This window comes from Delphinapterus leucas, chromosome 14 (genome assembly GCF_059928025.1).
Source record: "Delphinapterus leucas isolate spDelLeu-1000000601 "Yukka" chromosome 14, BTC_Dleu_Yukka2, whole genome shotgun sequence".
Lineage (NCBI taxonomy): Eukaryota > Metazoa > Chordata > Mammalia > Artiodactyla > Monodontidae > Delphinapterus > Delphinapterus leucas.
The window spans coordinates 46,712,328-46,842,667 of NC_143142.1; the positions used below are offsets into that span (position 1 = coordinate 46,712,328).

The 130,340-nt window shown below is 36.2% G+C and overlaps 1 protein-coding gene and 2 pseudogenes across 6 annotated transcripts; 2 read left to right on the top strand and 1 right to left on the bottom strand.

The window, feature by feature from the left end:
- Nucleotides 1-5,926: 5,926 nt before the first annotated feature.
- On the bottom strand, nucleotides 5,927-96,601 carry TRAPPC8 (trafficking protein particle complex subunit 8). Of its 6 annotated transcripts, XM_089895049.1 has the most exons (30): nucleotides 89,885-89,991; nucleotides 83,676-83,766; nucleotides 82,520-82,712; nucleotides 80,299-80,388; nucleotides 79,308-79,482; nucleotides 77,082-77,235; nucleotides 74,682-74,775; nucleotides 73,789-74,048; nucleotides 73,323-73,438; nucleotides 72,464-72,614; nucleotides 66,312-66,412; nucleotides 62,825-62,930; nucleotides 56,397-56,528; nucleotides 52,632-52,856; nucleotides 51,297-51,405; nucleotides 49,690-49,884; nucleotides 48,452-48,582; nucleotides 45,176-45,250; nucleotides 44,514-44,640; nucleotides 42,210-42,364; nucleotides 35,701-36,143; nucleotides 34,208-34,355; nucleotides 30,968-31,064; nucleotides 22,997-23,065; nucleotides 22,848-22,906; nucleotides 20,349-20,522; nucleotides 16,791-16,892; nucleotides 14,234-14,379; nucleotides 7,929-8,018; nucleotides 5,927-6,971 (listed from the first exon to the last, which is right to left on the bottom strand). In XM_089895049.1, exons 4-30 carry the CDS (start codon nucleotides 80,339-80,341, stop codon nucleotides 6,737-6,739), a joined length of 3,912 nt encoding a protein of 1,303 aa, XP_089751175.1. In that variant the 5' UTR covers nucleotides 80,342-80,388; nucleotides 82,520-82,712; nucleotides 83,676-83,766; nucleotides 89,885-89,991; the 3' UTR covers nucleotides 5,927-6,736. The 6 variants fall into 6 exon arrangements, with proteins under 6 accessions (XP_089751175.1, XP_022442612.1, XP_022442613.1 ...); XM_022586904.2 differs by lacking the exons at nucleotides 82,520-82,712; nucleotides 83,676-83,766 and adding an exon at nucleotides 96,117-96,601 and having other exon boundaries at nucleotides 89,885-90,079; XM_022586905.2 differs by lacking the exons at nucleotides 82,520-82,712; nucleotides 83,676-83,766 and adding an exon at nucleotides 96,117-96,599 and having other exon boundaries at nucleotides 73,789-74,045; nucleotides 89,885-90,079.
- On the top strand, nucleotides 31,991-33,027 carry LOC149747620 (homeobox protein NANOG pseudogene; annotated as a pseudogene).
- Nucleotides 67,321-70,816, top strand: LOC111181429 (small ubiquitin-related modifier 2 pseudogene; annotated as a pseudogene).
- Nucleotides 96,602-130,340: the final 33,739 nt, after the last annotated feature.

The following is a 130,340-nucleotide window of genomic DNA, read 5'->3' on the forward strand; positions in this document are numbered from 1 at the left end:
TGAACATTTCTGCCCAAAAAACAGGGAACTAGGGCTCCCCCAAACATCTAAGGATAAGCCATACGACTTTCGTGAATATGCAGTATTTGTAAGTGTAGCAGAATTCACTGTAACATACCAGCCAGCAGAGAGCCTAAGAGAGCTGAGGCCAGTATGAACTCACACTCCAGCGTGTCTGGAACACACCGTAATTGTTAAAGTGCCACCTTTCACTCTCAGAATGCCTCATTTTGGGTGAAAACTTCAGCAATTATCCTATCTACAGCTCTCATCTACCTGTACCTAGTAAAGACTACAAATATCTGTCCAAAAGAGCCTAACCATCGTGAATGGCAAAATGGACAATACCAAAAGCTAGTTAAGTGGTAGCAGTTATGATCAATGGCCAAGAAATAAAACTGACAGGCAAGCTGGGATTGAGTGTCAATCCCAGCCTTTAGTGTGTTTAACTAATTGAGCAAATGAGTTATTGTAAACCCAATTTTTATTTCAACTGTCCTTAAGCAGAAAATTAATCTTTGAGCAATTTGCCATGTCTTAGGGGCATATTCAAAACACTGGCCCAGCCACCCATAACTTTTAAAGACTAGTAACGTTTCCATGATGTGCCTGAAAACTTGATAGAAACAAACAAACTTTACAAAAGTCTGCTGCTAGACACAGTGCTTCTAAGGCTCCCCAGGGCAACGTTTCCCAAAGTGTGGTGTCCAGGTCTTCTCTTCAGAGTCAGGGCTTGTTAAAAACCCCACGATCTAAAAACAACAAACGAAACAAAACCCAACAACAAAAATAAGATTCCACACTCAAACCAGACCAACAAAAACTGGTCGAGGCAGGCAGACCAAATTGCTGGGGAGGTAGCCTCTGGAATTGCATTTCTGGTAGCTACCCCAATGATCATGCCCATACATTTCGAGAACCACTGCTTTATGGGGTCCTAATGGCTGGAAGATTCAGCAAGACACCTTACGTCTTGGCTAAGAGCAACGTGGATGTCAGGACACTAACTTTTTCATGGTCTATGCTCATACCCTGAGGTGTGCTGATAAATGTTTATCAAATCCTCTCCAGGAAAAAAACTTCTTTTTAACTGATATAGTCTTTGTAGCACATAATTTACAAACAAAAATAAAATATGCAATACTCAGGCTTCCCTGGTGGCGCAGTGGTTGAGAGTCTGCCTGCCGATGCAGGGGACACGAGTTCGTGCCCCGGTCCGGGAAGATCCCACATGCCGTGGAGCAGCTGGGCCCGTGAGCCATGGCCGCTGAGCCTGCACGTCCGGAGCCTGTGCTCCACAACAGGAGAGGCCACAACAGTGAGAGGCCCGCGTACCGCAAGAAAAAAGAAAAAAGAAAAAAAAAATATATATGCAATACTCTTTACTGCAAATTCCATACAGCCTATTGATTCTCACAAAGGACTTTTGTTGAGTTTTGCCGAGCTCTTGGATAACCAACCTGGGTTCCGATTCACAAATGAGAATAATTCCAGTATGATGCTGGCTGATATTTTTGTTTATGCTAAGGAGGAAGAGAGGAAAGTGAGACAGCACATCTGCTCCTGTTCACCAATGACATGAGCAACTTTGCTGACCTGGGTAACAGTTTTTGGACACCAGAGGAATATCTTCTCAATTATTTGTGCTATTTATAATGTGTTGCCTGCTACAGGCAGGCAACGCTTTAAAGTTTAACCTGCATTAACATTTTCTGCATGACTTTCTTAGTTTGAGAATAAACAGCAAAAAATCAATACAGCAAGCCCAGATGTTCAGCATTTGATTTTCCAGAGGCCAAAGTTCCCACTTTGGCCAATTTCAAGCTCCCAGAGCCAGATAACATGGAGTTGGGAAGAGATGGGATTGAATGCAGAGTTGGGAGGAGATGTGCAGGGGCTCCCCATTAGGTAGTATTACTTAACTTGATTTTTCAGTAGTGTCTAACAGTCGGTTCACAGAAGTCCTGAACATTAATAACTGGCCCTCCTGTGTGTTGTGAACATGTTTCTGAGGCAAGAGGGAAGGGGGCAGGGTACAATACACAGCCCTTGAGAAAAACTGGATAGACAAAAACCGGTTAGAACTGATTAGGCCCAAGATGGTGGAAGAGTCAACCTCCACTGGACCTTGAGCCTCATTATGCGCTCACTGTAATACATTAGCATATGCTAAATGACACACCCACAGGCGCCAGGGCAGTTCCCAGGCTGACCATAAAAGGCCAAAAAGTGCGCAGTGGCCCTATTCCTGGAAATCCCCTTCCCCTCCCTAAAATAGTTGGAATAATCCTCCCGCTTGTTAGCCTATGAAATTACCCAGCCCATAAAAACTATCCACCCCATATTCTGGGGTCGCTCTTGCCTTCTGAGAGGGGCCGCATTCTGCCTATGGAATGTGTATCTCTCAATAAGTTTACTTCTTACATATCACTCTGCTGCTTGCTGAATTCCTTCTGCACTGAGACATAAAGAACCTGAGCTTCATTAAGTCCTCAGACAAGTTGTGTGGATTCAGTTGGAAGATGGTGGGTTCCAGTCCCATCTGAGGTGTACGGTGTCACCTTAGCAGTGACTACACCTCCCTCTCACTCTCAAATTTGCTCTTTGCTGAACATTTTTTGCAAACCATGGCCCTAAACTTCCAGGAAAGAAATACGTGCCCCCAAACGTGACCTTCCTCTCCACCTTGCCCTACACGCAGGGCGGAAGGCGTGGAGCAGCAGAAGAGATGCCCACGTGAGACGTGGCAGGCGCAGACCAGCAACCCCTGCTCTCAACAAGAGTTGCTCTGCGCCCAGGCTTTGAATCATCAGTCTTTTTGAACCTGGAAAATGGGGTTTATTGATCTTGCCTCACTTTCGTGCAGTTCCCCTGGAGGGTTGATGGGATGCAGACTGGAACAGACCTTGGAGTGGCACAGGGCTCGGGCTCCCGCAGCTACCCCCTCGCCCACAGCCTTTCTCCTTCAAGGACAAGAGCCTCCCTTCCAAGCACTCTCCTCCCCTTCCTCTGCGCTTTGCATTAAAATTCCCTATTGTTCCCTCTTGCGGCCAAATGCCTCTTCTCTAGTGCAAAAAGTTATTTTTAGAGCAGACTTTCTAAGCAACAATTAATAGTCTTCAAAAGATTTCATGTTGTTTTATATACTACATCCTGGTGGAATGATAATTCAACTAAGACATACCATTCGTTCACATGTGAAAAAGAACACTCATTTTTGCCTTTTCACAAACATCCTGTTACCAGACACGTCCTTTCCTGCCACCAAGTACAGCATACTCAAGTAGGTGAGAAACTGAAAACTGTTCCAAGTTTTAGGAAAGCTGACATCTATCATAGCTTAAAAATCAAAACAAAAACACAGGGAGTGGGACTTCTCTGGTGGCGCAGCGGCTAAGAAGCTGCTGCCTATGCAGGGGACACGGGTTTGAGCCCTGGTCCGGGAAGATCCCACATGCCGCAGAGCAGCTAAGCCCGTGCGCCACAACTACTGAGCCTGCACTCTAGAGCCCGTGCTCCCCAACAAGAGAAGCCACCGCAATGAGAAGCCCGCGCACCGCAACGAAGAGTAGCCCCCGCTCGCTGCAACTAGAGAAAGCCCGCGCGCAGCAACGAAGACCCAACACGGCCAAAAATAAATTAGAAAAAAAAACAACACAGGGTGTAGGGACAGAAGACACATGACATGCAAACTTTTCTCCCGAGGTGAAAACCTACAGCCCGATAATCCTGAGGAACAATGGAATACTACCAAATAGGGTTGACCCTAAGCAAGATTATGAAACAGGCCAAGTTTTCCTTCAGCAACCTATCCCTTCCTCCTTCCCCTCTCCCCATTTCCTGCTCCTCCCACCAGCTCCCCTCACCTCCCTTCTAGACACTGTTGTGTGTCCCATTCCAAGTCTTGCCTCACTCTTATAGGCTGCCTGACAAATCTTAACATTTTAAAGAACAATGAGGGTGAGTTATTAGGGTACCTACAGGCAGTTGCATTTTAATGGAGTCTTCTGGAACTCAGGCCTAAGGGTATGAAGCTTTAATGGAACAATTTCACTTGATTCGGGGTGCACAAACCTCAAAATACTCAACACTCTAAGTAGCCGGCTTATAAGGTAATTCCTATTAGGATGTATTTCCTTAGCTGTGTGATAAATGGACCCCGTTCCTTTCTGCTCCTACAAGACCCCACTGCAAGGCCTCAAGTGCCTTGCCTGTCACCAGGGCTCTGATCTACCAGATGTCTTGTACTTTTACAGTCAGGATGACTTTCTTTGTTTAGAGTGATTTCAGCTCACCCTTAAGCCCTGTCCTCTTATTTCCTTTCCATAGGGTCTTTCCGGGTTCCGGTCTTCCCCACCTGCATCCACTCTGTACAAAGGCTTGACATAGATGCTTGACATAGCCAGCTGGAATTTAAGGCTAAATTTTCCATGTGCAGATAATTTGAAGTTAATATCGTCTAGTTACGCTAAACACACGAGCTAGGTGTGGTTTCACTTGCTCTTGTTGATTTGTATACTTATTTGGAGAATGAGTGGAAAGATTTAGATTTAGGCAGATTATCCTACAGTCACCTGAAGTAAACTCTCTGGTTTTATTTGTCTGAAAATGTCTTTGTTTCACTTTCATTCTGAAAGGTATCCTTGCCATTTAGAATTTGGGCTTAGCAGTTAATAGGGTATCTTCAAAGGGTTGAAAGAAACTATCTTCTGGCTTCCATTATTTTTGTTGAGAAATCTGCCATCAGTTGAATTACTGCTACCACTCAAGTAAGTTTTGCCTTCTGTACTCAAGACTGTTTCTGCCTTTGTCTTTGATTTCTAGCAGTTCCACTATGATGCATCTGTATATAGGTTCCTTTACATTTATGTTGTTTGGAATTTACTGAACTACTTGAATCTGTAACTTGTTGTCCATCTTGGAAAATTCTCAGATTCTATACTGCTTCTGCCCTATCCTCTCCCCTTTCTAGGACTCCAAATAAATACGTACGACTTTCTTACTGAATCCAGGTTTCTTACCTTTTGTTGGCCTATTTTCCATCCTTTTCTTCTCTTTGCTTCAGTTTCAATTATTTCTCCTAACCTATACTTCTTGTCTCAAAATAAGTCAAACATACGCTCTGCCTCTCAGCTGCTTCTTCCTAAGTGGGCAAACCTCCCAAGGCAAAGTAGGCCCAAATATCATCTCTCTAGACTTTCTTCTACTGGATTTTGGTCCTCTAATAACAGACTATATTGATAACACTTTGTTTTTAGTAAAACATTTTCTTCTATTTTGTTCTGACTTTTTACTTTTCTCCAGCAGGAGGGCTAAATTACCTAGTCTGCCATAACCAGCATAAGAGTCTGCAATGTGGTTATTTACAGTAGGGTCAATAAGCATAGATCTTCCTTTCTCCCAGGATATAAAAAGGTTATCCAAAATTGTAACTGGGTATCAGACATGAAACATTTAAAGACAAAATTCATTTGTTCATGTATAACACGGCCACCAAGGACTATAGGAACAAAGATTGTCATTCACTTTTAGAAACAAAGATAACGCTTTCTCAGGAAATTGATCTGGCACCTGCTATAATAATATGGTTGGCATTCTTTTTTTTTTAAAATATCCACCTACCCATCTATTCATTCGACTGCACTGGGTCCTAGTTGTGACGTGCGGGATCCTTAGCTGCAGTGTGTGGGATCCCCAGCTGCGGCACGCAGGACCTTCTAGTTGCAGCATGCAGGAACTTTAGTTGTGGCAGGTGAACTCCTAGTTGTCGCACGTGAGATTCAGCTTCTGACCTGGGATCGAACCCAGGCCCCCTGTGCTGGGTGCACGGAGCCCCAGCCACTGGACCACCAGGGAAGTCTTGGCTGACATTCATTTTCAATAATATGTTCTCAGAATTTTTTTAAAAAGGCATCTAATAAATCTATACAGTGAATAGCATGTCTTTATTCTATTTACAGTACATTTGTTATAAATATAATACATTTTTGAAAAGCTTATTTTTAATTAACTTGAGTAGATTTATATTTTAAACAGATCATCTCAATTGTTAAAGTTACATAATAAAGAATATGATAATTTAAATGACAAAAATCTCATATTGTGAAATAGTGCACTGTATGCTGAGATGAATGGGGGGGGAGTCAAACTCTTTCCAAAACTATAATCAAAGCATCAGAAAAAAAAGTTCTTCTTTTTACAAAGTTATGTATAAGCCATAGGAACAACCAGATACTGAAGTATGAAGACCCTATAACCAACGTTCAAAACTGATTTTAGAGAACTGTGTGAAGCAAGACAGCAAAGTCTGTATTTAACACTCTATAGAACTTCACAGTAAAGCTGGAATTTATAGACTAATGGCTTAACAGGAATATTGCCAACAAGGCCTTTTCTTCCTCAAAATCATCTCCTAATGTTCATATACCATTGATAAGTTGTAACAGCAGACTTAGACACTGGTTTTAAGTGGGGCTTAATAAGGTGCATGGATATGCTGAAATTCTGTATTATGAGCATGTAAATTATTACCAGGGATTAAACAAATACAAAAAAAGAATTTAAGTACTCTCAGTCCAACGTGCTTTGCATCATCAACAAATTGACAAATCAGAAGTATTTTACAGTGATCTAACACCAACCTCCCAAACAAGTTAGGTATTTCAAATACTGCTGTAAAAACCATTCAGTAAAATAAAACTGATTCCTGTGAATTTCAGTACAAATTTGTAAGTTATCACACATTATTGATGATGATCAGGGCAGGCATGGAGCTCTGCTGACTTGTTTCAAACACTGTAACTTGGTCCGATAACTTGGCAAATACCCTAGGAGTTCCAAGGTTATAAACACCTGTATGGACAAAGCATGCTTTCAGCTGCAAACTGTGAAGCTCCTGGCTTTTAAGATGAAGTTTATATTGTGTTTGTCCAAGCCATGTAAATGATCCATGGATTTCCAATGCTTCTGGGCTAAGGGAGGAGGCAAGTAGTAAGTTGGAGAATTTTTTTCTTCATAAATTTTTTCCCAAAGTCCCAATAACACATCCCTTTCATCTAGCAATTCTATTTCTAGAAATTATTTTATGACACCAACTGTATTAATAACAATAATGGCAATAGCTAACATTACAATTTCTATAATAGCTAAAATTTATTAACACTTACTATGTTCCAGGCACAATGCTAAGAATGAATTATCTCACTTAACACTCGCAACAGCAGCTAGTAAATAATGGAACCTGATTTCAAACCTGAGCTTTTAACCACTTGGTTATCCATACACAAAAATAAATGTGCATATAAGAATGCTTATAATATTGAAATTGTTTCTGAAAAATGGAAAGCAACCAAGGGTCTACCAATAAGGCATTAGCAAATTAATTTATGATACACATAATCATACACAAAATGTTTGGATTTCACACAGCTAACCCAGATCCTGTTTGGAGTGTTATACAATAATAATCAGCATACGCTTCACACTGCTTTTCTAAAAACCCCAAAATTTCTGAATTCTGAAAAGCATCTAGATCTTGGAGTGCCAGTATGGACCAGCTTTTTTGTTGTTGTTGTTGTTAAGCATTATTTTATAAATCAGAAAACAAGACAAAAAAAAACTTCTATCCTGAACTTGCTGATTTTCAATTTTAGAGTTCTTTATCACCAACAAACTTTTATAAAAATTGTTGTCTCTGGTCAAAATAATTTGCTGCTTTTGGAAATTGCTTTCCATTTGCCACTATTGAAATTCTAAGACAATCTTCGTTAAGTCTTCTCTAACACTTCTTAATACCAAACAAAAAAATAAAGGCATGCCTGAGTAAACTTTCTCTATGTTAGGTAATTATTTGCATAATTTCAAAATATTAAATTGCTTTCAAATCAATCTTTAACTGCAAAATAAACTTGCCCTGAATAAATCTTTACCTTGTTGTTTTATGCCTAAGATCAACTATTACATCGACGTCGGCCTTTGAACAATTGGAAAGTAAAAGAGTCACTGGTACTAAACAAAGGCTGTGGAAAAAAAATAAATAAAAAAGGTTAGCGGGATATTAAAAAACAACAACCAAAAAAACCCACTTTCTTGAAAATAAAACTTAAGAGTACCTAATAGCATAAGCTCCTCAAAAACAATTAGATTCAAGTAAGGAAAAAAACTGAATTCTAAAATCACTCAAGCCATATTATTTGCATAAACAAGAAGTAAAACATATTAATACAATGCCTGAATACTAAATACCAGAATATATACATCTACAAAACCATTTTATTTATATTTATTGAAGCTAATCTTAAAAAATAACCAAAATGTTTCTAGGTGGTTATTTCCCAAAATGCAAAACAGAATAATCGCAACTAAGAAAGATCAATGGAGATAAAAAATCATGGAAATGCCAACAACTAATCCTGTTCTCTATGCTTCGTGAAAATTACTTAATTTTGAGAACTGACATTTGCTCTTCTATCAAATTTGCATAAAAGCCATCACGTTCGGGAGAATATGATAATTATTTCTGTACAGCAAGTTATGAGGAGAGCCCTTTCAAGTAGACACATTTGCTCAGTTAACCTAATTTCTGATCTCACTTTATAATTAGTAAATCACTAAAGCATAGGAGAAAGGACATGGAGTGATAGAAGAGGACCTAATGAACAGACTGGTGCAGATTTAAAATCAAGAACATAATAAATGAACATATCTATGCACAAATGGTTACATACTATTATTGAAAATAGTTTACTCTATTAACACAAAGAACAAAGGGATAGTAAAAAAGAAAAAAGTAATCCTATAAGCTCCCACAAAATTAACTTTAAAATTCTGCTCAGATAATATATTTTATGCTTTCAGAAATTTTATATCCTCTTACTAAGAAATACTTTCTGAACCATACTGCAAATAACAGATTTCCCTAAACAAAAACTAAGATAATTTCAAAGACTTATTCTTAGATTGTACCGGTGCTATGCCCTTACCTCCTCCACAAACTTCTAACAAGGAAAAGAGGACAGCAAAGACTACCGAATAGGTTTCCAGTCTAGAGCACCCCATTAAGTTAAATTCCAATCGCATAATTTGTAACCCAAAGCAAAACCTCAGAAACTTTGCTATTCTGTTACCATTTGGGCCTCAAATTCTCCATGCTTTATCTAAATGCTTCTAGTAAAAGAAGAAATCAGAACATCTGGATGTTTCTTAGCCCCAAAATCATTACCTTCATTCCTCTTCTTCCTCCATTCACTGCTTCAGTGAATAGCACCCCCATCTCCCCAGCAAACCTTAGGCATCATACTAAGTGTTAATAAGTGGGAATGGGGGCTACTGCCTCACTAGCCCCCATTCCCAATTTTCTACTATTCTTCACAAATTCCTGTCAATTTATTTGATTCATATCTTTGTTATCTCTGGTCACCTGCTGTTTCTCATATTCTCATTCCTCTGCTGCCCTGTGTTCCACTGCTATGACCAAACCTCTTCCCTGTCCCACCCCTCCCACATTTCTGTATCACATGAACAACACTCCTCTAGATCCTCAGTCTCCTCTCTTTATATGTCTACATCTTACTTTAACTGAAATTTGGCTGAGTACACAGCTTCCTCTGCAGTCCTCTCAATAACACATGCTGTTCTTCTTCCAACATCTTCCATATCTCTAGCCAGAATGTCTCATTAATATAGTTAATACCACTTCTTGAGTTCTTCCTCCTACCTCTCCTATAAAAACACCTCATTTTTTTGGTCATAAACTACTCCAAGGTTTTTATTCTTTTTTTCTGTCCCCATACTGACAAACTAATACCAGTGACAGTAACTCAGTATAGCAGAGATTCTTTGGGGGAGGGGGAGGGGATGAGTCTTTTGAAATATCTGCTTCACCCTCTTCCCCCCACCCCAAATTCATCTAGTATATCTGTCAAGCAGAGGCCTACCATCTAGAAAGGAAACATTGCTCAAGATTTTTCTTCCATATCATCTTATTGGCTTCATTTATTAAAAGCTTCTGGATGAGTTTGCTTTCTTCTTTTCAATCCTGAATTTTGTCATCTTTTTGGAGAACTTCACTGTCAAGGTAGACAACTCACTCAACTCCTTCTCAAACCCTTGATCTGTCACCTCCATGACCACCAATACTATTCAAAACTCAGCCATCTAACTTCCATGACCATACTGTGAATTTGTTTTAGTCACCTAAAATAACTGCCTCTGAAATACTACTGAGATTCTCCACTCTCTGACCACTATCTCCAGCTCTCACTCAATTACACTTCTGATCTTTAGTTTCACAAGGATGCCCAATCACTTGACCCTCTACTTCACTGATTCGCAATCCTGGTTACTGTGATAATGGTAATTATTGTTTAGCAGTTATTCATTCCCTTCACCTCCCACTGTGCAACGGTGGATCATCCTTGTTGATTGTGAAGGAAAGGCTATTTGGCAATGGAATATTAAGGACTCTGATGCAAACAGAAGGCTTAAACGTGCTACTGCAATGTGGCTCACTTTTTGTACTCCAGAGATACGCCATGAGAAGAACATAACCCAGCTAGCTGCTGCCCATTTGGACTGACCCCAAGTGTATATGGCACAAACATGAACCCAACCAACCCAGAGCCTGAAGCAGAGCTTCAGCCAAATTGTCATTGGCCTGCAGACCCATGAGCGTGGGAATAAATGCCTTGTAAACTACTGAATTCTGGAGTGGGTTCTTACGAAGCATTATTTAGCAATAGAAACTGATACAGATTCACTCTGGTATCATCTGAGGATTTATTTAAAATATATAGACACATAGGTCCTACTCCCAGAGATTGTGATTTAACTGGCCTAAGTATCAGGATTTTCAAAAATTCTTCAGGTGATTCTAATGTGGAGCCAAAGTTGGAAGAAACTGCCATATCTTGTCCTTCTCAAATCTGCCTTGTTCTCACATACTTCCATGCACAGTTTTAATTCTATGATGCTTTATTTTAGCCCACTGCTCTCCTTTTAGTTTGATCAAAATTGTCCTGTTTCACATACTTCCCTGAACTGCCTAGAGTCTATGATGCTTTTTACCATAATAGAAGCACATGGAGAAGTCCTACATATCCCAGCCTCTAAGGCATAGCCAGGGTTTCAACCACTAAGCAGCACCATGGCATCTAAGATATTCAGGAAGTACGTGAAGCAGGACAGGTTTGATAAACAGGGACAAAGTAGAATGGTGGGTTAAAATGAAACATTATGGAATCAAAACTGTCTATGGAAGAGTGGGAAGACAGGTTCACTAGGGATAAAACAAGAAATTTTTTCTCAGCTTTGGCTGTACATTAGAATCACCTGGAGAACTTTAGGTAATCTAGATGTCCAGCCCCCAACCTTCAGCCAATCAGAATCTCTGGGAGTAGGACCAAAGCATCTGTATTTCTTAAATCTCCCCAGGTGACCCCAGTGTGCCTCTGTCAGTCAAAGGCATACAGAATGACTACTGAGCAATTAAGACCTAGACAAAGATTTAAGACCAAAAGTATTTAAAAATAACTTAAATGGCTAAAATCTTTAAAAGTGTGACAACAGAAAGTGTTGCTGAAGGTTATGAGCAGAGGGAACTCCCAAACACTACTAGTGCGATATATGAATTAGTAAAACTACTTTGAAAAAATTCCTAGATAAATGTGGAAAAAAAAGAGGGGAGCAAACACACATGCACCAGGAGATATATACAAGAATATTCAAGAGCAGAAAGTTGAAATATGAAAATAATCGAAAAGTTCATCAACAACAGAGTAGATAAACTAATTCTAATATGTTCAAACATATTCATTTGGCAATGAAAATTCCACAGCTTCGTCAATGGCTGATGAATGACATAATATTAAGTGAAAGAAACTGGACGTAACAAGAATATACTCTGTATAATTCCATTCATAAATAAAGTTCAAAAAAACCCACAGGACTTCCCTGGTGGTGCAGTGGTTGAGAATCCACCTGCCAATGCGGGCGACACGGGTTCGAGCCCTGGTCCAGGAAGATCCCACATGCCACGGAGCAACTAAGCCCATGCGCCACAACTACCAAGCCTGCACTCCAGAGCCCACGACCCACAACTACTGAAGCCCACAGGCCTAGAGCCCGTGCTCCACAACAAGAGAAGCCACCACAATGAGAAGCCCGTGCACCACAATGGAGAGTAGCCCTTGCTCGCCGCAACTAGAGAAAGCCCACGCAGAGCAACGAAGACCCAACGCAGCCAATAAATAAATAAATTAATTATATATTTTTTAAAAAGCCATGACAATCAAAATACAGATATGTAACACTTGGTTGGAAAATTATAAAGAGGAGCAAAGAAATGACTGTTAATACTGGGGATGGACGGGGGAGTGACTGGAAGGGAGTACACAGGGGGCATGACTGGAAGGGAGTACACAGGGGGCTTCTGAGATTGCTAGCAATATTCTAATTTCTTCCCTAGATGTGATTATTTGGGTATCAGTTTTGTGAAAAATAATCACTATGGCCACAAGTTTTCATTTTTGAGCACTTTTCTGTGTGTTATATCTCACGATAAAAGGGTTTAAAAATGGTTAGCACCATTTAAGCTACTTTTTAAATATTTCCGATGCTAAGTCAACATCTTAATTTTGCCCAGCACTCCTTCTGTGTGTCCTTGGCCAGCTCCTCATTCCTCTCAGTAGCTGTTCTCAAATTTTACTTTTAAAAATTCTCTACCCTTTATTCTCTTATTTCCTAGATTACTTTGAGTACTTAACCGTGCTTCTATAAACTCCTGAAAAGTGGAGGCATTCCAATAATGTGTAACTTGTTAAAATTTCTCCCTACTTTCATCTTTCCCTGTTTCCATAGTAAGGAGGTCCGTTCTTCAGTCCAAAGCTAATCCTGCCACTCTTTGGTGTATCTTTCCATCTATTAAGGATTCTGTTGCCCTTCCTGTATCCCATCATTTCCTTCAAGACCATAAATACATCCATATCTTACCTAGTAAAACAATAATATTGCATGGCTATTCCCTGATCCCCGTTCATAGCCCAGCTTCTTGAAAGGGTGGTCTACGTGAGTATCTTTACTTACTTCCTCCCATTTCTCCTCAACCTACTATATCATGCTTCCACCCCCACTATATAATAACATTCTTCTCAAAAGCATGAGCAATTTCTTTACTGGCAGAGCCAATGAACAACTTGTCTGCAGCATTTAAAACTGTTAACCGCTGTCCCTCCTTGAACTGTGCTCACTCTGCCACTGTGATGCTACTTTCTCCTCATTGGTCTTTTCTTCCTAATTGTTTGATTGCTACTTCCCAATCAGTCTTCTTCGTGGACTTTTTCCTTAGCTCATCTCTCAAACACCACTGTTCTATAGGTCACCATTCTCTTTTGTTCTATCCCACCCCATCCCTACCTCTATCCAAGGTGACTTCACCAAAATTTATACTTTCAGTTATAATTCACAGACTGGCTCTAACAGACTTCTCTCCATCTTCTTTTGTATCTGTAAACCAGCCACTTTTTGAAGTGTCATCTGACTTAGGACTTTTTATTTTAGAACCTTAAGTTTATATAATCAGGCTATTTACCAAAGTTATAAATACATCAGTCCCCCAGAAGTTTAACACTTAATAAATCTTAAGTAAATGATGCTCTCTAAATTTAAACTGTTTGATGAGTCTATACTATAGTCATGTCTTAGATTTAATTTCTGTACTTAAAACAAAAACAAAATGACGGTATTTTTTCCTTCTTCTTGACTTAATGATAAACCTGCTCATCAAAAGAAAACTGTTTTTGGCGGTATGCAGGCCTCTCACTGTTGTGGCCTCTCCTGTTGCGGAGCACAGGCTCCAGAGGCGCAGGCTCAGCGGCCATGGCTCACGGGCCCAGCAGCTCCGTGGCATGTGGGATCTTCCCGGACCAGGGCACGAACCTGTGTCCCCTGTATCGGCAAGCGGACTCTCAACCACTGCGCCACCAGGGAAGCCCCAAAAGAAAACTTTTGACAACTAACTGGCTGAGGAAATACCCATCTTTTAATTACAGCAGCAACATATAGTAATCATAGTAAAGGGTAAATTACTTAAGGGCAATTTCTACAGACTCAATAGTATTCTAAATTGTTTCTTCAATATCTGGGTTAATGCTATTAATAAATGTGTGTATGTCTGTGTGTGCATGCACACACAGGTGTGTATATTGTAGAAAAATGTTAACAAAAATACATCTCAAACCTTTTTTGATGAAAAGGATGACTAAATGATTCTGGATAGTGAAGACTCGTTCTAATGAGATTAGAAAGCTGCTCTACTGATGGTCTTGAGGAAACTGTAGTGTTTTCTGGTCTGAAAAATTTTAATAGTTCCATTTCTGGTGGCTCCTGAGAAAAGAAAAAATATATGACAATAAAAACACTGCCTTGTTAAAGTATAGCACAAACTAAAGAAGTTAAAACCAGTAGAGATAAAGTAAAGCATGAACAATACTTTTTCTGCTGTAAAAACTAACAAACTAACAGTTGAAATCATATGCAATACATACAACCTAGGATAAAAAAACTAGGATCTGTAATCATTTATTCATTCTCTATTTATTATGTGCTGGGGTTAGACTCGAAATCCAGCAACCTCACATATTAGCTCTGTGATCCTGGATAAGTTATTTAATACTTTAAGACAATTTCCTCATATGTAAAAAAGGGGTTTACAATAATAATAATTTCAAAAGTTGCTGTGGTTCTCATCTAATAAAATTGCTTAGTACTTAGGCTATAGATATTCAATTGTATAGCATCTGTTTTAATAGTTGAAAAACTAAAATTGCCTTAAAGAGTCATTTTTGAAAATAGCTTCCTGAGTTTTTACAGATTATAGTGCCTCAACTATATTAACTGAAGGTTAACATACATGTAAAAGTCTCAATATAGCTAGTGTGAGGCACACTGTAAACATTTCAATAAATATTATTATCGTCTAAATGAAAATAGAGAATCATGTCCCACTTCTAGTATTATTATTTCTTTCTTGGTCATTTTTTTCTCCATTTTCCTTCACCGTCCAGAAAATTTTGATTTTTTAATTTCCTGCTAGCCTAGCTGGATTCTGATCTACACCAAGGACTGGCAAACTACAGCCCACGGGCCAAATTCAGCCTGCCTCCTCTTTATGTAAAGAAAGTTTTATGGAAACAGAGCCATATCTATTTGTTTACACACTGGCTATGGTTGCTTTTGGACTCCAAACAACACAGATGAGTAATTCTGACAAAGACTCTGAGCCAGCAAAGTCTAAAATATTTACCATCTGGCTTTTCTCAGAAAAAGTTTGCTGACCCTTGATTTATACAGCTGCAAAAGCAAGAATTAAAACTGCTTCTGACTTATGAGTGAGAGAAAAGTGACTAGAGGTTTACTCTGGAGGAGGGAAGACTTGTGCCTGGAAGCGAGCAGGAGCAAAACTTCTGGGTGCGGGTCATGTTCTCTTTCTTGATCTGGGTCCTCCTTATACTGAAGTGTTCTTCAATTTGTGAAGAGTCAATGACCTAGTCACTATTCTGCATTTACGTTACACTTTAATAAAAAGTCCAAAAAATGTACTATTATTATAATCTAATCATCTAAGAAAAATAAGCTGTTATTTGAGACTTCTAAATTATACTAAATGAATCTCTACATACTACTTACCAGGAGGAACACACACGAACAACGGCCAGAAAAGGATACCAAAAACCTGAAGCTAATCTACTGAGGGAATATTTAGAAGAGCTTCCCTCTCTTCTAGCTTAAAAGCAACAACAGGTATTTTTGCAATGAGTGCTGGACAATTTGTACAGTAGTTTTATAATAAGGGTTTGATTCAACCTTATGACAGACAGTCCCATCACAAGAGAGGCAAGGTATAAAGTACTATTACCCCTGTTTTATATGTAAGCTAAAAGTTTATCAAATTATGCGAGTAACTTGCACTAGGCCATCAATCTGAAAGTCTCTGGGCTCCAAATATATTATTCTTAGTATGATGAACATGCTGCATCTCCCAACTCAGTTAATCATATAAAGAGAATATAAAGTATTTCAAAGGTGAAATACAGAGGAAAAAAAGGATATGCCCTACACAGTATTTTAGTAAAATGGGACTATAACTTGAGTGAATTTTATAGAAATCACTTTGTTTCATTTTCTAAGTGAAAAATCTTGCCTTGAGATGTTCGAAATTATCAAAATATGACAATTTGCAATTAAAACTTGGGACTTTTTTAACTAATCAAATCAGTTTGAGAAAAACAATTTTCTTAAAGTAAGAAACAGATTTGGGTTTAAATATTTACACACACTATGAGAACTTTTGGTAAGATTAAACAGTATTTTAGGAAAAGTAAGAAAATAAACAGTATTACCAGCTTCTGCACAACTCCAGAGGCCATCCTTTACACTGTATGAGAGGCCCCATAGAGTTCTGCAATGGTATGGGCCTGTTAAACAACAAACAAGATAATATAGAGAATATGGTTCCCTTCCTCTCAAGCTAACTGTGAGTTCTAGATTCAATAAAGAATATATCTTAGGAAACCCCAAGATCACAAATGCATCTCAATACTCTTATGAAGTGCTAGTGAATTTTAAAATCAATTTATGTTCACTTCTAATTTTAATCAGCTTTCTGCCACCAAGCCCCAACTCAAATTCTAATATAAAAGCTTGCACAAACCAGATACCTTCAAAAACACAAAAAACAACCAAACAAAAAACCCCACAAGTTCACAGGAAGGCCCCAAAGCAAACTCTGTCATTACCTGTTTCTGAGGATATGAAAAAGCTTCTTTTCCTATAGTGCGAAGAACAACATGGTGCTGACCTTCCAAAATAAGCTGCTTACTGTCTTCCACTACGTATGCCTAAGAAGTACAAAGCACAAAAATGTTAGCCTGCTTGGCAGTAACCTCAAAAGTAACCAATGCAATATCTGATGGAAAGCAGAGGTATTATGGCTAATATCTATCAATTACCAACACTCATGGCTGTGTCAACATTTCTACTTTTGTTCATTCATTCAATCAATTAAGTATCTGTCAAAATCTGCTCTGCCTCAATATAAAACAGTTGGCCTGGATACGTGAGAGACACTTCTTGAAATCTTTTCCAATTTTCTCTAGAGCACTTAAGAAACTAGTCTAAAAGAACAGTGCCATACCATAACACAAGTTATTTTCTTTACTGGACTGCCAATATACAAGCAAAAGGCTTTTTCTTTTTTAAAAATATATTTATTTATTTTTGGCTGCGTTGGGTCTTCATTGCTATGTGCAGGCTTTCTCTAGTTGTGGCAAGTGGGGCCTACTCTTCGTTGCGGTGCATGGGCTTCTCGTTGCAGTGGCTTCTCTTGCTGCGGAGCACAGGCTCTAGGTGCACGGGCTTCAACAGTTGTGGCTCACAGGCTTCAGTAGTTGTGGTGTGTGGGCTCTAGAGCGCAGGCTCAGTAGTTGTGGCGCGTGGGCTTAGTTGCTCCACGGCATGTGGGATCTTCCCAGACCAGGGCTCAAACCCATGTCCCCTACATTGGCAGGCGGATTTTCAACCACTGAGCCGCCAGGGAATTCCCAAGGCTTTTTCTTATCATCTTGCTTCTGAAATGCACCAGGGTTTATCATATAATGCAGCAAAATCAGTGAGTACAATCATAAATCCTAGAAGTGGAAATGCCATGTCCTTGGAGATCTTAAATTTAAGTATTGATACATATGCTTAAAAGAGAAAAAAAAAAGTTTTTTTCTTCCTATACAATGAACTGATCTCATCTAAATTAAAACACTTACTCCAGCACGTAACTTTTCTTCTTGAACTTCTTCTGTGTTGGAGAAAATAAAATCTGTACATGGCTCTGATATACTGGTACTGTCACACTATGCAAATACAGATGCTTAATTTTTTTTTGATAAGCCCAATTTCTTTTACTATTAGATTCAAGAGATTCAAAATTACTCAGTCAGAACGCTATAAACATTCCTAAATGTTTATTTTCAATTTCTATACTTATCATGAGTGACAATTTGCCATCCATGGATCACACTTGGAGAACTGCTGCACTAAGGCAGAGGCAGGCCCAGGACCTGCTCAGCACCCATCCATGCACAACCCAGAAATGCAGGAGGAGTTAAATACTTGATGGGGTGACCTTTAATCAAGAGAGGATGACAACTGATAGATAACATCCTGAGACAGGTCGCACATCTTTTCCAATGGTCTCAGGGACCAAACAAAAATCACCCATAGCCATGCATAACCCTATAATGCATTCTCTTTCCTGCACAAAGTCTTAGTTTTTCAAAACAAACCTTTATTTTTGGTTAAGATTGGTTATAAGTTATACTATACCCCCTTACCAACTAAATTTTTTTACAAAAATGTTGTCCAAGGTCTTAGTTTTCTCCTGAATCATAATTTTTTAGAGTACTATGTTCCCTATGCATCAACTCCACAACTTAAATGACTTGTCAAGTTTTCTTCCGTTCAAGGTGGTCCTTTGTGCACTATCTAGAGTCTTCACTAAAGAAAATCTACTAGTCACTTCCTCAAATGAGTTGAATAATAAACTTATCATAGCTACTAGCCCCTACCAAATTTAATATCCCATACTGTAATCTATTCAAACTTCCATTTTCTAACTAAGGAGTATCATAATCTTGGGTAGTTTTCTTCTTCTTCAATGATAATCAGCAATACTAGTAATTGGCTTTTATTCAGGGTGATTTTTTGAAAGATAACCCCTGGCCACCCCGCCCCCACCAAGGTTACTGTGGGCTCAACGATGAGTACAGAATACAGCACACATAACTCAAAATCTTGTCTCACGAATATTACAAATTGTTACATGGCAGGAATCTGTGGAGTGACAGCTACAAATGCTAAAGGTCTACCATACATTTAATGGATGGGTGGTTTACATTAAGGGGCAATGCTACTGAGCCTGAAAACAGGATTCTCTTTTTTTTTTTTTTTTTTTTTGCGGTATGCGGGCCTCTCACTGTTGTGGCCTCTCCAGTTGCGGAGCACAGGCTCTGGACGTGCAGGCTCAGCGGCCATGGCTCACGGGCCCAGCTGCTCCACAGCATGTGGGATCCTCCTGGACCGGAGCACGAACCCGTGTCCCCTGCATCGGCAGGCGGACTCTCAACCACTGCACCACCAGGGAAGCCCAGGATTCTCTTGATTCTAAGCTCCAAGAACATTTGATTTCAAACTAATAACGTGTAACTTATCTTTTTAACATTAAACACCTTCACCTTCTATAGTCAACAAAAGTATCAATTTGCTTAAGCAGTTTTATTGGAATTCATGTAAAGCCAGCTTGGTTTCAAGAAAGTTTACTTAAAAGTGTGCAGTTTAGTAAAAAGAACACTTTAGAACATCTGAATCAACTTAAAATAACATGTTCTAATCATCTACTATGAGCATGTCTCCATGTTAGGCCTTATATCAGACAGTACAAAATCAAACCTCCTCACATAGTTCAGGTGAATATCCCTGGGCAAGATCCTAAATTTCACTGTAGAATCATTTCTACAGTGGAAAAAAAAAAAGATACATACTTAAGATACAAAAGGGTGTACTGTGAAAAATAAACCTCTTCTGCATTATAGTTAACTTTAGGGAAGACCAATGCCTAAACAACCTCATTCTGGTCTGCCATGTGTATGTGCAAATCTTAGTTGAATCTGATTTTTTTTAATTAAAATATTTTCAAGTAATCTGAAAAATTTCAACAGAGACCAACAATTAGATAATTGTAAAGAATTACTGTTAATTTGGGTGAGATAGTAATATGGTGGGGTTATATTAAACAAGAAAGTCCTCATCTGCTAGAAGTACACATAAAAGCAGATGAAATATGTCATTAAAAAATATATACTGCAGCTAAAAAATAAAGGAAGGTAAAAATAAAACAAAGGAATAGGTGAAAACGAACAGCAGCAAATTAGTGGCTGTTGGAGCCTAAGTAATGGGTACTTAGAGATTCATAGTGCTATTTTTCCTTTTTCAGAGTTTGAAAATGCTCACAATAAAGAGTTTAATAACAGCATTTTTGCTTTCATGGAGCTTATCATGTCTACAAAATTCTCAGTACCTCTTACAAGTAATAAGTAACACAGAATAAAGTCATCTAATTTGAATGAATTCTTCCCTTTAGGCAAAAAAAAGTTATTTTGGAACTGCTGAAAAACTTATAAAACTACTTCAATATTCAAATTGGAAAATTTAAGCAGAGAAAAAATATAAAGAGCAGCTTACATTTACTCTTCAGCTTAAGAATCAAGTATAAGTGAGGCTTGCTGAAATAATTTAACAACACATACCTTCCACAATACAACAATATTCAAATCCACCTCATTGCACTTCTGAATTAATCTCATAGTGTCCTCTATTGACTGTTTTTCTGTATGCAGAGAAGACTGGGCTTGTGGTTTCTTCAATTCAGAGGATAAACTTCGATAAAAGAAGTCTGCACATGGGCTTGCTGAACTTACTATCTGTTAAAAGAAAATCGTTTGTCTGTATGTGTTTTCAATTAGATATACCCTGCCAAAATTTAAATTTCTACAACTTACATATACCCAAAAGGCTTATTCAGTAATTTCTTATCAATTTGGTTGAATACAAGGAGGCCACCCTAAGACTTGAATACCTAAAATATTTGGCACAAATTACCCTGAATCTTAAAGTTTGAAGCTCAAATTCATAAATCTACGCTTCCATGGCACTGGCTTTAACCTTCTAAGTATCCAGGGAGGGTAAATGGGTATCTCTAAGAAAATGAATAAAAAGTGAATTGTTGGGAATCTGACAACATATATATGTATAACTGAATCATTTTACTGTACACTTGAAACCAATACAACATCGTAAAATAACTATACTTCAATTTTTAAAAAAGTGAATTGTTAAAAGGAAATTATGATCTTTTTAACTATTAAAAATAACAAATATTTCCCATTCAAATACTTGGAAGACTAAGTGATATCCAATGAAACAGAACGAATGAAGACACTGGCATTAACCTGGCTTTTATACTTAAAGGGAGAGAACAAGAGAAAAGATTTTTAAACAGACTCAGAACTACAGAATTTCCCTTAATTAATGACTACTGTGTTTCACAGTTAAATCTCTACACTTAACAATTTCCTGCATTATAAACTATATTATATAGCTGTTAAGCTTCAAGTTAATTATTAAATATTAATAAATACATATATTTTCCCCCTTAGACATGAACTTTTTCTGGTAAACCATTGTCCACATAGTTATCTCATCAACGTGTAGTGCCTGGTGAGTTCTATTTACTCAGATTCATCAAAAGGGAAAATGTCTTTGTTTATGCCATCTGCAGTGCTCCTACACAAAATTATTAACAATAAATATAATAAAAATTACAACCTTAATATAATTTAAGGGTCCTGATGATGTTTCTAGGGAATGTTTTTAAAAAGACACAAACAAAACAAACAACTTAAGTCCTAAAAGCTAAAATTCAACCATTCAGGAAGCAAGGAAGCACAGTGTCCAAAAGTCATACTCATTCTGGAATTATTGGACTTTTGGTGCTCTGGGATATTTCTAAATAGCTGCTTCCTCAAATGGCCAAAAGATAGTACAAAGAGTGGGTCAGATGAAGGCAAATGATAAGCACAATACAAAAGTCTAAGTATGTTTGGAATTATCAAGAAGAACACAAAGAAATAATACTAGTAACAGCACAAAACGACAGGGAATTTGGTCCGTATTTTTCAAAGCAGGTCCCCAAATCACCTCTTCAGATTATCTGCAGAGATGGATGAAAATGTGTATTCCCAAACTCTACCCAAAGTATGAGCCAGAGCTTTAGAGGTGGGACGGCAAAGCTTTCATTTTTATAAAAATTCTCTAGATAAAAAACTGTGTGCAGGCCCTCCCTGGTGGCGCAGTGGTTAAGAATCCACCTGCCAATGCAGGGGATATGGGTTGGAACCCTGGTCCAGGAAGATCCCACTTGCTGCGGAGCAACTAAGCCTACACGCCACAACTACTGAGCCTGCGCTCTAGAGCCCACGCACCTAGAGCCCGTTCCCCGCAACAAGAGAAGCCACTGCAATGAGAAGCCCCACGCACCACAACAAAGAGTAGCCCCCACTCGCCACAACTAGAGAAAGCCCGTGAGCAGCAACGAAGACCCAACACAGCCAAAAATAAAATAAATAAATTAAAAAAAAATAGAGGGTGCAGACTGATAACCTCAAGATCACCTCAAAGCTTTAGCAATTCAGAGCCCCAGGTCTCAACCAGTCCCACTGACTGAGAATTTGCATTTTAACAAGATCCCCAGGTGACTTACATGCACATTATTTCAAAGTTTGAAAACCACTCTCAAGGTGGTTGTAACATATAATTATTGGGAGTATCAGTGCCCTAGTCAATAATACATTTAAAATTACAAAACAGCTTATTATTTGGGTCACAGAACCATATGATATTCCCAAATCCAGAGGGTTATCATCTGTTTGTTCCACTGTGACCACGTTCCCAAATAAACAGGTTCCTTCATATAATCCTGTTTCTTTAATCCCAAGGACTAAACTTATTTCATGAGTATCTTACACTCTAAAAGAAAGTTAAATTTAAATAACTAATTAAAATGCTATATTCCATATAGCATTTTTGTTTGCTTTGGGGCATGAAGACAAGTTGCAAAACCCAACAAAGCTGACATGTTCATCCACCAAAGAATTTGGGGATTACTAAAGCAATAGTTTTACCAAAATAGTCAAGACACTCCAGACTGTGACTTTTAAAATCAAACGTTATTGTGCTTATTCGCATACCTGTTCATTTCCAAAGATGATATCTGCAAAGGTATATTTTTCTGAGGACTGTGTAGCAACTAAAAAACAGGAGAGAACAAACTAATCATATCATTGGCATGAAATATAAAATAACCATTTAAGAAAGTGTGACAGTAAAATGAATTTACCTTCTTCCTCCTTACATCGTATTGCCTTGAAGCAAAACTTTCCCTTCTCCCTATTCGCAAGTTTGGCATCTAGGAAGAGAAAAGAGAAAATTTCAAGTATCTTTCTCAGTTTATAACATGGTAAAACCTAATTCATTACTCAGACTTCTTCAGTCACACTGGAAAATATTTCATAATTATAAATCGTGTTTAATGAAAAGCATCTTTGCTTTCCTCTCAGTAAAGCAAATCTCATTCAGCTCCTTAAAAAGGTAAGATTAAATTTTCTTGAAATGCATGTTCATATGCAGATATATATTCAGATATGTATGACATTATAGATAAACAGAAAATTTGAAAAATTAGAACTTGGGAGCCAGGGAGTCCTCAATTCCACCACTCTATCATTTCTGCATTTCCTATCAATATTTTTTTCATATGGAGGATTTATACCAATATTACTATATGCACATATTTGCTATGATGCATTTCCCCAATATTGTGACATATTTTAAAAGCTTATATATTTTAATGACCACAAAATAATCTGAGTTGTAGCTTAATTCACATTAAAGCTCCATTTGATTTTTCTCTATTAAACATAATCTTACAATAAACTGCTCTGAATATATGGATCTTCTTATATTTTGAATTAATTCCTCTGTATAAATTCCAAAAATAAGAATTACTATGAGGCTAGATAAGGGTTTAAACATTTTTTTTTAATCTTTTAAAATACATTGTACAATTCCTTCCAGAAACAGTAAATATTTTGCCAGCTTCGATCTACTCTTACAAGCACTAAGCACTTTCATACTACTAGCAGGATGATAAAATGATGGAAATATTTTGGAAAACAATTTTACAGTATGTATCACAAGTGTGCATATTCTTTTGTTTAAAGTTATATGGGTACGCAAATACACAGAAAAGCCAGTCAACACACAAGTTTGATTACACACAGAAAAACCAGCTTTCCAATAGTAAAGGAAACAAAGAGAAACTTTCAATTCTAGTCTATATGTTTCTGTACTGTTCGAAATTTTGACAGTGACCATGTATTCAGGCACTGATTTTACAACTGAATTTTTTAAAAAAGAAAAAATATATACAAATAGAAAAGATGTGGAATAAAAAGATGGGAAAGAATCGATTAACACAGTAATTTCACTTACAGTCATGTAAAGTAATGAAAGCACAATTTAATGCTTACAAAAGTTAATTATAAGAAAGTCATCAACCACCTAAACGAGCTCCAAAGATGGGCACAAGCTGTGGCTATCAGCACAGACCCCTGAGAGGGGCATGAAACGCTAAGGCTGCTGCTGTAGCCACCAAGAAGCCTGTGTGCAAGCACAGGTCACTATCCATACCACCCCGGCTAGGAGCCTGTGCAGCTCGCCACTGCCAGGGTCCCAAGATCCAGGGACAACTTCCCCAGGAGAACATGGTGCGCCTCAGGCTGTTGCAACGTCACGCCCCACATTCCATACCCTTCCCGCCCCCCCACCCCGCCTGAGTGAGCCAGAGCCCCCTAATCAGCTGCTACTTTAACCCTGCCCTGTCTGGCAAACAGACGCCCTCAGGCGACGTACACACACAGGCGGAGCCAAATCCAAAGCTGAGCCCCAGGAGCTGTGCAAACAAAGAAGAAAAAGGGAAATCTCTCCCAGCAGCCTCAGGAGCAGAGGATTAAATCTCCACAGTCAACTTGATGTATCCTGCATCTGTGGAATACCTGAATAGACAACGAATCACCCGAAAATTGAGGCGATGGACTTTGGGAGCAACTGTGTTTGCTTTCTGTGTCTAATTTGTTTCTGGTTTTATGTTTATCGTAGTTTAGTTTTTAGAGCTTATTATCATTGGTAGATTTGTTTATTGATTTGGTTGCTCTCTTCCTTTTTTTATTTTACATATATATATATATATATGAGGTTTTTTTTTCCTTTTTCTCTTTCTGTGTGTGTATGTGTATGCTTCTTTGTGTGATTTTGTCTTTATAGCTTTGCTTTTGCCATTTGTCCAAGGGTTCTGATTGTCCTTTTTTTTTTTTGGTATACTTTTTAGCACTTCTTATCAATGGGGGATTTGCTTTTTCGTTTGGTTGCTCTCTTCTTTCTTCCTCTCTCTCTTTTTAAATTACTTTCTTGTTTTTTTATTTTTAATAATTTTTTTCTATTTTAATAACTATTTTATTTTATTTATTCATTTTTTTTCTTTCTTTCTTTCTTTTCTTTTCTTTCTCTCCCTTTTCCTCTGAGCCGTGCCGATGAAAGGCTCTTGGTGCTCCAGCCAGGCATCAGGGCTATGCCTCTGAGGAGGGAGAGCCAAGTTCAGGACACTGGTCTACCAGAGACCTCCCGGCTCCACGTAATATCAAACGGCAAAAGCTCTCACGGAGACCTCCATCTCAACGCTAAGACCCAGCTCCACTCAACGACCAGCAAGCTATAGTGCTAGACACTGTATGCCAAACAACTAGCAAGACAGGAACACAAATCCACCCATCAGCAGAGAGGCTGCCTAAAATCATAATAAGTTCACCGACACGCCAAAACACACCACCAGACATGATCCTGCCCACCAGAAAGACAACATCCAGCCTCATCCACAAGAACATAGGTACCAGTCCCCTCCACCAGGAAGCCTACACAGCCCACTGAACGAACCTTACCCACTGGGAGCAGACACCAAAAACAACAGGAACTACGAACCTGCAGCCTGCAAAATGTATACCCCAAACACAGTAAGTTAGGCAAAATGAGAAGACAGAGAAATACACAGCAAATGAAGAAACAAGGTAACAACCCACAGACCAAACAAATGAAGAGGAAATAGGCAGTCTACCTGAAAAAGAATTTAGAGTAATGAGAGTAAAGATGATCCAAAATCTTGGAAATAGAATGGGGAAAATACAAGAAACGTTTAACAAGGACCTAGAAGAACTAAAGAGCAAGCAAACCAGGAAGAACAACACAATAAATGAAATTAAAAATTCTCTAGAAAGAATCAACAGCAGAATAACTTAGGCAGAAGAACAGATAAGTGACCTAGAAAATAAAATAGTGGCAATAACTACCACAGACCAGACAGAAAAAAGAATGAAAAGAACTGAGGACAATCTCAGAGACCTCTGGGACAACATTAAATGCACCAACATTCAAATTATAGGGGTCCCAGAAGAAGAGAATAAAAAAGGGACTGAGAAAATATTTGATGAGATTACAGTTGAAAACTTCCCTAATATGGGGAAGAAAATAGTCAATCAAGTCCAGGAAGCACAGAGAGTCCCACACAGGATAAATCCAAGGAGAAACATGCCAAGACACACATTAATCAAACTATCAAAAATTAAATACAAAGAAAAAATATTCAAAGCAGCAAGGGAAAAGCAACAATTAACATACAAGGGAATCCCCATAAGATTAACAGCTGATCTTCCAGCAGAAACTCTGCAAGCCAGAAAGGAGTAGCAGGACATACTTAAAGTGATGAAAGGGAAAAACTTACAACCAAGATTACTCTACCCAGCAAGGATCTCATTCAGATTCGATGGAGAAATTAAAACCTTTACAGATAAGTGAAAGCTAAGAGAATTCAGCATCACCAAACCAGCTCTACAACAAATGCTAAAGGAACTTCTCTAGGCAGGAAACAGAGAAGGAAAAGACAAACAAACGCAAAACAATTAAGAAAATGGGAACAGGAACATACATATCGATAACTACCCTATATATAAATGGATTAAATGCTCCAACCAAAACACACAGGCTGGCTGAATGGATAAAAAACAAAACACATACATATAGTGTCTACAAGAGACCCACTACAGACCCAGTGACACATACAGACTCAAAGTGAGGGGATGGAAAAAGATGTTCCATGCAAATGGAAATCAAAAGAAAGCTGGAGTAGCAATTCTTGTATCAGACAAAACAGACTTTAAAATAAAGACTATTACAAGAGACAAATAAGGACACTACATAATGATCAAGGGATCAATCCAAGAAGAAGATATAACAATTGTAAATATTTATGCACCCAACATAGGAGCACCTCAATACATAAGACAAATGCTAACAGCCATAAAAGGGGAAATTGACAGTAAAAGAATCATAGTAGGGGACTTTAACACCCCACTTTCACCAATGGACAGATCATCCAAAATGAAAATAAATAAGGAGGCAGAAGCTTTAAATGATACATTAAACAAGATGGACTTAATTGACATTTATAGGACATTCCATCCAAAAACAGCAGATTACACATTCTTCTCAAGTGCTCATGGAACATTCTCCAGGATAGATTATATCTTGGGTCACAAATCAAGCCTTGGTAAACTTAAGAAAACTAAAATTGTATCGAGTATCTTTGCCAGCCACAACACTATAAGACCAGATATCAATTACAGGAAAAAAATCTGGAAAAAATACAAACACATAGAGGGTAAACAATACACTACTAAACAACCAAGAGAACACTGAAGAAATCAAAGAGGAAATCAGAAAATACCTAGAAACAAATGACAATGAAAACACAACGACCCAAAACCTATGGCATGCAGCAAAAGCAGTTCTAAGAGGAAAGTTTATAGCAATACAATCTACCTCAAGAAACACCTCAAATAAATAACTTAACCTTATACCTAAAGCAATTACAGAAAGAAGAACAAAAAAACCCCAAAGTTAGCAGAAGGAAAAATATCATTAAGATCAGATCAGAAATAAATGAAAAAGCAATGAAGGAAACAATAGCAAAGATCAATAAAACTAAAAGCTGGTTCTTTGAGAAGATAAACAAAATTGATAAACCACTAGCCAGACTCATCAAGAAAAACAGGAAGAAGAATTAGAAATGAAAAAGAAGTAACAACTGACACTGCAGAAATACAAAGGATATGGGAGATTACTACAAACAACTCTATGACAAAAATATGGACAACCTGGAAGAAATGGACAAATTCTTAGAAAAGCACAACCTTCTGAGACTGAACCAGGAAGAAATAAAAAATATAAACAGGCCAATCACAAGCACTGAAATTGAAACTGTGATTAAAAATCTTCCAACAAACAAAAGCCCAGGACCAGATGGCTTCACAGGCAAATTCTATCAAACATTTAGAGAAGAGCTAAAACCCATCCTTTTCAAACTCTTCCAAACTATAGCAGAGGCAGGAACACTCCCAAACTCATTCTACGAGTCCACAAAAAAAGAATACTACAGGTCAATATCACTGATGAATATAGATGCAAAAATCCTCAAGAAAATACTAGCAAACAGAACCCAACAGCACATTAAAAACATCATACACCATGATCAAGTGGGGTTTATCCCAGGAATGCAAGGATTCTTCAATATACACAAATCAATCAATGTGATAAACCATATTAACAAACTGAAGGAAGGAAAACATATGATCATTTCAATATATGCAGAAAAAGCTTCTGACAAAATTTAACATCCATTTATGATAAAAACCCTCCAGAAGTAGGCATAGAGGGAACTTACCTCAACATAATAAAGGCCATATATGACAAACTCACAGCCAACATTGTTCTCAATGGTGAAAAAGTGAAACTATTTCCACTAAGATCAGGAACAAGACAAGGTTGCCCACTCTCACCACTATTATTCAACATAGTTTTGGAAGTTTTAGCCATAGCAATCAGAGAAGAAAAAGAAATAAAAGGAATCTAAATTGGAAAAGAAGTAAAACTGTCACTGTTTGCAGATGACACGATACTATACATACAGGATCCCAAAGATACTACCAGAAAATACTTGAGCTAGTCAATGAACCTGGTAAAGTAGCAGGATACAAAATTAATGCACAGAAATCTCTTGTATTCCTATACACTAATGATGAAAAATCTGAAAGAGAAATTAAGAAACACTCCCATTTACCACTGCAACAAAAAGAATAAAATACGTTGGAATAAATCTACCTAAGGAGACAAAAGACCTGTATGCAGAAAACTGTAAGACACTGATGAAAGAAATTAAAGATGATACAAACAGATGGAGAGATATTCCATGTTTTTGGATTGGAAGAATCAACACTGTGAAAATGACTCTACTACCCAAAGCAATCTACAGATTCAATGCAATCCCTATCAAACTGTCAATGGCATTTTAACAAAACTAGAAAAATTTCACAATTTGTATGGAAACACAAAAGACCCCCAATAGTCAAAGCAATCTTGAGAAAGAAAAAGGGAGCAGGAGCAATCAGGCTCCTGGACTTCAGACTATACTACAAAGCTACAGTAATCAAGACAGTATGGTACTGGCACAAAAACAGAAATATAGATCAATGGAACAGGATAGAAAGCCCAGAGATAAACCCATGCACATATGGCCACGTTATCTTTGATAAAGGAGGCAAGAATATACAATGGAGAAAAGACAGCCTCTTCAATAAGTGGTGCTGGGAACACTGGACAGCTACATGTAAAAGAATGAAATTAGAACACTCCCTAACACCATACACAAAATAAACTCAAAATGGATTAAAGACCTATATGTAAAGCCAGACACTATAAAAGTCTTAGAGAAAAACATAGGCAGAACACTCCATGACATAAATCACAGCAAGATCCTTTTTGACCAACCTCATAGAGAAATGGAAATAAAAACAAAAATAAACAAATGTAACCTAATGAAACTTAAAAGCTTTTGCACAGCAAACAAAACCATAAACAAGACCAAAAGACAACCCTCAGAATGGGAGAAAATATTTGCAAATGAAGCCAACTGACAAAGGATTAATCTCCAAAATATACAAGCAGCTCATGCAGCTCAATATCAAAACAACAAACAACCCACCCAATCCAAAAATGGGCAGAAGACCTAAATAGACATTTCTCCAAAGAAGATATACAGATTGCCAACAAACACATGAAAGGATGCTCAACATCACTAATCATTAGAGAAATGCAAATCAAAACTACAATGAGATATCACCTCACATCAGTCAGCATGGCCATCATCAAAATATCTACAAACAATAAATGCTGGAGAGGGCGTGGAGAAAAGGGAACCCTCTTGCACTGTTGGTAGGAATGTAAATTGATACAGCCACTATGGAGAACAGTATGGAGGTTCCTTAAAAAACTAAAAATAGAACTACCATATGACCCAGCAATCCCACTACTGGGCATATACCCTGAGAAAACCATAAAAAGCCAGGTACCACAATGTTCATTGCAGCTCTATTTACAATAGCCAGGACATGGAAGCAACCTAAGTGTCCATCGACAGATGAATGGATAAGGAAGGTGTGGCAATATATACAATGGAATATTACTCAGCCATAAAAGGAAACGAAATTGAGTTATTTGTAGTGAGGTGGATGGACCTAGAGACTCTTATACAGAGTGAAGTAAATCAGAAAGAGAAAAACAAATAACATATGTTAATACATATATATGGAATCTTAAAAAAACCAAATAAATGGTTGTGAAGAACCTAGGGGCAGGACAGGATTAAAGATGCAGACATGGAGAATGGACTTGAGGACACAGGGATGGGGAAGGGTAAGCTGGGATGAAGTGAGAGAGTGGCATGGACATATATACACTACCAAATGTAAAACAGATAGCTAGTGGGAAGCAGCCGCATAGCACAGGGAGATCAGCTCGGTGCTTTGTGACCACCTAGAGGGGTGGGATAAGGAGGGTGGGAGGGAGACGCAAGAGGGAGGAGATATGGCGATATATGTATATGTATAGCAGATTCACTTTGTTATACAGCAGAAACTAACACACCGTTGTAAAGCAATTATACTTCAATAAAGATGTTAAAAAAAGGACTTTGATATAATGTAATATATGATATAATTATAGCAAAGTATATACAGATATTTAAATGAGTTAAAAAAAAAAAGAAAGGCACCAATAATCTTATGACATTCTGGTACTGTTCTGAAAAAAATAAAATCAACGAAGGAAGATATCAGAATTTATTATGAAGAGGGAAAAAGGCACAAACCTTTGTTTTCAGAGAGATTTACAGATTTCTGTAACTTCCAGTGTTTGCTACTACTTGATACTTGTACTATATGGAATTCCTTAACACCTGCTTCACTCTATCAAAAGGAAATAAAAGAGTCATTCAAGGTTTAGGAGCACTAACGTAGAATACTCTAATGAGAATGACACTGCTACCAAAGTCAGTATCAATTAACATAAGATGAAATTTTTATTTTGAAATAAATTAACAATACATTTCAGAAATGTAAATTATTTCAATCCCTCTATAAACATTCTTAAAACACATAAGTCATCACATCATCTTATTCACAAAATAGATTTAATTATAATATACTCCCAGTGGCAAATTTTTAAATATTGAAAGGCATTCAGTTATTAGAATCTATTATAATGAGTTATTTAATATATCAAAAATTATTTGCTGCCAATTTTTAATCAAAACCATAGCACTTTTATTTCTTCTGATCTTTCTCTCACATTCCTGTTAAGGCAAAAAGCAACAAAGAACAGAATCCCAATATACAGTCAATGTACATAAAATTATTTAAATTGCATATATTTTTTATTCTCCTGAATAGGAGCTAATTTGAAATTATTCAAATGTTCTTACTCTTACAAATATTGATTTTTTTGGGAAGATCACCGAAATATCAGCACATTGACCTTAAATGTCCTAAAATGACCATACAAATTTATGAAGCTAAAAGACATGACAGAAATAATAAGTAACATTTCAAACAGGTATCTAAACTGAATCAATATGAAGCTAAGATTCTCCTTTAATAAGATCACATTTCCTTCTTCAAGAATACTCATTTTGATATTTAGAGTACATAAACAGGAAATATAAAATGTTTAAAATGCTTTATATAAAGGAAATGGTACTGCTGGAAATGTATAAGTAAGGGGTTATCAAGTCAATACTGAATGTGAAATCCTAACAGAACTTTGTAAATTTAAGCACATCAAAACACATCCTCGTCATTTTCCTCACATCCTCGTCATTTTCCTCACATCCTCGTCATTTTCCTACATTGGGCTGGTAGGCTTCTGTTATCATACAGGTGACTTCCCTTCATCCCATGTTTTTAATACTTTTACACCTGGAGATCTTCACCTTTCTCTAAGCTCTTCTACCTAGATTCTTAAGCCTGGACTTTTCCTACCATCTATCTAGCTCTTTGGTTTTCTCCCTCTCCTTCGATTCAACAACATGAGTGTGGACCCAGCTTGTCCCCAAAGCCTGCGTGGCCCCAAAGCATCCAATTCTAGGGAATCTTCACCAATGCCTGAGATTTACGGGCCTGAAGAAAATTATGTGTCCTTGCAAATGTCATCTGCTGAGACCCACGACATGGAGACTGTCTCTCCTCTTCCTTCCTTCTCCATGGATCTGCTTATTCAGGACAGTCCTGATTCTCCCACAAGCCCCAGAGTAAAACTAATAGCCACGGCTGCAGACAAGAGCACAGAGAAGAAGGAAGAGAAGGTCCTGGTCAAGAAGCAGAAGACCAGAACCGTGTTCTCTCAGACGCAGCAGTGTGTGCTCAATGACAGATTTCACAGGCAGAAATACCTCAGCCTCCAGCAAATGCAAGAACTTTCCAACATCCTGAACCTTAGCTACAAACAAGTTAAGACCTGGTTCCAGAACCAGAGAATGAAATGTAAGAGGTGGCAGAAAAACAACTGGCTGAGGAATAGCAACATTGTGACTCAGGGCCCAGCAACTACAGAATACCCGGGCTTCTATTCCTACCACCAAGGATGCCTGGTGAACTCTTCCGGAAACCTGCCCACGTGGGGTAACCAGACCTGGGATAACCCAACTTGGAGCAACCAGAGCTGGAATAGTCAGTCCTGGAGCAACCAGAGCTGGAACAGTCAGATCTGGTGCCCCCAAGCTTGGAATAACCAGACTTGGAACAATCAATTCAACAACTATGTTGAGGAATTCCTGCAGCCCCAGATCCAGTTCTAGCAAAATTCTCCTGTCAGTGATTTGGAGGCCACCTTGGAAACTGCCGGGGAAAGCTATAACATAATACAGCAAACTGCTAAGTATTTCAATTCCCAACAGCAAATCGTGGATTTATTCCCAAATTACTCCCTGAACACACAGTCTGAAGATTTCTAACGATGGCTGTATTATTCAATCTCAATTTGAGCTGTGACTGTTATTACTTCCCTAGAATTTTTCTTTTACAATTACATATCTCTCTGCCTTGATAAGCTGCTTTTCATTGTGCCTTTTGTGTCAATTTGGGGGTGTATGATTGGTGTCTACTCAAAGAGGTTTCACAAGCATTGGCATCTATGGACATCATGATAAAAGATGACAGGCGGCTATAGATAACTAGGTTATAATACTATTTTTTTGGTATCTTTAGGATCTAGAACCTAACCTCAAGAATAGGGAGCAAAAGTACAAAGATGTGTAATGAAGGATTATTCATATTTTCTGGGATGGGGAGGCTTTACTTGTTAAGAACCTCAGTTGTTAAGGTGAAGGGTTAAGCTACAATGTGCTTCACTGATTTCCTCTACCCCTTTTTGCTATTTTACTACAACCCCTAATTTTTTCCACCAGTCTAGTATTTGTAGAAAGATGTTTTAATTTGTCCACATCATAATACTACCAGTTGGCTGGTTCGTTTATAAGTACCAATAAACAAAAAAATTACCCATTTAAAAAGAAAAAACAACACATCCTCAATGGTAAGACTAGAAAGCACTTTATGAGATCTTTTTTAGGTTGAATTACTGGTATATGGCCATATACCATATGCTTATGTATCATATTAATACCACTAGATCCTTTTTTTTTTTTTTTTTTTTGCGTTACACGGGCCTCTCACTGTTGTGGCCTCTTCCGTTGCGGAGCACAGGCTCCGGACGCGCAGGCTCAGTGGCCATGGCTCATGGGCCCAGCCGCTCCGCGGCATGTGGGATCCTCCCGGACCGGGGCACGAACCCATGTCCCCTGCATCAGCAGGGGGACTCTCAACCACTGCGCCACCAGGGAAGCCCAATACCACTAGATCCTTTTATTTGAAGTACTGAGGGATAAAATTACAAAGCAAATTGAGAATTAACATGTTTCTACATTCCATTCTATATGAACATCCCTAAATTCCTAGCTTATGCTGTCTTGTGAAGGAAAAAAAAATCATTATGAAAAACAAAGGATACACTTAAAATATAATTAAAGACAAAATTTAGTTTTAAACCAGCTTACGGTATTGGTATTTTCCACATCCACAAAGACTAGCATATTGCCTCCTCTGCCCTCCTCATCTTCAAGAGAATTACTTCTGCAGACAGTGGCTCGCACATTCAAAGATCGACTGGTACAAATGACTGCTGTGTGTCTTAATATTCTGTGACTAAAGAAGTAAAAATTACAAATTTAATCTAAGACTCTTTCCCAATGTTATGATTCTCTAATTCCAAATAAAGCTTTTTAAAATCTATTCACCCTCAGGACAATTTATACTCTAAAAAAACCAAGACAGATACAATAAGGTAAAATTATCTACTTAGCCTAACATTAGTTCAATTCTTTATTCTCAGTTTGGAAGAAAACTATTAGTCTCCTTTTTTCCCTGCTCATCAAACTCAGCCACAGTATAGTACATGAAAATAATCATCATATAGTCATGTCTTGATCATACCTCTTCTGATAGTAGTTCCAAAGTTAATGACTGAATGCCTACCAAGTAAATGCCAAACTTTCACCTGGCATTTAAGGCTCTCCACAATAGAGCTTTACAATTCCACCTTTATTCCCCCTTTATACATTTTATACTGTAGCCAAACTAACTACATGCAGTTCATATTTCCCAAGTTGGAAATTTTCATTCATATATACAGTTACTTCCGGGAATACCCACTACTCTCTTGCCTATCCCCTTTGATCCAAATTCTGAAATCTTTACCTTCTTTGGAAGCTCATTTTACCACTACTACATTCTACAAAGTCTTAATGGATTGCTTTGGCCAGAGAACTCTCTATCATATTCTTAAGGGGAATTAACATTTACCGAGGACCTAAAATGTACCTGTCCTTACAAATATTATATCTTTTGGTTCTCATAGTAAGCCTTACAAGATATTTTATTAAATTTTAAAATGTAGCACAATTATTCCCGGTTAATTTTGTAAAAATGACAATGGCATTATCATAAAATACTCTATTGCGCTACAGGCTACAGATCCTTGTATAAGCCAGCTAGGTTTGATTTCTTCAGTGATGCCCATAACACCACCTAAATCATGTGTTCTGCAAATACATACATTTTGGGAGGCAGGGGAGGGCACTAGGGAAAAGGAAAAGGAAAACAGTAATTTTCTTTAAAAAGGATGACTGTAGGCAAGTTGTCTTCATATACAAATGACACCCTGTTTTAATACATGATACCTGTGAATTTCATTATTATGTGATAACTTTGGCCATAGTACTTAGTTGTATCGAAGAATCATGAAGTTTATAGAAAGAAGCACGAAAAAGATTAATGTAGCTTAATTTTTTCCACTTTTGGCTGCTTAGAACTTACAACTAGATTACGGACAACCTCAGATATAAACTTCATGCATAATTTGGAAGGGAGTAATTTCTTAGTAAACTATGACATATGTTAACAAATATCAAAATGTTTATTTGAATGGGTGTATATATATCTATATATATTAGACGCAGAGGTTAAACCTAAAAAGTTTTATAATACTCACCGTATTTTAGGCTGCTTTTTAACACTTTCATAGTAAAACAAAAAGTTAATTTCATGGACACCTTCTTCATCTGGCCCACGTAACCACATTGGTAGCTGAACTGAAGCTCCAGGTAGAAGAACAGTGTCAGGAAGGGGAACAGGAATCACCTCTGGCTGACTTCCTATGCCAATGCCAAAGTCTACAGAAGAAGCTGATGATATGAGTGCTGTACACACAGAGGTAGAATCTGTCACAACAGTCTTGTAAGCACTACAGTTCTCAGAAGCTGAGGGACTTAGTGGTGTTAGAACAGCTGTGTTACCACCAAAAGTAAAGAACTCTGGACGTTTAGAAACAACCTTCAATCCAGTAAGAGGACATTTGCTGACATTGACAAATTCTACATATGCTTTTCGGATTTCTCCACAGAGAAGCCCTGTAGGAAAATGTATAAAGAACACCTGCATTGGAGGGAAAAAATATTATTATATTGTCTGTTAAAAATTCTGAACCTCTAATTAATAACACTTTAAGATGCTGTATTTCTTTACTATAGGTTTACAAGTATTTTATTAATTCTCTTTGATATCTCCCTGGGTATGTGGTATTAAGAACTCCATTTTAAAAAAGAGAATGAGACAGAGACTAGTGTTACTCAGTAGCAGATTTCAGAGTTATGAATTAAAGGTACAGTGTCAATAACTACAGGGTCACCGGCAAAACTTTCACAACTGTGTAGATTATGGACAAGAGAAGCTATAAGTAATTTAGCATGGTCACATGAACAATTATCAGCTGAAAAACCCTTAACATTGTCAACTTAAAAAGTAGCTCAACTATTTATACATCATTAAAATGAAAAGAGGCACAATAGGTCCTAAAAGGGAAAAGCATATAGATGCATGATTCCATATATATAATTTAAAAAGCCGGTATCTTCGAATATCCTCAGGCTTTCAGTAAGCTGTGTGGAAGCAAAACCTGATCTGACAAATGGAGGCTCTTTATAGCCTTTTCCATTTAGTGTCATATTCATATGGTTCACTCAAGCCACATTAATGTGCTTGATTACCAGGTGCTGCCACAAACCCAACAGGGGTCACATAACGCTTTAGATAAAAACACACATGTACATGCACAATTTCTAAAAATTAAAAAAAAAAAAATTGACTTCCAACACATGCCTGGCCTCAGGATTTCAGATAAGAGATGGAAATACGGGCTAACAAAATCATCCAGTAAGTCATCTGCATTTAAAAGATCCAGAAGAATAAATGTCAGAAGTACTCTGACAGCATCTAAGAAAGGAAGAATATAAAGGTAACAGTATGAGGAATAAAGTTACAGCTGGCTGTCCCAAAGGAGTTATGAAAGTCCGGTGGAGGCTTCCCTGGTGGTGCAGTGGTTGAGAGTCCGCCTGCCGATGTAGGGGACACGGGTTTGTGCCCCGGTCCGGGAAGATCCCACATGCCACGGAGTGGCTAGGCCCGTGAGCCATGGATGCTGAGCCTGCGCGTCCGGAGCCTGTGCTCCGCAACGGGAGAGGCCACAACAGTGAGAGGCCCGCGTACCGCAAAAAAAAAAAAAAACAACAAAAAAAAAACAAAGTCCAGTGGAAATATCTGTCTTTTAGTCTTAGTTTGAATAGGACTTCATTATGGCCATATTCTTAAGGAATCAGATAAAATTTGGGGAAATCAGGAGCTTTAAAAATGGACATGAGAAAATAAGGGATTAAGGCAGAAATCCAAAACACAGATTAAGAAGATGGGAAAAAATAAACCAAGTATAGCATTATACTGAAGACACTGATGATGTACTAATTAGCTAGTATCAAATAAGCTTAGTCAAATAAGCTAAAATTTGTTAGGGAATATCAATTTTGAGTTGTTATATCAAAAACAACTGCATGAGTAACAAGTGAAACAGAGTACTGTAAAGACACACTAAAACACACACCGATACCCAGATATCATCAATAAGGCTACAGCACTGGTAGAATGGGAAGGGTGATGGAATAAGACCAGTGATACACCACTTGTAGGATACTGTGTAATATACCTTCAGAATAAAGGTTTTACTAAATACGCTATGTTGACTCTAAGGAGAACCAGTGTATCTAGCCTTTACTTCAAATGCACTCTTGCTGAAAGTCCTTTATTTTATTTATTTTTTGGGCGGGGGCAGCTACATTGGGTCTTAATTGTGGCACGCAGGATCTTTTCATTGCAGCATGTGGACTCTTGGCTGCGGCGCGCAGGCTCAGTAGTTGGGGTGCGCGGGTTTAGCTGCCCCATGGCATGTGGGATCTTAGTTCCCCAAGCAGGGATTGAACCCACGTCCCCTGCACTGCAAGGCAGATTCTTAACCACTGGACCACCAGGGAAGTCCCTAAAAGTCCTTTTAAACAGGTGGTGTTTTGGACAGCTTCAAATTTTAATGGAAAATAAGACCAAGAACCAGGAGTGTGACTTCTACTAATTTATCCTAAAGATATATGTGTGATATGCACATACATAATGTATAAAACTGATATGCATAAGGTTATTTATTGTGGTTTTTTCTGTAACAGCAAGTGATTGGACACAAGTGACAGACAAGTCTGGTTGAATAAACTACATGTACACAACTTACTGCCTATGCAGTGAGAACCTGAAGGGGCCTGCTCTTCTTTCTGCTATTCTATGGTAAAATTTATCCTAACAAAATGTTAAAAATTAGTAAGTGAAGAAAAAGTTTTGGAATGATACCATTTTTTCTCCAACAGAACTTAAATATAAAATATTTCTAAGTAGATACAGCTCATAGTTCACTGTTTGCTTTCAGTATGCTATACACATTAGAGTTAACACATGACACTTTAATTATATTTTCTCAATGAGTTTCTCTAATTTTCATCCTCAATCTTGTTTTGATAAATATATGCTGTTAGAGACTATTTCATCAGATGCTGTAGATTGATTACTTCTTTCACTACTCCCTTAAACACTTCAAACTCTACAAAATATTTCTGACGTAAGATATTAGGAATGGGAATATTCTATGATTTTTACTAATATTAATGTATACTACTGTTCATCCAAGTATAATATAAGGTCTCTTAACTGACCTCCATCATACCATGTCTGTTTGATTAACCAAATTCTCTAGTATTTCAGTAGAAAATACTAAGTGATGTTTATGGAACTGAACATTAGTAGCTTTTGGTTTTCTACTAAACCCACCCTCTTTTATACCTTAAAGTACAACTTTTATCTGCAGATAAAATCTAGACATATACTGTACTTAGATTACTTGACAATTTCCTTTAGCTTCTCACTCTGAAGAAACCAAAACTGGACACTTAAAATGTCAACTTATGGATGTGGAAGAATGCATGAAAGATGAAATGAAACTCATATTAGGAAACCCATACCAACACAAAGAACTCATAGAAAAGGTCTCTAACCTAAACACACACCCCCAAAATAGTAAATAAATGGATATTCATATGTTTTCAATTAAGGTAAAATGTTTAGGGTATGGATTTATTATGGTTTTTTTGGTTATTCACTTTACAAGCTTTTTTGTTTAATCAACCAAACACCAGTTGCTGTATTATGTAGAACAAGAGGTCCTCTGCTCTAAAACACCCTCTTCAGGGAGAACTGCATCTATAACAATAAAATTTTAAAAACAAAACAAAAACACTATAGTATGCAAGAGGCAAAGTTAAGTACAGAACCAGCAATATCGAAAACAAGATGAATGTAAATTTAAAGACTGTTGAGTTAAACAGAACATAAAGTCAAACATCAACTGGTTCAACTTCCCTCATTTTATAAGTGAAGAAACTTTCCAAGATCATATAATTAGAGATGGGCTTAGACAGAAGCTGAAAAGCTAAGCTCTATCCTTAATGTGTGCCTGAGAAGCACTGCACTTAAAAACCATTGGCACATTTAACAGTCTTAATAATTGAAGAACATTTAACTAATATGGTATAATAAAAACCATAAGCTAGGAGAATCTATAAAAACTGAGTATTTTGGTATTCTCTATTGATTTATCTCAAACCTTAAACCAGAGAGGTCAGAATCTCCCCTTTTGCAAGTAAGCTGTAGCAAATTCTTACATATACAATCCTAAGCAAAATGTTTATTAGTAACTTCTAAACTACAATGGTATTGAATAACCCTAAAATAACATTTGGATCCCAACTCATTTCATCTTCAGTCTCAAAACTCCTAGCTATAGCAATGCAATTGTAATAAAAATGCCAATTTTCATTATTGTATTATTGTGGGAACTTGACAAAACTTGGACAAAAGTGGCACAAGTGTAAGAAAAAAATTATTATGAGCAGGCCTCGGCTTGCCAAATTAAAAAAAGATGATAAAGCAAGAGTATGGAAATGACACAAAAACAGAAGAAGAAATGTCAAGGAGAATAGGTATCATCTGCATAACATACTTTCAGGATATTAATATATTAGGAAGATGCCATAATAAGTTGCCAATATTCAATTAATGGTAATTGGGACTAGAAACAAAGTTTGATCTCTACCCCCTGACATTCAGAGAGTATATTCCCTTGGATTTCAAAGCAAAGACACTAAACAATAAAACTATAAAAGTTTTGATTAGGGAAGTCTCTGTAAGTAAATATAAAACTTAGAAGCAACCAAGTAAAGGACTATCAGTTAAGAATGATTTAATATAAGTTAAAAATCTTTAAGTGATGAAAGACACCAAATCAAAGTTAAAGTATGTGCAAATATTTATCAACCAGAAACTGGCACTGCCATCAGTCTTTAATGAGTCTTTTATTTGCCCTACACAACTCTTTAAATGCAACATAATTAAGCAAGTGTAAAATCTGGGCAGAATACATGCAGCTCAACAATACCTTTCCCTTAACACACACACATCACCGTTTCCATGAGCATGTTACCTACCCCACCACTATAGGATTAGTACCCATAAAATCATCCAATGAGAAAAAGGAAGTAACCCAATTAAAGGGTATCATATGGACTTACAGAAGAAAAAAATCATACGGACCAAAAAAATGAAGATTGACTAACCTATCAGTTATCAAAGAAATGCCATTTTGATTTGCAGAAGTTCAAAAAAAAAACAAAACCTGATAGTATCCATTACGGCACAGACATGAAGCAATGGGCACTCTCATTCTGAAGGAAAAGTGTCAATTCCTACAGCCTTGCTGAAGGTAATTTTATAGTATATTGCATGATTGACCCAACAATTCCATTTCTAAAAGCCTAGTCTAAACTAGAACATGAACAAAATATGTATATAATAATAATGTTTACTGCAGAACTGTCAGTAATGATGAAAAACTAGAACCACACCCATCAATACATAAATGATTAAAATACATTGTAATGTATCTGAATAAAGGAACACCTTATCTAGCTGTTAAAAAAGAATTTTACTGATTGTGAACAAAGACCAAGTTTTGTTGTTAAAGACAAAAAGCAAGTCACAGGATAAAATGTGCAGTATGATTATTAAAAATATATGTAAGTGTAAAACGAAAGGTCTGAAAAGAGAAATATCTGTTTGGAATCACTGGCGCTTTCTGAAGGAGAATGACTAAGCTTCTAACTCCCCTACTAGGGAAACATGAGGATGCAGGAGGAAGGCCCTCCTTCCAGTGTTCACACTTATACTTCATGGCTGTGCCACTGGCCTGCCTTTCAGGTAAACACCTGATTCAAGGTGGGCCATAGTTCTTTCCTAGATTTGTAATGAAGTGGCACAAAGACCAGAAGTTGCAAGACTGAAGTCATATCAAAAGCAATGCTTTCTAAAGGCTTTATGAATTCCCTGGAGCTGCTGAGTCCTTACTCTTCCTTGAGACCTACTGTTCTGTGATACTTTAGTTTCCATGAGATATTCCAAAATCCTTCAAACTAAATAATATTGGTGGGGGGAGGCGGGTTATGCTACCCAGCATCAGTTTCTATCTTTTGCAACTAAAAGATGGCATGAAAGTATGACAGGGTGGGATACAAAGAAAGTGAAGGGAATATTGGTTTTATTCATATAAAAATTATCTATATTGCTTAAATTTTTTACAAGAATTAACTCCTGTTATTTTTATATCCTACCCAGAAAGAGCCATTGATTTTAATAACAACCAAAGTGTTCTTTCAGAAGGTTTTTCTCAACTTCCATTAGTATTTTGAGGATTGTATCTTACAACCTGGCTGTGACTTAATGCTAATTTGCATGATTATCTTATCTTTGTAAATTACATCTGTTCAGCATCAGCTTTTTTTTGGCTGCACCACACAGCACACGGGATCCCAGCTCCCAGACCGGGACCGAACCCACACCCCCCACAACCCCACAGTGGAAGCGCACAGTCTCAACCACTGGACCGCCAGGGAAGTCCCCAAGAATTTAAAAGTGCATTTCAATCTATCAATAATACCAAAGTCTAAAATTAACCTACCCAAAATATCATCCTCACCTTACAGATAAATTATTAAGTGTATGAAATTTTAAAAAGTGAAATACCTCCAACAGTGGCATTTCTTCAGTGATTATGGGATCTAGACGTCGATCAGGACCATATTTAATAGATGTTTTCTCTTCTTTTGTGTTGTTAAGTCGAGGACCTTGAATTTCTAAATCCTGTCTCCCTCGGACTGACATACTCAAGGAATGCTTTCCTGAAATAAAAAACAATCAATGCCCTAAAATAATTTGGTACGTTAACTGACATCAATTTAGCTTGAATATATGAATACTGTATGTTTCAGATTATTTCTAGAAAAATTCTAGACAATTACTAATTAGCATGGTTAATCAAAGAATTAAGCATATTTTATTTCCATGCTTAACAACACCTATTGTATGCTGCTTAATTTCTCATTTTATTAGGATTTACTTACTTTACAGAAAGACTACTAAATAGGAAGTTTTTGAAACCTACATTTAACCATAATGGCTATTAACCAAAAAGATCTATCTGACAGAACAGCTACTCATATTCAGTATATATATACTAATTTGAATTATTTCGGGATTATAAATAACTACATCTTCTTAATAGAATGCACAAAGAAAATTAAAGATAGTATAGGTAGCTTTCTCAAAATTAAACTCACTTAATAATCATGTGAGATTTTCCTCAAAAGCTTCCACACATTGCATGTAGGTGTGAAAAAAGCCAGGGTGTACAACTTTATTTCCTGCAGGAATACTTAAGAGTCTTTAATGTGCTGAAGATCACTGTGATACTCCCAGACCAGACACACTGTAGCATTTCCCATACCTCATCTGACCCAGATCCCTATTAGCATTTTAAATAGTAAATAGAACTACACTAAAACTTCATAAAAATTCTGCTATAAGATGCAATTTAACAGTTAAATCAGGTTCTCCTCCCACTAATGTCATAAAATATTTATTAATGCATATATTCGGTACCTTAAATGAAGCAATTAGCTATAATTTATTGACAACCGTAACTTTGTGGTACTAGATTAAAATCCTAGGTAGGTACAGTGGGAAAGGAAAGAAGCTTCAAAAAGTTTTTAACACTCAGTTTACTTAAAATATTCAAAAATTAGCAAGATTATTTATAAAAGAATCTTGTCTGGTGCTTTTCAACCAAGAATTACACATATAGTACTAAAATGCATAAACGCCATACTCAACTTTAGTGTCAATTACACATATAGTACTAAAATGCATAAACACCATACTCAACTTTAGTATCAATTTTTTCCTTATAATTTTTGAATTCTTATGGATTCATTCCACTTCTGTATACTTTTTAAAAAAATGTTTTATTGAATTATCCTAGATATGCAGGCAAGTAGAAATATCCAACTGAAGGTTAAAAGGACCAACAAATTTTCCAAGTGTTCCCAAAAGATTTCCCAATATAATCAGCTTTTGTAAATGCTAAATTCAAGTCTGCCAATGACCATAATTTGTTAAAAAAAATAATAAGGGGCTTCCCTGGTGGCGCAGTGGTTGGGAGTCCGCCTGCCGATGCAGGGGACGCGGGTTCGTGCCCTGGTCCGGGAGGATCCGACGTGCCGCGGAGCGGCTGGGCCCATGGGCCATGGCCGCTGGGCCTGTGCGTCCGGAGCCTGTGCTCCACAGCGGGAGAGGCCACAGCAGTGAGAGGCCCATGTACCGCAAAAAAAAAAAAAAAGACTTAGCTACTAAAATTAAGAGATAGAAGTGATGGATTTTATAGTAAACTCTCTCTCTAGCATCTTGTCAACTTAAACGCAAATAACAATTACAAGGTAATATAAGAAGGGTTCCCTGAAAATTAAAGGGCAAAAAAAAGGCAAACCATGTTAAACATATATATCTAGTAGTTTTACTCTTCAAAACTTTGTAAAACTTATCATCTGGGACACCAAGAATATCAGCTTAACTCTAAATCCTACTCTTTTTACAAAACAGATGACAGAATTTAAGGTGTTTCACATCCAATGATATGAAAACACTGGTCTTTAGTTTTCATATTCAAAAAATAGAATATATTAAGACAATTTTTGTACTGGCAGCAGATATCTCAACCAATAGTTAGAATATATTTAGTTAGAATTTACTAAATTTGGATCAATAACAAAAAAGAAAAATACATAGGGTAGAACCAAAGAATTATCAAAAATACGTCAGAAGGGAATAAAGTTGTTTTATTTTTGAAGCAATGGCAGAGTTAAAAATAATCCAAATTATCCATTCTTTCATTTGATTAAATGCCTTATTAAATGTACATTAAACTTATTTTTAAAATACTTCATTTTTCATTTTATTCTATGGAGATTTAATTATTAGTTTCTATAGCTTTACCTGTGTGACATCCAGGAAGAGCACCAATGCCATCTACTGTCATGGAGCCCTGAATAGTGCCAAGATTATAAACAACTCCCAGAATATGCAGATCCCCTATGTGATGGGGAAAGAGCTTTAGCCTTGCCTGTGGAGATATATAAGTCACTCTTATTATCTGTTTTCATAGTCTCTTAAATAGTGCAATACCTAAATTCTGTAATGTTGCAGAATTTATATTTAATATCAATATAATATCAATAATTTAATATCAATATAAACTCATGACCTAAACTTAACTATCAATTGATTTCTCTTACTAGAACGCATTTTCTTCAAAAGAAATTTTCTAAATTCAAAAGTTATAGGCCTGGATCCTCATCAATACTTTTAATAAAAGCCAAAATATTCTGGTCAACCAAATATCATATGAAATTACAATACTCATCCCAAAAAGAAAGCAAAAACTTTTTCCACCAGGCTTCTTAGGAAATTAACAAACTAAAGACCACTGCAAACCTACTTTCCCAATCAATCTCCCCCCGTGCAATTCCACTTTCCTAATATTCCAAATTTTAGTTTTTAAGAAAACTGGAATATAAAACAAACTGAATAAATGGATTTTTAAAATTTGTTTTCATCTTACTTTTAAAGACTTGACAGAAAAATAATGAAACAATTACCACTTTAGATTCTTCACTATTAATTAAGAATTCTGAAACAACTTCAGTTCCAATCATTTCAGGTTCACCTTTTACCTGAAAAGTAAATTATGTAAAATATACATTCCAATGAATAAAGTATCAGATTATTAACATTTCTATGTATCAATATTTAAGAACAATAACAATAGTTATAGTTAGCATTTATTAGCTTTTCACCATGTGCTAAGCAATATGCAAAGTGCTTTGATTTCACACCAGCAGTAAAGTCATGCAGTAGTAGGCACTTGATTTACTTTATTTTCATTTCATTCAGTCCAATTCAACTGCAGAAGATAAGTGATCTACTCAAAGTCACAGCCACCAAGAAGATAAAACCTCAAGAGATACAAGAGTTCAGTTGCTCATCGTAAAAAAATGGCCAAAATGGCCATTTAATTTAATCTTGCAATAAGAGCAAATTTTTTCTTATTTTACTCCGACCAGCCTCTTTCCAAATTGGCCAATTACACATGGAAAAAGTAATAACAGCTTAAGTAGGATACATAAGATTTGTGGACAATAAGGGCAGTGCGGAAGAGCAAAAAAGTCCTGTCTCTTCCAAAAGCAGGGCTAAAGTTGGCTCACACTGGGGTAAACTTAATCCTCATAAACCCTGTTTAACTTTTACCATGAAATTAGTTAATTGACACAAGAAATAAAAATTTCATTTCCCTAAATTCCAGTTCAGCATCTTAGTCCATCACCAGTAGCAGCTCATGAAGAAACCCAAAGAGTTTGAAATTTACAGAAAAAAGTGCAACTTCATTTTACACAATGACAATTTTCACTTAACTTTAATAAACCTCCTTTAAAATCTAACATCTTGAACGGACTAACATACATCAAAAACTAACAGACCTTTTAAAAAAACTTTTCCAAGAGTGAACAATTTATACTCTTCTAATTTGTATTCCAGGCATCCAAAAAACATTAGAAAAATTACTGAGGTTGCTAAAATTCAAGTCAGAATAGAGCCTGGGAAACCTCAATCTTTCAAAACTATTCACAATAAGTGTAAATAATCACAAAATGTCTTCAATGAATTTAAGCAGCAAGACTTAAGACTTAATAAAGCAATCTTTAAAAAAATGAAAACACTTCAAGAGAAATAGTTTAAATAGTCTAAAGTTAGTATAACAGACATCTTCTTTAAGTTCTCCCTTCATAAATCAGCACCTAAATATTGGGATATTTCCCAATTTAAAAATAATTTTTACCATATTATCAAAGCATATAGCAAGGTAGTATAAAGAAGTATAAGTAACATAATAGATATTGGTGAATAAACAAATAAATAAGTAAAAAAATGTACTTGCCCAAGTTATTTCTGTTACAATCAGCTGGGTAACAAAATTTCCTGCCTCAAAAATAACTATCTTAAATATATAAAGAAATTATTACAGACATACATAAGAAAAAAGATAAATATAAATGAAAGTTATGACAATTCACAAGAGAAGAAATACAAAAACAAGAACTTCAACTTCACTAGAAATCAATGAAATGGAAAATAAAATAGTAAGACAGCATTTTTCTTAACCTATAAAATCGAGATTTTTTTTAAATAAATAAGAATACTTAATCTTGCAAAGATGAGATACCCAACCCCATATACTGCTGGTGCAAAGCTTGTTGGTATGACCTTTTGGGAAACCAAGAGTATTAAAATATTTATTCCCTAAAATATTCTAACTTCATGCCTAGAAATTTTTCCTACAGAAATAAGCAGGATAAGAAACTATGTACTCAAATTTTCACCAATGAATTATTATAATAGTAAACAAATGAAAACTTCCAAAACTACTACCAATGGAGAGAGTTGAATAGCTTACAGACCATTCGTGTTACGGAATATTATACAAAAATGTAATATTAATATATTTAATACCAAAATATGCATATAAATACAGAATGAAAAAAGCAACATACATAATGAGAATCCCACATATGAGGAAAAAACATACAAATGCAAATGATTAGAAAGGCATACAAAAGTGTTAAAGTAGTTATTTCTAAATACTGATGACAGTGCTATCTAAGAAGCAAAACAAATGAACAAACATAACAAAACAGAAAGTCATAGATACAGAGAACAAACAGGTAATTGCCAGGGGGTGGGGTGGGAGGAAATAGGTGAGGGAGATTAAGAGGTACAAACTTCCAGTTGCAAAGTAAATGAGTCACAAGAAATGTACAATGTGGGGAATACGGTCAATAACTCTGTAACATCTTTGTATGGTGACAGATGACAACTAGACTTATTATGGTGACCATTTTAAAATGTACGGAAATAGCAAATCACTATGTTGTGTATCAGGAACTAACATAGCATTGTAGATCAATTATACCTCAAAAACAAAAAAACAAATGAACAAACTCATAGAAAAAGAGATCTGATTTGTGGTTATCAGAGGCAGGGAGTGGGGAGAGGGGGAACTGGATGAAAGAAGTCAAAAGATACAAAATTCCAGTTGTAAGATAAGATACCAGAAACGTAATGTACAGCATAATAAATATAACTAACACTGTTGTATGTTATATAAGAAAGTTAAGAGAAAATCCTAAGCATTCTCATCACAAGGAAAAATATTTTTTTCTATTTCTTTAATTTTGTATCTATATAAGATGATGGATGCTAGTAAACTTACTATGATAACCATTTCTTGAGGTATGTTAAGTCAAATCATTATGCTGTACACCTTAACCATTTCTTGAGGTATGTTAAGTCAAATCATTATGCTGTACATCTTAAACTTACACAGTGCTGTATGTCAGTTATATCTCAATAAAACTGGAAGAAATAAATGCTGAGAAGACAAAACAGTTTTACTTCTATCCTTATCTTCTTCTGTACTCTCAATTTTCAATAAGCATATCTCATATTTTTTGTAACTAGAGAAAATAAGCATAAAAAAAGAGTAACTTCAGGGCTTCCCTGGTGGCGCGGTGGTTCAGAGTCCGCCTGCCGATGCAGGGGACACAGGTTCGTGCCCCGGTCTGGGAAGATCCCACATGCCGCGGAGCGGCTAGACCCACGAGCCATGGCCACTGAGCCTGCGCGTCCGGAGCCTGTGCTCCGCAACAGGAGAGGCCACGACAGTGAGAGGCCCGCGTACCGCAAAAACAAAAAACAAAACAAACAAACAAAAAAGAGTAACTTCAGCTCACTGAACAGAAGAAGTTGAAATGCTATTACAGCATCTGTTAAGACTGTTACTGAAACATGCTTATTACAAATACCTTTTAACAACTTACTAGTTCTTTAACTTCTTCATTTTCCTTTCCACTGACATCTTTAGGTTGAAACTTCCAGAGCAATGACAAATCAGTCAACAAAAGTGGAACTTTCAAAGGGTTTCTAAAAGCCACTTCCACTGTTATTGGCTCTATAAAAGAAAGGCCTAAATTAATAACTTGAATAAACCCCATACATCACCCTATGCTTCAATTCTCTGAACACACCTTGCTTTCACAGCCCTGCATTTCTGCCTATCACCTTGTAAATGTCCATTTATTCAGGATTCAGTTTAAATTACCTTCTCAAGAAGATTTCCCCAATTTCTCTGTACCAAAGAATGTCATTCTGTCTTCTATATTCCAAAAGCACATTGCATATTCCTGTATTAAAGCCCCCACTGCATGGTTTTATAAATGCAGCTCACTATATTATGAGTACTCAATTTACTTTTGCATCCCCAACTTCTAGTCATATTTGGCATGCAGAACATTATCTTGAGGGCTTCCCTGGTGGTGCAGTGGTTAAGAATCCACCTGCCAATGCAGGTGACACAGGTTCGAGCCCTGGTCCGGGAAGATCCTACATGCCATGGAGCAACTAAGCCCGTGCGCCACAACTACTAAGCCTGCACTCTAGAGCCCGCGACCCACAACTACTGAGCCCACGTACCACAGCTACTGAAGCCCGTGTGCCTAGAGCCCGTGCTCCGCAACAAGAGAAGCCACCACAATGAGAAGCTCACGCACGGCAATGAAGAGTAGCTCCTGCTCGCCACAATTAGAGAAAGCCCACGCGTGGCAACAAAGACCCAACGCAGCCCAAATAAATAAATTAGTTAAATTAAAAGAACAAAAAACCCCACATTATCCTGAATACACTGTAAACAAAATAAAAGCTGATTCACGTTGTTGTACAGCAGAAACTAACACAACATCGTAAAACATTTATACTCCAATAAAGATGTGGGGGGGGGGGAAAAACATGAATAGAAATTCAAGGGACTTCCCTGGTTGTCCAGTGGGTAAGACTCCACGCTCCCAATGCAGGGGGTCCAGGTTGGATCCCTGGTTGGGGAACTAGATCCCGCATGCATGCCACAACTAAGAAGTCCGCATGCTACAACTAAGAAGATCCCGCATGCTGCAACTAAAGATCCTGTGTGCCACAACTAAGACCCAGCACAGCCAAAATAAATAAATATAAATAAATAATTAAATAAATAAATATTTTTAAAAAAGAAATTCAAGTATATCACCTTCTACAACTGTGAGCGGAAATCTTGAGTTATCTGAGTAACTGTTCAAACAGTACTCTGTGGGGTGGAAGTTGGATGGAAGTACTCCTCTGTTGACCACAGCCACAACGTGTTCCTCAAGTTCTCGCCACTGCTGAGAGGATTCAGAGTCATATTCTTGATCAAGACTTACATGAGTAGCTGCTTGCTTTTCACCTTAAAAAAAAAGAAAAAAGAAAAGTGTCACTATTAAATATGCATATTTATTAACACCTGCCCTCAAATGAAATATATTTAAAATAAAGGTCTAAAGTATCCAAATAAACACATATACCATTCTTGCCTATTTCCAATTATGTGAGAGAAAAATAACCTCTTACTAATTCTAGCCTGACTGGAACTTAACTTATAATATTGATGCTTTTTTCCTTCTGACTCTGAAAGAATACACCTTCCTAGTTGTCTACAATTTTATATGAAATATTTCAAACATACGAACAAAGCATGGAGAATAATATAAATACTTGTATATCAAAATTTAACAAATGTTAACTTTGTTATATGATCCCAAATTTTATTTAAAAATAAAATAAATGTTACAGATAGAGTTGATGTCCTCTATGTCACCCTCCCCAATCCTGTCACTCTCCTTCATCTCCTCCACTGGTACCACTTCTTCCCAGAGCTACTCTGAAGCATAACATTCACACTCATATTTTTTATTTTTTTTACCTTACCAAATGAGTGTATACATAAACAATTCATAGAGTTGGTTTATATTTTTGAAATTTATATACATGGAATTACATTTCAGCCATCCTTCTGCAACTTTTTCCACTCAGCTTTATGCTGGGGGTATTATCCATGAAACCATTATATGAATGTACCAAAATTTATCAATTCATTCCCTGCTGTTTTACTTTTCTTGCTACTAAAAACAATGCTGCTATAAGCATCCTGATAAATATTTTTAAATAAATTACTAAATTAGCTCTTAAAAAGAAACATATTAAGCTCCAATTAAGAAGGCTTAAAATTACAAAATTTACTTTAACATGCATGATATATTTATACTTTTGGCCCAGGACTGCCATTCTATGGCTCAACGCTAAGGAAATAATCCTATGTTTTAAAAAAGTCTTACAATAAGAACAGCATAATATTGGCAACTGTTCACTGCATCTGTATACATTTGAAATTGTCCATAATAAAATGTTAAGACAAGTTTTATCCACAAAAATGTCTATTACAACTTAGATTTTATATAAGCAAAAAGATGGAAACTATAAAACAAGCAAATGTTACAATACTTTATATGCACTGAATGGAATATTTTACAGCCATTAAAAATGTTTATCAAGATTATGTAATAACATGAGAATTCTTTATATTATATAAGAAAAGTCATTATAAGTACGGCTATTTTGTTGTTATTGTTTTTAGTTTTTAAAGCTGGAAGGAAAACCCCAAAGTAGTAGCTCAGGTAGCAGGATAATAGATGATATGGTATTGCTGTTTATTTTCAAATATTCTTTAACAACTACACATTATTTTTTAAATGGAAAAAGATGAAAAAACTTTAAAAAAAAAAGTCAAGAGGTAACAAAGCCAAATTAAACTTTACTAACCATCTGCTGGTCGTCTGTCGTGGCCAAAGAAAACCCGTGTTGCTGAACTGTTAATATATGGTAAAGGAAGCTGCGGTAAAGGACCATCTGGTGATAGCTGACTTACATTCTAGGAAAAATACCAAAGAAAAGAACAATTTTTGAGAAAACTTCGTTATCTTCAAAATGTGCTTCCTCATTTTTTAATACACAAGATATTAAAAACATGTTAAACAAGAATATTAATTACTAGTTTTACTTAATATTTTAGAGTCATAAAATTTTATAACTGGGAAGAACTTTAGATATCATTGATTGTGGTCCAGGAGAATCTCCCTAAGGTTACTCCGCTAGTTAGTTCTCTCTGGATGTTATACCTCCAAATATTATTATTATTATTTTTATTTTTAATCACACCACCACCCCTCCCCCACTCCACCGCTTCCCCCCTTGGTGTCCATACATTTGTTCTCTACATCTGTGTCTCTATTTCTGCCCTGCAAACTGGTTCATCTGTACCATTTTTCTAGGTTCCACATATATGCATTAATATACAGTATTTGTTTTCCTCTTTGACTTAACTTCACTCTGTATGACACTCTCTAGATCCATCCACGTCTCTACAAATGACCCAGTTTCATTCCTTTTTATGGCTGAGTAATATTCCATTGTATATATGTAACACATCTTTATTTTTGTATGTTTTTTACCTGGACTCATTATAACATCCTCTCTGCCAAAATTCTTACCCATATTATTTCAAATTAATAAAGTATAAAAGGGTAATTATATTTTGCAGGACAGATAAAATATTTACTATTCATGGACCCTGAGGAAAAAATTACAACTTTCCATTTCTCCACAAAACAATGCTTTAAAGTTACTATCCTCCTGTCTCAGTGAAATATTTTTTCTTCCTAATTATTAATTCTACTGCATTACATCAAATTAATCTATCTACCTCCCACAGATCCGTATCTCCTTATCTTTCATAGGAAAAAGAGAGGAATGTACTTTCCAAATGGGGAGATAACCCAATATACTATAAAACCAGTTATAATTCAAAAATACGTACTGAAGAAACAGTCCAGAAAGCTCATGGCATCTTTTTTTTTAAGATTCCAAGTACAGATACAAATGTTTACTGGAATATTAAAATTCTCTTTTATGAGAACTGTGGAAAGGCAGCACAACTCAGATCTATGACCAAAAAGCCTAGCCTGCCATATTAAGACAGGTAATTGCATATATTCTAATAAACTTATAAGACTCCTACTAGCTAGTACTGAATGTGCTTTTTGCTGAAAATAATGACATATATAATTTTAATATACACTCTTGAAAATAAGTGTTCACCTTGTAAACATAAAGATATTCTCTGAGGAAGGCCCCTTGTTGAGCAGCAGATTGTTTACTTTCATTGATTAAAATATGCCTAAAAGCAGACACAGCATTGTCCAGTTGCCTAAGAGTATAGGACTGACGGCCAATGGTGAAGTTAATGTGATCCTCTGCAAGAGACCAGCCTTTTCCTTTGTAAACTTGCATGGCTTGACAATAGCAGCGTAAAGCATGTTTCTTCTGTAAGAAAATATACAAAACAAAGTATTACAATCCAAATTTCTCTTGGACTGGAAAAAATACACACACACACACACACACACACACACACACACACACACACACACGAAATCAAGTAACTGGTAATTAGTTCTTCCTCTAACAGACACTGGGATGATGAGGAAAATGAAACTAACATTTATGAAAACCCCTTTGTAATTACTGCTAAAAACCAAGTGGTCCTGAAGCAAACAAGTAACTGCTCTGTCCAAGGGCAAGAAGTCTAAGAAGTCAGGGCTAATAATGACTTCATGAAAAACCATCTGGGAGTTTCCAGAGCAGTAGCACATGGAGTCATGGATCAGTTAGAGACTTGCCGTTAGCTTGTAGCTGAGAGCTATCGTGTAAAGTCTAAATTTTGTTATGGTCAGCTCTCTATACCACCGCACTGGGCTGAACAGTAATGTGCATTCTAATACTGCATATATGAGTACATGGTATAAGTATGTACTTATATTTATTGGTCTTGTTTGTTTGGTAGTGATAGAGTTTGGCATCCTTTTCTTCTGCCCACCGCTGCATCCTGCCACACCCATGAGCAGATATTTGGCTTTAATTACATATCACTGCCACCCTCTGAACTCAGACAACCTCCATTCTAAAACTGGGATTTGGTACCAAGAAAAAGGCTTCTCTCCACCTAACCTTTTGCTTCAGACTAAATTCTTGTAACCACTCCCCTCTCCAGGGCAGATTTACAAATTCTGTACCACGTTTAACCAGAATTGTTCATTTTTTTAGGAAATGTTTTCTTGAAAAGAGATAAAGAAAGCAAATCAAAATCATCTGCCCCTTGATAGCATGCAATAAGAACAGTCTCTCTTTTGTGATAGTCTTACAAAGATACCCGATTTGAATCTCAGGATGAGGAAACATCAGATAAGCCTAAACTGAGGGACATTCTACAAAATAACTGGCCTATAATCGTTAAAAGTGTCAATATCATAAATGTCAAAGTATCCTTCTGAACAGGATCCTTCACTATAAAGGACATTTAGGGGGCAACTATCAAAACCTGAATGGCGTCTAATGATTAGATAGTAGTACTGTATTAGTACTAAGTTCATGATTTTCATTGTTGTTTTATGGTAATACAGTAGAAAAAATTTTGTTTCTAAGAAACAGGAAATATGTCCTAAAGTACTGGGGGGTACTGGGGCACCAGGTACACAACTCTCAAATGGCTCAAGTAAACAAAAGTTTCTGAACTGTGCTTGTAACTTTTTTATAAGTTTGAGATTATTTCAAAATAATTTTTAAGTGATGTTTCTTTAAAAAACAGAAAAACCAATCTCCGTACTGCATTTAGTAAAGGAACACAGTTACTGAATCTTACAAACTGAGAGATAAAGAGAAACAAAGGTGTCTAGAAGTATCACGTTCAAGTGCATTTTTTAGGATCTCTTGAAAAAGCATCTAAAGAGATTTAAGAGGTAACAAGGATTTAAAGTCTGCCTTTTGAAGTAAAAAACAGAAAGACTGTCCAGGGTATTCTGGGCACAAACACCTTCTCCAGCACTTTCTTAATTTTTTTTTTTAACTGTAAAAGTCTCTTATAATGTCAGTTCTCTAACTTTAAATACCTTATACGTGTTCATATTCTTAATGAAAAAATTGAATTATAAAAAATTTCTGGGGACAAGTAATTCAACATGAACTCACAGAGAGGACTGAGAAATGACATTACTATATATATATAATATCCTCTATGCTCCTCACTCATCCTTCCCAATACACACACCTGTTTTTAATGGAAATGTTATAAAAAGTTGGTGCTTCTCAGAAACAACCTGGCCTCAGTCAGAATTACGTGCCCTATGCGTGCCCTATCTTCCAAGGAAGATACTGTTCTTGACAAACTTCAAAGGGACATATATATTTGCTTTTCCAATAGGTCTTCATTACCAGTTATATTTTCAAGTTTCTACTACTTGAGAAAGCAATTCCCTGGGTTCAAGGTATACAGAGTGGTCACAAAACAGCAACCTACCTTGGAATCATTAACTCCATGAGATAACTACAGTTAAAGATGATTATTAGGCCAGATAGCAAATGTATGTCAACCTACCACAATGTAGCCATTTTTAACTTGCTATGCATTTCCTAGAAACAATATGCCCTGTACTTTTAGAAGGTAAATACAAGATCCAATGACATCATAACCATAAATGAAACCATTCACAAAAGTGGACAAAAATGTGGAAAAAGGATAACTTATTTTTAATAAGAGACACAATCATTCCTAATGGGGCATATAATTATTCTTCTAAGGAAAGGAAACCACATGCTTAACACATTTTGTAGATTTCTGAATAACACTTTTTAAGCAAAGATAAACAATGGAATAGCATGTTTCAGATGCATTTTATACTTACTATGGAAAAAAGCTGTGAAAAATCAGAGGTTTTTACCCCCACTTCAGAGGCTGAGAAATTCTAATACATGAAGTACATCAAATTATTATAAAAACTTTTAATTTTATAAATATTTTTACAGTTTTGTATTTAATATAAAGCAAGGTCACATCATATTTTCTAACTTGCCAGTTTCCAAAAATAGAGGGAGGAACCCAAATCTTGTAAAAGTTCATGGCATTCTTACATGAAATTGAGAATAATTTTAGAACATCTTTATTTCTTTGTATCTTTGAAATAACATATAATTTACAACACTGGCATGTTCTGGTTATCGCAGACTTTGAAAAATGTATGTTCATAAAAATTCTTATTAACTAAATTCGAAAAAATCCTCACACTCCCTGACTAGATTTAAAAATTCCTTAAGAGACAAGACATGTTAGTTTTACGGGTGTAAGCTCAGCTCCTAGCAAAGTCCCTGGAATACAGAGATGATTACTCAACCCACACTTCTATCTACATTTACAGTAAACCACCATATCTCAACTGCTGTTACCACTCTAGAAAGTGGTAACTGCCTCTAAAAAGGTCCCTCCAGCTAACGCTTAAAAGGACAACTGGGGCCAGAGAATCTCTCTAAATTAATAAAGATCTTTTCCAACCCAACTGCTCCCAGGGACAAGAGACAGAAGATTTCTACCCATTAAATATTTAGTAAATACCATTAAGAGACATTCTGAGAGAAAACAGAAGACCAGAGTTGAAATAGAGAGGGTTTAATCGCCTTTAAGAAGAATTAAAATTACTTAAGTGCAGTATATCTGGCCTTCACATATATGATTTAGTTTAACCTCACAAAAATTGGGGCAAAATTCCAAATTTTATAAATTAAAAAAAAAAACGGAGGCTCAAAGACATAACTTTAAAAAGTCAAGTTGTGAGTACATCAAGATTTAAACTCAGATTTGTCTAAATCCAAATCTCATGTCCTTATCAATATAACACATTACCTCAGAACAAAATTTAATTCCATCTTTAGAACTTTAAATCAAAAAACTGACAAATAACATACCTCTATAAACTAAACAAATTATAACAAGTTAAAATAAATAAATTATTTTCTTTTTAAAGCAAATGCACTCACCTGCCCTGCTTTACTAAACCGGTGACCTGCCAGTATCATATGAAACGCGTATTTTCTAACCATGGGACTCTTCATGTTTATAAAGCAATGTGCCGCCTGTTCCAAAAGGAGTGCACTTCGAAGATCAGAATCCTATTGAATGTTAAAGAAAAAGAAGGTTAACGTCACAAAATTAAAAGTAAAGAAGTAATTAGTGAAAAAACATTTACTTTCTTAAAATAATATATAGCATACGCAATATTTAACTTAGGAGCATCTGAGGGCAGAGATCAAGAGACAATCCAGTCTTGATGATTCTTTCTTCCAATAAGCCAAATTTTTAAAAAGTCCAAAAAAGTCTCTATCATGAAATATTTGCTTTTCATAGAGCCAAATGTCTGGTTATGATATGCCCCATGTAATAAATCTGTGAAGAAATGCAATCTCTTTTCAAATGGCAAAAAAGAATATAAACTGGGAATTTAATACAGGTATACTGATTTAAAGATAAACCAGAAAATGGAGTACAGAAAAAAATAGATTCACACTAATCTAATTTCTTCTGGAAACTGATCTGTGACATACAATAGCATACTTCCATCCATCCAAGAAAAAAGGAAAGATAGAATGTGTGTAGATCATGACATAATCTAATTTCCTACTCTGTCCTCTATCAGGTTTTACTGTACTTAAAAGGAATTCTCAGTTTTTGCTCTAGTTCAAGAGGCTCAAAATGACTGATTTGCATTAAAAAGTCCAGAAGGCTTCCCCTTCAAAGATTATCACCTACTGTTAGCATATTAGTAAATGGTATAACTCAAATTAGTTTCCACTTCAACTGACTTACAACAGAGTCTACAAAGACCACATACTACATTTATAGCTTCACCCGTAAGGACAACCTTTCAAATGACAGAGCCATCTTCACTTTACAAATAACTGAGAAAGTACTGAAGGTTGCTGATCAAGCATCAACAACATTTTCACCAAACTTTCTCTAGTTTTTCAGCTGTTCTCAAGCTGAACTTACCATGCCCTTCCATGTGTTCTGCTGCCATTATTTTCCCCAGGGAAAGTTGAAAACAGAAAACATTGACTTTAAATGCAATAATTTCAACAAATTATAGTTACATCAAAAAGTGTTCATAGACCATTGATTACTGTAACTATCTCTGTAGCAATCATAAAATTATATTAGAGTGGAAAAAGATCTGAGGAGACACTCCAGAAAGCATTCAGTAAATGGTAGATATTATTAATCTACTTCAACCCCCTCATAACAAAAACTAAATGATCAGATGATTTTCTTAGTTAACTAAATCCAAAAGCTAGTGAGTGGGAAAATTAGGAATATACAATTAACAAGCAGTTCTTAACCAAGGGTTTGCATTGGAATTACCTCGGGAAGCTAGGGAGCTTACTTCTTTATTTTTTTAGGAAAATGTTTTCTTCTTAAAAAATTATTAAATACAGCCTCTTTTTTTCCTTAAAGAATAAATGTTTGAAGAAAAAAAGTGAGTATCTTTCTTTCCCACCTCATTCCTCATCCAAAACTACTATTACCAACATGGTGCTGGTTTGTGTCGTTTCTCTCTCTCCCTCCCTGTACTTATATGTTAAATACAACAGTTTTTTTAATACTCATACTTCCTTATACATAAATGGTATTATACAGAGTATTATCTTGCGTTTTAACTTAATATCATGGACTTCTTTCCAAAACATCTACATCTCTCATTTCTTTTAAAGCCACATTGTATTCCATTATATAAATGTAGCATAATTTATTAATACAGTCTCCAACTGATTGATTTAATACTGCCACATACTTTAATTACTACAAAAAATGCTTCAATAAACATCTTTACAAAAAGATTTTTGGGTAACTATACAAATATTTTTATTAAACAAGTTTTTGGATGTAGAAGTGCTGAGTTAATGAAAGCTATGCATATACTTCAAATTCCAATTAATATAGCCAAACTGGTAAAAAAAAAAAAAAGCCATACCAGTAAAAATTCCCATAAGAGAATAAGAGTTCATTTTCCTCTCAGCCAAAAATCATTTTTTTAAATTTTATCACTTTCATAAACACTTTGTTTCTCAACATACATTTCTTTAATAGTAAGGCTGTTCATCTTCCATATGTTTATGCGTCTTTGTATTTTTTCTGTGAATTGCCTGTTTATGCCCATTTGTGAATGGGTTTTTGTGATTATCTGGTTCGTAAGAGCCCCTTGTACACTTAATTAATATTAGGCCTCTGTCATATATTTGCAAATAGTATTTCCCAGTTTTGACACGAAAGAGTCTATTCTTTAGTAGTCAAACATACTATATCTTTGCTTCTATGGCTTCAAAATACTGTATCAAACTAAGAAAGAATGTTATCATTCCTAGATTTTAAAAAATGTTCTCCCATATATTCTTCCAGGTTGTTCATTTTTTCATATTATAACTTAATCAAGCTATAATTATCATGTAATGAATAAGATAGGAATCAGCTAGTTTGATGTCACAATACCATTCAGTGAATAACCTAACATTTCCCACTAATATGACAAAATGACAGCTAATTATATGTAGTATTTAAATTCTCATTCTATTCCATTACTCTGTCTATTCTTATCATTGTAAACAGTTTTAACTTCTAAAGCCTTATAATACATTTTAATATCTAGAACAGGTAGATTCCCTCTAATTACTTCTTCTATTTTTGAATTTTATTTAGGTTTCTCAATAGAGTCAGTTTAAGTCCTATAAATTTCTTAAGTTTATTCTTAGCATGCACATGCACCCACACACACACACATACATGCACACACACACAGCATAAAAACATTTTTTTAATTGCCTACAAAGCTTCATTAACCTGCAAAACCCGGATGGGCTGCAGTCCTGGACATTCTGAATAAAGTAAGGAATATACCCTAGATATCTTTGATGGTGTGTAAATGATTCTAATGTACAATTCAATTGAGAACCAGCACAGTAAACCCTCAGCATTCTGAACTTCAATTTGACTGACCAATTCAAGAGAGACCCGGAAGTCCACAGCATATATTAATTTAACTGAAGCAAAATTTGCCTCCTGCATCCAGTGAAACTGTTTGCTGAGAAAGAACTGATTTGCAGAGCTAAACACCCTGCACTCATATCTCACTGCAGCCTTTGTTCTTCGTTTAGGTCCTGTCTTACAGTGACACCTAAAGTAGAAAAAAAACACTGCTTTGAAACCAAAAAATGGCCCTGAAAAGAATGGTAACTGCCATCTGTGTTGATGGAAGAAAAATGGAAGAATTTCACAAAGTGATAATTTTATCCAGAAAGCAGAGGCTTTCTTTGAATGAGCTGAAGAATAAAATTTTATTTTAGTGTTAGTTCACATCCACGCTATGACAAGTCTATCATATATGCTCTATAAGGAACTAAGGAAAAAACCCCATGATACCACTTCAACAGGAACTCCAGCCTGTGAACTTTGCCCACAGCCAAGATATAATTTTAACAAAAGCTGAAAAGGCAACACTAACTTAAAATATGAAGATAAATATAAGGGAAAAAATCATTTGAGGTAGAGGTTTCCATGAACACTTCCATTAAAAAAAGGCACCCGCTGCAAACTTAACTGAATCAAATCTCAAGGATGGCATGGCACTAAGATTTTTTTTCTTTGCATAATTGTGAAATTAACAGGAAAGGTGCTAGCAGCTGAACAACTTACCACAGGAACAGTTCCTCCCAAGCTGGAGAAACTTATAAAAAACTGGTGCTATTACTATATCCTTGATAAGGTGATTTATTGTATTTAAATGGAGTAACAGACAAAAAGGGTTATATGACCAGAATAAATGTTCAACACAGAAACACAGACACAAGGAAGGGGAAAGCACCATGTTTTAAGCACCAAATTTAAACACTACCTATGTGCTACTAAATGTGACATGTTTCATCATTAAACTGGGTTTGCTCTGCCATGCTGAAAATCCCAGGGCATAACACAACAATAAGACCCACTTGCCCATAAACTTACAGTGCAAAAAATAAAGTCAAAGCACAACTCTTTTCATCACAGCTATCTTTTGCTATAATGGGATTAACAAAAATCTAGGAAAAACAATTCATGAATGTCAAGACTATGTAACTCAGTTCCCTACCCTCAGGATGAGTACATTTTTCATTTTAAACAGCCTTTCTAGTTAAAAAAATTACAATAAATACACATTATTAGTTAAAATTTAATAACCTTAGACATATTATGCCTAACAGTCTTTACTTTCAAGTTATCTCAAAGAAATATCTGACAGGTATAGTAGAAAAGGCCAGTGAAAATCACAATTTCTGGGGAAATATATCACATTCACCCCCATCTGTCACCCCAAAGCAGTAAATGACAATGATAAATTTCCTAGAATTTCATGACAAAATAAATCATCCAGGTTTGAAAAAGAAAGGTAAAAACAAAGAGTTGGAAAGAAAAAGAATAATGAAAGAAAATAATAACGCTACAATGCAGATGGAAGAATTTGCTCTAAAGAAATTTTACTCCAAGCTCCTAAACATAAATTCCTTTTACATTCACTGATAACCCCTAGGTTGAAAAACTCAGCAACATATTCAAACCCAAGTTAAGATTATTTATTATAATACAGAATATCAACACACTCAAGAACCTATATTCAGCTCTAACAAATAGTTTCTGACAACTGTTCATACTGGTCGGTGTCCATGCAGTATCAATTATTAAATATTTTTAAAATCATCCCTTAGCCTACTTAGTTATAACTGACAGAAACCTTTTTAGAATAATTAATGGTTCAGTTCAAAAACATCTGTAAATCATATACCATGTGTCAAGCCCAGTGTTAGGCACTAGGGATAAAAATGTAGAAAGCAACCCAGTTCCCTATCCTCAAGAAGTTAACAGCTTAAATATAATTTCCAATATAATATGACAAGTCAGGTCTCACAGCATATATGAAAGGACAGGACAGAGACACTTAGAACAACCTGGGTACTACATACAAATATCTGAAGGATATGACTGATAATCAGGACTACTAAATTAAGGTGAAGAAAGAGGAAAAGGGCCAAAGTCCAAGAGAAGGACATTAAGGACATGAACCAGGACAGTAATAGGAGGGATTTTAAAAAGAGAAAGAGAGATAAGTAAAATATGTGAAGATATAAAAACATGTTTAAGAAGTTTAAAAACAAAAAATCCCCTGGGACTTCCCTGGTGGTCCAGTGGTTAAGAATCCGCCTTCCAATGCAGGGGACATGGGTTCGATCCCTGGTCAGGGAACTAAGATCTCACATGCCGTGGGGCAACTAAGCCCACGTGCCACAACTACTGAACCTGTGCACTCTAGAGCCCATACACCACAACTAGAGAGAAGCTTGCACACTGCAACAAAAGATCCACATGCCACAACGAAGATCCTGCATGCCACAACTAAGACCCGATGCAGCCTAATTAATTAATTGATTGACTAAAAATCCCCTAATTGTGTCACTGACAGTATAGAAGAATATAGGTACATCTCAAGTAGTTTTTGCCTTGAGCAAATAAGGAGCTGGCTGGTTACAATTTAAGATCAAGATCTATAAGGTAAGAAAGTAGAAGTTTAGTTATTGCTATGTTGACTCAAAGGTGCACTGGGAACACTCAAGTAGGTTAAGTCTAAAAGGCAGTTGGCCATTCAAATCTAAAGCTCAAGGAGACATCAGGGCTGGAGACAGATTTGAGAGTGAAAATCATAACTGTAAATAGATTACCTAAAACATGTATGAAGTAAAAAAGTACAACGGTCCAAGGATTAAAACCCTAGGGAACATTAATATAAACACAAAGGTGTTTGATTTTGTTTTTTCTGTTCTTCAGCATTCATCTAAAAAACATGTCTTTAACCATACTTACAAAGAATTACTGCCATTCTTTACAAGCCTATAGTCAATACAACTTAATGTCTGTTGGAAACCTTCAACAGCAACTATTTACGTGAATTTCTTTTTCTCCCTTTTGAAATATTCATAATATAGATTTTAAAAATGCGTAAGATGATTTTTTAACAAGTTCATAGGAATGAAAACAAAATTAAAAATTCCTGAGTAATTACCTTTTAAAGTTATCAATTTTATATTAGGAAAGATGTATATTGCCTTAAATATTGTTATCCATAAGTCAAAACTTAATTCATAGAAAACATACAGTGCATGTTTGTGGTTAATAATCATGCAGGCTTAAAATGTGTAAATAAAATAAATTCAGTTTACAAAATACTGCATTTAAAATTAATTCAACAAATTACTAAAGTAGCCAGGTTATAAATTCCCAAAGAGAGATAACCCTCTAATTTTGTTTTGCATACCCTCTCAAGAAAAAAGAAACACTTAAAAAAATATATGAAACAATACTAATTAGAACAAATACTACACAGTTTTAGTACCTCACTGGTCAGCCGTATTAGGAGAGCTGCAGCCTCTGAATATTTGCTTTGGCTTTTTAAGATTTCAGCACTAAGCAATACACATCTTTCAGCCAATACCATATTCCTAGAGAAAAAAAGGCAAGAAAAATATAATTAGCACTACAATAATATTTTAGTATATCATAGTAACCATGTGTTCAACAAAAGTTTCCAATTCTAGTTTTTAAGTAAAAAGAAATCCATGTCTTTGTTCTCTACTTACCAAAAAAGGTTAAAAAAAAAACTTCAAAGAATTCTCGTAACTCATCAAAACTTTTTAGCATTGTATAATTTTGTAGTAAGACTACAATACAAAGTCACATTTCCTGTATGAAAAAAGCTAGAACCCAACTCGTATCTCTGAATCAGCAGTTAGTTAACAAAACTTGCTTTCAGACATAAAGGAATACAAACATTTCATCCAGATTTCTTTTTCCTTCCTTATTGCAAACTCTGGTTATGTGTGTTTCATTTTACTGACTACTTTTAGGAATAATTAGGCATTTTCTCTCTGGTTAGTACTATTGAAATGTTTCACGTGGAGATAGCATGGAGCCAGTGTTGCCTGACTGTTACTGAGAAAAATCTTCTTTGTAAAAACACAAAATCAGTTGATTTTTCTTGTGGACAACTATCATCAAAAATCTAGAGTTAGATTATTTATTCTTGAAAATAATAAAAATAAATGAAAATATTTTTTACTGTGAAATTACAAGATGGAATCCTTTTGTTGAGAAATACAGTTGACCACTGAACAGTGCAGTCAAAAATATGCAGTTGGCCCTCAGTTCCACATCCATGGATTCAACCAACCGTGGATTGTGTAGTACTGTAGCATATATTTCTTGAAAAAAATTCATGTGTAAGTGGACCCGCAGGACTTCCCTGGCGGTCCAGTGGTTACGACTCCACGTTTCCACTGCAGGGGGAACAGGTTCAATCCCTGGTTTGGGAACTAAGATCCCGCATGCTGCACATCATGGCCAAAAAAAGAAATGGACCCACACAGTTCAAACCTATCCTGTTCAAGGGTCAACTGTAGCAGCAAAGTTTTTCTCATTTTACTTTCTAATTCTTATACAAAAATATACCACTTGACCTTAAAATCACAACCAAAGACTACTAACTTGAAGGTCATTCTGAACAGTGATATTTTAAAAATACATTTCACTACTTTCAAAATTACTGTAGTGATCTGCCATAAACTTTCTACAAATCATGATTTTTTTTAGAGGGTTGGTATTTATGAATATCTGAGAATGTTTTAATGAACACAAAAGACTAACTCCTCCTTGCCAGTACCTACTCACATACTACAATATGCTCAAATATGCTCAGTTCTTAAATCTTCTTAAGTAAACTTTACAAATCTTAACACAATTGTTTTATTTTTATCCTCAGCTATTTCCCCTTGTGATCAGCTATGAAGTCACAAGGCTACCAAGTTCAGGACTTTATATTAATTTGTTTATTAAAAGCAAGATTTTAAAAAGTCATTTGTGTCAGGCAGTGGAATTACTAAAGATTCAAGTGTTTCTATGACACAATCCCTATCTAAATGCAGAAACTGACATAAAACAGATAATGAACAGGGTACCATTGATTTTTATTATGATTTGGGGAGATAAAGGAGGGAAGGGAAAGCTTCAAAAAAGAAATGTATAAATAGGATTGCATCAGTTAAAAAGTAGAGCCTGGCATTATAAGGGCACTGCAAAAGTAATATTGTATATCCTGTACTTAAGAAAATTTATTTACATTTTAATATTTCTGAGACCAGGGAGTTTCTTAAAATTGATATGTATAACTAATGTAGTATTTTCTAATTTATCCCAAAATATCTATTAAATTGTTGATAAACCTTACCAATTATGGTAACTTAGAAAAAAGATTATAAGTTAAACGCATGTCAGTTAAGTATGTATTTAGAAAAAGCATATAGTCTGCTATGAACAGGAGGACAAAACTGGATTGCCACGGCTTATTTGGCTATCTGGGTCAATTGGTATTTTCACTTTTCTTTTGCACCACTCTGCGTGCATCTCTCCAAAAGCTCTGTGCTTCATGAAGACAAGGAAAATCTTTTCAGAGAAAGGACTTTACTGCTCTGGCTTCCATAATGTCTCATTCTCATAGTTCTTCTACCTTTTGAATCTCACTTTTTCGGAATCCTTCAAAGGTTCCTCGTTCACAGAAGGCTGTTTCTCCTGTCAGAAACTCCAAATATATTCTCAAACAGATTATACAAAGTATTCTATACAAAGGGCAGGATTTGATACTGGCTCCACCATTTATTAACTGCATACCCTTGGGCAAGTTAAACTCTTTAAGTTTCAATCTCCTTGTCTATCAAATGGTATCCGCCATTTCACAGGCTTGTTGTAAAGATTAAATGAGCATGTAAATTACCTTGGCATAGTGGTAAATGCTGAGCACTAAATAAATGTTAATCATTATTACTAGTGTTGTGTTGTAAACACATTGCTATGACTACTATTTCTACTTCAACATTATAGGACACAAAACTGCCTTTGTGTTTCTGACTGTAACCCATCCATTCTACATAGAAAAGTCATATTAACCTTTCTGAAAAATAACTTTTATTATCAAGGCTCTACTCAAATATTCAGTAACTCCCCCATTTACTACTACACAAATCTTAACTACAGCTTAAAAATAATAATAAATGAGAGTTAATGCTCCCCCACGCTGATTTCTCTCAAAACACCTTTCCATATATACAAACCCTCTAACCTAGCCAGGGCTCTATTCCTTTTCAGCGGTAATGCTGCATCCAAAACATTGTTCCTGCCAATCACAATTACTAAAATGTCTTTATGGCTATCAACTACCAACCAACCTTTCTTTCAAGGTCTATTCCTCAAACATACCGTGACACCTTCTCTGGACCAGTTCATAGTCTCCTTTACAGGTGGTGAGTTCTAACTCCCATAGAGTTTCAACAGAACTCACTATGTGTACAAAACATTTCTCATTTTCTTCCCTGGACCATTATTTAACTCTCTGTGTTTGCCTATTTAACAAGGAAAGTTCAAACTAGCTAACTCCTGGCTTAACAGTGGCTAAAGTTAGAGATGTCCCCAAAATATAAATCACCCTCAATAGAACAAATAACCTCAACATTACATATAACAAATTCCTAACCACATATCCAAACAAAATTGGAAAGGAAAGGAAAATGTAGTAAAACCCTAGTTTTAAAAGATTATCTCACCTTATCTATGTCTATATTAACTTGATTTGGGAGCTTATTTAAGTTTAAAGCATAAAAAACAAAGAACCATTTATATCTAATAACCATATAAATGTCAAATTTACCTCTAAATGATTTGGGAGCTTATTTAAGTTTAAAGCATAAAAAACAAAGAACCATTTATATCTAATAACCATATAAATGTCAAATTTACCTCTAAATGGATAGAACATAAATATTCTAGTCACCTACTTGCAGATATCCCTGTATGTCTGGATTGCTGTATCCATATAATGTGCAGGGTATGGCCTGGGTGCTCCTGGCTGAAGGAACGCTGACACTGCTGCCATTTCCTAGAGGAAAAGACATTATTTATAGTATTTCAAAAGGAAAATATTATTGTAGTTTAGCATTCAGAAAGTCTAAAAACTGGAATGAAGTTTGCTGAGTCTTTTTATGCATCCACATGTATAAATCTGATAGCCTAATGCAGACTTGGAAAATATATGTATATGCTTTTAGTTTCAAAATTCTCTAGTCAAATTCCAAAGTCTGTCATTCAGTATTTAAATGAGTTTTTTCAAGAAGACCTAGTAAACAACTTCAGTCATGGTATATATATAACTACACTTTCAGTCATGGTATATATAACTACCAAGTGAGCCTACCTTAAGATTTCTGCTACCATCTCCTCCTCATTATTCCCTATTCCTTAATGACTAAAGAACAGACCAATGACAGAACCATATAGAGAGAAACAAAATAAAGTGCGTCTCCTTCCAATGTACTGGCTTCAAAATTTGAAAACAGAGCTCATAACAGCTTGCACTATGCATCTTTTCAGCTACTTATACACTCTATAGTTTATATCCTATATCATACAGAAGGCACAGATACCATTTCTGAGACCTATACTACTGTCAATTTTCTAGGACTTCTTATTTCATTTTAAAAACCCATTCCATTGTTAATACTTCAAATAATATACAACAGTGCTGAAGAATTTTGAAATGAAGATGAGAATGAAGGTTTTGGCTTCTTAGTAAAATATTCTATTATGTCCATACTTGTGGTCTCATATAGACCAAGTTTTAATAATTTAATTAGAAATAAATGAAACTTTCATACACTGGGGAAAAACTTGTTAATGCCAATCCACTCTTAGGACGAATAAACATTTTTCTGCAACAGTTTTTAAAATAGAAAAAAAATACAGAAATAATTTAATTATCCAAAAAAAAAGAATTATCTAAAAACTGAGATGATTAAAGCTTTTAACCTGACAGACTATGTAAGTTCCAAGACAGAATGAACCATATCTGTTTCAGAATACCTCTGTATCCTTAGTACCCAGCAGTGTGCTGCTTTATTGAAGAAACTGAATGAAAATATGTGATTTTCACGTGAAAAAATTTTCCACAGCTCTGAAACATCATGTTTTCTTAACTAGTTTATATTTTAACTGATATACATAGAGGCCTATATTATACAAAAAAATCTAGTATATATTATATATGGTATATTATATAAAAATACATTATATTTGCTATATATGAACTATATATACTGCATATATATACATCAGTAAGTATACTAAGAAAAACTCCTGTAAGAAAAATAGGCCCCAATTCTAAGTTATTTTCTAATTTCATTCTACAAGAAATTACAAATCAATATACACACAAACCGACAATTTCTAAGGATACAGTGAGAACATTCTGAATGATCACCCCAAGTTACTGCACGATCTTCAATAATCAACCATTAAACCATTTCTTATAGTCTACAGTAATGGATTAATACATTTCACAAAGACTTTCATCAAGAACTGGAGTGATCTACTTAACCTTCAGCTAGTTATGACCAATTTAACTACAGAAAAACCATATTTCTCCAAGAATTCCTATTATTGGTTTCACCATGATACATCTTTTAACTTTATAGTTAAATAACTAAGTATCTTCTTAATTATCATCGAAAAAGCCAGGCAATATAGTCTGTTATCAATTAGCTACTATGTGACTGGTAAATAGGAAAGAGATATTAGCTCAAATGAAATTTTTATTCATTCAAAAATAGTTTTTCTTAGGCAACAGGATCAAATATAGCAAATATAGAATTATAACCTTCAGCAGGAGAGGAAAAAGCTCCGAGCTTAGCTGTTGCTCAAGCAGGAGCTTTTTTTAATCTGTATTTTAAGAAAATATAAAACGAATGACTATACTTGGTATCTGTGTGTGGCTGGGGGGCTGGAGGGGGCCTCTCTAGAGACTTATGCTCCCAGCCTTGCACAGTTCTTAGTTTAAAGCAGGCTGCGCTTCCTTCCACGCTCACCTTCATGGCAATTACACTGGTTACAAGTTCCTCTTCCCCACCCCAGTGTTCACATATTGTTTTTGCATACTTTTTTTATTCCTTGAGATAAGCTCCTGCCATGCTAACCTGCCTCACACAAACATTTTATGCTCTGGTTACAAACATACTTAGGTTTTATGAGACTCTCCCAGCCCTATTTTTCTCTAAGGCCTATTATTTTTAGGGCAGCTATTCTAGACTACAAAGATTTTTAGGTATGCATATATTATGCTACAGCAGCTATGCCTTTATTTTCCAGTGTTAAACTACCTTCTCTCATATAGCTGCTACTAATATGCCTCCATCTAAATGATTTAAATGCAGTATTTATCAGATGCAGATAGAAATGAAAAAGCTTAAGTACCATAAAATCATAGAAAGTTTTTGTCATACTTTCCTAAGATTTTACCAAACTTTCAATTTGCAGATGCATTGTGTACAATTTTGAAATTATAAACTTATAAATGATGAAATAACATTTAAGTGTTTGTGATTTTATATTAGCTCATACTAGATGACTATAAGACCAGAGACTGTCTAGCCAAGGACAATTCACATAATTTTTCAAACACTCTTACTCATAAAGGTAACATATTTTCAGTTCCTGAAGGTTTCTTAAAAGTTAGCTGACTTTTTAAAATTAAAAATACTAAGAAATAGGGCTTCCCTGGTGGCGCAGTGGTTGAGAATCTGCCTGCCAATGCAGGGAACACAGGTTCGAGCCCTGTTCTGGGAGGATCCCACATGCCGCGGAGCAACTAGGCCCGTGAGCCACAACTACTGAGCCTGCGCGTCTGAAGCCTGTGCGTCTGGAGCCTGTGCTGCGCAACGAGAGAGGCCGCGACAGTGTGAGGCCCGCACACCGCGATTAAGAGTGGCCCCCGCTTGCCACAACTAGAGATAGCCCTGGCACAGAAACGAAGACCCAACACAGCAAAAGTACATAAATTAATAAACTCCTACCCCCAACAACAACAAAATACTAAGAAATAAAAAATAGTAATGTAATTTTGCTATTTTAGTTTTACAGTTTAAAATCACCTATTTTATTTTTATAGACATAGTATTAAAATAAATGCAAAAGAGATGACAGTTATTAAACAAGTATCTACATGCTAATTATCAATGAAGTAGAGTTCTTATGTATTTTTATTCTTTCCACTTCTGTTTAGAGCTTGTCTTTAAAAAGATTACGCAGGGGGGCTTCCCTGGTGGCGCAGTGGTTGAGAGTCCGCCTGCCGATGCAGGGGACACGGCTTCGTGCCCTGGTCCGGGAAGATCCCACATGCCGCGGAGCGTCTGGGCCCGTGAGCCATGGCCGCTGAGCCTGCGCGTCCAGAGCCTGTGCTCCGCAACCGGAGAGGCCACAACAGTGAGAGGCCCGCGTACCGCAAAAAAAAAAAAAAAAAATTACGTAGGCACACAGCGTGTGGGGGAGGGAGCTCACGAGGGGCACGGGCCCTTCTCCCTCCTCCAGGGCTGCCGCTCCGCCTTCTGCGCTGCTTGTGTGCCCGTACAGGGCAGACCTCGTTTGTGAAAAGACAGCTGAGGAGACTCCAGCGCTCGCCATGGCCAACGAAAGCGGAAGGAAGGAGTCAAGACTAAGAACAACGATCATATAAATTTGAGGGTGGTGGGGCAGGATGGTTCTGAGGTGCAGTTTAAGAGGCATACACCGCTTAGTAAACTAATGAAAGCCTATTATGAACAACAGGGGTTGTCAATGAGGCAGATCAGATTCTGATTTGATGGGCAGCCAATCAATGAAACAGACACACCTGCACAGTTGGAAATGGAGGCTGAAGATACAATTGATGTGTTTCAGCAGCAGACAGGAGGTATCTACTAAAAAGGGAACCTGCTACTTTACTTCAGAATTCTGTTCCTCCAAACCAAGACTTTCTCAATTAGAAAACTGCAACTTGGTTCCACCACATCCTGACTACCACAATACAGTTTCTCTACTCTTTCATTTTCCCCTTCCCTATTCCTTTACTGTACATAAAGTAACTGGTGTATGTGCAAAAGCATATTGCATTTTTTTAAACTAAATGGCCAATGGTATGTTTTGATCAACATCAAATGGAGATGGGATAGCATACTCAGCAAGTTATTTTGCTCTCACTGTTTAACAACAACAAAGAAAAACCATAAAAATCCTTGCATACCTTGTTGCAAGGAGAATTTTAATATTTTTCATTTATCATTGTAAAACCAAGGACAATTTTATACCTTTTTGTACATAGCTATTATATGTAGGGCAATCTGTCTTTAAATAGGGATAAATTACTCTAAAAGAAATGAATCCTACAGTTTTTCCTTCAACTTAAACATCTTGTTTAAATAAACTTCTTGTTTAATTAAATAACTATGTAGAAAGTAACAGTGCTAGTTTACTCTTTTCTAAGCACAGAAAGCAGATTATAAATATATTTATGACAACTTTTCAATTACATTAAAAGGTTATAAGGCAACAAACATAGAAAATTCTTTCTGAAACACCCAGGTTTTATACTGATTACAAAAACTAACATAGCCAATGCTTACTGACAGCTTATTATATATATTAGATAGTGTGCTAGGCACCTTACAAACCTTATACCTTATCTAACCCTATGCCATTAGGATTCCCATTTTACAGATGAGAAAACTAAGGCTTAGAGATGTTCAATAACTTGCCTAAGATGAATTTTATTTGCACTGATATCTCCTTCCTATTTACCAGTCACATAGTAGCTAATTGATAACAGACTATATTGCCTGGCTTTTTCGATGATAATTAAGAAGATACTTAGTTATTTTAACTATAAAATTAAAAGATATATCACGGTGAAACCAGTAATAGGAATTCTTGGAGAAATGTGGTTTTTCTGTAGTTAAATTTGTCATAACTAGCTGAAGGTTAAGTAGATCACTCCAGTTCTTGATGAAAGTCTTTGTGAAATGTATTAATCCATTACTGTAGACTATAAGAAATGATTTAATGGTTGAGTACTGAAGATTGTGCAGTAACCTGGAGTGATCATTCTGAATGTTCTCACTGTATCCTTAGAAATTGTCGGTTTGTGTGTATACTGATTTGTAATTTCTTGTAGAATGAAATTAGAAAATAATTTAGAATTGGGGCCTATTTTTCTTACAGGAATTTTTCTTAGTACACTTTTATTGATGTATACATATGCAGTATATATAGTTCATATATAGCAAATATAATGTATTTTTATATAATATTATACCATATATATAATATATATTAGATTTTTTGGTATAATATAGACCCCTATGTATATCATTATGTATATTAGTTAAAATGTAAGCTAGTTAAGAAAACATGATGTTTCAGAGCTGCAGAAAATTTTTTCACGTGAAAATCACGTATTTTCATTCAGTTTCTTCAATAAATTTTTGAGCAGACACTGCTGGGTACTGAGGATACAGAGGTGTTCTGAAACAGATATGGTTCATACTGTCATGGAACTTATATAGTCTGTCAGGTTAAAGGCTTTAATCATATCTCAGTTTTTAGATAATTAATTCTTTTTTTTTTGGATAATTAAATTATTTCTGTATTTTATTTTCTATTTTAAAAACTGTCGCAGAAAAATGTTTATTCATCCTAAAAGTGGATTTAACAAGTTTTTCCCCAATGTATCAAAGTCTGTCTCACACCAAAGTACATGTTCTTAACCAATATATAGTCTTAGATCAGAAAAAAACATTTCAAACAATTTTAAATCATTTTAAGAGATCAAAAATCATCTTCTAAAAAAAGTTTTTATACTGTGAATACAGTGAAAACTGTAATTCAAATTAAATAGAAAGTACTAATCAAATCTAAGAAACCAACCCTCACATATGACCATGTTTCAATGCACTAGTTTAAGAAAAATTCATCAAGTTATCATAAATGAATTCAAAACCTATAAAGCATTGTATGCTATTTGAGTACAACTTATCCCTAGGTAGTTTGCTTGCCATTTCATAAATAAAAATTTCTAAGTCATTTATGGTAGCAGAAGCAAGAAATTATAATACTACAGAATACCAACCAAGGCACCAGCTGCATAAAGCATTGCTTGATCATTAAGAAAATCTTTCTTTGCAGTATGATAGCAACTGTAAGCCAAATCATAATGCTGCACCAAAAAACATAAGTCAGCCATTTTCCTGATTTGAAGCTCTGGAGCTTCTGGTGGATACCTGTAAATACAAATTAAGTTAAGAAAGGAATTTACAATTTATGACCTTTAAACCATTAAATATTATAAAATGTCTAAAAAGATACCCAACTGTCCAAAACATGAGAAAAACTGATCCTGTATGATAAGAATTCTACCTCCAAGGAGAGAGTGTCATTTCTCAAAGATATTTGGAAACAGATAGTTACATCCTTATTTATATAATTTATATCCCTATACTGAGAACTTTTCAACAGGAGGCAAGCATTTTCTCTATTGTCAAATTATGAAGTAAATAAATGATCAATTCCATGTGACTCACCTTTATGTACAGCAGAAAAAAAAAAGAAAATCTAAAATGGATTTTATTTTCCCCTAAAACAGGATTTTATATTAAACAAAATTTCTAAATATATGCCATGTCTTAGAATTATTAGACCTCAATACTTTAGTTATTAATGAATACTTAATCTAACTCCATCTTTTTACAAATAGGAAAATAGACCTAAAATAAAGTGACCCTCCTTATTGTTTATTTTTAGATATCCAATTACTTATAGTTTTTTAATTTAATATAATTTACTTATGGTCACTATTCTTATCTACCCCAGCTTTGACCAATATGAAACTAAGAAACTAAAGAGACAGTCATTTTTTGCAGAACATCATATAATCAAACACTAATCAGAGTTAAATACAGAAAAACTAAAAACAATAATATTTTACTCACAGCAATCCAGATGTATTTTTTAGCTCATTAATGCTCTTTTCTGGAACTTTACTGCCACTAAACCATTTTTTAGTTGCAGAAAATAAAGATCGACTCAAACCTTTTCTTGATATTAGCTAAGAGAAAAGATTAAACATATTGACAAATATAAGAATTTAATATTTTTCTTTTACATACAAAAGAAAAAACTCTAAATAACTAAAGTTTTAAGAGTGAGCAAATGTGCATTTTAACATTGATTTAAAGAAAACTGTCCAAAATGCTGACGAAATCCCTAGTGAAAATAAATAAGCCTCTTCTAGGATTTAACAGAATTTCATCACTGATAGTAATGTTAATAAACCCTAATATTGGTCTATTTTTCAAACAAAAACTTAAATTCTTTAAATAACTTATACTACTATATTCTCAACTTTACTATTTACTGAAATTTTTTAAAATACTAGTGCAAATAATTAAATCTTACCTGATCATTTAATTGCCGAATTGTTTTCTCTATATGTGGCAAGAGGCCCCGAAATGTGAACTCTTGTATAAACTGTCGAATTCTATCATGATCAGTAAGGGTTAAACATGCACCATGAATAATTCCAGCATTTACTTTCTTTGTTTCATGTAATGATGAAGCACATTTTACATGATCTGGGCCATCAATGCTGTTAGAAGAGTCACCAGATGGGTCCAATTGAAGCGGGTGAGTTCTAAAGTTGTTTGGTAAGCCATCTACTGAAAAACAGATCTTTCTTTTACTCTCAGAAAACAACAGAAAATTGTGATATTACTACTATATTACTAAAGAAAAGAAAGAATGCTGGAACTGTATCTTTCTGTATTTCTTAAGAAATCTAAAACAGTAACATTAAAGTTTTCTCCCTAAAATTTTAGGACCTGGGTTAATACCTGTTACATGTAATAGAAATTTTTTAATTCATGTAAAGAAATGAAGAAAAATAATGTTAAAATATAAAGAATTATTTTTAAATAGCATAACTAACCAATAAGAAAAATTATAACAAAAAATTTTTAAAGCTATCACTGTCTAAACTGTAATTTAAAATGCAAAAATAAAGCTCTCAAAATCATGTGAATTGGGGGAATAATTAATGCTACATATAATATCTTCCTTTGCTTTCTACCCAAAAAATTTTTTATGAAGCCTGATATATTACTCTTAAAAAACAAATTTTTAAATGTCAAAAAACATCAAACTCAAATAACTCAATAAAATCTTCAGAGGAAAAGCTAACCTGTCCATTATCTTTTTTCATCATGAAAATTCCCCCATCTTTTACGTATAAAGATTTAACAACAGTGCATATTTTCAATCAAAAGAGAAACTTAGAGAAAGTATATCAAGACCTTTGACTTCGTTATCTAATCCATCCAATGAAAGCAAGTTACTATCAGAATTCTTATTTGAAGTTATAGTACAAGGGCCATCTTCATATGATTCCTATCAAAATAAAATTTAAGCAGCATTAATGGTTATATTTAATCATGTTTAAGATACCATCAAATTCATCAACAACTATGGTAAATCTCATTTTTTTTTGCTACAGCAACTCTTTTCTTCCAATACTCCAAATTCTTAACTTCTTCCATGTATCATATTCTATCACTTCAATCCACACCTACTATATTCTTAAATTGTTTCACATGCAACCTACTATCCTAATTCTTCTGAATTTGAGTTGCTTCTATCTCAGTTTTTCTGTTTATATGTGATATGCACATGCTTATATGAAACCTGTATATATATCTATGTAAGGAATAATGGCAAGACAGATGGACTACTAGAGTCAAGCAGGGGTAAAAAAAGAAGGATGGTATGGAATCTGCTGGATCACAGATGCAGCGTTAATAGGTTGGAGTGCATTCTGAATACACAGAAGTGTTTTGGAGAAATATCCAATGCAAAAAAAAAAAAAAAAAAAAGAAAAATATCCAATGCAACGTTTACTTGTAAAAGGGGCACTGATTTCAGCCAACAAAAAAAACTTTAAAAATACCCAGACTACTCCATAAGACCACTAATGCTATGAGGTATTATTCTGAGTGCCAAATTTTGGGAAAAATATATAAACTAGAACTTAATAAGAGGAACGTGATCAGGACAAGAAACAGTCTAAAAACAACATTTAAGAAAGAGTTGAAAAAATAGTATATTTAGTCTAGAAAAATATTTTAAAAGACATGAGAGCTATCTTGTATAATTTGAAAGTTGTCTTAATGGAAAACTGATATGGTCCCTATAGGATTGAGTACAAGCAAAGGGAGAAAAATTCTGGTTGATCCTCAAGCTGCTCAGACATGGAACAGGTCACCTGAGAAGACAATGAGTACTTTTACTAGATGAGGTCATTTATAGGTTTAAAGGAAATTAAAGCATTATAACAGGGGTTGGATTTGACAACCTTTAAACTATCCTTCAGTCCTGGGCTTCTAGGATTCTAAGCTGTAGAATTTCTATAGCTCTGTCTTCCATTAAAAGTTCTCCAACTGGACAATCTGACTTATTATGTTCCCTTTCCCAACCTAAGATGGCTGGATTCTAAATTGAATATTTCAATACTATTCCTATTCTGAGTGTGGCCCTGAAACATCATTTAAAGTTCCTTCACATCCAACTGGTTCTTTTCTCTCAGACACCTTTCCCCAGCATTATCTTAAAGAAGGTCAACAATTATCTCAATATAAAAGTGAATAAAACTGGATTAAAAATTCCATATATAAGAAAGAAAAGGCAAATAAACAGATTATTAAACAATATTTATATTAGAACATCAAAAACTACATGAACTTTCTAATTCATATTTCTTCAAATAATATCACATCAAGTACATAATGTAGTTTAACTGTACAAAATATAAATATAATTTCCATTTACTTAAGAAATCCTCTTTCTAAACAAAAAAAAGTCAACTCTTGATTATCTGAACTAAGCATAGGAACTTGGCATTTGACCACTACCAAGTGGCATAAAGTTCTACCTTAAAAATTGGACAGAATGTGAAACCTTACACCCACACGCATTAGCCAACAGACAACAATTAACATTAGTCTAGAACTCTATATTAGAAGAGTTGATTAGGAAGAAACAAAACTTCCTGGAAATTCAAAAGAAAAGGAAATCAGAGGAAAGTTAGGGAAAAAAGCCCACCCACCTAAAAAGTATGAGCTCCAAAAGGTGGCCATAAGAACAGCATGTTGAAAATGAAGGAAGGCAACCCCAGAGCATGTGGATAATAAAGAATTGACTGTAAGCATTCATAATGAATTAAATGTACAAGCCAAAAATTCTATTCTCTACATGTTTGTTTAGTCAATCTAATTCAATTCTTAATGTATAATTCACTTTTCATCATTTTTTTTTCTCTTTTTTTTTTTGGCTGGGCCCTGCGTCATGCAGGATGGGATCTTAGTTCCCAGAGCAGGGATCAAACCCACGCCCCCTGCAGTGGAAGCGTGGAGTTATAACCACTGGACTGCCAGAGAAGTCCCCACTTTTCATCTTTTAAGAAAACAATCAATTAACACTGATATTATATACCTGAAAGGTATACACATAAGGGATTACTGCAGTTGGTTAAAAACAGCTTCTGAACTACTGACTTAAGAGCTCACATACTGATGGATCAAAACTAGCCAGATTCCACAAAATAACTATTAGTAATTCTACAAATTCTACAGTGATACCATTAGCCATAAAACTGAAATACAGCTTTTGTAGTTTGCTTCATTGTTGTTTTTTACATATACCTGGTTTTGAATACTATTTTTCTGGAGATACTGACTCCAAGGATCTGGTATCTGTTCATCTGACGCTCGATTAGGTGTTCGAGAATTAATTTTAAGTAAATAGCAACCCTGAGTTCCATATTTCTGTTTCATTTCTTCATAAATTGATTCAGCTCTAAAATAAAAAATGGAAAAGTTTGTAGCCAATGGGGAGCAGACCTTAGGCAATAATAGTATTAAAATAATACAAAAACCATGAAAAAATAGTCCCCCCAAAAGAACAAAAAGTTAGAGGTAGAATAATTTAAAAAACTAAAAGTTCATGATCCTAACTGAAATTTAGCTAGCTTGGTTATCACCTTAAAGCACAATTACCAAAGTATGCGTCATGGAATAAAATTTTGCAGGATACTCTTATGTTAGTCAAACAGAAAGTTTTGGTGGTCAAGCTAGTTTGGGGAACTACAGTAAGCAAGCCAACCAGTTTCTTTTGCAGCAGACCACCTCAGAGCCTTCCATTTGCTAATATGTACTGTGAATTTCCAAAGAGTGGCTTCAAACTTATAGATCAGAAACTCTTTCAACTATGTGAACTAGTCTGCAGGAAATACAACTTTGCGAAATTCTGTCTTAGAGAACATTTATCAAAAAATGTAAGTGCTAACATAAAAAAGTATAGCACCCCCCAAAAATTCATCTTTCACTGCTAGAGTTTACCCTTCCCTTAGCTGTCTCCAAAGGGACACAGTTCAGAGGAAGAGAAACGAGAAAACGCAAGAAAAGCAGCCAAAATATTTATTATATAAAAATCCACCCTTTTTCTTGCAAAATTTATAATAGCTGGATCCATGAGCTAATCTCAGATACAACAAAAAGCACTTGATTTCCTTACTTTTTGTTAACTAGACTTGCTAGTTAGTGGCAGACAAGATACTTCAAATGATAAGTCAGCCTAAGAATCAAACAGTACATTCTGATGGAAAATGAAATTTTGGTACATAGAGTTAACCTAATTTAAATAGCTTTTTTTTTTTTTTAACCAAAAAGCACATGGATAATCCTATATCACATTCAAATGCAGAAGCTAATACTATACAAATAACAAGCCTAACAAATAATTAAATCATATTACACACTATAAAATGAAAGCTGGATAAATAAAATAGTTATAAATTTGTATAAACACAGATATAAGTATACGTGTATGTATATACACTCAGGTACAAAAAACTAAACATCTACTTGCTTTACCAATGACACTGCTAAGCATAAGAACCACTGATCTAGTACTGCAATTATCACTTAAATATCCTAGTTATAACCATCCAATGTGGAAGATATATACCATATTCAAATGATAGAAACTAATTTTAATAGCCAGTTCAAATTATTTCTATTTATATAGTACACTTTATCCAATAAGCTACAGATTGTTTATGATGTCAAAAAAATTCTAAAGATTTGTAACCCTCAGAACAATTCTGTGGTCTTAGAGAGGAAAATTTATTTTAAAACGATGGATTGTGCTCATAACAAGGGCAAGAAATAATTATTTAATTGCATATCCTAAACAGCATTGAGATATCAGAGTAACAGTTTGAAACAACAGATTAATTTGATCCACATCTTGAACCAAAATTCAAAATAAACTGCAAAGCCACAAAAGTAAAATTGTTTTAATATTATCTTATTTTTCAAGAACTCATCTTTAAAGATATCTATTCTCTTATCCCAAAGATAAAAGGACTATGGCAAATCACTAATAATGAACATTAAAGGGAACATAAGAAAGAAGTGCTTGGATGTTTCTCATACTGTGAAAAACATCAAGGCTAAATATAAAGCGATGAGAAAGTGAAGAGTGGAAAAAGCAGTGCCTATAAGCCAGGAAGTGAAAAGTCAGAGGAAAACTGGGAAGGAGAAAAGAGAAAAAATGAGAAATAATATTATACAAAGTAAGAAATAACAGTGAAGACCTATAGGTATAAAATGGCAAGCACTTGTGAACAAAGATTACAATAAGAGAGATATACATTGAAAGAAAATTTTGGGTAAGCATATGAAATCTAACATAAAATGATGTAGCTGTTGAATATAACTCCAAATAAGAGATATAGTTAAATGTTTTATTAATGAATTTTTACTTTCTTGGATGAAAAATGTATCAAAAACTTAAGCCATGTCCAAATCAACATTAACTCATTTAACAGGAAATTATTTAAAATTTAAAAAATCAAAAAAGCTTACCTCTGTTCATCTCCTGCACTTACATCATGTAAAAGTACATAATATTTAAGTGTATTTGGTATAAACCACTTGGGGTAGGAATAATCATTGTTGTGCTGAATTCGATGCTGTTCTTGTGACAACTTTGAAAACTGTTCCATAGGTTCAGCTTCACTAGACGATGTCACCAACATACCTTGTAAATCATATTAAGGTAATTATCACTTATCACTTAATAATAAATATTATCCTATTAATATAAACTTTAGGGAGATATTTTTTGAGCTAAAAAAATCTGATTTTACAGGTTTTCCTGCAAGCATAAAACATTGATAATTTCTTCAACATTTCTAAGTAATTCAAGGTTCTAAATAGTAAAGCTATTTTGTTGGTAGCTTTTTAGATCATTTATATATGTAATAAGGAAATCCATGAAAAAATGGACAATATGAAAATTGTGCAACTATCAACATAATGAAAAATTCTGCTGAATCTTGCTTCTCTCCATTCCATCTCACTGTGATCTCATATTCTATCCCATCCCAACTTTTCACTGTAACTGCATTAAGGAAATGAAAGTCATAACTGTCAAAGTAGGTTAATAGCTATAAAACAGATTACTAAAAAAAATGGATAACTGTTTTTAAATATGAGCTTTTGCATAAGCGATTAATTTTGAGGCAATCAGCAAAAGCAGTTAACACCGACAGTTTACATTTTTTCTTTCTAAAATAGCTTAAAAACATATTAAGCATGAAATTTTCAAGTTGGGTGATAAAGAAAAATAACCAAGCCCTTAGTATTCTTATTTTATAATCAAAAATTAGTTACACCAGTCTTGTATCTAGGATGCCATTTAACAAAGAAAGCAATAAAACTTGTAGCATCATCAATAAAAAATAATTTCTCCATCTCTATATCCTCTCAACAATTTTGCCTTCATATAACTCTTTCTGAGATTAATAACTTCCAAAACATTTGATTTTAAGAGAACATAAAAGTCAAAGGATACATGCTAAATAGTGGTTCAGAAATTCATGATCTGATGCTGGCATCGACTGAAGAAAGGTCTCTCTGTAAGACTCAAACCATGGAGTAGTAGCTAAAATTAACAATAAATAAACCAGTTAAAAGTCCTCAGTAGAATCAGTTTACAACAGACAAAATTTCAAGTCCATTTTTCTAAAAGATATGAAACATCATTTCTAGCAATACACAAGCATTTTTCACTTTTGCTTTAAGATGCATATGTGATGTATGTGTATAAGCCATACACACAAATATATTCATACATGGCAATATATATATTTGCAAAAATAAAACTGACCTATTCCTAAACCTACCCAATGATCCCACAGCTTACTTACTAATGCTTTCAATATTACCTACATGAATAATCAGATTTTAGAACTAAAGTTTTGTATCCCTGCCACTAGTCATGTTGTCATAAGTAGCTCCTTTTCATAAATGGTATTATTTCCGAACAGTGGTTCTCAACCAAGAGTGATCGTGACCCCCAGGAAACATTTGGCAATGTCAGGAGATACTCTGAGCTGTCACAACTAGGGATAGGGAGGGGGTGCTACTGGCATCTGGGAAATAGGTCAGGAATGATGGAATGATGCAGTACAGCCTACAATGAGGAGAACAAGACAGCACCCCCCGACCCCAGCAAAGAATTATTTGTTCAGAATGTCAACAGTGGTGAGGCTGCCAAACCCTACTTTATAATTTGATTACTTGAGTATGATAGCAACTAAACCTCTTTAAATGGAATCTCAAAGCATACTTACCTTATAATCAAATACAAAGACGTGTGTTTTCACTTTTTGTATACATGTATATGATGTGATTCTTAAAATTTCAAATCTCTCTTGCTCCATGCTAAGCATTTTACATTAAAACTATTCTAATGTTAAAAATTTGAATTTAGTTAAACTTAGTCATTTCATTAGGTTTAAGCAGATTATCTAAATCACAGTTTTACTAAAAGGATACTCCATTCCTATTTACTTATGCTGACTATAAAACCTTGTGTACTTTTTTGTCTTATTCTTAGAATCACTGAAAACACAGCAAGTATATTTTCTGTTTACATTATAATACTACATTAAACGACTGGGAAGGTTGAAGAAAAAAAGCTATTCATTTGGACCGAATAGCATATCCAGCCTGGTGCCATATATACAAAAAAACTTTAATTGCAAAAATGCCTATGAGAATAATCCACATATTGTTTAGGAGGGCTATTACAAAAATCTCATGTTTATTGCTATAAAAGAGGAAAAACATTCCCAGAAACAGTACAATATATATGAAAAGTGGCAAAAATCGGAGAATGAATGACAAGGATTAGTCTGTTAAAACAGGAAAGCAATTTTCTTACCAACCAGTAAATATATCTTCCCCCCAAATGAATCAAAATTAGTCTCTAACTTGAAAATTAGTATTAACTTTCATTTAATCCAATGCCAAGAAAATATAAAGATTAGATAATGAAAATTTTGCTTAAAGAAGAAGGAATCTCCACAGATGGGGGAAATGACTTTATCAGCTTTGATTATTTTTCTGTTTGTTGCTTCAATGATGCAACATTAACAAATTATTAACAAATTAACAAATAACAGTAAGTTGTAGACATATGTAGACATATAAAATGTAGACATATGAAAAGGGGTTTGTTTCACGGTGGGCTTGGGAGTTCTGAATAAACAAATTAGGTCTTCCAAAACAGCTATCCTTTGCAACACTATCTGGAATAAAAGACTAGAAAACCTACATGTCCGTCAGGGGGGACATTAAATGGAGGCACTATGCAGCTTTAAGAGAAAGGGGAAAATCTCTATATATTACTATGAAGTGCTCCCAGAATACATTAAGTGAAAAAAGACAAGAGCAGAGAAGTATATATTTTTGTGAAAGGGAAGAAGATACAGAAAGCCACATATGTATTAGCTTATATTGTCAAAGAGAAATAACAGAAGGATAAATGCCACCAACAAATGCCATCATGTGTCAGAGAAAGAAGAAAGAACAGATAAGAAAGGGGAAGGGCCTGAACAGAAGCTAGACCTCTGCAAATGTACCTTGTTTCACAGTTTTGACTTTGGAACAATATAAATGTCTACATAACTAAAATTAAAAAGAAAAATAGCAAGTACACACATGCAGGAGTTCTTAAACGGAAATAATACTTTCTAAATACTGGTGCAAGAAAACACTCGGTACTCAACAAAGAATATAAGGAGCACAGGAAAATCTTCGAAATGTATATGGCAGAAGTGGGTTTTATCCTTCAGGTAGGTCACATTCAGGTTGATGAGGTAAGTTTTTCCCTCAGCCACATGTTTCCTTGAAGGGCTAGAAGTCTCCCTTTATTTTTCTTATATGTCAATAAGTCTAGGGCATCCTTCTTTTTTGCTTTTTCTAGTGACATTTTTGAAGAAAGTAGAAAAAAAATAGTTTATTAATTTTTTTTAATATTAACAAAAGACTAACATTTAGTGACAATTCTGTTCCCTTAAAAATTCTCTTGTACTTATTTTGGGATGAAATCGGTATTTTGTTCATACTCCTTTCCATCTCTACATGTTCTTTGGTTGGAACTGAAACAGCAACCATGTTATCCTACCAGTTCAAGTTTCTCTATGCAGAATGTACTTTTCCCTTGGTAAGAAGGGTAAGGAAGGCAGCTAAGAGCTGAAAAACAACATAATGCTCTATATCCTCCACTCACACTCATAAAATGCAGCCCTCTCTCTCTCCCCATTTCTTCTTTGTTCCCTTCTTAGTGCCAGTAGCTTCAGACACAGAGTTACTAGTGTTCCAATACATACCTAACAAGGGCTGCCAGCAGTGAGCTAGACCTAGAGCAACTCTGGTCCTCTTTCTACTGAAACCAAATACTATCACTAGAAATCCCAAACCTGCCAGTGAAAAAGACTGACTACCCTAAACATAAATGTCACCTGTAAATCACATATTTTCCCTTTCTAATCATTCACAAAAGTTGAAAGTACCGGAAAACCACCATTCAGACTAAACAAAATAGCACTAAGAAATATTACAAATTCCACACAATGTTGTCACTTAAGATTATAACTTTAAATAAACAGTAGTACCAAAACTTAGTATATTTCAGAATGAAAATATTCAAGTAAGGAAAAGAAATCAGATAATTAGATGCTGTATAATTATTTAATTCTTTAAAATACAGTTTCAAGGTCAAAAATACTTGACAACACAGTGATTATCAGAATATATGGTTTAATTCAGAGTATCTTAGACTACAAAAGCACCAACAAACTAAAACCAGAACTCATATAAAATTTATGAGCATTTTGCAAATCAAATAATCTTAAATAATATGAAGAGCTAAGAAATACTAACCTTGTATTTTAACAACAACCTTGAGAACTATCCTTGAAGAGAATATTTCTAATCAAGTGTTTTCAGAAAAATCAGCAAAAATCAAAGTATTCTAAAGAGATGAGAGTCATGATTACTTATGCCCAATTATTAAATTTCTCACACACCACAGGAGAAGACTTTTTAAAACAGGTTGTCCTTTATTGAAACTATATTCCTTTTAACCCTCAGTATATCAGGAAAAATAGTCACTGCATTTACTATCTGGATCTAACTGACCCTTGATATTTTATTGTATTTTTAATTCATTTTACAAATTATTTACAGAATTAAGAGTACAACCATAACAAACTTTTTAATAGATTTTAGTAAAGCAAACTCAAATTGTATTCCATATATTCCCCATTTTAAAGATACATGCCTCAGTTAGGCAACGTTTTTTGAATGCAACTAACTGTTCATCAACTATCATGCACAAACCTACAACACATCCATCATGTAAATACCAATTCCAGATTCAAACACATCTCTAACAACTTCTAGTTCCTCATTACTTCTGGTTCTTCTTGCACTTGCATAGTCAAGGTGCAATATTTTGGAAAAATGTGATGGCTCATATTCGTTGAAAAGAAAAAGGTCATTCTATTTGCTCCATCACTGCAAAACGTTTTCATTCTTTAGACTTCTAAACAGCAAACAGAACGATCAAGCTAATAAATTTTTTACTTCTACATCATCTAATTCTTTCAGATTACCTTCATACACATACCTGCTTTCAGCATTTGTCCACTTACAAACTGTATCAAGTAAATTTTGTTACACAAACTTATGATCATAAAAGATGAAAGAATACGGTCACGTCCTTTAACAAAATGGGATGGTCTAGGTTATCATCTCAAAATATTGTGTGAAGTCTTTCCTGCTAAATTAGTGATTAGCTGGATGAAAATACTGTATTTTCTTTTTGTTCTTAGAAATACATTGTTCACTCATCAGTTCTTGAGCTTGAGGAAAATTGTCCTGGATATTGTCATCTGAAGACTCATAGACTGGGATTTCTGTATATGATCAATTTCACCATTGTCATCAGAGTCCAATAAAGTAGGTAGCCACTAGCCACATGTGGCTAGTGGGCACCTGAAATGTAGCTTGTCTGACTGAGGTGTGCTGTAGGTGTAAAATACACATAAGATTTCTAAGACAATATAAAAAAAAGAATAAAATTTTCCACTTATTACATTTGAAATGATAATATTTTTTTTGTGTGTGTGTATATATATATATATAAACTGGAATTAAATTAAATATATTATTAAAATTAGTTTCACCAGTTTCTTTTTACATTTTTTTTTTTCGGCCACAATGCGCAGCTTGTGGGATCTAGTTTGCCTACCAGGGATTGAACCTGGGTGCTCGGCAGTGAAAGCACAGAGTCCTAACCACTGGACCACCAGGGAATGCCCCCTTTTTACATTCTTTATTGTAGCTACAGAACACTGAAAATAATGTAAATGGCTTACATATTTCTATTAGACAGTGTTAGTCTAAAATGCTATACGTCCGGCTTCCCTGATGGCGCAGTGGTTAAGAATCCACCTGACAATGCAGGGGACACGGGTTCGAGCCCTGGTCTGGGAAGATCCCACATGCCGCGGAGCAACTAAGCCCGTGCGCCACAACTACTAAGCCTGCGCTCTAGAGCCTGTGAACCACAACTACTGAGCCAGCGCACCACAACTACTGAAGCCCGCGCACCTAGAGCCCGTGCTCCACAACAAGAGAAGCCACCGCAATAAGAAGCCCACACACTGCAACAAAGAGTAACCCCCGCTCGCCGCAACTAGAGAAAGCCCGAACGCAGCAACAAAGACTCAACACAGCCAAATATAAATAAATAAATAAGCAAATTTATATCTAAAAATAAAAGAGTAAACACAATAGGGACTTCCCTGGTGGTCCAGTGGATAAGAATCCACCTTCCAATGCAGGGGATGCAGGTTCCATCCCTGGTTGCGGAACTAAGATACCACATGTCGTGGGGCAACTAAGCCCACGCAGCGCAACTACTGAGCCTGCACACCACAACAAAAGATCCTGCATGCTGCAACGAAGATCCCACGTGCTGCAACTAAGACCCAATGCAGCCAAATAATAAAATTTTTAAAAAAATTTTTAATTGCCTTAAAAAAAAAGTAAACACAATAGACAGTAGATGATAGGATAGATAAAAGTTATCTCCGTTTTAGAAAAATGAGACAGAAATGCTAATAATAGCAGTAGCTGAATGGAAAAAAAGATAATAGGCAAGGAGTGGAGTGTAAACAATCTGGAACAGACCACCACAGGAAATAACTGTATATAATGAAGATTCTTTCAATTCCATCATTGTGTCTTTCCAATTACTGTACTAAGGAACACTAGCTTTAATTGACCAATCTGATGGAGAAAACGTGGCACTGTTAAGCCAAGCTTATGAGGTAAATATCTAACATGTATTTCATAAATAGAATGCATGAAAAGTATGATGACTCACATTAATGGTAAAAACTAGAAGCGTATTTCTAGACAAACAGAGAATTAATCTTATTTACAATGGATAAAACCACTCTCATATCTCCAAAGAGAAGTATTCTGTTATAACAGAATCTTATTAAAATGAATTCAGTCCTTCATATCACATTCCCAGTCTTCAAGACCAACATAAAAATAAAGCTAAAGGGAGGTGCCTTAAGTAGCAGGGAAAGAACTTGAACAAACTGTTTTCTTCTGTAGTTTGTCCTAACCACTTGGAATTCTTTTTTAAAATCTGCCTAAGGAGTTCAGCTATAGTAATGCCTCCACCCACTTTTAAAAGCAAATGGCACTGAATCTTTCCTTATGTGGAGATGTTGGCAGGGACCTGAGAATGTAAGTAATATAATTAGATAAAATTTCTCACAACTAAATCATGACCACATTGTTCCTATAAACTATCTATACCAAACAACTTTAATAAACTATAAAAAAATAAATATGCCAATCCCTAATATACAGGCAACCAGACATTGGATTTGAGAATCTTTCTCTAAAGATAATTAAATGACCCCAAATAATTCATAGTGAGAAGGGACTTCCTTGGTGGTCCAGTGGTTAAGACTTCGAGCTTCCAATGCAGGGGGAGTGGGTTCAATCCCTGGTCACGGAACTGAGATCCCGCACTCTGCGCAGTGCGGCCAAAAAAAAAAAAGAACTGTGAGTAATAAAAACTGGGCAACTCTCAAGCCTATTCACAGCCTTACCAGCCAATAAAGAAGTCCACAAGATGACAAACTTTTTTATGCCCAATCAGGGTTATAATACCTCAATTTGAAATAGAAAATAATGCCAAAGGCTCACCAGACATTTAAGGAAAGTTTCCAACATGAAAAGGAGAACAAAACAAACTGAAAAATAATACAAATGAAAGAAAAAGCATAGGATAGAAGAAAACTTAAAAGACTTAAAAGAAGCCAACAACAATTTACTAATATCCTTTTCAGACATTCATTCCTCAAAAATTTTACCTTCCACACAACTTTTCTCAGGAAACCGCTGGAGATCCTTCACCAAATCAACAAAATACACCAAAAAAGATATGAATGAGAGGCTACAGAAAAGGGAAAGAAATCTCCAGAAAGGCAGCAGTGGAGCAGGCCTTGGAAAGCAACCAGACCACGACTGAGTAGAACAGTGTTTTGAAACTTTTATTTCATTATCTCCCCCCATGAGCCTTTTTAGACATTTTTCTAATTGATCATTCTCCCCAAAGAATACTTAAAAATATTCTTAGATACTTAGATATACTGTGTATCCATTTACAGACTGTGGTCCTTTGGAGAGCCACAAACCATTATAATATCTAATATTTTTGCTCCCCAAGTACCAAATTTTCACCCCATTGAGGAATGGTATCATTCCCCATTGAGAATGCCTGGAATAGAAAGAGAGAAGACTTCAGGAAGGAGATCTTAATAAATGGATTATCTCATAAATTAATCTGTCAAGGGGAAAATCTTACTGAGTGAGAGGCTATTAGAAGTCTGAGGGACTAGTAAAAAATACAAAGAACTCTGGGCAAGTTGTTTTTAAAAAGGCAATTACTAAATACTGAAAAAAAAAAAAAAGAGCTGTATAAGAATGAACTGAAAGCCCAACATTCGGCTCAACAGTGAAGAAGTGAATACTCAGTCACAGTACTGTAAACAGTGAGTATTAATCAAAAATTATAAAAACTGCATTAGGGAGATGGAGGAAGGAGAGTAATTAAGCTAAATCTTCATCAATTATAATGAGAAATCAATAAATAAAAATTTTAATTAAGCCATAAATAGCCATATAAAAATATTACTTAGAAACACAAAATGAATACCAGAGAAAAGAGTTGGTGGGGCAGGGGTGCAGAGAGCAGATCAACTGTTGCTCGTTCCTCTCAAGTCTTTTTAGCATTATGTCTCTGTGTATATATCATTCTGATAAATTAAATTTTTTTTATGTTAAAGGTATATAAGCTTTGGAGGTTAGGAAAATATTTTCAGTATAGAAAAAGATAATTTTTTTAAAATATGATAGTTAATCCTTCTCTGTGTGCCCCTCAGCACTTTGGCATATTGGATATGCCATCTCTCTATTACAACATATTGTCATCTTAAGATACTATAAAATCGAATGTATTACAATTATTGACCAGATATATGACTAATATATGAAGTTATATATAGCATCTCATTCATCTCTGATCTCAATGCAAAGCATACAGTAGGAAATCAATAAATATTTGTTACATGTATAATAAAAATATTAAAGTCCCTATAAAATAGAATCACGGGATTAAAGGTCTAGAAGAGGCCTTAAGACGTAATCTAGCCAATTCCTCTTGTTTTCAAAGAATAAAACTGATTCTGAATAAGTGACTTATTCAAGTTATCCAATTAACTACTGGATAACTCTGGCCCTTGATTCATTGCCCTTCACATCTCAACATGAATTTTCCATTGATGACAGAAATAGTTCAAATTCCACTGCTTTCTCCCAGAAATCTGCAAATTTTGCCTCATGTTGAAAACATGTTATGCCAGGAACTGCTTAAAATATGTATCCTGAAAATGGATTCTTTTGATTTACAAAGATAACCATAATCTTCTAAACTTAGTCTTATTAAGTTAACTTGCCTTGCTGGAATTAAAATTACAGAGAAAGAAGAAAAATTATAAACATTTAAACAAAATAAATCTACAAATACTTCTAACCATACAAGTGCAACCAACTAACTTGAGGATTTAAAACACGCCACTTAATTTCTCTTTGTATGTTTGGAAAAATCTTTAAATATGCAATTAAGAGGTGTTAAAGTAATAGATTATGAGTTATACTGATCTAAGATTATTTTATTAGGCTGCTAAAATATCCTAATTAGATGATGTACTTCTTTTTTTTTTTTTTGGCCGCACTATGCAGCATGCAGGATCTTGGATCGAACCTGTGCTCCCCTGCAGTGGAAGCGCACTGCCCTAACCACTAGACTGCCAGGGAACTCCCAGATGATGTACTTTTAATCTTTCCCCTCTAAAAATCTATCCCATGTCTCCCCATTAAGTCTTTTTCATACTGGAAAAGAGTCACACCAACCACTGCTAACTCACTTTACAGAGTATTACATAATTTTACCTACCAAGCCTATTATGAAAACATTTATCATTCAAATCAGATTAAGATCAAATATTTATTTATATATTATAAACATTTCCTCCACTTAGCGCTAAGCAAGATAAAAAATATAATAAACTTAATGCTTTTTATGTAATCACAGTATTACTTAATGTCACAAGAGAATAGTTTATCTACTGTTAGTTCTTTCATTCAAGAAATATTTATTATGCTTATGATCTAGGTATTACTTTAGATACTAGGAATAAAATAAAGAGCCAAAGTTCCTGCCCTCAAGGAGCTTGTATTAACTTTACAATTAGTACAAAAAAAATTTTTCATTATGAAAAAGTAAAGTGAAATCACATAATTCATAGTTATTTGAATGGCTGCCCGCTTACTTGACTGTAACCTCCTTAAAAGCAAGGACTTTTTTTTTCAACATTGTATTTCCAGGCTCTAGCACTCAGCAAGCACTTAAGTGTTGAATGATTTCCAAGTTATAGAATTACCTTTTCTAATAAAAAGAAAACGTCATTTTAAAAATAATGATAAACCTTATTACATACCACTGATGTTGAGGTCGTAATCTCCTGCCGTAATCACATTTGCTACTAATCCTTCTGCAGGCTGACTGCCAGAAACAACATCATTCAAAAGCTTCCGAATGGCTCCAGGCTGAGGTGGTTGGGTGATAATGTTGCTTACTGCTATCTTCAAGTTTTTGATTACGTGAAGCTGATTATTGGGATCTCTCATATGAACTTAAAAAGAAAAAAGAAAAAACCTTGAAATTATTTCTATACAAAGCATAACAGGCCAACTATTACAACAATAATAAACTGGGTTAATGGTTTATAGAGGATGCTCAATTTGGAAACCAGAAATTCCAAGTGGAACAGTCTTCGAGAATACAACTGACTTTACAACATTCCATTATACACCAAAAGGGCTAGCTAAACAGTCTAACCTTCCTCTCCCACAATGCTACTGCTCACAACTACTCTACTCTAGGTCCTTTCCTTCCTCTTATGTTAGAGTTGCCAGGGACCAACTACCATCCATACCAAATGTCTAATTCTCACCTCACCCTAAGGCTGGTCCACGGCAGTGTGAGGTCTATGGTATCAACACTGAAAACAGGAAAAGGGAAGAAAGGGAATTAAATGCTGCATGCAGGCTTCCTCTGCTTCTCCGATAGCAATGCCTCCATTCTCAGCCCCTATTCTAGTATCATAAAAATCAATGCTGCTCTGGTGCTGGATGTTGACAGTGAGGTGAGGCTGTGCGTGTGCTGGAACAGGAGGTATATGAGAACTCTCTGTATTTTCTGTTCAGTCTTGCTGTGAACCTAAAACTGCTCTAACAAATAAAGTCTATGAAAAAGAAAGAAAGGGAAAAAAAAAAAACAATGCCCAGATCCCTTCTCCTAACCCAGTACCTCCTGCCTCCTCTCTACCTTGGCTCAGTCTATGGGATTTATAACCAGTGGTTCAGGGCTTCAAGGCCAAGGAACAGGTTCTCAGGCGACTGTAGCAAGACAGTGTCCACGGTGCACAGAAGGAAATGTGAGCGTATTTTTTCTCATAAATATAATAAGACAAGATGATTAGTTGCCATGGTACTATAAGAAGCAGTCCACTGTATTGGTTAAGGGCCCAACTTTTGGAGTCAGACTTTATTTGAAATTCCAACCCACCACTTATTAACTGGGTTACCCTAAACAACTTTTAAACTTTCCCATGCTCAATTTCTTCATCTATAACATATAAAGAAAGTAATGTACTTTACAAGGTTATTTGAAGGATTTAGGTGAGATACTCTTAGAAGACACAGTAAGTGTAAAGCACTCAGCACAAGCCTGACACATGACTGTATAGTTAAGATGGAGGCAGCATGTACAACATACTCTATTTCAAGTACATCATGGATCATATACAAATACGAGGCACTTTTTGGAAAACTGACTTTGGGTACCTACCCATTAAAAACAGACGTTATTTTCACCAATGGAAAACACTTTATACCAAACTTTTAAGCTCAAGCGCGCCTACATTTTAAATAAAGTTACATCTGTTAAAAACTGTCTTCCTAAATTTCCTGTGTGTTCTGTTGACTTCTAAATCTTTAATTAAAAGACATTAAACAAAAATCTTTTTAAAATACTATATGTGGCATGAATACGTGTACTTGTATTGCAAAACTAAATATATGTACAGAAAGTATACACGCAAATTCCATTATAATGATTACCTATGATGAAAGAAGGAAAGAAATGGGACTGAGGAAGGGTAAAAAGGTGAATTCAGCTCTATCTATAATGTTTCTTTTTAAAGGAAAGGAAAAGATACAAAGCAAATAAGACAAGATTTCATTGGCTCTAGGTAATGAGGACCTGGATGTTTCTTGTATTCTCTGCATCCATCTGTAATTGTTTTCTAAATTATTTAAATAAACATATGCAGGCCTCTCTCCCTAATGAAACTTCTCAGCTGGTCTAACTATGAAACAGAGAGACCAAAAAACACAAAAATACTATGGTACATTTCTGATATTTTTAGAGTGTACTGTACAAGTACTTTCCTTGAAGGGTTGATCCATAATTGTCAAATAACATAAGTAGCCATGTATGTATTAAACCTCTTTCAAAATTTTAAATTGACTCTAGTATCCGCAAGTGTTAACACAAAAAGGTTATTCTAGTTGTGCCCTATATTCAGAACGGGTTAACCAGTTATTACGTTATTAGTTATTGGGTAATCTTACTAATAATCCAGAAATTAGTTATTATGTGTGGCAGCCAGACTCTGAAATGGCACCCAATGATCCCAGTTATTTCCTGGTATATACTCTGGTGGAGTCCCCTCCCACATCCCAGGACTGGTATGTGTGACCAATGGAACACAGCAAAAACAATGGTATACTACTTCTGAGATAAGGTTGTATGAGTTCAGGGCTCCCCTGGTGGCACAGTGGTTAAGAATACGTCTGCCAGTGCAGGGGACACGGGTTCGAGCCCTGGTCCGGGAGGATCCCATATGCTGCGGAGCAACTAAGCCCATGCGCCACAACTACAGAGCCTGCGCTCTAGAGCCTGTAAGCCACAACTACTGAGCCCATGTACCACAACTACTGAGCCCGCATGCCACAACTACTGAAGCCCACGTGCCTAGAGCCCGTGCTCCACAACAAGAGAAGCCACCGCAATGAGAAGCCCGTGCACCGCAACGAAGAGTAGCCCCCGCTCAACCCAACTAAAGAAAGCCCGCGTGCAGCAACGAAGACCCAACGCAGCCATAAATAAATAAATATATTTATATTTTTAAAAACAGGGTTCAGCCTCCATCTTGGTTCTGATCACTCCCTCTGGGATAAGCTAACTGCTATGTCATGGGGACACTCAGGGAACCTATGGAGAAGCCCACATGGCAGAGAATTGAGGTCTCAGGCCAGCATCCAGTGAGGAAGTGAGACTTGCCAACCATATGAGTGAGCTTGGAAGCGGATCCTCCAGCCCTAGATGACCACAGTCCCTGCTAACAGCTCCACTGTAACCTCAAGAGAGAACTGTCCAGCTAAGCCACTCCCAGATTCCTGAGAAACTGAGAGATAATAAATGCTTTTGTTTTAAGGTGCTAAGTTTGGGGGTAATTTGTTACACAACAATAGATAAGTAATATACTGGAGTAGCACAAAACCAACTTAGTAAAGAGAAAGGCAAAAGCTAAGAATGACTGAGAAATGCTCTTAAATCACACACAAAAAATCCAGAGGTTCAGAATTAAATAATTATTATCAAGGCTTCATTAAGATTATAATGTCACAAAAGGTGATGTTATGTATCATATAACATCTCAATTTCAGGGAGAAATTCAGCTCTACCATTACCTTACTTTTATAGACTACCATATAAATATAGTTTCTTGAATACTGTACTATGGAGCAACATTCCCCACTGTGCTGCCCATGGATTACTGGTTGCTCAAGATAGCTGTCTGAAAAATCAACTCCATGTTCAAATAAATTTGGGAAATACTGGATTAAGTTTTTAAAAGGTCTCTTTACAGCAAGTGTTCCCAGAACTCTCCATATGCTATTAAGCAAACTTATTTGACCACAAAATTTTTCCAGGAAACATACAACTGGTGTACTACAGAACATATTTTGAAAAATAAAATAATGGTATCTTTTGTTTTAACGTAGCACACAAAACTTTACTGTACTAAAAAAAAAAATTTTTTAACTCAATTGCTTATAAACCACACCAACTCCCCCAAAACTCCATACCCTTGCTTAAGAAATCTGTGAGTGCCACATATTTACCATTAGATATGAAATCAAAAATTCCTTTCCTAGAATTCAAGATCCTTCCTTATCTAGGTATTTTCCCTTACTATCCTGTACTCAATAGGGACTTCTCCCACTGTTCCCCCCAACCATTGAATCATAATTTATACCTTTGCCCATACCATTCTAACCTCATCCCTGTCTTCGACAGGGAATGCCCACCCTCTTCTTTTCCACCAACCGTCGACCTATTAAAGTCCAACTCACTATACTCCTTCCTTAAATCTTTTGCAGTCTACACAAGGAAAGCAGAGTACTGATTTCTGCCTCTATTCACTGCACTGTCCAATACAGGAGGCACCAGCCACATGTGTCTACTGAGTACTTGAAACATATCTAGTCCAAACTGAGATGTAATATAAGTGTAAAATGCACACCAAGTTTCAAAGACTTAGCAATAAAAAAAATGTAAAATAGCTCATTAAGATTGTTGTATATTTACTACATGTTGAAATGGCAACATTTTGGAAATATTGGGTTAAATAAGATATTACTTAAACTGCTTTCACCCATTTCTTTTCACCTTTTTAAATGTGACTACTAAATAAAAGTTATACATGTGATTCACATTATTTTACTACTGGACAGCACTGCTCCGTTGTGTGAATAGGTGATTCTAAATATTACCAGCAGATAAGACGACTTGATTAAGAACACCTTGTCTTGAATCAAATTGCCTGTTTTTAAATCTTTCCCACCTGTAAGACTGGACAAGTTAACATCTCTGGGCCTCAACGTCCTCAAATTTAAAATGGCATTAACGGTATCTACCTCATAGGACTCAAGGAGGACTCAAAGACAAATGCTACGTAAGTAGGTATAGGTGTTTGCATTATTATTCTTTATTAGCAAAGCAGAAAAGAGCACACAGCTCAAAATCAAACGCACTGTTTTGTCTTTTAAGAATTTAAGAATGTAGCGCGCTTTATTGTTTTTATTGACTTAGGACAATACTGGAGGAGGTGAGATGGATGGCTAAAGTACATGCTGAAGAAAATCCAAGTTCCCAATCTTTGCTTTATTGGATAGCTCTCTCTCTCTCTCCTTTAAATACAAAAGTGAGGGCTTCCCTGGTGGCACAGTGGTTAAGAATCTGCCTGCCAATGCAAGGGACACGGGTTCAAGCCCTGGCTCGGGAAGATCCCACATGCCGCGGAGCAACTAAGTCCGTGCGCCACAACCACTCAGCCTGCGCTCTAGAGCCCGTGAGCCACAACTACTGAACCCACGAGCCACAACTACTGAAGCCCGCACGCCTAGAGCCTGTGCTCTACAAGAGAAGCCACCGCAATGAGAAGCCGGCGCACCGCAACAAAGAGTAGGCCCTGCTCGCTGCAACTTAAAGCCCGTGCACAGCAACGAAGACCCGATACAGCCAAAAATAAATAAATTTATTTTAAAAAAATAATAAATACAAAAGCAAACTTACAATGGAGATATTCTCCCAAAGAATACACACGTGTGGCATGTAAATAAATAAATTTATGGCACAGCATTTTTTTGTGTGAAGTCATAACCAAAAAACCATGGTCGTTGGCTTGACACAGCTTTATTATAGAACCTTTTTATTTTAAAGTTCTTAACACAGAACTTTCCCTATACTTTACTATGTTCTGTTTGCAAAGTACAGGTAAAGATATTGGTTAAACCACACTTGACTATTATTACACTTACTTTTCCCTAATAAAGAATCTAAAGCTGGAGAAAACAGGCAGCTCTTCTATAAAAGATATTTCTCCCGTTGATTAAACTTTTAACTGAAAAAAAAATTCAGGACTTTTCCATCTCTATAAATCATAACTCCAACTATCTCGATTAAATTAACTACAACTTGTCCTTATTTCCTCGTCCATTAGGCAAAAAAAGGCTGCTGCAAGTTTCATTAATTTTATAATTCTTTTTATTTTCTTGAGAGATTAAGTAAAATACTGGATACCTAAGGAAATGTTTGAATTCTCAAAAGAAAAAAGTAAAATAACTGAACAGAACGCTTGAAGGGGATGCACCTCACTGCTAAAGAATATAATACTCAAGACAACTCTGAAAGCCCGGTTTAACTCCCAGGGGAAAATGATTCGTCGTCTTCCCCCTAAGACCTAATCGGTCTAACAGGGAGCATCTTCTTACCCTGCCCTGCCTTGCAACTTCCTAATTCCCTCCCTGTGGCGGCTGAGAACAGTCTCAATGCCCTTCTCTGGGACTCACATTTTTAATTACCTAACAGTGTGGCTGGTCGGGGAAGTGCCTAGAAAAACTGGAGATGAGGACCATGATGTCTAGACCACCTCACGGCCCCTCCTCCTGCGGCCACCGGAGACACCGCGGGGGCCCAGCCCAACGCCACTCTACCGGCTCCGGGATGTAAACACCGCCCTTCTCTTCCCTGCCCGCCCCCAACTTCCCTCTCCCGGCCCCAGCTTTGCGGGAGCTCAGTGGAAAGGGGAGACCACATACCCTCAGAAGTGAGGCGAGAGAAGGGCTTAAGCAACTCCGCGAAGCTAAGGTGATTGAGTCGAGTGAGCCGCTCGGCTTCGTCGCTACACAGCGCGGCGACACAGGGGACGAAGGAGTCCGGGATGAGCTCCTGCACTGATTGTACACACTGGGCCATCACCGCGGCAGAGGCAGCAGCGGCGCCCGCCCTCCGGCCCACTCTCAGAGGCTGATCCTGCGGCTGCAGCAGCTACTGCCGCCGCCCGCCGGCCTGGCCCGGCCCGGCTCGGCCGGGCGGGGCCCGACACTGAAGCCTTGAGACCAACAGAACAGACGCCGCCGCCTCGGCTCCCGGGGCACCCGCCACCGACCCCTCGCCGTCACCGCCGCTCCTCAGCGCTCGCCCCGGCGTCCTTGCATTCCACCCTGACAGGTGGAGACGCCAACAATCGCCAGTTAATCCTCCCGACGGCAAAGCGTTGGTCGCCGCCCGACAGGAACCGCCATGTTGGGGCCGAACCCTGACCCACCGGCGTACTTATCCCAGCAGCCCCCGCGCTCGCCCCTCACGTGACAGTGTTAAAAAAGATGGGGGCGGGGGAAGAAAGCCAGGGAGAGGGAAGCAAAAAGCGACCGAGGCCGGTCTGGAGGCTGGCGCCGGAAGTGCGACGGGTGGGCCCCCCCTACTGGGCAGGGTTGGGGCGGGGCTACGAGCGCGGTGGGCGGAGCCAGGCGCGGAGGCACGCGGGGGTTGGTCTGGTTCTCGCGCACGTCCTTGGCAAAGCCCAGCAAGGTGTGACGTAAGGGTCGGTAGGCCGAAGCTCGTGGTCTGTGCTGTTACAGTGGTGCAGGCACCCGTTCGTCTTCCACGCCCACTCGACCCTCCTGGGAAACGGTAGGTAAACCATGTGGCTGTTCGAGCTTTCTGCTCGCCCGCCCTGCCCTTCCCACGCTCCTAGTGGAGCGACTGGGGGCACCCGCTCAGCGGAGAGAGCGTGCTGCCCGCCGGGTGTTTGGGTGTTTCGCTGGAGCCGGCCTAAACAGGCCACTTATCATTTAAACACAACCATGCTTTCAGAAAGCTTTTAGAAAGGACTGCCATGCATGTGAACTCAACCAGTGAACAGAAATGTGTGCCGTTGTGGGCGCTGCAGTTAGCCCGAGTGTAAGAGAAACTACTGCGTTTTTGTGGGTCTCACGGAAAGGATGTGCCCAACCTCCGACCCGTTCATCCGCTGCCGCCTTCTTTTTACAGTCTGCTAGAGTATTTACTTTATAGTGATGGAGGTGTGGGAATCCAGTAATTATGTGCCGAATAGAGACCTGAACTTCTATTCCTAACTTTCATTTTTATAGATTTTTTCCTCTAAATATGTAGAAGTGAATGAAAGGAATTTTACTATAATATTATTCAGCTCCTTCTGAATTAAATGACAAAAATATAAGACAAGGAAAAAAAATGCAACACCCATAAAGCCAACATCATGGCTTTATGGTCCTTGATTTAAAGGAGGCTTCCCCAAACAAGAGTATCTCAAATTGTCTGATTGGCACCCTGAAGTTTCTACCCTGGTAAGAATTTATTACAGGTGAGTATGCCTTTCTCCTATAAATTGAAAAATGGGGGGTAGGAAAGGACAATAGGACATAATGACATGACAACTTAGCCACAGATCAATCTAGAAAAGATAACACGTGGGAGTTGAGGATCTGGAAATTCATTTCCTTAAAACTGGCTGTGCCTGAGGACCTCTTGGAAAGCCTTCTTTTATCCCCAGGGGTATACATATTACCTTTTGAATACCTCTAATATATCCCTTACCCTTTATAATGTAAGAATCTCACACAACAGAGCGTGACTCAAGTTATAAGATATATTTTTTGGTAACAGGGCTCCTTAATGCAAGCATACTACTTTAGTACTCAACTCAAAGTTAAAAAGGCAATTTATTTTTTACATTGAAGGTAAAACTAGCTGTATTAGGCTCTGTGAGAAGGACTTTCAAGGGTAATTTAGCCTAAATGGATTTTTGGAGGTATAATTCACATACCATAAAATTCACTCCTTTAAAGTGTACAGTTCAGTGGGTTTTACTGTATTCAGAAAGTTGCACAATCATTACTGCTAATTCCAGAACATTTTCATCACCCCAAAAAGAAGCCTGGTGCCCCCTAGCAGTCAGTCTGCACCACAACACCCCCTCTAGCCCCTGGCAATCACTAATCTACTTTCTGTCTCTATGGATTTACTTATTCTGGACATTTCATGTAAATGGAATCATACAATATATGGCCTTCTGTGTCTGATTTCTTTCACTTAGCATAACTTTCAAGTTTCATCCATATCGTAGCATGAATCAGCACGTCCTTCCTTTTTATGACTATGCCTAAATGGATTTTCGTCTTATGCATTGCCTTTACAATCTAACACCACATGCATGCACTGTTTCCAGTAAGTGACAGCACTGTAAAACACTATTTCTCTTCTAGTTTATCCTAAACTATCTAACATATTCAACTTCTAAGGTATTGTCTTCCCCTAAAGATTAAAGCTGAGTCACTGCCACATTTGCTTTTCAGCCTACATGAATGGGGAAAAGAGAATGGAAACGTACATGACTGATGGTTTCAGATCAAATTGTAGAAATGGCATTCAGCAATTTCACTCACATCCCACTGGCCCCAGTGTGTCCAAAGGAGACTGGAAAATGTAGGCTTGAGGGTTCTGTTGCTAGATGAAGAGGAGAATGAATATGGGATGACAGTCAACGGTCTCCACCCCACTTCATTAGGAATGAGGTACCTTGCAGGATGTATCGATATTTGCCTGAGGTCTAAGATATCACACGTCTTTCATTTCTCTGACTCCTCTGGACAATGACCCTTTTTGCATCACTTGTCCTCTGAACCATTTACTCTGTCCAGGAAACATGAAGTGTTATGGTTGGCCAGGCCTTGGCCATGTGCCCACCCTCAAGGCCAAGCAGACAGGGTCTATCACTTAAAGAGAGGAAGCTTGCTGGACAAAATAGTAATAACACAAGCAACTAAGGACCTCTTTTCCAAGTATTGAAAATAAGGCCCAGCTTACTACTCTCCCCAGAATCAAAGAATCCCATAAAACATATGCTATGCCAATTTTGAAATACGGTGTTATCAAACATTCATGGATTGTTTTATTTTGCATGTGTGATACTGCTAGTCTCTTCTGATGTCTGGTGTGGTCAAGAATACAGACACTGAAGTCAAAGAAGTCTGAATTCAAAACCACTCCACCACTTGTGAATAAAAATAATATCACCATTATTGTTCACCATATATCAAGCATGGCACTTCACATATATGTCTACTACATATATATTCTGCTTCTCACACAAACCCTGAGAAGCACATGTGTTGCCAGTTTTCAGATGTAGCACCTGAAGCACAGAGCAATTAATTAACTTGGCCAAAGATAGCACTGGAGCAGAACCAGCTCGGTTCTTAATCCTAGAGACTTGATCACTAGGATAAATTGTTTTTCCATATGTTTCCTCGCTTTGAAATCATCTACAGAAATTTTAGCTTGCAATAGCTTGTAATACAGTTTTAGCAAGAAATCTGTGACTTTTAACAAGTTACTTGTCTTGTGAACCTCACATTCTTTATCTGTAAGCTTATGAAGTTGGGACTAGAAGATTTCTTGTATTCATTCCAGTATGAAGATACAAGAATCTGTTATTCTTTCCACTATTATTAAATTTCACTGTGTTAACAGTAGATGGTGCTATTGAGTATTAGCTTCAAAAGCCAATAAAAAACCGGTTCTGATTCCTGAGTACATGGATCTCACATAGAAGATACCTACCTGTACCTCAGAGCATTGGAGGTCAGGGGATGCTGAGAAAATTTGTACATTAAAAGTTTCTTAAGCTTCTGTGGAATCTAAAAAATGTGAATGTATATACAAAACAGAAAAAGACTCACAGACATGGAAAACAAACTTATGGCTATCAGAGAGAGGGCGGGACAAATTAGGGTATGGGACTAACAGGTACAAACTACTATGCGTAAAACAGATAAGCAACAAGGATTTACTGTATAGCATAGGGAGTTATACCCAATATCTTGTAACAACCTATAATGGAATATAATCTGCAAAAATCCTGAATGGGTATGCTGTACACCTGAAACTAATACACTATTATAAATAAACTATACTTCACTTTTTTAAAAAGTTTTGTAAGCTCAAAGATTTTTATGCTATGCTACTTTAAAACACTAAAAAAAGAAAGGTTTAAATATATAATACACATATTGGCCCACACTTTTTATTCTATTTACTGTACTGGATTTTTTTGTTGTTGTTTGCATTGGGTCTTCATTGCTGCTGCAGACGGGCTTTCTCTAGTTGCAGTGAGCGGGAGCTACTCTTCCTTGTGCGCGGGCTTCTCATTGCAGTGGCTTCTCTTGTTGCAGAGCACGGGCTCTAGGCGCTCAGGCTTCAGTAGTTGTGGCACGTGGGCTCAGTAGTTGTGGCTCGCAGGCTCAGTAGTTGTGGTGCATTGGCTTAGTTGCTCCGTGGCATGTGGGACCTTCCCAGACCAGGGCTTGAACCCGTGTCCCCTACAGTGGCAGGAGGATTCTTAACCACTAGGCCACCAGGGAAGCCCCTGTACTGGATGTTTTAAGTATACTTATTATCATTAAACTTCTGACTAGAACAGATGGCATCCATTTCCTGGTTATTTTAAGGATGAATCATAGCCACAATTTTGCTCATAATTCTATTTTATACTTATTATAGGTATTTAAGCCCCATATAAATCCTCCTCTAATTTAATCTGCAGCAAGTAAAAATCTTTTATACATATTTTCTCCTTTATGCTTCTAAGATAGGGAATAATATTAGTGCTTGGTTTAAAATCATATGTAAATACTTCCAAAAACAACTGGATTTGGATAAGAAAAATGTAGATGGGGGAACGGTGGGTGAGAATGTTGAAGATCTAAACTCTAAACAATTCTATAAACATTAATCCTCAAGATTTAGGCTAAAAATAAGTACACATTTGCATGCCATATTTAGATTGGCTGCATAAACCCATGACTTTCCGTTTAGGAAAAATTATAATATCGTTTTAAATGTGAGGAACAGTCCTAGAGAGATAAAGTAATTTCCCCAAGGTTATATGCCTAGTTAGGTGCAGAGCTAGAAAACGCTTCCATTTCCTGACTTTTAGTTTCAAGCACTTTTCATTATACTTCCTCAGTTTATATATTAACTGAAATGTTTTTACTTACTTGTCCCTCCTATTTCAGAAATTATTTAATGCAATGGATATTGTTTTAATACATACTTCTTTATAAATGCTTTTAATGTCAACACATTAATAATGATTTTTATCTCTATAAAAATAAAAGGAAGAGTTATAGCTGCTAAGCAGTCCCCAAAAGTCATGTACTTTTTTAGCTAACTTGCTATGCAACTTAAAAAAATATTTGCAGTTTGAAAGAAATTAAAGACCTGAACACATGAAATGACATCTCATGTTCATGGATCAGAAGACTTAATAAGATGTCAACACTCCCCAAATTGTTCTACAGATTGATATCAAATTACCAACTGGCTTCTTTGTAGAAATTGGCAAGCTGATAGTAAAGTATATGTCAAAATTCAAGGGATCCAGAATAGCCAAAACAATCTTTAAAAAACAAAAAAACACAAAAAACAAAGTTGGAGGACTCAAACCAGCTAATTACAAACTTATTACAAAGCTACAGTAACCAAGAGAGTGTGATACAGGCAGAATAAAGCCTCGCATTTAAGGGCAATTGAATTTTTTAAAGGGTACCAAGACAATTAGAGGAAAATAAAATAGTCTTTTCAACAAATGGTGCTAGGTCAACTGGTTATCTACATGCAAACGAACGAAGTTGGACCCCTACCTCACACCATATACACAAAAATTAACTCACATTTAAAGACCTAAATGTAAGATCTAAAACTATAAAACTGTTAGAGAAAAACATAGGCATGCGTCTTGATAACCTGGAATTAGGCAATGGTTTCTTAGATACAACAGCAAAAGCAAAAGCAACAACAACAATGACAACAAGAGAGAAACTGAACACCACTAAATTTTAGAACCTGTGCTTCAAAGGACACTGTTAAGAAAGTGAAAAGACAGCCCACAGAATGGGAGATATTTTTTGCAAATCACATATCTAATATGATTTGATGAAAAACTGATAAATACTGCCAAAAACTGGTTTTGAATACCAAAAGTGCAGAAGTACAAGGGAAAAAAATCTAGTATATGTAAAGAACTATTATAACTCAATAATCAGAAAGATAAATTATCCAATCAAAAATGTGCAACATCTAGTTAACATCCATCACCATAGATAGTTACAAAAATTGTTTTTTCTTGTGATGAGAACTTTTCAGGCCTACTCTTAGCAACTTTTTGGTGACCATTTCACAATATATACAAATACTGAGTCATTACCTTATACACCTGGAAGTAGTATACCATTATGTCAATTATAGCATAATAAAAATGAAAGGAAACTCCTAAACAGATAAAGGTTATGTAGCAAAGATTCATAATATTATACCTAATGGTTAAATGTAAGAAAGAATTATTTCCTTTAAAATCAGAATCAGGGACTTCCCTGGTGGCACAGTGGTTAAGAATCTGCTTTCCAATGCAGGGGGCACAGGTTCGAGGAAAATCCCACATGCCTCAGAGCAACTAAGCCCATGCACCACAACTACTGAGCCTGCGCTCTAGAGCCTGCGAGCCACAACTACTGAAGCCCAAGTGCCTAGAGCCTGTGCTCTGCAAGAAAGAGAAGCCACCGCAATGAGAAGCCCACGCGCCACAGGGAAGAGTAGCCCCCACCCGCCCGCAACTAGAGAAAGCCCACATGCAGCAACGAAGACCCAATGCAGCCAAAAATAAATAAATAAGTAAATAAATTTATTTAAAAAAATTATATAGTGGGATAAATATATAGCACACCTTCATCATATTTATGTAGCTGTCCATCTCTCCTCCCAAAAGTAGGAGGCAGGACTCATATTTTCAGCTTCTCTTATAGCTAAGACATCATCATTTGACTTTAGTTTTGTCAGCTAGACATATATGTGCAAGAATCCTGTCTGAAAGTGAATTATATGAGGAAACATATTTTGCGAGAGCTTTCATTTATGCTCTCATTGGTAGTGAGAGACACCATAAAGCTGTCAGTTCCACTAAAATTAATCCAGAGGTTCAGTGCAATTCAAATCAAAATACCCACAGAGATTTTATGGAATTTGACAAAGTAATCCTCAAATTCATACTTAAGAGCAAAGATCTAAGAATAGTTAAGATAATTTGGGGGACTTCGCTGGTGATCCAGTGGTTAAGACTCCACACTCCCAATGCATGGGGCCTGGGTTCGATCCCTGGTTAGGGAACTGGGTCCCACATGCCTCAACTAAAGATCCCACATGCCGCAATTAATACCCAGTGCAGCCAAATAAATAAATAATTTTTTAAAAAAAGATAATTTTGAAGTTAAATAAAAAGGTAGAGGAATTTGCCCGACCAGCAAGCAAGATATATTAAAGTTATAATACGGTTATCAAGAGACAGGAGTAGACAAATAGGCCAATGGAATAGAATGGAGAGCTGTGGGACAGACCAACTTGAAACATAAACAAAGTGATGTAGAACAGGTTATTCAATAAACAGTGCTTCAATAATTGGCTATCTCTATGGAACAAAAACCTGATTAGTTTTCTATGTCACGGCATACAAAAAAAATCAGGTCAGGTAGAATAAAGATGCAGACAGTAATAACACTTACTTGTTGCTTATCTTGTGCCCAGTACAGTTTTAAGCATTTTATGTATCCTGATTCATTTAGTCCTCATAACAACCCTGTGAGTAGGTACTATTAATATCATTCCCATTTTATAGATGAGGAAACTGAGGCAAAAGAGATTAACTAAATTGTCCCAGGCCACAGTACCACAAAGTAAAACAGCTGTGATTTGTACTCAGGTAATCTGCCTCTTGAGTACCCATTTTAAACCACTACACTAACACTGCCTCCCTTTCATGAAGGAAACAGGGACAGATTTCTTAAACAAGATTCAAAAAGTGCAAACCGTAACAGAAAAGATTGATAATCGAACTACATTAAATTTAAGATCTTTTTATCAGAAGATCACAAAGTAGTGAAAATTCAAGCTACAAATGTGCAAAGATATATATCTACCATAAAGAACTCCTATAATTAATAAGAAGAAAGGCAATCTATATGCAATTGATACTGTATAAGTACCAGAACACAACACAATATGATACAAGTGACAAAGTCCCAAAAGAGGAAACCTGAATGACCAATATATATTTAAGTATTCTCAAAGTTTTAAAAAATGAGCAAAGGATATAGACAGTTCTCCAAAAAAAAGATGTACAAATAGGCAATACACACATGAAAAGGAGTTCACCATAATTAACCATTATGGAAATGAAAACCAAAACCATAATAAAATACCACTTCACACCCACAGGATAGCTATAATCCAAAAGACAATAGCAAGTGTGACAAAAATGTGGAGAAATTTGAACCTTCATACACTGTTGGTGGGAAAGTAAAGTGTTGCAGCTGGTTTGGAAGACAACCTGTTTTCCAAACTGTTAAACATAGAGTTACCATATGATCCAGCAATTTGCCTCCTAAGAGAAATAAAAACATATGTCAACACAAAAACTTGTACCTGGATATTCATAACAGTGTATTAGTAACAGCCAAAAAGTAGAAACAATCCAAATATTCATTAACTGATAAATGAATAAGTAAAATGTGGTATAGCCATGCAATAGAATATTATTTAGCAATAATAAGAAATGAAGTACTGAGACTTCCCTCATGGTCCAGCAGCTAAAACTCTGCACTCCCAATGCAGGGAGCCCGGGTTCAATCCCAGGTCGGGAACTAGATCCCACATGCCACAACTAAGAGTTCACATGCTGCAACTAAAGATTCCACATGCCGCAGCTAAAGGATCCCACATGCCGCAACAAAGATCCCACACGTGGCAACGAAGATCACGTGTGCTGCAACTAAGACCCGGCATAGCCAAATAAATAAATAAGTATTTTTAAAAAGAAATGAAGTACTGATACATGCTACAACATGGATGAACCTTGTAAACAGGCTAAGTGAAACAAGCCAGTCACAAAGGACCACATATGAATGCATTTATACAAAACATTTAGAATATGTACATCTATAGAGATAGAAAATAGATTAGTGCTTGCCTAGGCCTGGTGGTAAAGATGGAGATGGGAAGAGTAGGAGAGTTTGGAGGTTATGGCTAAGGGGTGCCAGGTTTCTTTTTGAAGTAGTGAAAATATTCTAGTAATGATTGTGATGATGATGCATAACACGCCGCTGAACCTGCGTGTCCGGAGCCTGTGCTCCGCAACGGGAGAGACCATAACAGTGAGAGGCCTGCATACCGCAAAAAAAAAAAAAAAAAAAAAAAAGCTACAGTAACAGATAAGATCACAGTTACAGTTAATGGTCAGTTAAATTACAAATAAGCACTACTTTAGATGCATTCCACAAAATTTGATATGTTTGTTTTTCATTTTCGTTTGGTTCAAAATACTTTCCAAATTCCCTTTGCTATTTCTTTTTGTACCCATGGATTATTTAAGAGTATGTTATTTATTTCTCAAATATTTGGGATTTTTCAAATGTTTCTACTATTGATTTATAATTTAATTCCATTGTTATCAGAAGGTACTTGGTATGATTGAATTATTTTAAATTTATTGAGAGTTTGTTTAAGGTTCAGAATATGGTCTATCTTGATAAATGTTCTTTGCACATTTGAAAAAAAAGATGGATTCTATAATTGTTAGAAGGATGTTCTCTAAATGTTAATTATGTAATATTGTGCTCTTCAAGTCTTCTATATCTTTGTCTTGTATTTTTATGTTTATCTGTACTAGTTTCTTAGGGCTGCTCTAACAAATTGCCACAGACTGAGAAGCCTAAAACAAGAGAAATTTCTTTTCTCGTAGTTTTGGATTCTAGAAGCCCAAAATCAAAATGTCAGCAGGGCCATGCTCCCTTAGAAGGCTCTAAGGAAGAATCTTCTTCCCTCTTAGAGCCTGTGATGGATACTGACAATTCTTGGCATTCCATGGCTGGTGGCAGCTCCAGTCTCTGCTTGCTGTCACTTGGCCTGCTTCCCTATGTCTCTGTATCTTCAAACCTCTTTCTCCTTATAAGGGCCAATCCTTGGACTTAGGGCCCACTATAATCCAGTATGACCTCATCTTAACTTGATTACATCTGCAAAGACCCTATTTTCAAGTAAGGTCACATTCATAGGCATAGGGATTAGGAATTCAACATATCTTTTTGAGGGATGCAGTTCAACCTACAATACTATTCTTTTTTTTTTTTGTCTGTGTCTCGTGGCTTGCGGGATCTCAGCTCTCTGACCAGGGATTGAACCCAGGCCACAGCAGTGAAAGCCCGGAATCCTAACCACTAAGCCACCAGGGAACTCCCCTACAATACTATACTTGTATCTAGTCTTATATCCTTATATTTATCCTCATAGAAGGATATATCCTTCTATATCTTTAGACTAAAATTTTGACAAAGAGTTTTGGTGTACTACTATTAATTATTGAGAGAGAAGTATAGAAATATCTGGTTATAATTGTGGATTTGTCTTATTTCTCATTTCAGTTCTTATCAGTTTTTGCTTCATGTAATTTGAGGTTCTTTATTAGGTACATTAACATTCTTGATGAATTAACTCCTTTACTTAACAATATCTATTACTACTCCTATTCAGCATCATACTGGAGGCCCTAGCTAGCATAATAAGGCAAAAAAAAAAAAAAAGAAATATATGGTTTATGGATCAGAAAGAAAAATAAATAAATCTTTCATTATTTGGCAGAATAATATATTCTACATAGAAAATTTATTTTAGTATCATAGAAAAATTATTTATAACAGAAAAAGAATTCTGCAAGTTTGCTAGATAAAAGATCAATATACAAAAAAATCAATTGTGCTATTACATATCAGCACAATTAGAAATTTGAAAATAGATGTTTTAAGAGGTACATTTTTCAATAACAAATATTTGAGACTACTGACAAAATATTTATACATAGTAATACATATAATTATTTTTAAAACTTGGAGGTATTTTGTGAAGAAAACTACAAAACTTTATTGAAAAACTCAGGAATTTAAAAGAATGCTTAAATAGACAGAGAGATATACTTTGTTCATGAGCTCAGTACAATAAAGATGGCAGATCTTCCCCAATTAATATGTGACTTCAATTCTAAGGTTAAGAATATTAAAATCACAATAGAAGAAATGGGTAAATTTTACTACTTCAAAACTTAAAAACTATTTTTTTTTTTTTTTGGCCATGCTGCGTGGCATGTGGGATCTTAGTTCCCTAGCCAGGGATAGAACCCGTGTCCCCCTGCAGTGGAAGCGTGGCGTCTTAACCACTGGACCACCAGGGAAGTCCCTAAAACTATTATTTGATCAAAAAAAGTAATAAAATTTGGGAAAACAAAAACACAGGAGGAAAAATTTATCAGACATGTAACAAAAAGCAAATATGTTTTTCATATAAAGGGTTTCTAATAAAGCCTTTTTATGAGAAACATGTTTTCTTTTTGTTATATTTATGATAAATCTTTCCTTCTATGTTTTTGTTCTTATACATCTCTCAAATCAGTCCCATTTCTTCTTTCCATCCTCAGTTATTGTCTCACTTTAGCCCTTCATTATACCTCACCTCAATTTTTCAATGGCCAATTAATTGCTCTTTCAATTTCCAGTCTTGCCCAATTCCAATTTTATTTACCAAAGTGAACTCTACAAAAATGCATATGTAAATATGTTACTCACTTCCATAAAAATTTTCAGTGACTCCCCATAGCCCAAATCCCTGGCACATATTAGGATATACCTTGACATGGTCCTTGTCCTCCCCCCAGTCTTTTGCTCCTCAAATGCAAAATTTTAACAATATTTGAAACACTTGATGGGACTTCCCTGGTGGTCCAGTGGTTAAGACTCTGTACTTCCACTGCAGGGGTCATGGGTTCAATCCCTGGTCGGGGAACTAAGATCCCGCATGCTGTGGGGCCAAAAGAAAACAAACAAAAGAAAACCTTAAATTTTCTTAAATCTATCAACTCTCTTTAATTATAATAGAATTTTAATAGACGTTCCTTAAGCCTTTAATTACAGAAAAACTGAGACTCACTCAAAATAACTCACATACAATGCAAAGTAAAGTAAATTGTTACAATATGGACTTTTCATTAAATCCACGGACAAGAACTGAAATATAACAGGGCTTGATGCAAACAGAAATAGAAATGCTAGAGCCAAAGCTCCTTCTTCAGTCAGGGTTCTTAATGTCCTTTTCATCTCAGCCTCTTTTCTGTTATGGAGTCTATGCTTTCTCTAAGCCCCTCTCTTTCCTCTTCTTCTTTCTCTTCTTCCTTTTCTTCTTTCCCTCCTCTTTCTCATCCTCTTCCTCCCCCTTGTCCTCCTCCTCCACCCTCTTCCTCTTCCTCTCCTTTTCATTTCTTTTTATTCCTCCTCCTCCTCCTGCTCCTCCTCCTTTTCCTCTTCCTCCTTCCTCTATTTCTTACACACACACACACAGAAACACACCTTTTTCTCTTTACTCATTTTACACGATACTTAATATAGTTGTCCAAATCCCAATTCTATATGATGTAATAAAGTATTTCCTCTGCTTCCCTGTTCGATTTATTAAAACAGATAAAATGGTTAGTTGTTTTTAGGTGTCCATCCTTGCTTTAATTAGCCATGGTCAGTGACAAGCAGTCATGAATTGTAAAAAGTGTTATGAGAAGGGCAGGCAATGAAAACTTCCCTTTAATCCTACTACCACTTCTTCATCATTCTCTTTTAATGTGATTAATTCTTATTCTTTCAACATTAAGTTCAAATTTCACCTTCTCATGAGATAGATTTCTCTGACCTTCAGATCTAACCATAAGCTGTCCCTCTATGTGTCTCATAGCATACCTTAATATAGACTGTATCTCGTAAAATAATCATTTGTTTTCTCATCTGTTCTCTTATTTAAATTTTGAGCTTTTAGCAAGCAAGTACACATTAGGCACTCATTTCATCCCCCACATAAGATAAATGAGTGAAAGTTATAAAGAGAGAAATCTTAGAAGTTTTACTTGGTGGCTTTGTAAATTGACATCCCACTTTTGAAAAGCAATTTGAAGAGTATCAAGAGCTATGAAAATGTTAATAGTCCTGCACAAATTTGATTTCACTATGGAAAATTCATTTCATTTCATTCAATAAATATTTATTGACTACTTTTTATAGATTACACACTGCTGTAAACTAAGATTTAGAACAAGGCCAACAAAGACCTGCCATAATCATATCATGACCATTAGAAGTTTGAACCATGAACACTGCCCTCCATGGTTCTGAACAGTACTTGCCATTCAGGACACAAGTCTAGTTCACTAATATCTCCTGTGTAATCTTACACCAGAGTTGTGAAGCAGAGTGGGGGAAGAGAGAATAATAAGAGAAAAATGTAGAAGACAGAGGAAGAGAGATCATTACAAAGGCATAGCCACTTAGAGAGTCTTGATCAACCACTAGGATAAATAAGTGAATTTAGTAAGGTCACTGGATATAAAATAAGTATATTTAGATGGGGAGATTAGCTCAAGATAGCAGAGTAGAGGACGTGCGCTCACCCCTTCTTGTGAGAGCACAGGAATCACAACTGCTGAGCAGCCATCAATGGAAAAAAGCTGGAACCTACCAAAAAGGATACCCTACACAAAAAGACAAAAGAGAGGCCACAGTGAGACAGTAGGAGGGGTGCAATTACGATAGAATCAAACCCCATACCTGCCAGGTGGGTGACCCACAAACTGGAAAACAGTTATACCACAGAAGTTCTCCAGCTGGATTGAAGGTTCTGAGCGCCACGTCATGCTTCCCAGCCTGGGGGTCTGGCAACAGGAGGAGGACCCAGAGAGTCTGGCTTTGAAGGCCAGTGGGATTTGATTGCAGGACTTCCACAGGACCGGGGGAAGCAGAGACTCCACTCTTGGAGGGCACATGCAAAGCCTTGGGAACAAAAGGACCCAGGGAAAAAAATCAGTGACACCATAAGAGACTGGGCCAGACCTACCTGCTAGAATTGGAGGGTCTCCTGCAGAGGTGGGGGCAGCTGTGGCTCACTACAGGGACAAAGACACTGGCAGCAGCAGTTCGGAGAAGTACTCATTGGCATGAGCCCTCCCAGAGGCCACCATTAACCCCACCAAAGAGCCTGTAGGCTCCAGGACTGGGTTGCCTCAGGTGAGCAAACAACAGGGAGGGAACAGAGCCTCACCATCAGCAGACAAGTGGATTAAACTTTTGCTGAGCATGGCCCTGACCACCAGAGGGACAAGAACCAGCTCTACCCACCACCAGTCTCTCCCATCAGGAAGGTTGCACAAGCCTCTTAGATAGCCTCACCCACCAGAGGACAGACAGCAGAAGCAAGAACTACTGTCCTTCAGCCTGTGGAATGAAAACCACAATCACAGAAAGTTAGACAAAATAAAACAGCAGAGGATTGTGTCCCAGATGAAGGAACAAGATAAAACCCCAGAAAAACAACTGAGTGAAGTGGAGATAGTCCAGAAAAAGAATTCAGAATAATAATAATGAAGATGATCCAGGATATTGGAGAAAGAATGGAGGCAAGGATTGGAAAGATGCAAGAAATGTTCAACAAAGACCTAGAAGAACTAAAGAACAAACGAACAGAGATGAACAAAACAATAACTAAAATGAAAAATACAGTAGAAGGAATAAATAGCAGAATAACTGAGGCAGAAGAATGGATAAGTGACCTGGAAGACAGAATGGTGGAAATCACTGCCATGGAACAGAATAAAGAAAAAAGAATGAAAAGAAATGAAGACAGTCTAAGAGACCTCTGGGACAACATTAAATAAAACAACATTCACTCTGTAGGGGCCCCAGAAGGAGAAGAGAGAGAGAAAGGACCTGAGAAAATATTTGAAGAGATGATAACAGTTGAAACTTCCCTAACATGGGAGAGGAAACTGTCACCCAAGACCAGGAATCACAGAGAGTCCCAGGCAGGGTAAACCCAAGGAGGAGCATGCCAAGACACATACTAATCAAACTGAAAAAAATTGAAGACAAAGAAAAAATATTAAAAGCAACAAGGGAAAAATGACAAATAACATACAAGGGAACCCCCATAAGGTTATCAGCTGATTTCTTAGCAGAAACTCTGCTGCCAGAAGGGAGTGGCATGATATATTTAAAGTGATAGAAGGGAAGAACCTACAACCAAGAATACTCTACCCAACAAGGCTGTCATTCAGATTTGACAGAGAAATGAAAAGCTTTACAGACAAGTGAAAGCTAAGAGAATTCAGCACCACCAGATCAGCTTTGCAGCAAATGCTAAAGGAACTCCTCTAGACGAGGAAGAGACAAGCAACTTAAAACAACTTTGTACATATATAGACTGCTATATCAAAACCTCATGGGAACAAGAAACCCAAAAACTACAGTAGATACACACACAAAAAAGAAAAAGCAACCCAAACACAACACTAAAGATCATCATCAAACCACAGAGAAGAGAACAAAGAGGAAGAGAAGAAAAAAGACCTACAAAAACAAACCCAAAACAAGAAAAGGGTAATAGGAACATAAATATTGATAATTACCTTAAATGTAAGCAGACTAAAAGCTCCAAGGAAAAGACATAGACTGGCTCAATGGATACAAAAACAAGACCCGTATATATGCTGTCTAGAAGAAACCCACATTAGACCTAGGGACACATACAGACTGAAAGTGAGAGGATGGAAGAAAGTATTCCATGCAAATGGAAAACAGAGGAAAGCTGGAGTAGCGGTACTCATATCAGACAAAATAGACTTTAAAATAAAGACTGTTATAAGAGACAAAGAAAGACACTACATAATGATCAAGGGATCAAGCCAAGAAGAATATATATCAATTGTAAATATATATACATCCAACACAGGAGCACCTCAACATATAAGGCAAATACTAACAGCCATAAAGGGAGAAATCAACAGTAACACAATAATAGTGGGGGACTTTCAACACCCTGCATTCATCAATGGACAGATCATCTAGACAGAAAATCAATAAGGAAACACAGGCCTTAAATGACACATTAGCCCAGATGGACTTAATTGATATTTACAGAGCATTCCATCCAAAAGCAGCAGAATACACATTCTTCTCAAGTGCACATGGAACATTCTCCAGGATTGACCACATGCTGGGCCACAAAGCAAGCCTCAGTAAATTTAAGAAAACTGAAATCATATCAAGCATCTTTTCTGACCACAACGCTATGAGATTAGAAATAAACTACAGGAAAAAAAAAACTGTAAAACACACAAACACGTGGAGGCTAAACAGTATGCTATGAAACAACAAATGGATCACTGAAGAAATCAAAGAAGAAATCAAAAAATACCTAGAGACAAATGAAAATGAAAACACAACAATCCAAAACCTATGGGATGCAGCAAAAGCAGTTCTAAGAGGGACGTTTATAGCAATACAATCTTACCTCAGGAAACAATAAAAGTTTCAAATAAACAATGTAACCTCACACCTAAAGCAACTAGAGAAGGAAGAACAAATAAAACCTAAAGTTAACAGAAGGAAAGAAATCATAAAGACCAGAGCAGAAACAAATGAAATAGAGACTAAGAAAACAATAGCAAAGATCAATGGAACTAAAAGCTGGTTCTTTGAAAAGATAAACAAAATTGATAAATCTTTAGCCAGACTCATCAAGAAAGAAAGGGAGAGGACTCAAATCAATAAAATTAGAAGTGAAAAAGGAGAAGTTACAACTGAAACCACAGAAATACAAAGGCTCATAAGAGACTGCTACAAACAACTCTATGCCAATAAAATGGACAACCTGGAAGAAGTGGACAAATTCTTAGAAAGGTACAATTTCCCAAGAGTGAACCAGGAAGAAATAGAAAATATGAACAGACCAATCACAAGCACTGAAATTGAAACTGTGATTTCAAAACTTCCAACCAAAAAGTCAAGGACCTGATGGCTTCACAGGCGAATTCTATCAAACGTTTAGAGAAGAGCTAACACCTGTCCTCCTGAAACTGTTCCAAAAAGTAGCAGAGGAAGGAAAACACCCACACTCATTCTATGAGGCCACCATCACCCTGATACCAAAACCAGACAAAGATACCACAAAAATATAAAATTACAGGCCAATATCACTAATGAACATAGATGCAAAAATCCTCAACAACATACTAGCAATCCAAATCCAACAACACACTAAAAGAATCATACACCTTGATCAAGTGGGATTTATCCCAGGGTTGCAAGGATTTTTCAATATCCACAGATCAAACAGTGTGATACACCACACCAACAAAAAGAAGAATAAGAACCATCTGGTCATCTCAATAGATGCAGAAAAAGCTTTTGACAAAATTCAACACCCATTTATGATAAAAACTGTCCAGAAAGTGGGCATAGAGGAAACATATCTCAACATAATAAAGGCCATATACAACAAACTTACAGCTAACATCATACTCAATGGTGAAAAGTTGAAAGCATTTCCTCTAAGATCAGGAACAAGACAAGGATGTCCACTCTCACCACTTTTATTCAACATAGTTTTGGAAGTCATAGCTATGGCAATTAGAGAAGAAAAAGAAATAAAAGGAATACAAATTGGAAGAGAAGAAGTAAAACTCACTGTTTGCAAATAACATGATACACATAGAAAATCCTAAAGACACTACCATAAAACTACTAGAGCTCATCAATGAATTTGGTAAAGTTGCAGGTTACATAATTAATACACAGAAATCTGTTGCATTTCTCTACACTAACAATGAAAGATCAGAAAGAGAAATTCAAGAAACAACCCCATTTACCATCATATGAAAAAGAATAAAATACTTTGGAACAAACCTACCTAAGGAGACAAAAACCTGTATTCCAAAAACTATAAGATGCTGATGAAAGTAATTGAAGATGACACAAACAGAGGGAAAGATATACCATGTTTTTGTATTGGAAGAATCAATATTGTCAAAATGACTGTACTACCCAAGGCAGTCTACAGAGTCAATGCAATCCCTACCGAATTACCAATGGCATTTTTCACAGAACTAGAACAAAAAAATCTTAAAATTTGTATGGAGACAGAAAAGACCCCAAATAGCCAAAGCAATCTTGAGAAAGAAAAGTGAAGCTGGAGGAATTAGGCTCCCTGACTTTAGACTATACTACAAAGCTACAGTCATCAAAACAATGTGGTACTGGCACAAAAACAGACATATAAAGCAATAGAACAGGATAGAAAACCCAGAAATAAACCCATGCACCTACGGTCAATTAATCTATGACAAAGGAGGCAAGACTATATAATGGTGGAAAGACAGTGTCTCCAACAAGTGGTGCTGGGAAAACTGGACAGCTACGTGTAAAAAAATGAAATTAGAACATTCTCTAACACCTTACACAAAAATAAGCTCAAAATGGATTAAAGACCCAAATGTGAGATGGGACACTATAAAACTCTTAGAGGAAAACATAGGCAGAACACTTTCTGACATAATTCACAGCAATATTTTGTTTTAATTTGTCTCCCAGAGTAATAGAAAGAAAAACAAAAATAAACAAATGGGACCTAATGAAACTTAAAAGCTTTTGTACAGCAAAGGAAACCATGAACAAAATGAAAAGACAACCCCCAGACTGGGAGAAAATATTTGCAAATGATGTGACCGACAAGGGATTAGTCTCCAAAATTTACCAACAGCTCATGAGGCTTAGTATCATCAAAACAAACAACCTAATCAAAACATGGGCAGAAGACCTAAATAGAAATTTCTCCAAAGAAGACATACAGATGGCCAAGAGGCACATGAAAAGATGCTCAGCATCACTAATTGTTAGAGAAATGCAAATCAAAACTACAATGAGGTATCACCTAACACCAGTCAAAATGGCTATCATCAAAAAAATCCACAAACAATAAATGCTGGAGAGGGTGTGGAGAGAAGGGAACCCTCCTACACTGTTGGTGGGAATGTAAACTGATACAGCCACTATGTAGAACAGTATGGAGGTTCCTTAAGAAACTAAAAATAGAGCTACCATATGACCCTGAAATCCCATTCCTGGGCATATATCTGGAGAAAATCATGGTCCTAAAGGGTACATGCACCCCAATATTCATTGCAGCACTGTTCACAATAGCCAAGACATGGAAGCAACCAAAATATCCATTGACAGAGGAATGAATAAAGAAGATGTGGCATATATATATACAATGGAATATTACTCAGCCATTAAAAAGAATGAAATAATACCATTTGCAGCAACATGGATGGACATAAAGATTGTCATACTGAGTGAAGTAAGTCAGAGACAGAAGGAGAAATATTGTATGATATTGCTTATAAGCAGAATCTAAAAAGAAATGATACAAATGAACTTACAAAACAGAAACAGACTCACAGACTTAGAGAACAAACTTATGGCTACTGGGGGGAAGGAGGGAGGGAAGGGGTAGTTAGGGAGTTTGGGATTCACATGTACACACTGCTGTATTTAAAATGGACAACCAACAAGGACCTACTGTTAAGCGCAGGGAATTCTGCTCAATATTATGTAACAACCTAAATGGGAAAAGAATTTGAAAAAGAATAGATACATGTATATGTATAACTGAATCACTTTGCAGTACCTGAAACTAACACAACATTGTTAATTAACTCTACCCCAATATAAAATAAAAGGTTAAAAAAAATCCAAAAATAAAATAAAATAAAATCAGTATATTAAAAGTCACTTGTGTTTCCATATATTAGAAAAAATAGATAATAAAATGTTAAAACAATATAACTTTTAATAGCATTAAAAGACATCTAATACCTAAGGAAAAAATTAATGAAAGATATGCAAGACCTATATTCAGAAAGCAAAAATACATCATTGAGAATAATTAGAGAAGACCCAAGTAAATCAAGGTGTATGCCTTCTTCATGGATTTGAGGATTCAGTGTTTTAAAGATGATGATTCTTCCCATATTGAAGAAACTTTTTGTGGAAATTGAGAATTTAGTGAAACTGATTCTAAAATTTATGTCAAAATGTAAAGGAATAAGAATAAATTCAATATTGAAGAAAAAGGACAAATTTACACTATCAGATTCCAAAACATTTCTAAATAAGGTATAAAAAGTGTATTATTGTTTCAAGTGCAGACAAATGGATCAGTGGAACAGAATACAAATTTCAAAAACAGACACCAAAATTCTATGCCAGGTGTCATAGACTTCAGTGTGAAATAAAAAAAAAAACTTTAAAAATATAACATAGGAGAATATGCCCAAGGCTTTAGGATATGCAGATATTTTCTAAACATAACACAAGACACATAATGAAAGAGACTGCTGAATTGGACTTGATTAAAATTTAAATTTCTATTTAACAAATGGAAAAGCAAGTCACAGAATAGGAGATGATATTTGCAATATACATATATGACCAAAAAACTGTATCCAGGATATATTTGTAACTTCTACAAATCAATAAGAAAAAGACAGACTATGCAATTTTTAAATAGGCAAATGATGTGTATTCCTACTTCACAAAAGAGGACGTCCAAATGCCCAATAAGCATATGAAAGCATGCTCCACATCGTTTGTCCCCCACCATAATGGCTAAATTTATGTCATTGCTGATACTCAGTGTTGGCAAAAATGTGGAGCAACTGGAACTGTCATATTCTGCTGGTGGGAGTTTAAGTTGATTCAGTCCCATTGGCTTCAGCTGCTCTTCACACTTAGAATCCTGGGAACTAAATAAATCCATTACTGGCTTGCTTACCTACACCAGGACCCTCTCAGAAACACAAATAAGTCAGTTATATAATGAAGGTAAACATACTTTTATGGACCCAGCAATTCCACTCAAATACATATTTAACACATATGCATAAATATGCCCCAAAAGATTTGTACAAGAAAGTTCATAGCAGTTTATTGACAATAGCTCTAAACTGGAAAAACTCAAAATATCTATTGACAATAGAATGGATAAATTAGGGTGTATTTGTATAATAGAAACTATGCAAAAAGAATAAACAAATGCTGCATGTGCAAACATAATACTATACGATTCCATGTAACAAAATAAAGCAAAGCTAAGCTATAATGACGTGTCAGAATAATGGTTAACTTTGGTGGAGGAATATTGACTGGAAAGGAGCATGAGATAGGCTTCTGTGGTGTTGGTAATGCTCTAGATCTTGGGAGTGGTTGCATAGATGTATTCATTTATAAAAGTTCAGTGATCTGTAAATTTAAATTTGTACTCTTTCCTTGATACTTTATACTTTAACATGTTAAATTTGCCTCCCAAAAGAACCTCAAGGTGACATAGACTTTTTCCCTATGTTTTTCTCTAGAAGTTTTATAGTTTTACCTTTAATACTTAGACTTATGATCCATTTGAAGTTAGTTTTGTAAGTGGTTTGAGACAGAGTGACATTGATTTTTTTCATACAGATATCAAGTTGTTATAGCATCATTTGTTAAAAGGACTTTCATTCCCATTGAATTGCCTTGGCACCTTTGTAGAAAATCAATTTACCATATACCTGAAGGTCTATTTCTGGATTCTTTACTCTGTTTCATTGATCTGTGTCTATTCTTGTGCCAGTACTATACCATCGTGATTACTATAGCTTTATAGTAAGTCTTGAAATCAGGTCAAGTCCTCCAAGTTTGTTTTTCTTGTTTTAAAATTACTTTGTCTTATATCACCTACCAATAAATATTTCTTGAGTGAACAACTTTTTAAAAATTGGTTGGCTGGGCTTCCCTGGTGGCACAGTGATTAAGAATCCGCCTGCCATTGCAGGGGACACGGGCTCAAGCCCTGCTCAAGGAAGATCCCACATGCCGTGGAGCAACTAAGCCCGTGTGCTACAACTACTGAGTCTGTGCTCTAGAGCCCACGAGCCACAACTACTGAGCCCGTGTGCTACAACTACTGAAGCCCTCGTGCCTAGCACCCATGCTTCACAACAAGGGAAGCCACCGCAATGAGAAACCCGCACACTTCAAGGAAGAGTAGCCCCCGCTCACCACAACTAGAGAAAGCCCACATGCAGCAACAAAGGCCCAATGCAGCCTAAATAAATAAATAAATAAATTTATTTATTGCTTAGCTAATCTAGGTCACATTTTAAAATTTTAGAATCAGCTCATCAACTTCTACAAAAATAACCCCACTAGAATGATGATTGGGATTGTGTTGCATCTATAGATCAATTAGAGGAGAATTGAGATATTAATAATATTGAATGTTCTAATTGATGAACACAGTGTATTTCACCATTTATTTAGGCCTTTCATTTCTCTCAGAAATGTTCTGCACTTTTCAGAAAAGAGGTCTGTATATATTTTGTTAAATTTATTCCTAGGTATTTCACATTTTGTAGTAATATTGTAAATAGAATCTTTTTTTTTTTGATTTCCAACTGTTTGCTACCAGCACGTAAAAATATAATTGACTTTTGTATATTGACCTTGTACCTCTTAATCTTGCTAAATTCATTATTTCTAGGAGTTGTTTTCTAGCATTTTATAATCATTTCTAGCATTTTTATACATCATCTGCAAATAGAGATGCATTACTCCTTTCTGATTTTTATGCTTTACATTTATTTTTCTTTTTTTATTGCAATGACCAAGACCTCCATTTCAAGGTTGAATAGGGTATCCTTACACAACAAGGACCTACTGTATAGGACAGGGAACTATATTCAATATCTTGTAGTAACTTATTGTGGAAAAGAACCTGAAAAAAATATACATATATATGTATAACTGAATCACTTTGCTGTACACTTGAAAATAACACAACATTGTAAATCAACTATACTTCAAAAAGTTTTTGAAAGGTATATTTTACTTGGTCCTGAACTTTAGAAGGAAAACATTTAACATTTCACCATCGATTATGTTCATGATTCAGATGTTAACTGAATCATGAATTGGTATTTGGATTTGTCTAACACTTTTTCTGCATCTATTAAAATGACATGTTATTTTTATTTTCTATTCCATTACTATGGTGAATACTGATTGATTTTCAAATGTTATATCAACTTTGCATTCCAGGGTAAAACCCTACTTTATCATGATATATTATCCTTTTTACATATTGTTGGATTTGATTTACTAATATTTTATTAAGAATTTTTGAGTCTATGCTCATGAAGTATACTAGTCTATACTTTTATTTATTTTTTATAATACATTTTTCTGGTTTGTGGTTATGTTGCTCACATAAAACAAACTGGTAATTTCCTTTTCTCCTCTATTTCTGAAAGAATTTATGCAAGATTGGCATTATTTCTTCCTAAAATATTTGATTATTTACCATTGAAACTGGGGTTTTCTTCATCAAAATGTTTCTGGTTTAAAAATCAATTTCTTTAATAGATACAGGGCTATTCAGGTATTGTCTCATCTTTGCCAATTTTAGTGTTTAGTGTTTCCAGGAACTTTTTTCCATTTCATATAATTTATCAAATTTACTGGCAAAACGTTTTAATAATATCTTTTTTTATTATTTTACTGTTTGTAGGATCTGTGGTGGTAACTCCTGTATCATTTTTGTTATTGGTAATACGTTATTTCTTTCCATTGATTAGTTCTTCTAAGGTTTGACTAATTGTCCTAATCTTTTCAGCATGATTAATAAATAATGTAAAAATCAGCTTTTACATTTATTAATTTTCTCTAGTGTTTGGCGTTTTCTATTACATTGATTTCTGCTCTTAGCTTTATTTCCTGGCTTCTACACTTTTGCGGTTTACTTTGCTCTTTTTTAAAGCTTATTAAGGTGGAATCTCAGATAATTGATCTTAAAACTTTCTTCTATTTAATATAAGAATTTAAAGCTATAAATTTTTTATCTGAACACTACCATAGTTGCATCCGTCCTAAAATGGATATCTTGTATTTTCATTGTCATTCAGTTTGAAATATTTTCCAATTTCTTACTTAATCCATAGTAAGACCTATGGATTACTTAGAAGTTTTTTCTTTAACTTCTAAATATTTGAGGTTTTTCAAGTGTTATGAACTGAACGTTTGTGTCCCTCCAAAATTCATATGATGAAGACCTAACATGCCAGTGTAGTTGTATTTGAAGATGGAGCCTCTAAGGTAGTAATTAAGGTTAAATAAGATCATAAGGGTCGTATGGGAACTAGTGTCCTTATAAGAGGAAACATCAGAGTTCCCCCTCTCTCTCTCTCTCTTTCTCTCCCTCTCCCTCTCTCTTCCCCTACTCATAAAACCACCAAGGAAAGACCATGTGAAAGCATAGCAAGAAAGTGGCTGTCTACAAGCCAGGAAGAAGTCACTCACCAGAAACCAAATTTGGGTGCCTTGATCTTAGACTTCCAGCCTCCAGAACTGTGAGACAATTAACTTATGTTCTTCAGGCTACCTATGCTGTGGTATTTTTATTTCAAAGTTACAATAATGCTAGTTTTTATAATTGTTCATATACTTTCCTTTACCAAATATCTTTATTTCTTCATACAGCTTTAAGTTACTGTTTAGTTTCCTTTCATTTCAACTTGAAAGATTTCTTGCATGACAGGTACAGTGGTAATTAACTCCCTTAGCTTTTGGTTTTCTAAGACTATATCAATTTTTCCCTCATTTTTGAAGGACAGTTTTGCCAGATATAGGATTGTAGATTGATAGTTATTTCCCCCTTCAGCACTTTGAATATATAGGCTGTGGTATTTCGTTGTAGCAGCCTGAGCAGCCTAATACACCAAGATGCCTGTTTTGTGGTTCCTAATTTAATCCTGTTGTACTCAAATAACATATTCTACATGATTATGATTTTTTATTAGATTTTTTAAAAAATTAGTCAACAGGCTTCCCTGGTGGCTCAGTGGTTGAGAGTCCGCCTGCCGATGCAAGGGACGCGGGTTCGTGCCGCGGAGCAGCTGGGCCCGTGAGCCATGGCTGCTGAGCCTGCGCATCCAGAACCTGTGCTCTGCAACGGGAGAGGCCACAACAGTGAGAGGCCCGCATACCACAAAAAAAAAAAAAAAAAAAAATTAGTCAACATCTTTGAGTCAATATTCATTATTTAACATGAATTTGAAAAGAAATTTTAAAAGTACAATTGAAGAGCACAAGTCTATTAGGTGTTGTGTTCTGTCAATATCAGTTAAAATAGTTGATGGTTTAGTTCACATCAACTATGGTGACAAATGCTTTTAAGAAGTTTCTAATATTTTAGGTAGTGACAAAAAATAATTGATTTTGCTCTAGTTATTTCATGTGTGTGTATAAGAACTCAGTTTCATATTGACTGCCAATTCTTAGGTTGACATTTTAGACTGAATCCAAGTCGCGCATTGGAAAATTGAGTCCTCTCGCATCTCATGTCTGAGCACTTCTTCTCTTCCTCGACAAGCATTTAGAAATCAATGTGGATTGGAACCAAGATGGCGGAAGAAGGACGTGCTCTCACTCCCTCTTGTAAGAACACCAGAATCAAAGCTAGCTGCTGGACAGTCATCGACAGGAAGACACTGGAACTCACCAAAAAATATACCCCACATCCAAAGACAAAGGAGAAGCCACAATGAGACGGTAGGAGGGGCTCAATCACAGCAAAATCAAATCCCATAACTGCTGGGTGGGTGACTCACAGACTGGATAACTAACACTTATACCACAGAAGTCCACCCACTGGAGTGAAGGCTCTGAGTCCAACATCATGCTTCCCAAACTGGGGGTCTGGCAACGGGAGGAGGAATTCCTAGAGAATCAGACTTTGAAGGCTAGTGGGATTTGATTGCAGGACTTTGACAGAACTGGGGGAAACAGAGACTCCACTCTTGGAGGGCACACACAAAGTAGTGTGCACGTTGGGACCCAGGGGAAGGAGCAGTAACCCCATAGGAGACTGAACCAGACCTACCTGCTAGTGTTGGAGGGTCTCCTGCAGAGGCGGGGCATGGCTGCGGCTCACCGTGGGGACAGGAACACTGGCAGTGGAAGTTCTGGGAGGTACTCCTTGGCGTGAGCCCTCCCAGAGTCTGCCATGAGCCCCACCAAAGAGCCCAGGTAGGCTCCAGTGTTGGGTTGCCTCAGGCCAAACAACCAACAGGGAGGGAACCCAGCCCCACACATCAGCAGTCAAGCAGACTAAAGTTTTACTGAGCTCTGCCCACCAGAGCAACACCCAGCTCTACCCACCACCAGTCGCTCCAATCAGGAAACCTGCACAAGCCTCTTAGATAGCGTCATCCACCAGAGGGCAGACAGCAGAAGCAAGAAGAACTACAATCCTGCCGCCTGTGGAACAAAAACCACATTCACAGAAAGATAGACAAGATGAAAAGGCAGAGGGGTATGTACCAGATGAAGGAACAAGATAAAACCCCAGAAAAACAACTAAATGAAGTGGAGATAGGAAACCTTCCAGAAAAAGAATTCAGAATAATGAGAGTGAAGATGATCCAGGACCTCGGAAAAAGAATGGAGGCAAAGATCAAGAAGATGCAAGAAATGTTTAACAAAGACCTAGAAGAATTAAAGAACAAACAAACAGAGATGAGCAATACAATAACTGAAATGAAAACTACACTAGAAGGAATCAAAAACAGAATAACTGAGGCAGAAGAACAGATAAGTGACCTGGAAGACAGAATGGTGGAATTCACTGCTGCAGAACAGAATAAAGAAAAAAGAATGAAAAGAAATGAAGACAGCCTAAGAGACCTCTGGGACAACATTAAACGTAACAACATTAGCATTACAGGGGTCCCAGAAGGAGAAGAGAGAGAGAAAGGACACGAGAAAATATTTGAAGAGATTATAATCAAAAACTTCCCTATCATGGGAAAGGAAATAGCCACCCAAGTCCAGGACACACAGAGGGTCCCATACAGGATAAACCCAAGGAGAAACACACCAAGACACGTAGTAATCAAATTGGCAAAAATTAAAGACAAAGAAAAATTATTGAAAGCAGCAAGGGAAAAACGACAAATAACATACAAGGGAACTCCCATAAGGTTGACAGCTGATTTCTCAGCAGAAACTCTACAAGCCAGAAGGCAGTGGCATGATATATTTAAAGTGGTAAAAGGGAAGCACCTACAACCAAGATTACTCTACCCAGCAAGGATCTCATTCAGATTCAATGGGGAAATCAAAAGCTTAACAGACAAGCAAAAGCTAAGAGAATTCAGCACAACCAAACCAGCTCTACAACAAATGCTAAAGGAACTTCTCTGAGTGGGAGACACAAGAGAAGAAAAGGACCTACAAAAATAAACCCAAAGCAATTAAGAAAATTGTCATAGGAACATACATATCGATAATTACCTTAAACGTGAATGGATTAAATGCTCCAACCAAAAGACACAGGCTTGCTGAATGGATACAAAAGCAAGACCCATATATATGCTGTCTTCAAGAGACCCACTTCAGACCTAGGGACACATACAGACTGAGAGTGAGGGGATGGAAAAAGATATTCCATGCAAAGGGAAATCAAAAGAAAGCTGGAGTAGCAATACTCATACCAGATAAAATAGACTTTAAAAAAAAGAAGGTTACAAGAGAGAAGGAAGGACACTACATAATGATCAAGGGATCAATCCAAGAAGAAGATATAACAATTATAAATATATATGCACCAAACAAAGGAGAACCTCAATACATAAGGCAACTGCTAACAGATACAAAAGAGGAAGTCAACAGTAAGACAATAATAGTGGGGGACTTTAACACCTCACTTACACCAATGGACAGATCATCCAAAATGAAAATAAATAAGGAAACAGAAGCTTTAAATGACACAATAGACCAGATAGATTTAATTGATATTTATAGGACATTCCATCCAAAAACAGCAGATTACGCTTTCTTATCAGGTGCACACATAACATTCTCCAGGATAGATCACGTCTTGGGTCACAAATCAAGCCTCAGTAAATTTAAGAAAAGTGAAATCATATCAAGCATCTTTTCTGACCACAACGCTATGAGATTAGAAATGAATTACAGGGGAAAAAAACGTATAAAACACAAACACGTGGATCCTAAACACGGCATTACTAACTAACCAAGAGATCACTGAAGAAATCAAAAAATACCTAGAGACAAATGACAATGAAAACACGACAATCCAAAACCTATGGGATGCAGCAAAAGCAGTTCTAAGAGGGAAGTTTATAGCTATACAAGCCTACCTCAAGAAACAAGAAAAATCTCAAATAAATAATCTAACCTTACACCTAAAGGAACTAGAGAAAGAAGAACAAACAAAACCCAAAGTTAGCAGAAGGAAAGAAATCATAAAGATCAGAGCAGAAATAAATGAAATAGAAACAAAGAAAACAATAGCAAAGATCAATGAAACTAAAAGCTGGTTCTTTGAGAAGATAAGCAAAATTGATAAACCATTAGCCAGACTCATCAAGAAAAAGAGGGAGAGGACTCAAATCAATAAAATTAGAAATGAAAAAGGAGAACTTACAACAGACACCGCAGAAATACGAAGCATCCTAAGAGACTACTACAAGCAACTCTATGCCAATAAAATGGACAACCTGGAAGAAACGGACAAATTCTTAGAAAGGTATAACCTTCCAAGACTGATCCTGGAAGAAATAGAAAATATGAACAGACCAATCACAAGCACTGAAATTGAAACTGTGATTAAAAATCTTCAACAAACAAAAGTTCAGGACCAGATGGCTTCACAGGTGAATTCTATCAAACATTTAGAGAAGAGCTAACACCCAGCCTTCTCAAACTGTTCCCAAAAAATGCAGAGGAAGGAACACTCCCAAACTCATTGTATGAGGCCGCTATCACCCTGATACCAAAACCAGACAAATATACTACAAAAAAAGAAAATTACAGACCAATATCACTGATGAATATAGATGCAAAAATCCTCAACAAAATACTAGCAAACAGAATCTAACAACACATTAAAAGGATCATACACCATGATCAAGTGGGATTTATCCCAGGGATGCAAGGATTCTTCAATATATGGAAATCAATCAATGTGATACACCATATTAACAAATTGGAGAATAAAAACCTCATGATCATCTCAAAAGATGCAGAAAAAGCTTTTGACAAAATTCAACACCCATTTATGATAAAAACTCTCCAGAAAGTAGGCATAGAGGGAAACTACCTCAACATAATAAAGGCCATATACGACAAACCCACAGCAAACATCACTCTCAATGGTGAAAAACTGAAACCATTTCCTCTAAGATCAGGAACAAGACAAGGATGTCCACTCTCACCACTATTATTCACCATAGTTTTGGAAGTCCTAGTTTCAGCAATCAGAGAAGAAAAAGAAGTAAAAGGAATACAAATTGGAAGAGAAGAAGTAAAACTGTCACTGTTTGCAGATGACATGATATTATACATAGAGAATCCTAAAGATGCCACCAGAAAACTACTAGAGCTAATCAATGAATTTGGTAAAGTTGCAGGATACAAAATTAATGCACAGAAATCTCTTGCATTCCTATACACTAATGATGAAAAATCTGAAATAGAAATTAAGGAAACACTCCCATTTACCATTGCAACAAAAAGAATAAAATACCTAGGAATAAGCCTACCTAGGGAGACAAAAGACCTGTATGCAGAAAACTATAAGACACTGATGAAAGAAATTAAAGATGATACCAACAGACGGAGACATATACCATGTTCTTGGATTGGAAGAATCAATACTGTGAAAATGACTCTACTACCCAAAGCAATCTACAGATTCAATGCAATCCCTATCAAATTACCAATGGCATTTTTTACAGAACTAGAACAAAAAATCTTAAAATTTGTATGGAGACACAAAAGCCCCCGAATAGCCAAAGCAGTCTTGAGGGAAATAAATGGAGCTGGAGGATTCAGACTCCCTGACTTCAGACTATACTACAAAGCTACAGTAATCAAGACAGTATGGTACTGGCACAAAAACAGAAACATAGATCAATGGAACAACATAGAAAGCCCAGAGATAAACTCATGCACCTATGGTCAACTAACCTATGACAAAGGAGGCAAGGATATACAGTGGCGAAAAGACAGCCTCTTCAGTAAGTGGTGCTGGGAAAACTGGACAGCTACATGTAAAAGAGTGAAATTAGAACACTCCGTAACACCATACACAAAAGTAAACTCAAAATGGATTGGAGACCTAAATTTAAGACTGGACACTCTAAAACTCTTAGAGGAAAACATAGGAAGAACACTCTTTGACATAAATCACAACATTATCCTTTTTTATGCACCTCCTAGAGTAATGGAAATAAAAAGAAAAATAAACAAATGGGACCTAATGAAACTTCAAAGCTTTTGCACAGCAAAGGAAACCATAAACAAGATGAAAAGACAACCCTCAGAATGGTAGAAAATACTTGCAAATGAATCAACGGACAAAGGATTAATCTCCAAAATATATAAACAGCTCATGCAGCTCAATATTAAAAGAACAAACAAGCCAATCCAAAAATGGGCAGAAGACCTAAATAGACATTTCTCCAAAGAAGACATACAGATGGCCAAGCAGCACATGAAAAGCTGCTCAACATCACTAATTATTAGAGAAATGTAAATCAAAACTACAATGAGGTATCACCTCACACCAGTTAGAATGGGCTTCATCAGAAAATCTAGAAACAATGAATGTTGGAGAGGGTGTGGAGAAAGGGGAACCCTCTTGCACTGTTGGTGGGAATGGAAACTGATACAGCCACTATGGAGAACAGTATGGAGGTTCCTTAAAAAGTAAAAATGTAATTTCCATATGATCCAGCAATCCCACTACTGGGCATATACCCAGAGAAAACCACAATTCAAAAAGACACATGCACCCCAATGTTCATTGCAGCACTCTTTACAATAGCCAGGTCATGGAAGCAACCTAAATGCCCATCAACAGACGAGTGGATAATGAAGATGTGGTACATATATACAACGGAATATTAGCCATAAAAAGGAACGAAATTGGGTCATTTGTTGAGACGTGGATGGATCTAGAGACTGTCATACAGAGTGAAGTAAGTCAGAAAGAGAAAAACAAATATTGTATATTAACACATGTATGTGGAACCTAGAAGAATGGTACAGATGAACCAGTTTGCAGAGCAGAAATTGAGACACAGATGTAGAGAACAAACGTATGGACACCAAGGGGGGAAAGCCGCGAGGGTGTGTGTGTGGTGAATTGGGAGATTGGGATTGACATGTATACACTGATGTGTATAAAATTGATAACTATTAAGAACCTGCTGTATATAAAAAAAATACAAAAAAAAAAGAAATCAATGTGCTAGCCTTGCTTTCTGCTGACAGGCAGTAGTGACACTGCAAGTATAGATTTTTGTCTGATAGCAGCTTAAAATCAACATCTTAATAATGACAATACTTTAAAACGTAAAGTTTAAATAGAAGTTATGCTACAACAGTGAAATGACAGAAGCTAGTATTCCTTTTTTGGGGCAAAACACTTCCACAGCATTTTCTATTATCTATTTTAAGGGTCAACACTGACTGGCCCTGGGTAGAAAATTGAGACAATTGTTTGGATAAGTTAGTTCTTCCTTCATCCACTTTTCCTGCTGATCCCCCAGTTTCCAAAATAAAACAAACAAAATAAAACAAAGAACAACCAATTTAGTCATAGTTATTCAGAAAGTTTAGACCAAAGGGCGTCATTTGGTTTGAATTATATGGTTTGCTTTCCCCAGATAATCATTCTACCTTGCCTATGTATAGATACTCTCTTAAGGTTGCTGTCATGGAAAAGCAATTGAGTACATTTTGCAGAAGCTAAGATGACTCAACTCACTTACTTAAAGTCACATTGGACTTTAACTCATCTTGCATTTAAAGCCACGTTTATAAAAATACCAGTGGGTACAAAAGTGCTAATAACATCTGTGATCCAAAGTTGGCTCTGGGTATTTATTTACTTTTGCTTGCAGATTATGGTTTACATACTTATGCAATGCTCTAGAGGTTATCGGAAGACAGAATCCCTGATACAGGCTTCGTATTTCACATCTTGGGCAAGTCCCTTAATCTAATACATATACCTAAATTCTCTCATTTTTACACATACTTAAATTCTCTCACTTTTTTAAATGAAATTATTTCACTTTACATATCTAAACATTATTATATTTACACTTGTCCACTGATTTGAAATTCTGAAACTGTAAGAAGTGTAATTTCTAAAAAGATCTAAGGTATAAAATTCTTTCACTATGCTTTAAAACATATGGAAAAGTTAAGGAAACTTTTGCTTGAATTCTTAAAATCCAAGTAGAAATCCTTGAATGATGATAGCTACCACTTACAGAGCATTTACCAAGGCTAGGTCCTGTTCAGACTGTTCTACATGTATTAATTCGTTGAAAATTCACAATTCTAAGAAGTAGGTCTTATTATTATGCCCAGTGCACAACTGAGGGAAACAAGGCACAGAGAAATTAATTGGCTCACCCAAGAAATCTCATGTAGTAAGTGGTAGAGTTAAAATTTAAACTCTGACAGTCAGACTGTGACTCCATGCTCTTATCTATTATATGCTATACCCCTTCTGTTGCCATGACGCTTTATAATGACATAACTTGTGTTTTGACTTTCTCCTCAATAAATACTTGGTACATGAATCTGAATAGAATCCTTACTATTGTATTTGAGAAAAAATAAAGTTGTGTTTTCTGAGAATAACCACAAGGTATGAAGAATATTGATTTGAAAAATAATACTTAATATTTCTGCCTTTTTTTTTTTTTTTTTTGGTGATACGCGGGCCTCTCACTGTTGTGGCCTCTCCCGTTGGGGAGCGCAGGCTCCGGACGCGCAGGCTCAGCGGCCACGGCTCACGGGCCCAGCCGCTCCGCGGCATGTGGGATCTTCCCGGACCGGGGCACGAAACCGTGCCCCCTGCATCGGCAGGCGGACTCTCAACCACTGCACCACCAGGGAAGCCTAACATTTCTGCTTTAGTTTGAGGAATCACTGGCACCAGTCTTAAAAGCATATGACCATAAGGTTTATCAGAATAAACCAGAACAAACTTATAAAATGCATCCTGGACCTCCTGCACATGTTTTTAAGCAATCAAGTCAATGTCCTGGCCAAATTTCCTTCTGGACAATATTTTGCACCACAAAACTAGCTCTAACTTCCAAACTACACAGTGGGCCAGAATATGAAGTTGGAGACATGGTCTTTGTATTAGTTACTGAAAAAATAAAATGCTGAGGTCATCCCTGATACCCGCTAAATTCACTGGCCCTACAAAGACATTGGATACGCTCAATTTGGCAGCCATTACACAGGTTTGGGAGGCCAAAAATTGCAAGAATATTTTAAAGTCTCTACAGTGTTATATTTGGTCCCATAAAATGTGAAAGAACTTTGAAAAATATAATATTCAAATATAAAATAGTATTTTTACCATCATCAGAATCTGTAGGCTTCTCTATTCTCCAACACCAATGGATTAAAATCTGAGAGTATACAATTCTGCTTTCATCCATCTAAATGCTCTTCTGGAAAGGAAAGGCAACTCAATCTTTCCACAGTCTCCTTGCAGGCATCTGTGCATACTCTCAGCTGCTCTGCTGAAGGCTGTAACCACTGCTTGCACTTGGCACTGCTAGTCCTTCTCCCCTTCTGCGGAGCTCCACCCTCCCATTCCACACCCCCTCCTCACCCCACTTGTATTCATTGACTTTGTCTTGTCACTCACGCCCCCAGCCCTCACTCAGAGCAGTGCATCCATGACTGACGATTTATAGAGGCACTCGGCCCACACGCAGGATGTGATGCCCGCGGGATGTGATCTTCATCCTACTTCTGAAAGTCAGCACTTCCTGGGATGATTCTCTGAAAATTGATAACAGGTTTTCTTCTAGAAAATTGCAGGGCAAGTTGAGCTCAATCTATTTCAAGAAAATGCCCTTGAAGTTTCAATTTTTAAAAAGCTGAAAGGTTACATTT

Bases quoted from the DNA above. Each gene is read 5' to 3' on its own strand.
- TRAPPC8 (XM_022586904.2), bottom strand. From the start codon at position 96,273: ATGGCCCAGTGTGTACAATCAGTGCAGGAGCTCATCCCGGACTCCTTC. The intron at 48,583-49,689 runs GTGATATACTTG...TTTCTTTTATAG, and splicing joins TCCGCTCACAGTTGTAGAAG to AGCCAATAACAGTGGAAGTG. The intron at 16,893-20,348 runs GTATGTGTTGTT...TGTACTTCTTAG, and splicing joins ATATTGTTGTATTGTGGAAG to GCATACGTAGTGGAAGACAG.